Source organism: Bufo bufo, chromosome 1 (assembly GCF_905171765.1).
Source record: "Bufo bufo chromosome 1, aBufBuf1.1, whole genome shotgun sequence".
Lineage (NCBI taxonomy): Eukaryota > Metazoa > Chordata > Amphibia > Anura > Bufonidae > Bufo > Bufo bufo.
Genome location: NC_053389.1, coordinates 414,667,515 through 414,811,693, shown reverse-complemented (window position 1 = coordinate 414,811,693; position 144,179 = coordinate 414,667,515). Strand labels below are relative to the sequence as shown.

At 44.5% G+C, this 144,179-nt stretch overlaps 1 protein-coding gene across 1 annotated transcript; it reads left to right on the top strand.

Moving 5' to 3' along the window:
- Positions 1 to 26,171: 26,171 nt before the first annotated feature.
- On the top strand, positions 26,172 to 85,468 carry CPEB4 (cytoplasmic polyadenylation element binding protein 4). The gene is made up of 9 exons (XM_040406308.1): positions 26,172 to 26,492; positions 26,606 to 28,083; positions 54,258 to 54,339; positions 70,913 to 71,086; positions 78,863 to 78,952; positions 79,636 to 79,754; positions 83,080 to 83,194; positions 83,984 to 84,165; positions 84,918 to 85,468. Exons 2-9 carry the CDS (start codon positions 26,971 to 26,973, stop codon positions 85,143 to 85,145), a joined length of 2,103 nt encoding a protein of 700 aa, XP_040262242.1. The 5' UTR covers positions 26,172 to 26,492; positions 26,606 to 26,970; the 3' UTR covers positions 85,146 to 85,468.
- The last annotated feature ends 58,711 nt before the right edge of the window (positions 85,469 to 144,179 follow it).

The following is a 144,179-nucleotide window of genomic DNA, read 5'->3' as shown; positions in this document are numbered from 1 at the left end:
GTTTCCTGTGCGGTATGTTGCAAAAATCCAAATGGATGATTTTGTCATAGTAGGGACTCCGATTACTCAAATGGCGGTTGCTCAAGAGCATATATGGAGCGCTCCAATTTTAAGTCTATGTAGGTACTTCAGACATGAGGGTCTCCTAAAACCAAACGCGTTTCGGAGCTTTTTGTGCTCCTTCTTCAGTGGTGGATATTCCTCTAATGCCAGTACCCTTAAATAATAATGTTTCCCTCCAAAGTTTTTTCGGGTCGGTCAAAAATATGGATTTTCTCATGCATCGTATCAGGATTTTATGTCCACAACATATGGATATTAAAGAATTAAACTTTCTGCGGTTTGCCTGCGTTATTCATGCGTTTTTTTAATGTGATATTATAATGTTTTCATTCAATTGCCACCATAAAATATTCCCATACTATAACATAGTGCTTATTGTATCTGTCAAATAATTATAATAAAACAAAATCTAATTTTCAAAACAAAACAAAATAAAAAAACGAAAGTACATTTTTATTTTTACCCTTTATCCCGTCCCATACCTTGCATATTGTGTATTACATTTAATAGAATTTTGGGGATTTTTTTTTCAGTCTATATACAATAGGTGCGTATACTTTTTAAATTTTTTTGTAGTATATATTGAGGGTAGCTGCCTCTTTTAGACTAAGCAATGCCCATCTACCTGGGACTTCTGAGCAGAGTACGTATGTAGCTGGTTCCTACACTGCCCTGAATATTGTAGGCTTAGGTAAGTCCAAGAGAGGCGGTATATTAGTGTTAGGTACCCATCTGCGGAAGCCACCTTGACGCCTGGTAGATGGGCCTGACACACGTTTAATCAAAAATGCGCGCAAAGAGCTTCTATTTTTTCATTTATAGTAGGTATAATGCCACTTTCATTTAGAATGACCCCCATTTCTCAGTTCTATTGTTTGTATGTGACATGTTGTGCAGCCATACTTTTATTAGCTTTCTGCATGCTCGCTTGATGGATATGCACCTGCGACCATGAATGTGCTAGTCTAAATTTTCTTGTTGCAACAGGACGCTGGCAGTGCGATTACCAAATCACAACTACCTGCTATGATGCAGGAAACTCAGGCCAGCGTGGAAAAGGCCTGGGGCCTGCATTGCCGATGGGATGAGAGGTGAGTATTTTTATTTATTTTCTATTTTGTCACTACACTTTATAGCTATTTAGGGCAATACATGGGGTATTATGAATACTAGGGGTACTAATAGGGGAATATTATAACTAAAGGTAGATGTTATAACTACTGGGGCACTGCTGGGGGCACATAACTACTGGAGGTGATACAGGGGACATTATAATGCATTACAACTACTTGGAGCACTATAGAGGGCATTATAACTCCTGGAGACACTATAGGGAGGCAATGTATCCACTGTGGGTACTATAGGGGGTATTATAACTGCTGGGGACATTACTATGGGGCCTCATTACTACTAGGGGCACTGTAGGGTGACTAATACTACTGGGTGCACTTCTACTTATGAGGGCACTCTCAGGGAGCATTATCACTATTGGGAGCAATGTAGGAGGGACTATTACTAATGAGAGCACTCTGGGAGAGAATTATTACTGATGGTTGGGTTTTTGGAATGTGTTTTTTTTTTTTATTTGTATGACCCTGTTATTTCTGTAGTATAGTATCTGGGGGAATTACGGAACACAGCGGGCACAGTATTGGGGGTTGCCGCAGGATAACACTGCTGAGGCACTAAGAGAAGGAGGATGATGGTTTTCCATGCAGAAAACTCTGCAGAGACCAGATGTGGCTGAAAGATATCATCATGGCGGTCTGCTCCCAATGGAGAAAATAACGAAAGAGGACATTTACATTAGATGAGACATCACTGCATGTAATAGGTATGTGGTGCTCAATGTTCCTGTATGGTTGGCAGTGATAAATGTAAAGTCCATTTAAAAATGCCTTTAGCACTAGGGCTGGCGGGATGGTATATTGTGCAGTATACTCTTTTTTTTTTACTCATAGGGCCCAAGTTTGAGGTACGGTCCATGGCCTTTGGGCCACTTAATCAGCCCCTGGCCCTAAGCAAAATTCTTTGATAAGCAAATGTCTCCATAGAATGGCTTCCTACAAAGCTGTAACAGAAAATGTAACAGACACACATGAAATCTGACATCTGTCTGCAGTGTGTATAGTACGTAAGCCATCAGGTACAGTACACATGCACTACTCGTCCTTCACTTGATATACTGATCTCTCTGCTGACTTCAAGAGGAGCAAAAATAAGTCCTGAGCAGGTGGCACCGTTTGCCTTGACCAATGAACGGGCAGATCCAGCACAGGTTGTTCTTCTGAATGGTGACTGGGTTCATCAAATATTTACTTTGGTGTCTGTTTATCTACAGTGTGACCAACCTGAGAATGTCAAAGGCAGACTAATATTAACTAGTGATTGGCCAGTCTTGTCCAGCTTGTCATGGCTAATTTTCTTCTTATCTAATTTTTTCAAGGTAAAATAAGCAAATAAAAAGAAATAATAAGATGCACACTTACATTCAATGTGTTACAGAATAGAGACCGTGTAAAGGCTGTGACACCAATGAAGGAACAAGTTTCATTTCAGTGAAACGACTGCAAAGTAAGGCCTTGTTTGTATTTTTAACATTCGTCACAGCCATTTATATTTTAACGGACCATTAATACTGGCCTTCAAAAAAATAGGACATATCCTATTTTGTCCGTTTTCACGGCTCGATGGCTTCCATACAAGATAAGGTGGCTGTTTATTTTTACAAAGGCATCTGTAAAAAAAACGTCCAGAACAAACTGACAGTTTAACAGTTTTTGATGGTCATTTCTCATCATTGTCATGGAACGTCTCCTAAGGGATGTAAGGGAAAGGGCCTGAGGGAATAATGGATAATCACAAGAGTTTATTCAAAATGTTAATGTTAGATTATCTACATAGAAACAAAATCAGCAGTAAAATCGGACCAAACCTGCTCTAAAAGGGAGCAGGAGTGTGACTCCTACGCCGACAACTTCTCCATATAGTAGATGTTATGTACGTTTTTAAGCCATTGTGAAATGGTCAGTGGAAAGACAGCAAATAAAACCGTTTTTGAGTATGGGAGGAAGAAAACTGTTCTCTCTTTAATAAAGAGCAGAATGAGGGTTGTAGTACACCCAACAGTAGCAAACACAGTTCACAGTGCAAATCTTCCCTGATAGCAATGTATGGATATGAGCAAAGATGGGGGTTGTAGTACTCCTTTCCCCTATATCTCCAAAGTCTCTCTTTTTGCAGAATTTAAGGCTGGCAATAAGGTTCTTGCAAACTTGTCTGTAATTCCCAAGCTGAGGGGTACAAAATTACGATGCGGCCTGACAGGACTGTGTCAAAGTGTTCAAGGGAGTATTGGCAATTTCCCTATCAGCCTTAGGCCTCATGCACACGACCGTTTTTTTTTGCAGTCCGCAAAACGGATTTCCGTTGTTCCGTGACCGTTTTTTCTTCCGGGGGTCTTCCTTGATTTTTGGAGGATCCACGGACATGAAAAGTGAAAAAAAAAGTCAAGTTTGCATTGAAAATTATAGGAAAAACGGACACGGATCACATACGCGGATGACTATCTTGTGTGCATCCGTGATTTTTCACGGACCCATTGACTTGAATGGGTCCGTGAACCGTTGTCCGTGAACAAAATAGGACAGGTCCTATTTTTTTCACGGACTGGAAAAACGGATCACGGACGCGGAAGCCAAACGGTGCATTTTCCGATTTTTCCACGGACCCATTGAAAGTCAATGGGTCCGCGAAAAAAAAAACGGAAAACGGAACAACGGCCGCAGATGCACACAACGGTCGTGTGCATGAGGCCTTAAACATATAATATATCACTGACTGACTCCAGTGCTCGGCTATGCAGATTCTGGATCTTCTAGGATCTTTCTTTCTCTCTCTTTCTGGAGTACTTTAAAGTCAAGATGATTTTCTTAATGCAAAGCTCCAAGGAGTGAGCACATGTACTGTAGCTCCCCTCACTTCTTCAGCTAAGGCCTTTCACATGGGCGAGTTTTCCGCGCGGGTGCAATGTGTGAGTTGAACGCATTGCATCCGCACTGAATCCAGACCCATTCATTTCTATGGGGCTGTTCACATGAGCAGTGATTTTCACGCATCACTTGTGCGTTGCGTAAAAATCGCAGCAAGCTCTATTTTGTGCGTTTTTCACGCAGCGCAGGCCCCAAAGAAGTGAATGGGGCTGCGTGAAAATCGCAAGCATCCGCAACCAAGTGCAGATGCGGTGCGATTTTCACAGACAGTTGCTAGGTGACGATCGGGATGGGGACCCGATCTTTATTATTTTCCCTTATAACATGGTTATAAGGGAAAATAATAGCATTCTGAATACAGAATGCATAGTACAATAGCGCTGGAGGGGTTAAAAAAAATAAAAATAAATTAAACTCACCTTAATGCACTTGATCGCGCAGCCCGGCTTCTCTTCTGTCTTCTTCTTTGCTGTGTACAGGAAAAGGACCTGTGGTGACGTCACTCTGGTCATCACATGGTCCATCACATGATCCATCACCATGGTAAAAGATCATATAATGGAAAATAATACAATCTACAGAACACCGATCCCAATCCCGAACTTCTGTGAAGAAGTTTGGGTTTGGGTACTAAACATGCAGATTTTTCTCACATGCGTGCAAAACGCATTACAATGTTTTGCACTCGCGTGAAAAAATTGCGCATGTTCCCACAACGCACCCACACCTTTTCCCGCAACGCCCGTGTGAAAGGGGCCTAAGGGTACTTTCACACTAGCGCTAAAGTTTTCCGGTATTGAGTTCCGTCACAGGGGCTCTATACCGGAAAAAAAACGCTTCATTCCGTTCAGTATGCATCAGGATGTCTTCAGTTCAGTCCCTCTTAAAGGGAACCTGTCACCGGGATTTTGGGTATAGAGCTGAGGACATGGGTTGCTAGATGGCCGCTAGAACATCCGCAATACCCAGTCCCCATAGCTCTGTGTGCTTTTATTGTGTAAAAAAAACTATTTGATACATATGCAAATTAACCTGGGATGAGTCAGAGCTTGAAAATATGACTCTTCTCTGGTCACACAAGTAAGATATGACTCTTTTATGTTAATTAGCATATGTATCAAATCGTTTTTTTTTTACACAATAAAAGCACACAGAGCTATGGGGACTGGATATTGTGGATGTGCTAGTGGCCATCTAGCAACTCATGTCCTCAGCTCTATACACAAAATCCTGGTGATGGGTTCCCTTTAAGGTATTTGGCCGGAGAAAATACCGCAGCATGCAGAACTGTATTAATGCCAGATCTGGTACCAAGTGTTCTGGAAAAATGGATCCGGTTTCCCGGTCTGTGCATGCGCAGACCTTTAAAAATGCAAAAAAAATAAATACCGGATCCGTTTTTTTCCAGATGACACTGGAGAGACGGATCCGGTATTTTAATGCATTTGTCAGACGGATCCGCATCCGGATCCGGAAACAAATGCTATCCGTTTGCAACAGAACTGCCTGCCGGAATCCTCTAATGCAAGTGTGAAAGTACCCTAACACTAATTACATGCGTAGGGGTGGACCTAAGTCTAGCACCTAGCTTCCTACAAGGGTAGAGTCAGCATTGTTAACCCTGATGCATACAGAGCTATACTAGGCTATACAATATATCAAATAACATTAAATAACAATAACATTTTGCCGGTATTCTATACTGGGGTGCTGCAGGAGTAATATTGGCATGGGAGGTTCCCCAAGGAGCATAACTAAACTTTCCACAGGTCAGCAGTTTAGTTTAGTCTATATGCCTAAATTGTCATATTATTAAGAAAATATGTAACTGAATTACCAATGGGGCCTGACAGGTGCTGGATTTTCAAACATGACAGTCACTGAAAAGTGTCTAAAATTATTATTGCGCTGCATGTATTTATTTTCAAATTTGCAATTAGTCTAATTAATTAAAAATGTTTTATCATTTGGCTTCATGGTGATTTCTAGTATGCTTATATTGATGACCTATCCTCTGCCTTTTGAGGAACAGGACTAAGTGTCCCCAAGTGAATCTTTCAGAAGGTGAAGCAAGCTAATGGCCTTCCCTTAGTTAAAGGAGTTCACCAGGATTTGCATACTGATGATCTATCCTGAGAAAGGTCATCAATATATAAACCCCAGAGAACTCCTTTAATATTCCTGTAAACCCCCCAATGGGTCCTTTTACACACGACATGGAATGCTTGTTTCTGATAACCCTTCTTTGTACAGTAATATCCTTGTTTGCGGGCAGCACATCGCCTGTGTAAACAGGGATGTACGGAGATCAAAAAATGAATATGTATGGGGATGAACAGTTGCTATAGCAATCATCCATCGACATACAGAGGGGGATGATGGCTGGTGTTACCGCAGTTCTACTGCAGCCGAACAAGTGAGAAATGATCGGGAGCCAACAGTTTGTTTCCAATCATTGCCCTGTGCATTGGCCCCTGTACACATTACCTGGTACCCTTTCTTATGCCACCTCTTTGTACATGCTGTAATATGCTATGTAAACCTCATTATCAGTGCTTTTAGGTCACCTCTGTCCAGGCTTTTATTGTTCTTATACTTTTGCTTCTACAATCTTGACAATGATCCAATCCTTTCCCGATGCATTGGCCCATGTACATGGGTCCTAAAACTCTAGGTTAATTCCAAATATGACCTGGTATCCTTTCCTTTTCCACCTGAATGCAGCTAATATTACTCTGTAAACATTATTATCAGTGCTTTTATGTCACCTCTGTCCTTTGGCGTTCAGGGTTTTATTGTTCTTATACTTTTTGCTTCTACAATCTGTATTTGGCTAAAGTAAACTATTCGGGCCCTTTAAAGCTCTTTTACATGGGCTAATAATCGGGGCAATTATTGAAAAGGAGTGTTCCTGGGAGCACTCATTCATGATAACTGCCCTGTGTAAAGGCTGTATTACACAGCCCGATTCTGCAAGCTGCCTTCCCGGCAATCACCTCCTCGGTAACGGAGGAGACTGCTGCTATTAAATGCATTGATCTCCTCCTCAGCATGGGGAGGAGCAATCCGAAGTGGGCTTTGGTACTGGCTGGTACCAAGCTACCAAAGCCCACTTGGAGTGCTATTTTAAATAGCTTTTCAATATGCAGATATGACTATAGTAGGAATTCACCAAAGTCTTGCGGGACTTCAGACGAGAAGGACTTTGGCTCCACGGAGCCAATGCATTTTAATGTTGTACAGAAACAGCATTAAAATGTAAGTATTTGACCGAATTAGAGTTGTTGCAATACCAAATTTTTGATTCGGTTTCGATACCATAAAAAAGTATTGCGATACTTGATACAATTCGATACCACGCTTAAAAATAAACTAAAAAAGCCACGTGCATTCCGCATTTTAAAAAATGCCGAATCGCGCAGTTTTTATAATTTTTTCTGTTCCAGCGTTCACCGCATAAATATTTTATATATTTTAATAGTTTGGACTTTTCTGACGTGGCGATATGTGATATGTTTATTTGTTTATACATTTTATATGTGAAATTGGGAAAGGGGGTGATTCATACTTAATATTTTGGTGTTTTTTTTTTTACACTTTTTATTTAATAACTATTTCCCCCCTTAGGGGCTAGAACCTGGGATTTTTTTCATCCATTGTCCTATTCACCCTGCTAGAGCTCTATCAGGGTTAATAGGATCTCACACTGTCCCTACTGCCCTGTGCTCTGTGCACACAGCATCAGGGATGTTACCATGGCAGCCAGGGCGTCAGTAGCATCCTGGCTGCCATGGTAACCGATCGGAGCCCCAGGATTACACTGCTGGGGCTCCGATCAGAAGCTGCCACTGCCACCAATGAGGGGGAGGGGAGAGGACCCTGTGGCCACTGCCACCAATGATTTCAATACTGGGGGGTGGGGGGAGGGGGCACTGTGCCACCAATGATTTTAATGAGGGGGGGGGGCGCACTGCGCCACCAATGATAATTACCCCTTAATACAGGAGGCGGGTACTGGCAGATCAGCGGCAGTTAACCCCCTCAGGTGCCGCACCTGAGGGGTTAACTGCCGCTGATTGCAGCTCCCTGTCAGGGGCAGGGTGTCGGCAATGCGATTCTGCTGCCGGCACCCACCTCCTGTATTATGTGTTAAAGTCTGGACCCATAAAGTAGTCTAAGTATTAGGCGCCCAGCGATGTCCCAGCACTTACTATTATTCCTGGGCACAGAGGGCGAACGGAGTGGCGCCCAGGAATAATAGTAAGTGCTGGGACATCTCTGGGCGCTGCTCTGTGTAGGAAAAGTGCTATCATTGGTGGCGCAGTCCGCCCTCCCCTCTCTCCCCTCCTCCGCCCCTCTGCCCCTCTCTCCTCATTGGTGGCAGCGGCAGCACAGGGGGGAGGGAGAGACTGCTTCCTTCTCCCCTGTGCTGCTGAGGGAACATGACCACGCTAACAGCAGCGCGCTCATGTTCTGTGATACTAGACTGCGCAGAAGCGCAGGCCAGTATAGAAAAAATGGAAATCCCGGTATCGTATCGATACCGGGACAAAAGTATTGATTGGGTATCCAAATTTCGATACCTGCAACAACCCTAGACCGAATCGACTTCGGATCTATGATCTGAAGGTCGATTTTCTCAAGCCTAATTATAAGTGATACAAGTCTATGGCTCATTACCAGCATTTACTGTGAGTTGTAAAATGATGATGATAATGACCACCAAAATAACCTAGTCAAGTACCACCAGCCTAAAAAAAAAAAAATAATCAGACGTATCATTTTTTTTTCATGGACAAAGTAAAAAAAGTCACCTATTTTTACGGACTGTCCAGAAATTTCTAGACGGTTTGCAACCCTGGTGCCATCATATATGTGCACATTATGTGTGCATTCTGAATTAATCCCAGAGACATGAACAAAGGAAATACATCCTGACCACTCACTGTTCCTTGCATGTCTCTGACAGGACAAATATTCTGACGCTGGTGGTATAATATTACCAGCCATCATCCTCCTACATTACTTCCAGTTACCGTATCTGCAGACTGCACCACGTCACAAACACATGGACAGGAACGGAAGTTCGGGGGTGAGGGTGGCGATGGGGCTTGTCTGTGTTACTTATACCGATAATGTAATCAATATTACACGTAATGGAAATATATGATATATACTATCCTTTGCTTTTTATAACCTGAAATGGTTCAATAAGAAGAAAACAAATCCCACTGCAGTGACTCAGCACACAGTCTAGGAGACATTTCCATTCATTATTTAGCACATGGAATACTAGATGAGCCTCTTTAATCAATATTGTAAATTAAAAAAAAATTATTTCTACACTATAAATCAGCAGAAGCATGAACGCAGCAGCTAAGAGTCTGACCAGACTAACACCGCAGTGTCATAACTTATTTTTCTATGTTTTATTATGCATTAGGTCAATATGTGCTGAAATTTGTCATCTGAGTTGCTCCATTTGCTCCTTTCCCCCTATAAATAACAGGGAGAATGTGTATGTTCATGGCTGAAATGACAAAGATGCATCAGGGTAGCTTTAGGCTACGTCTACACGACGCCAATAAGTCGCACGACAGATAGGGCACAGCTACACTGCAACATTTTGTTGCACTAATGTCGAGCGACAATTTTTATAATGGCAGTCTATGGTGTCGCACCGCAACATGCAACATGCTGCGACCCAACAGTCGCAGAAAAATCCATCTCGAATGGATTTTGTGCGACTGTTGCGTCGCAGTATGTTGCAGTGCGACACCATAGACTGCCATTATAAAAATTGTCGCGCGACATTAGTGCAACAAATGTCGTCGTGTAGACGTAGCCTTACTGAGTCAACACATGGCTTAGTGCACGGCAGTGTTATTTAGTGCGGCCACTCCAGCAGTCACGTTTTAGCCCTGTTACTAAGGTCCCTTGCACATGACTGATATTATTATTATTATTATTTATTATTAAAGTGTCATTCATTCCATAGCGCTGTATATATGAAATGGTTTCTGTTTCATTTTCTGATCCCATCCTTATCCGTTTTTTGGCATCCGAGTTGCATCCTAGTGTATTCAGTTTTTCACTGATCCGATAGACTTTAATGGGTGGCTCTGATCAGCAAAAATGGACATGAATAGGACATGTACTAAAAATATCGGAATGGATACACTGATCCATTAAAATAACTGAAGTGTACATTATGCCGCTGAAATGCATAGGCTCTATTGCAATCCAAGCAGCATCAGTTATAAAAATGGATGTCATGTGCAAGGGGCCTAAGGGTATGTTCACATATGCGCTGTCCCTACGTAGGAACCAGAAAATCAAAATCGCCGGATCCAGCATACGCCGGACACCACTGCTGCGCAATAAATCCTATTGGCTGTAATGGGGTCTGTCGGGTTTACGGCATGGATATCAGCATCGTAAGATGGAACAGATATACGGGGAGCACAACGCTCATGTGAACTATTATTTGATGCTAAAAAAAGGAAACAATCTGAGTTAATATAAACAAAAAGGTATGTCTACACGGCACAGTCGTGGGGCGTTTGGGGGGCGCGGCCATGCTTCGATCATGTATGCAGGGATAATTACGACTCGGCTGTATAGCCGGTCTGCACTGTTGATGGTTGCGCAGTACTGAAGGTGTAACATGGTTATTACGAATCTGCAGCATCATACAGTTATCAACTAAGAAGATGAGATTTTCCAAATGTCATGTACATGGTGCGGAAATTGAACAGCGGTGTGGATTTTTCACTTATTTGTGTGGATTTTCAGTGTAGATTTTACCCTTTGCAATGCAAATTGTGAGACCTGGGGTAATTCGGTATCAAAATCAGTAACGCATGCAGATTGGTGCTGACTTTGTGCAAAAAACACATAAAAATCTGCATAGAAAATCCACATAAACTGCACTACTTTGGGCATGTGATCTAAATGGTGTCCAACAATCAGCAGTGGCAGGTTTTGGCTCAATACTAGTTTTTAGGCTAACTCTGGATATAGAACAGTATTTTCATTCACCGACAGCAAACAGAGATCATGAAAAATGGTGAGCACTTAAAAGACATAATAATAATAATAATAATAATAATAATACTATCTTAGAATATCTTAAAACAAAAATCCTCCATAGAAAAACCTAAACATAAATGACATTTTTGAGTCAAGAAATGAAGCACAGACACAGGGTTGCAGTGGAAGAGGTAACATTGGTAAATGATACTGGTTGCGGAGCTTTGCTCACTGGTGCATGAAGCCCTTATACAGTATTAAGCATTATTTTTCAGCACTGTAATTTAATTCCTAGAACCGAAACTACACAGGTTCATGGGAAGGCTGGAGTATACAAATCCTATGAGAGGGTTTCAAAAACAACAGGGTGTTGGTTGTGAGATGATTTGGAGTTAAAACTTCTTGTGTCTTGAATAATGCGGGGTTAACCCTGGTAGATAGGGTAAGCGGGTGCAGTACAGAGGCAAAATACAAGTTCTTAACTCAAAACGTCAGTGTTTATTCACACATGAGGCATTTGAACAAAACAGCATGTAACTTTGCAGTCTTGGTGTTAATTTACACACAATGGAAAGTTCATATAACACAAGTGACCTTGCTGGCAGTTCTGCCTCCAGTAGTACACAGCAGGCTTTAGGGGGCCTGTTTCTACAGTGTGCGGCTCTCAGCCCTCCAGCACGGCACAAAGCCTCAGATCCCAAAAACAGAGACATCTCTGCTGAGCTCAGCTGCCTATTTAAGGACAGTCAGGTGCTGCCAAAACCCGGACCTCATCTGGCTATAAATCAGCCCAGCAGCACATGCTGGGAGGAAAATACCTGTTTTCCTAGACCAAACCTCTCACTGTGTCACAGTATCTATGATCCTGTTAACTGCAGGTCTAATGACCCAAACTAAGTTGAGATTTTCAACATAATGTACTGTAATATGTAATGTTATACTTGTGTGAAACTGGACTTACTGTTAATTTGTACATTACCCCCAAATATACCTTATCTGCGACCTGAAGATACAAATATCTGGGGGCTTGTCCCTTCCTCTGGAGGCTGAACAGAGGGGGTCATGAGCTGAACAGTCACCTGCATACAGAAATATTCACCCTGTAAGATCCTGCAATACATACAGAAGAAAGTATGACGATGGCGGCACCAGCCTATGCAGGCATGTCATGCTAGTAAGGGATCAAGCACAGAAAATTACAAAGAATAAAAATGACAATGTATTAGTCAGTAAGAAGTTAGCGCATCCGACAAAGTTTAGTAATTATATTTTTCCTTCTTGTAAAGATATTGGCATTTTTCTATTCTGTTGTGTCAGACATTTTATCAAAAGAGACACCTGGAAATGCCTTAAAGGGTAACTAACCCTTTAGACAAGCTTGTTTAAAAATGTTCTAAATCCCCTTAAATTAATATTTTAAACATACTTTTTAAATGGTTCTGTTTAGTAAATCAGCAAAATCCATAAATATTAGAAAAATGTAGGGCATTTGGAAAAAAAATACATTTGTCCAAAAACAAACTACTACTGTACTACTCTGTTAGCATGTAGTAAGGAGAGCAAAGTAACATTTTTACCATCTGCTTTTCAGAAGTAAATAAAAACTGACACCCAATATGGCTGCATTTCCTGTGGCCACAACACAAAAAAAGACAATACCCATACAAGTTAATGGGCCCACGCAAAAACGCATTTTCTTATTTTGTGCAAATATATTTGCCCAATGTGAGTATGGCTAGATTCACTGTCATTTTGAGATCCGGTAGGCTGTTCGGGCAGGGAACAGCCTGCCCGATCCCTCTGCATTCCGGCATTGCCAGAAGATACTGCATCTCTGTCCGGCCCCCATTCACTGTAATGGGGACTGGCAGAGATCCGGCCAAAAACTGGCAAATATGCTGAAAATTGTCCGGACGAAAACTGAATGGGTGGGGTCCGGCAGTGCTGGGTCCAAACATCTCCAGCAGCCTGCTCTCTGCCGGAACAGCCTGCCAGAGATGTGTGAAACTAGCCTATCTTTCCACAGGTTCTTTTCTTGTGAGCAAAAATGAATTGCACAGGGAAGATTTTCCATTTTTCAAGTTTCAGATACAACTCAGATATAGCCTTGTGTTTAGGCTTAATTAGGGAATTATAGGAACAGATAGCATCACTGCTCTTGGACCATCCGGTGGTCATGAGGAATTAGTTAGGCCATTCCAATTCATTTCTGTATTTACCCTGCACCTGCCGGACCATCGATGCACGAGAAAGGCAGTGTCCTTACTTTGATCTAGTCTAGAAATTGTAAGTATTTATGATAGTTGATCAGTTCCATCTATTGACTGGTCTTTTGCTGATTTCACATGGCCACCTTTCTTGGACCAACTTCCGGTTCAAGTGACCCAAACTCACTGTGTGATGTATGATGCTGTGAGGTCCAGCTCAACCGTGGCTTTTGTTCCATACTCAAATGATGCTGTGAGTACAGGACATTAGACCCACGGTCAGAAGGATCATAGATCACTGTGAGTCAGTGTTTGGCCCATGAGAGCCACAGGTGGTCTGGAAAATGTGGCTGTCACAAGGACTGCATTTCAAGGATCACGCACAGTCATGTGAAAGCCGCTTTATATGCAAGTCTATTTCATAGGTATTACTAAAGGCTACATTTTAATATTTTCACCCTGTTGTTTTCTGCTCAGACTTGTGAAACGCTAGGGATGGATGTAATTGTGACTCTGGCACAACTATTTTTACTGTTGTCAGTAATACAATGGCCTTTTACAAGCACAATGCAGCTCTGTCAAGTGCACCAGGCCTTTGTGTAAAATTTAGGCACTGAGGTTTTCAAGCTGTGAAAAAATGCAGTAAACTGCTAAGTCTGAATCAAGTCATAAAGGGGTTTCCCGGGCCCAAAATGTATTTTTATGTGCCGAACTTACCACAAAAATTGCAGCCTTGGCTCCCCAAAATATTTTTTCTTTCAATTTTGGCCCATGTTTTCTGCCTCAACACTAATGGCCTGGATGTTTTGAAGCACAATTTTGCGTAGATGCTTCAGGGAAGAGATGCATCCCCAAGGCTTCCTGTCTGCAAAGTATGAGACATCAGTAATTCTGCTTGTACACTGCAGTGGACCGGATGTCAGCGGAGAAGGTTAGGAGTGCCAGATTCTGGACCAAGCTATTCATGTAACTGCAGAGGAAGAAAACGCCAGCGCGTTGGCCAGATAAGTGATTTTGCTTATAGTTTTTAGTAGTGTTTTTCTGCAGTAAAATGCCAGCTCCACACATTGTCTGAAGGTCTACAGGAAATATAAAACATAGGACTAGGGTCACTGTAAAAGCACAGAACTTGTACTTTCTACTTTGAGTGTCCAAATTAAGGTTTTCAAAACGGATACAATGGTGGAATATCCTAACAATATGCCACCAAATGTCAGATAGGTGTGGGTCCAGCACCTACTTTATTTCTAGAACAATGCTCCCAAAGTGAACAAGAGCACACCATGCATGCACGGCCACCCTCCATGCATTTCTATGGGAGTGCCGAAAATAGGCAAGCACTGGCTCAGTTATTTCTGGCAGTTCCATAGAACTGAACGGAGCAGAGGCTGCGCTTGCGCGGTGCTTTCTCCATATATTTCTATGGGAGCTCCTAATTTATGCCAACTACGCCACGTGGCTACTTTTGGCACTACCACAGAAATGAATGGAGGGTGGCTGTGCATGCGCGGTGCGCTCTGTGTTCTAGAGATAGGTGCAGTTCCCAGAGGTGGGACCCATGACTATCTGACATTGTTGGCATATCCTCGCCATATGCTACCAATGTTTGAGGTAAGACAACCCCTTTAAGAACTTCTATATAGGCACTACTGAAAGCATTCTGGCTAGTAATATCACAGTATGGTTTGGCAATGCTACAGTGCAAGATTGTAAAGCACTAGCTAGTGTTATGATCAGCAGAACGTGTCATTTAGCATCCTCTCCCAGCTTTGGTAGACATTTATGAGAACCACATAGGAACTAGGGTAGAAAGGATAATTAAAGACTTTACTTATCCGGGCCACTGTTTGTTCTCAATGATGAGGTCAGGTAAGAGGTATTGTAGCCTTAGAACAAATACTGAAAGGTTCAGTAAGAGTTATGGTCGGTTTACATAGCCCGATAGTTGGCCAGATTATCAGGGATGAATATCCCTGCAAACGCTCATTCCTGACAATCTGCCCGTCATCGGGTGAAACTGTTGTTCAGGCAGGCAAGTAAATTATAGTTTCTGGGCTGCAGATTGTGTGGTCTAAACATCACTCTGCTGCCCAGAAACAATGCGGCTGTATGAGGACGAGCGATCGCAATAGCATATAAATGCAGCGCTTCACCCCCACTGAACGAGCAGCCAGTTGTAGTGAAGGAACGCTTCCTTCTCGATAATCAGCTGCTCCTCACCCAGTGTAAACCACCATTACTTTCCCCAGGCAGTAATTTCCCCACATGGTCTGAATACTTGATAGTGTATAATAAAGGAATGGACTGGTATATATTAAGAACTAAGATATAGGTCTCCTTTAGATTACAGCGTACTATGTGTATATATTTGTATTACTATTATTGCACATGGAGGGGTTGACATGGCAGGAAAACATTTGCTCTTACCATTTTTGTTAATTAGATAGTGTTTTTTACCTTACTAGTTTCTTATGCAGCATGCTGCTGATCTTAGACTCCTTTCACACGGGCGAGAATTCTACGCGGGTGCACCCGCACTGAATCCGGACCTATTCACTCCAATAGGGCTGTGTACATGAGCGATGATTTTCACGCATCACTTGTGCGTTGTGTGAAAATCGCAGCAAGCTCTATATTGTGCATTTTTTCATGCAACGCAGGCCCTGTAGAAGTGAATGAGGTTGCGTGAAAATCGCAAGCAAGTGTGGATGCGGCATGATTTTCACACATTGTTTCTAGGAGATGATCGGGATGGGGACCCGATCTTTATTATTTTCCCTTATAACATGGTTATAAGGGAAAATAATAGCATTCTTAATACAGAATGCTTAGTAAAATGTCCATTGAGGGGTTAAAAATAATTAGATGGACCATGTGATGACCGCAGGGACGTCATCAAAGGTCCTTTAGCTATGTCCTGAAGAAAGTAGAAAGAAGAGGAGATCCGCTACGCCAGGCATGTTCAACCTGCAGCCCTCTATCTGTTGTGAAACTACAACTCCCACAATGCGCTGCTGTAGGCTGATAGCTGAAGGCTGTTCGGGCATGCTGGGAGTTGTAGTTTTGCAACAGCTGGAGGGCCGCAGGTTGAGCATGCCTGCGCTATGCGATCAAGTGGATGGGGTGAGTTAAATTTTGTTTCTTTTTAACCCCTCAATGGACATTTTACTAAGCATTCTGTATTAAGAATGCTATTTTCCTTTATAACTAGAGTTGAGCGAACACCTGGATGTTCGGGTTCGAGAAGTTCGGCCGAACTTCACGGAAATGTTCGGGTTCGGGATCCGAACCCGAACCGAACTTCGTCCCGAACCCCATTGAAGTCAATGGGGACCCGAACTTTTGGGCACTAAAAAGGCTGTAAAACAGCCCAGGAAAGAGCTAGAGGGCTGCAAAAGGTAGCAACATGTAGGTAAATCCCCTGCAAACAAATGTGGATAGGGAAATGAATTAAAATTAAAATTAAAAAAATTAAAATGACCCAATATCAATTGGACAGAGGTCCCATAGCAGAGAATCTGGCTTCACGTCAGCAGAGAATCAGTCTCTTCATGCCATAGCAAAGAATCTGGCTTCATGTCAGCACAGAATCAGTCTCTTCCTGCCATAGCAGAGAATCTGGCTTCATGTCAGCACAGAATCAGTCTTCATGTCATAGCAGAGAATCAGGCATCACGTCACCCACCACTGGAACAGGCCACTGTCACACATTTAGGCCCCGGCACCCAGACAGAGGAGAGCGGTCCTGTAACAGAGAATCTGGCCTTATGTCAGCACAGAATCTGTCTTCATGTCATAGCAGAGAATCAGGCATCACGTCACCCACCATTTGAACAGGCCACTGTCACACATTTAGGCCCAGGCACCCAGGCAGAGGAGAGAGGTCGCGTAACAGAGAATCTGGCTTCATGTCAGCACAGAATAAGTCTTCATGTCATAGCAGAGAATCAGGCATCACGTCACCCACCACTGGAACAGGCCACTGTCACACATTTAGGCCCCGGCACCCAGACAGAGGAGAGGTTCATTCAACTTTGGGTTGCCCCGCAATATAATGGTAAAATGAAATAAAAAATAGTATTGAATGAGGAAGTGCCCTGGAGTAGAATAATATATTGTTAAGGGGAGGTAGTTAATATCTAATCTGCACAAGGGATGGACAGGTCCTGTGGGATCCATGCCTGGTTCATTTTTATGAACGTCAGCTTGTCCACATTGGCTGTAGACAGGCGGCTGCGTTTGTCTGTAATGACGCCCCCTGCCGTGCTGAATACACGTTCAGACAAAACGCTGGCCGCCGGGCAGGCCAGCACCTCCAAGGCATAAAAGGCTAGCTCTGGCCACGTGGACAATTTGGAGACCCAGAAGTTGAATGGGGCCGAACCATCAGTCAGTACGTGGAGGGGTGTGCACAGGTACTGTTCCACCATGTTAGTGAAATGTTGCCTCCTGCTAACACGTTCCGTATCAGGTGGTGGTGCACTTAGCTGTGGCGTGTTGACAAAACTTTTCCACATCTCTGCAATGCTAACTCTGCCCTCAGAGGAGCTGGGCGTGACACAGCTGCGTTGGCGACCTCTTGCTCCTCCTCTGCCTTCGCCTTGGGCTTCCACTGGTTCCCCTGTGACATTTGGGAATGCTCTCAGTAGCGCGTCTACCAACGTGCGCTTGTACTCGCGCATCTTCCTATCACGCTCCAGTGTAGGAAGTAAGGTGGGCACATTGTCTTTGTACCGGGGATCCAGCAGGGTGGCAACCCAGTAGTCCGCACACGTTAAAATGTGGGCAACTCTGCTGTCGTTGCGCAGGCACTGCAGCATGTAGTCACTCATGTGTGCCAGGCTGCCCAGAGGTAAGGACAAGCTGTCCTCTGTGGGAGGCGTATCGTCATCGTCCTGTGTTTCCCCCCAGCCACGCACCAGTGATGGGCCCGAGCTGCTTTGGGTGCCACCCCGCTGTGAACATGCTTCATCCTCATCCTCCTCCACCTCCTCCTCGTCCTCCTCGTCCTCCAGTAGTTGGCCCTGTCTGGCCACATTTGTACCTGGCCTCTGGTGTTGCAAAAAACCTCCCTCTGAGTCACTTCGAAGAGACTGGCCTGAAAGTGCTAAAAATGACCGCTCTTCCTCCTCTTCCTCCTGGGCCACCTCCTCTTCCATCATCGCCCTAAGTGTTTTCTCAAGGAGACATAGAAGTGGTATTGTAACGGCGTCATCGCCACTGGCCATGTTGGTGGAGTACTCAAAACAGCGCAACAGGGCACACAGGTCTCGCATGGAGGCCCAGTCATTGGTGGTGAAGTGTGTCTGATCCACAGTGCGACTGACCCGTGCGTGCTGCAGCTGAAACTCCACTATGGCCTGCTGCTGCTCGCACAGTCTGTCCAGCATATGCAAGGTGGAGTTCCACCTGGTGGGTACGTCGCATATGAGGCGGTGAGCGGGAAGGCCGAAGTTATGCTGTAGCGCAGACAGGCGAGCAGCGGCAGGGTGTGAACGCCGGAAGCGCGAACAGACGGCCCGCACTTTATGCAGCAGCTCTGACATGTCGGGGTAGTTGCGAATGAACTTCTGCACCACCAAATTCAGCACATGCGCCAGGCAAGGGATGTGCGTCAAACTGGCTAGTCCCAGAGCTGCAACGAGATTTCGCCCATTATCGCACACCACCAGGCCGGGCTTGAGGCTCACCGGCAGCAACCACTCGTCGGTCTGTTGTTCTATACCCCGCCACAACTCCTGTGCAGTGTGGGGCCTTTCCCCCAAACATATGAGTTTCAGAATGGCCTGCTGACGTTTACCCTGTGCTGTGCTGAAGTTGGTGGTGAAGGTGTGTGGCTGACTGGATGAGCAGGTGGAAGAAGAGGAGGAGGAAGCTGAGTAGGAGGAGGAAGAGACAGGAGGCAAAGAATATTGCCCTGCAAACCTTGGCGGCGGAAGGACGTGCGCCAAACAGCTCTCCGCCGGGGGCCCAGCCGCCACTACATTTACCCAGTGTGCAGTTAGGGAGATATAGCGTCCCTGGCCGTGCTTACTGGTCCACGTATCTGTGGTTAGGTGGACCTTGCCACAGATGGCGTTGCGCAGTGCACACTTGATTTTATCGGACACTTGTTTGTGCAGGGAAGGCACGGCTCTCTTGGAGAAGTAGTGGCGGCTGGGAACAACATACTGTGGGACAGCAAGTGACATGAGCTGTTTGAAGCTGTGTGTGTCCACCAGCCTAAATGACAGCATTTCATAGGCCAGTAGTTTAGAAATGCTGGCATTCAGGGCCAGGGATCGAGGGTGGCTAGGTGGGAACTTACGCTTTCTCTCAAATGTTTGTGAGATGGAGAGCTGAACGCTGCCGTGTGACATGGTTGAGATGCTTGGTGACGCAGGTGGTGGTGTTGGTGGTACATCCCATGTTTGCTGGGCGGCAGGTGCCAACGTTCCTCCAGAGCCAGAGGAAGAGGCCGAGGCGGCGGCAGCAGCAGCAGAAGAGGCCGAGGCGGCAGCAGCAGAAGAGGCAGCAGGGGGAGCCTGAGTGACTTCCTTGTTTTTAAGGTGTTTACTCCACTGCAGGTTCATGCTTTGCATGCAGGTGCCTGGTCATGCAGGTTGTGCTAAGGTTCAGAACGTTAATGCCTCGCTTCAGGCTCTGATGGCACAGCGTGCAAACCACTCGGGTCTTGTCGTCAGCACATTGTTTGAAGAAGTGCCATGCCAGAGAACTCCTTGAAGCTGCCTTTGGGGTGCTCGGTCCCAGATGGCGGCGGTCAGTAGCAGGCGGAGTCTCTTGGCGGCGGGTGTTCTGATTTTGCCCACTGCTCCCTCTTTTGCTACGCTGTTGGCTCGGTCTCACCACTGCCTCTTCCTCCGAACTGTGAAAGTCAGTGGCACGACCTTCATTCCATGTGGGGTCTAGGACCTCATCGTCCCCTGCATCGTCTTCCACCCAGTCTTGATCCCTGACCTCCTGTTCAGTCTGCACACTGCAGAAAGACGCAGCAGTTGGCACCTGTGTTTCGTCATCATCAGAGACGTGCTGAGGTGGTATTCCCATGTCCTCATCATCAGGAAACATAAGTGGTTGTGCGTTAGTGCATTCTATCTCTTCCACCCCTGGTGAAGAGCTAGGTGGATGCCCTTGGGAAACCCTGGCAGCAGAGTCTTCAAACAGCATAAGAGACTGCTGCATAACTTGAGGCTCAGACAGTTTCCCTGATATGCATGGGGGTGATGTGACAGACTGATGGGCTTGGTTTTCATGCGCCATCTGTGCGCTTTCTGCAGAAGACTGGGTGGGAGATAATGTGAACGTGCTGGATGCACTGTCGGCCACCCAATTGACTAATGCCTGTACCTGCTCAGGCCTTACCATCCTTAGAACGGCATTGGGCCCCACCAAATATCCCTGTAAATTCTGGCGGCTACTGGGACCTGAGGTAGTTGGTACACTAGGACGTGTGGCTGTGGCAGAACGGCCACGTCCTCTCCCAGCACCAGAGGGTCCACTAACACCACCACGACCATGTCCACGTCCGCGTCCCTTATTAGATGTTTTCCTCATTGTTCCCGTTCACCACAATTTTGAGAATGGCAAATTTGGGAATACTTTTTTAACCCAGAAAAAAAAAATGTGCTTTTACGGTCACTACAAATAACTTGACCAGCTAAAACAGTACAGATTTGCTTGAATAGAAATGTGAGACCTGTTTTTTTTTGCACTGTGTGACAGGTTAAGGTTTAATCACAGAATCAGACTTCTATCTGCACGGTAGCGTGTGTCTTAGGTTTTTCTGAATGACACTATCTGTACCTTCAATGTAAGATATCCTTTTTGGGATAGATTTCAAGTAGGCCTCAAATACCAGAAACTAGTTATTTTGAGAATGGCAAATTTGGGAATAGTTTTTCAACCCAGAAAAAAAAAAAGTGCTTTTACCGTCACTACAAATAACTTGACCAGCTAAAACAGTACAGATTTGGTTGAATAGAAAGGTCTATTTTTTAGGCGCTGGGTGACAGGCTCAACTTGCCCCTGATGTAGTATATGGCCAAAAAATAACCACACTGTTGATGGTTAAATGCACTTGGGTGACACAGGCTCAGCCTGCAGCTGATGTAGTATATGGCCAAAAAATAATCAGACTGTTGATGGCTAAATGCACTTCGGTGACACAGGCTCAGCCTGCAGCTGATGTAGTATATGGCCAAAAAATAACCACACTATTGATGGTTAAATACACTTGGTGATAGCTTGTGCTGGCGCACCACAAGTCACAAAATGGCCGCCGATCACCCCAGAAAAAAAGTGATCTAAAAACGCTCTGGGCAGCCTCAAAAAAGTGAGCAAGTCAATATTAGCACTTCAATGATCCACAGCTGCAGATCGATCACAGAATGAAGTCTTTTGGAGGAGTTAATCACTGCCTAATCTCGCCCTAACGTCGCAGCTGCAACCTCTCCCTATGCTACAATCAGCAGAGTGACGTGCAGCGCAACGTGACCCAAGCTTATATAGAGGCTGGGTCACATGCTGCACTGGCCAATCACAGCCATGCCAATAGTAGGCATGGCTGTGATGGCCTCTTGGGGCAAGTAGTATGACGCTTGTTGATTGGCTGCTTTGCAGCCTTTCAAAAAGCGCCAAGAAAGTGCCGAACACCGAACCCGAACTTTTACGAAAATGTTCGGGTCCGTGTCACGGACACCCCAAAATTCGGTACGAACCCGAACTATACAGTTCGGGTTCGCTCATCCCTATTTATAACCATGTTATAAGGGAAAATAATAAAATCTACACAACAACGAACCCAAACCGGGTTCGGGTCTGGGTACCAAACATACCGATTTTTCTCACGCTCGTGCAAAACGCATTAAAATGCTTTGCACTCAAGCGGAAAAATCACAACACACCTGCATCTTGTCGGGGCCCTCACACGCAACGCCCGTGTGAAAGAGGCCTTAGTGTATTTTCAGGTGTTTTAACAACACCTTCTCTATAGGTGAAAAACACCTTTAAGAAAATGCTAGTGGTAAGCTACACTGTGTGTAAAAAGAACACCTGAAAAATAGAAAAAGGCCAAAAAAGAAAAGCTGTAAGGATATGTAAATTTAGCAAGTAGCAGACATTGCTAAGATCTGCAGATGATCTCATTTTCAAGCACCTAGCTCCAATCTGTGGCACGTGGAAGGGGCATAAAGCCTGATTGAAAGCAACGTTTTTTTTTACGTACGTGAAACCTCCGTGCATGTTCTAGTGGTTGGGAGAACAATGATGAACTGGAATGACGGGAAGATGTGCACAGAGGTGAACCTCTGCCTACATGTATAGTCTAATTAGAAGAATGGCTCGTAGTGATCCATTCTGTACTGCAAGTGAAATTGGACGTCAAAACCCAAGCCTAGGGCAGTAAACAATGTCTACACAAACCATCAGAAGGCATTTTCACGACATTGGGCTACGAGCCAGATGTCCAGTTACAAGTGTTCCACTGACCTCATGCCACCTCTAATCAACATGGTGCACAGCTAGACAGCAATGGAGCCTGAAATAGAGGTCTTTCCTCTTCAGCGATGAGCTCTGCTTTTATCTCCCCGCAATGATAGTCAGAGATTGGTCTGGAGACCAAGTGGGCAATGCCATGAAGAGGCCTTTACAAGGACATGTAACAGAATCCTACTCCTGGGTTTATGGTGTTGGGTGGCATAATATACGGTACCCATACCCCTCAAGGTACACTAACAGCTTGGATGGAACCAGTGATATGGCCATTTCCCCAAAGTGTCTCAGGAGACACTTTTCAACAGGACACCAGGCCACATGTTGCTCGAGCTACTGTGAGCAGCCTGCATCGCCTAAACGTGTTACCATGGGATGTAGCATCTCCAGATTTGTCTCCCATTTGGCACATCTGGGACGTCTTTGGTCAGCAATTTCTGTCGGCAGCAGATGTTGATGCTTTGCATGTCCTAGAGCTGTGATGGCTAACCTTCAGCACTCCATCTGTGGTACAACTACAACTCCCAAGATAAACAATTGCTTGGCTGTCCTCAGAACTTCATAGAAATGAATGGAGCATGCTGGGAGTTGTAGTTTCAACACAGCTGGAGTGCCAGAGGTTAGCCATCACTGTCCTAGTGGGTTCAGTGTGGTAGAACATTTCTCAGCCATTACTAACCCCATGGACAGCACGCGAAGGCATGTAAGTGCATGTATTTCTGCGTGTGGCGCTCATACCAAATACTGAATAAATAGAGATGCTTTGAATATTTTGTTTACATTTTTATCATTTGTATATCATTAACATGCCTATCAAGCCTTTGATTTCCAGAATTCCACAACTTTTCCTTCTTGGTGTTGCCATTTCAGTGTTGAGGAGGGTAAAAAATTATGATTGTGCTTATTCTGGGGTTATTTTTTTATTTTAACTATAAAAAAACAAAAACGCCAGAGCCAAATGTATGTGTTTAAGGACCCTAAAGGAGAAAGTAAAAGTGAAAGCTTTATGAATCACTTTATTTGGTGTCCATTCTAAGCTTTGGTTTCAGAAAAACTGCACGAAAAAAGCTGCAAGAAAAAAAAAAAAAAAACAGACACACACTACTTTTTCTTATTCTTTATTTAGAAATATTTTTCAAATAGTAAAGTAAAAAATCAAAATAGCAAAGTAAAAAATGTCAGCATGAGGGCTGTCAATAGCCGACAACTACTTGGGCCCTGTGAGCCTTCTGTTAGAGGCTAACAACAGAGGTATACGGCAGGAAGATTTGCTGACATATGCCACGATATAGGCATATAGGGCCAGATTTATCATTAGCTGAAGTCAAATTTATGGCGTGAAAAAGTAGCAAAATTTTGCGCAATCTGTACAACTGCGCAAAAATTAGCAACTTTTTTTTGCTCTGCGCTATGCTTGCCAGTTTTCTGAAAGTGGACGTGTTTTCTTATGTAAATTAATCTCTAGACAGATTTACTATTGTGACAATTCAAAAAAGTCACAAAAAATTGTGCAATTTCACTCCAGTGAGGACCATGCTTATGTTGGGAACGTTATATATATGTCCTGCACTTATTACATTGGCATCAAACAGAAGACTCTTTTTACCTTTTTTTTTATCTTTTTACCTGGTGAATCTAGATTTTCTAATTCTTCTAAATCGGGTAATGATCTAGAATTGTTTGCAGGTAGATTACTTTGGTTGGAAGATGCTGGTAGTTCTTGAGATGAATCAGTATTTAAATGCCTGCATTGCTGAGGACCATAATTTTGTTGAAGAAATTTGGCAAAAAGATCTGTCATCAAAGATGGGTCCATGTTTGCCATGTTCTCTTAGGTACAACTACTAATGAAGTAAATCTTGCGACTTTTCTGTCAGAAACCTATAAACGTGCGACTTTTTAATAGAACATGCAAATTTTTCGTAAAGCCGCTTACTAAAGGATAAACTAACCGCATTTATCACAGTATTAAAGGACCATTAATAAATCTGACTTTGGACATATGGAAGAGTGGAGTAAGATGGAAGTGTAATGATAAATCTGGCCCATAGTGCTATGCATTGTCCAATGGGCACAATGTTAGAAAATAGTATACAGTGTGGTATACACTTTTTTTTTTTTAAGCATTTATAGCAAAGTGCAGTCTTCTGCAATTTCCTATACAGTTAAGAGGGGTTTCTGGGAGTAGAATATCAATGACCTGTAGGGCATCAATATCTGATCAGTGGGAGTCTCCTACTCCCAGTACCGCCACTCAGTGGTGTACGTAGAGAAGCAAGGGCCTCAAACCAGGCCCCCCACACAGGACAGAAGGGTTCTGCCTAAACCCTTTAATGACCCTTGAGCCATTTTTCCACTGCCTCATTTGCTAAAAGTTGTTCCTTTAGAGGGTAGAGTCCTGACCACTTTTTCACCTCCAGTAGAAGAGGAGATGATCCCAAGACTGGGCCCCCTCTTGCCCTGGGTCACATGTTCTGCCGCTATGGTAGTTACGCCCCTGCCGCCACCGATCAACCATTTGAAGAGGCTGCGGCACTTCAGTGAGCACTGTGGCCTCCTCACAGCATACCAAGAACAGCACAAGATATTGTATAGCGGCTATACTTGGTATTGCAGTGTAGGCCCGTTCCCTGGAATGAAACGAAGTTGCACTTAGGCCACGTGACCGATGAACGTGACATCCCTGGCCCACGGAGTGAGACCCTCACTGATCAGATATTCAGAACCTATCCTGAGGATAGGTCATCATTATTTGAGTCCCTGAAGACCCCTGTATATAAAATAGGTATATCTAGGTGCACCTGACCCACTTGTGACCGCTCTAAGGACACATCAGATGTATACGCTGGGCATTTTCTACAGTCTGGCACAGGGCTTTACATTATGTGTTTGTGTATATATATAACAGCATGGCACCCTACCTTATTCTACAGAAACACTATCCAGTTTTTAACCAGTCTGGGTCTATCTGTGTTTGCACAGTGCAGCAGGCCCACGTATACTTATAATACAGCAAGTGCTGTGTGTACATATCCTGCCTATCACCAGCAGACAACACCCAAACCTCCTCTGGCTGACCTCATTAGACGCACTGTACACATCCCTTCAGCGGCGACCTTACTGGGCGGAGCTATGACGAGTGACCTTCATGGGAGGAGCCAAGCTCCCCCTACTTACCCGGCACCACGTGACCTTTGCGTCACCACACAGTCTTCTTCCTCTTTTGACCTTCTAGGGCGTGGCTTGTGCGGCACTCTCTAGAAGCTGCAGGTCTAAGCATAACTTTTATCCCGCCCACCCGAGTCCGCCTTCGCCTCCCCATTGGCTGACGCTAAGCCGGGGGGTTGCCCTCTGTCTCCAGAGTACGCGAACCGGAAGCGCCTCTTGCTCCAGCTGGTTGTCATTTCTGTGTGTGCTCGGTCCTGACTAGAAGGACGGGGAGGAGCAGCGGAGACGGACAGAGCCTGACGAGAGACGCACATAGAGGGATCATCATCCCCCCTCCCCCGCTCCCCGAGACCGACACAGAGACCCCCTTCTTCTTCTTCCTCCTTTCCCCCGATACACGTCCATCACTCGCTGCCCTTCACCCTCTCCGCTCGTTTTTCTGTCACACCGGGGCGGGGGAGCAGAGGCAACCATATGCTGTAATGTCACAGAGACTGGGAGGCGAGCTCCTGCGCTGTCACTGAAGAGCTGGCTTCATGAGGTAATACTCTGTCGTCTGGGGGTTGTGAGGTGCTGGCCGCGGCTGGGTGACGGTTCCTTATATTGAGAGACGTCATAATACTTTCCTGTGTCTTTTCTCTGGCTGCTGGGCAGGGTGCTGAGAGGAGGAGGACACCACCACCACTACCACCACACGGAGGAGAAGACCACACCGAGGCCTCTTCCAGCCTGCCTTCATACCTATTAGCTGTGCTCTCCATGACAGAAAGCTCCCCATTGATCTCTGGGCTGCACTACATGGATTGAATCTGGGGAGAGGCACAACCCACATTCACTAAACCAAAGAATCACTTGGTAGATTCCAGCCCCGGTTTCCTCTGCCTGACACCAGGCAGTGGTAAATGTCTGACAAGGATCACCATTAGAAGGTGTGGAGATTTCGTATGCACTAAGCACAATTTGGCTTCGAGCAGACAGGAAACCGACGCAAATTTTTGCTCTGAAAAAATTAGTAATAAATGGGGGATTACGGGTTTGGAGTGCTGGTGCAAAATAACACTGGGAATAAATCGGCGTTTCCAGTCAGGTTTCATCAACATTTGCAGCCTACTCACCACCATCAGAATGCCACCCCGAGCCCCGCCGCTTTCATAAATAACACCGCTGCCAATGGCAGTAGTGCCGGCTCAGCATGGCTCTTTCCTGCCACGGCTGCCCATAACATCCAGGATGAGATTCTGGGCTCCGACAAATCCAAATCTCAACAGGAACAGCAAGAGTCCTTAGAAAAACAGCAGCTTTCCCCTAGCCAAAGCCAGGAGGCGGGGATCCTACCTGACCCCGAGAAGGTGAAATCTGAGGAAAATCCAGGAGACAGCTCTTCGGAAAACGGGAAGGAGAAAATAAGAATCGAGTCTCCTGTGTTGACAGGGTTTGATTACCAAGAGGCGTCAGGGCTGGGGTCTTCAAACCAGACCCTGACCTCCTCTGCGTCTCCCCTCACGGGGTTCAGCAATTGGTCAGCTGCTATCGCCCCTTCTTCTAACACTATCATTAATGAGGATGCCAGTTTCTTTCACCAGGGAGGGGTCACTGCCGCTTCGGCAAATAATGGTGCTTTGCTGTTCCAAAATTTTCCTCACCATGTCAGCCCCGGGTTTGGAGGTAGCTTTTCTCCACAGATTGGACCCATGTCTCAACATCACCCCCACCACCCCCATTTTCAGCATCACCATAACCAACATCAACAGCAAAGGAGGTCTCCTGCCAGTCCACACCCACCCCCGTTCCCCCACAGAAATGCTGCTTTTAACCAACTACCCCATTTGGCCAACAATCTCAATAAACCCCCCTCTCCATGGAACAGCTACCAAAGCCCATCACCTACACCATCTTCTTCATGGAGCCCTGGTGGTAGTGGATATGGAGGATGGGGTGGGTCCCAAGGTAGGGATCACCGTAGAGGACTTAATGGAGGAATAACGCCCTTGAATTCCATCTCGCCCTTAAAGAAGAATTTTGGGAATAACCACATCCAGTTGCAGAAGTACGCCAGGCCCAACTCTGCCTTTGCACAAAAGTCTTGGATGGAAGACAGCTTGAACAGAGCCGACAACATATTTCCATTTGCGGTGAGGATGTATATTTGTGTTTTGTATGTCTTTCAGTGGGTCTGGAAATGTTGGGAATCATAAATTGGGCCGAGAAAGGAGATGTGGCATGGGAATTTTATGTGTTTAAGGTTTGGCCATAGTTGTAAATCAGAATGATGGCACAGGCTATGCGCCATCTTTAATGATGCCGCCATTTTGTAGAGCCAACATAAATGATCCCCATTATTTCCAGTAAGTTAGTTGGCTCCTGGAAGTAGGTCTTGCGTGCATCTAAAAATGATGTCCCTGGTACCAACATCTTTGTGGCCCTGAAAAATGCAGCTGATCTTTATTGATAACTCACTGGATCTATGGAGGTTCTACTGCTGGGACTCCCACCAATCCCAAGCACAAGAACCCTGTTACCCCTCAGAGCCCTCTGAAATGGACGAAGGGGCAGGTCGGCCATGCACGCTGCCACTTCATCTCTATGGGAGTACTGGAGACAGTGCTTGACTATTTCCAGAGCTCCCATAGAGTGGCATTGGGCCGCTCCGTTCATTTTCAGGGTGGGGCTCTGACGGTAAGAGGTCCCAGTTCTCATGATCTGTGTGAGTCCCTGCGTTAGGACCCCCCCATTAATCTAATATCCCCTATGCTATTGATAGGGGACACCTTGACAAAACTGGAGTACCTCCTTTAAGGTCTTTTCACGCTGTATCTTGGTGAATACGTTAAACGGACCCCATTATACTCATTTGGAGCGAACCGCATGGAATGACTCGGCAGACTGCGCCATTCTACACAGAGCCATCTAGTAAGAAAACTGGGTGACCGATGGTTCTCTTGGAAACCTTGGGCGCACCCTGCTGCGGCAGAGTGAAAAGACCCTTACAAGGTAGCTGAGCCTTGATGGAGGAGGGTTCTATGCACCACTGTGTACTGTACTGGTCTTTTATTGCTGGTTCTGATCCGTGCAGCCCTCTGCAGCTTCTCACCCTTCCATTTGGGTTGGGTATCTATGTGCCAGCCATCCCTGGCAGTATCCATACTTGCGTCATGGTTGACCTTGAAATCTTGCAGCAGAGCTCCAGTCCTTGTCCATCCCTGGTGCCGTTTGGTGACGGGCTCTGTACATTGCAGATATCACCTCAGCATCTGGCACCGGCCCATAGCCGGAGTTCCTGTAAAAATAGACAAGGGATCCTTTATTGTCTCCAAAACAAAGGTTGCGGCTGCAGATTTTCAGGTCAGCTGATCATGCATCTCCTCAGCGGACCCATCCTGATGGTGGTTATTTTTATCCCCGGTATGCAAGCTCTGCTGCCTGCATTCCTCCAGCCGTCCATGAAGCCCGACTGCTTTGTATTTTCTACACATCGCCAAATGGCTAACCCAGCTGTGCTGCATCCGTATGCAGGCCGTAGCTGGAGTGTTAACTCCTCCACTGCCGGTATCTATCGTCGCATACTGTACAAGCAGGTGTAGTATCGGTCATGACCCCCACTGTGTGTTAGGCACCTCTAATGCCTGCAGTGAATTTTGAGTAGCCCTGGCACTTGAAAGGTTACAGTTGCTGCTCCATTACTGGGATGGTTGTTTTGTAAGTCTGTGAAGAAGATGGCATTCACCCTTCGTCGTATCCATTCAGTATGGATGTGGTAACGGGGACATATATTGGTCGCAGTCTATTTTTCTGCAGCATATGCCGGCTGTGTACGGAAGCTTTTACTGGCTAATGTTTGACTAGTATGGGATTATTTTGCTGTAGGATGGTTTCCACTGCGGTATTGATGGTTGTCCTGTAGACTTAGTAGTCCTCATCCACCGTGCTCCACTGCAGCATCCAGTACTTGGCTCTTGGACAGTGTCCCACCTTCTTGTTCACTTGGCAGGTTTCTGTTAGCTGCTAATGGATCGGAAGAGCATTTGACATGACTATTACATTGCTACAATGGGGTTATGTAAGCCTTCACATCGCAAACTGGTGGGGGGCTCTTCTTGGGCTTCTGTTGCCTTTGCTTTCTGAAAAATAAAGCAACTTTGTAGTAGGTCTTGTTTAACCCTTTGAAGACGGGTGTTTTTTTTTTTTTGTTTTTTTTTTCCCCTATGTTTTTAATTTTTTTTACTCCCAGCCCTCCCAAAGCCATAACTTTTTAACTATTTCATTCCTATAGCTGTATGAGGACTTGTTTTTGCAGGACAAGATGTATTTTCTAATTGCACCATTTACGGTTGATTAGTGTAGTGAGCAATGGGGAAAAAATTCCATATGGGGTGGAATTATAAGAAAAAAAAATATATATATTCCACCACTGTTTTATTTTATTATTTTTTATTTTTTTTACAGTTTCCTAGGCAGTAAAACACCTGTTACAAGGATACCACATACGTATAGTTTTTCTTGCGTTTTAATGTACTGAAACAAAATTCTATTTTATTAAAAAAGAACACATTTTTGTTGCAACATTATGTTTATTTTTATGTGCTTATTTTTTGCAGGACTATCTGTACCTTTCACTAGTACCATTCTGAGTTATGTATTACTTTTTGATCACTTTTTATAAAAAAATTTTTTAAAAAAAAGCAACCAAAAAAAGCAACCAAAAAAAAACAGGGAATCAGACATTTTGACCCTCCCCCCCCCCCCCCCCCCCCCCCCCCCCATATTTCACTGTTTTCCATACTGGATACATTTTAATAGTATGAGCGTTTTTTGCACGTTCCCATGTTAACATTTTAAATTATTTACTGTATGCATTTTTATAAATTTTGGGGATTTAGGGGGGTGATTTTAATAATAATTTTCATTTATTTATTTTTTTTACACTTTTTAATAGTTCCCCTAGGTAGGGAACTATAGCAAGCAACCATTAGATTGCTTTTCTCATAGACCCCAATGCAATAGCATAACACTGTTTTCCTATGGAGCCCTGACACAGACATACTCTCCATAGGAACTGATGTGCGGCAGCCCTGTACCACTAGGACAGGGGTAGGCAACCTCCGGCACTCCAGGTGTTGTAAAACTACAACTCCCAGCATGCATACTTGCTCTGCTCTTCTCAGAACTCTCATAGAAATGAATGGAGCATGCTGGGAATTGTAGTTTCACAACAGCTGGAGTGCCGGAGGTTGCTGATCCCTGCACTAGGAAGTACACAGGCTGCTGCATCCGGCTTCCCCGATCCTTGCCAGGGGGAGCCAGATAATCGCCAGGAGCGTTCACTCTGTCTTTAGCCTCCCAGATGCTGTAGGCGGTTAAATATGTGATCGTCAGTCGCATACGTTAGTTCCGGGTGCCTGCTGCTTACAACTCATGAGCGAAGCAGGTGCCATTTTTAAATACCTGACCACTGTCGGAAATTTACGTGGGGCTGTCGGAAAGGGGACTCCTTAAGGCACTCTTCATAGGAAGTTATTGCATTCCCCAATTCTGATTTTACAAAAGTCTACAGAGCTGGACTTGACTTAGCAATTGCCTTTCTCCAGGAACTTGGATACCCCCAGGACATAGTAAGGTCGTATTGCCTAACAAGTGGACAGTGGCAAACGTGTGCACACTGGCAGGCAGCAGATCTAGAGGGGCGTTTATGAAGATACTTACTCCACAATTCTGGCGTTAAGAAAAAGTTGCAAATGATGCACACAACATTTGTGCCATAATTTGCAACTTTTTTAGCTGCTCGACACCTTTCTGAAGTGGTGAGAAAAGGGGTGGAACTTGGCGGGAGGTGCCAGAATCTACAGCGGCCCACTGATTTTACTATAACTTTACAGAAACTGATGTGTTATAGTTTGAGCTTCTGGTGCATGGAGTGCCAGAGGTGCCCCTAATGTATTAAGAGGTATCTGCCGCTAAATAAATTAGGCACATCTCACTCCAGCGCACAGGGGATCAATAGAGAAGTAAGCTCACCAATAGAAAGAGAATGGCAAACGGATGAAGGAGATGGCAGGCACTGGAACAGATGAAAGCCAATAGATGTCGATGAACGGAAAAAAAATGACTGACAGAAACGGACTATATGTATATACAGATATGAGAACACCATCAATGTCTCTCACCCAATGGGGTCAGGAACACAGCAGGACGTCTCGCTGATAAATCCACATCAGACTTGCCAGAATTCAACAAAATTGTGATGTCAGCATCACCACCAGATGACACTCTATTGGTTTACTCCATAGTACACACAAATATATGTGATGTTTCGGCTATATCCTAGCCTTTTTTAAGCCTTGTAATAATATGTTTAAGGTTGACATATCAAAAAAAGTGGTACATCCATAAGACGTCAATCACAAAAAAATACATAATAATGCTGCAGTTGTGTGCTCACCAATTATTGAGACCAGCCATAACAAACAACTTAAATCACCAATGCTTGCGTATCCCCAGTGAAGAGTCGGGCGATCGGGATACAGGTCAACGCATCCACATGGTCTCAATGTCCATGCACGTACTCAACACCATAGTAACATCACAAACCTCACTGCCTCTGCTTACTCAGTCACGCATGCACCACTTCAGCCTTCGAGCAGCAGCACCATCAAATAACGTAAAATGTAGTTTACCCCCTCTGACACAATTATTCTTGGAAATCATTGACAGCACGGCACGTTACCATGCTTACAATGCCAGCACCACATCATCTCCAGCTGACCGAGACCTGCCTGCAGCGGGGCATTTGTCACCTTGGGGAGCTCAATGTCAAATGAGCTATCACCTCTCATACTCAACCGTGTAGTTAGGCAGTTATATTCTATCTAAGGCTACTTTCACACTCACGTTTGGTGCGGATCCGTCATGGATCTGCACAAACGCATCCGTTCAGATAATACAACCACATGCACCCATTCTAAACGGATCCGTCTTGAACACCATTGGAAGTCAATGGGGGACGGATCCGTTTTCTATTGTGCCAGATTGTATGAAAACGGATCCATCCCCATTGACTTACATTGTGTGTCAGGACGGATCCATTTGGCTCAGTTTCATCAGACAGACACTAAAATGCTGCAAGCAGCATTTTGGTATCCGTCTCCAAAGAGGAATGGAGGCGGAACGGAGTCAAACTGATGCATTCTGAACGGATCCTTATCCATTCGGAATGCATTAAGGGCAAAACTGATAAGTTTTGGACCGTTTGTGAGATCCGTTCAGGGCCCTCACAAACGGAAATCAAACCGCCAGTGTGAAAGTAGCCTTATTCTGTCTGTTACCACGTGCTGACTCCTGGCAGCGGCTTCGTTGAGCGAAGTGCGCATACGCCGGCCTGATGCGCATGCGTACTTTGCTCAACGAAGCCGCTGCCAGGAGTCCGCACGGGCGCATCAGGCTGAGCCTAGTGCGCACGCGCAGGATCTGGCAGAGGGACGGGAGGATTGCGGAGGTGGCGCTGAGGTGAGGGAGGTGGCACTGTAGACACGGAGGGCGGCGCTGGGCACCAGACGGCGATGGGTGCGGCCGGGCACCCTGTCTTAACGGACGTCCCCTTAGGCACCTTAGGTAGGTGATTGACAAGTTATAAAAACCTGTTTTTTGGGCTAATAGAGCCACAAGCAGGTTTAATAAGGCCAGCTTAGGATTCATGTTATTAGCACGGACATGGGCATATGTTTAGGTTATAGGGGTAAAATCTCATGACAGAATCCCTTTAACTTTCTGTGAGTAGTCTATGGCTGGTTCCACACGGGCGTTGCGGGAAAAGGTGCAAAACATTGTAATGCGCGAGTGCAAAACATTGTAATGCGTTTTGCACTCGCGTGAGAAAAATCGTGCATGTTTGGTACCCAAACTTCTTCACAGAAGTTCGGGCTTGGGATCGGTGTTCTGTAGATTGTATTATTTTCCCTTATAACATGGTTATAAGGGAAAATAATAGCATTCTGAATACAGAATGCATAGTACAATAGCGCTGGAGGGGTTAAAAATAATAATAATTAAACTCACATTAATCCACTTGCTCGCGCAGCCCGGCATCTCTTCTGTCTTCATCTGTGCTGTGAGCAATAGGACCTTTGATGACGTCACTACGCTCATCACATGATCCATCACCATGGTGATGGATCATGTGATGAACGCAGTGATGTCATCAAAAGTCCTATTGTTCACAGATGAAGACAGAAGAGATTCCGGCTGCGCGAGCAAGTGGATTAATGTGAGTTTAATTATTATTATTTTTAACCCCTCCAGCGCTATTGTACTAAGCATTCTGTATTCAGAATGCTATTATTTTCCCTTAGGCCTCTTTCACACGGGCGTTGCGGAAAAATGTGCGGGTGCGTTGCGGGAACACCCGCGATTTTTCCGCGCGAGTGCAAAACATTGTAATGCGTTTTGCACTCGCGTGAGAAAAATCGCGCGTGTTTGGTACCCAAACCCGAACTTCTTCACAGAAGTTCGGGCTTGGGATCGGTGTTCTGTAAATAGTATTATTTTCCCTTATAACATGGTTATAAGGGAAAATAATAGCATTCTGAATACAGAATGCTAAGTAAAACAGGGCTGGAGGGGGTTAAAAAAAATAAAAAATCATTTAACTCACCTTAATCCACTTGCTCGCGATGCCGGGCATCTCCGTCTGACTCTTTTACTGTATAGGACCTGTGGAGAGCGTTAACTATAGTTTAAGGACCTGGGATGACGTCACTATGGTCATCACATGGTACGTCACATGATCTATTACCATGGTGAATCACCATGGTAAAAGATCATGTGACGTACCATGTGATGACCAGAGTGACGTCATCCCAGGTCCTTAAACTATAGTTAATGCTCTCCACAGGTCCTATACAGTAAAAGAGTCAGACGGAGATGCCGGCTACGCGAGCAAGTGGATAAAGGTGAGTTAAATGACTTTTTATTTTTTTTTAACCCCTCCAGCCCTGTTTTACTAAGCATTCTGTATTCAGAATGCTATTATTTTCCCTTATAACCATGTTATAAGGGAAAATAATAAGGTTCGGGTCTCCATCCCGATCGTCTCCTAGCAACCGTGCGTGAAAATCGCACCGCATCCGCACTTGCTTGCGGATGCTTGCGATTTTCACGCAACCCCATTCATTTCTATGGGGCCTGCGTTACGTGAAAAACGCACAAAGAGGAGCATGCTGCGATTTTCACGCAACGCAAAAGTGATGCGTGAAAATCACCGCTCGTGTGCACAGCCCCATAGAAATGAATGGGTCAGTATTCAGTGCGGGTGCAATGCGTTCACCTCCCGCATCGCATCCGCGCGGAATACTCGCTCGTGTGAAAGGGGCCTTATAACCATGTTATAAGGGAAAATAATAATGATCGGGTCTCCATCCCAATCGTCACCTAGCAACCGTGCGTAAAAATCGCACCGCATCCGCACTTGCTTGTGGATGCTTGCGATTTTGACGCAGCCCCATTCACTTCTATGGGGCCTGCGTTGCGTGAAAAATGCAGAATATAGAATATGCTGCGATTTTCACGCAACGCACAAGTGATGTGTGAAAATCACCGCTCGTGTGCACAGCCCCATAGAAATGAATGGGTCAGGATTCAGTGCGGGTGCAATGCGTTCAACTCGCGCATCGCATCCACGCGCAATACTCGCCCGTGTGAAAGGGGCCTATGTGTTACATTCTGTATTTATAATAATCAATGGACGATTCACAGATTTTTCAACTTTTACACCCTTGGGAATGCACTATAATCTGCAAGACAATAAGAAGAATCAATGATCCAGAGAAAAATTGAGAACCAAACTTCGCAAACGGGCAACAGGACTAAAAGTAAAAAGCTACACAAGTACAACACAGTCTTGGCTGGATTCTGTATACAAATGCCCAGATCGCACGCCATACCCGGCAACTAAAGAGCAGATACCATGAACATTTAAAGGAAGGCTAACCATTCAAGAACTCCTCCCTTAATTAACAAAGCTGAGCAAGCTGCCTCAGTATTAGGGCTCATGTAGATGTCTGATACCGGCCATGTACATTCCGTATTTTGCAGAACGGAACAGCTGGCCTCTAATAGAACAGTCCTATCCTTGTCTGTAATGCGGACAATAATAGGACATGTTCTATTTTATTGTGGAATGGCCTTGCGGACATATGGAAACGGAATGCTTACAGTCATTTCCATTTTTTGTGGCTCCATTGACCCGAATGGTTCCGCGTACTGGTTGTAAAGCCCTTAGTAAACAGGAGAAGATGAGGCAATAGTGAAATCCCTGCTGCTTGTAACAGTCCTCCTATTTTCTGCTGACATACTACATTTAGTAGGTCAGAAGAGAATAGATGGAAGGGAATATGACCATAGAATCAGACTACAGTAAATTTGCAGTCTGTCTCCATGGAGATGTGTAGGTCTTCATTGGAGCTGTAGAAACAAAATAGTAGGACATGTTTTTCTTTTTAAGACCCATTACAAGGTTGCTTTATTTTCCATGTTCTATTTACTCGGAAATCTTGCACCTCAAGTAGTCAGGACAATTTTTGACATGAATGAAATGGAAAAAAATAAATAAAAAAAATCATACTAATCCCTCAAACCCATATATTTTTCTGAAAGAAGTAACCTACGGTAGTACACTGTCAAATTGCCAATTGCAATGTTGCATCAAAATGTAATTTTTTTAACCCCTTAATGACTGGTGTGTGTGTGTGTATATATATATATATATATATATATATATATATATATATATATATATATATATATTATACCAATTATATTATATATTTTTTTTTCATTTTTGTTTTTTAGGCTACTTTCACTCTCGCGTTTTGGTGCGGATCCGTCATGGATCTACACAGACGGATCCGTTCAGATAATACAACCATCTGCATCCGTTCAGAACAGATCCGTTTGTATTATCTTTAAAGGGGTTTTCTCATCTCAGACAATGGGGGCATATTGTTAGGATATGCCCCCATTGTCTTATAGGTGCGGGTCCCGAAGGAGAGTGCACTGTGCATGCGCAGCCGCCCTCCAATTATTTCTAAGGTGCCGAAAATAGCTGAGCGCTGGCTCAGCTATTGCCGTCTGCCCCATAGAAACGAATGGGAGCATGGGCTGTGCATTTGCGGCACGCTCCCATTCACTTCTATGGGAGAGGCGGAGATTAGCGCTTGGTGGTGGACGGACCCCGGGAAATCTCGGGTCCTCCAGCCACAGCGCTTCCTGCTCCGTTCTAGATATAGGTGCGGGTTCCAGCGATGGGACCTGCACCTATCAGACAATGGGGGCATATCCTAGCGATATGCCCCCATTGTCTAAGATGGGAATACCCCTTTAACATAGCCAAGACATCTTGAACACCATTGAAAGTCAATGGAGGACGGATCCGTTTTTTTCTATTGTGCCAGATTATGTCATAGATTGGCTCAGTTTCATCAGATGGACACCAAAACGCTGCAAGCAAACGGATGCATTCTGAGCGGATCCTATTCCATTTAGATGGCATTAGGGTAAAACTGATCTGTTTTGGACCGCTTGTGAGAGCCCTGAAACGGATCTCACAAACGGAAAGCCAAAACGCCAGTGTGAAAGTAGCCTAACTTTCAGCCTTCCCAATGCCATAACTTTCTCTGTAGGGGTGTTTTGGGAAGTAAAGTGATGAAAATATGTTGAATCGGGCCATTTTTATTAATTTTTTCCCGTTACCATTTACCATATGTGATTACGTATTTTAAATTATCTTTTTTTGATAGTATGGGCAATTTCGATTTTGGGGAAAGCGGGATGAACACACAGAAATTTTCTATAATTTCCTTTTCCTCCTACAGAGCTGTATAAGAACCATTGTTTGCTTTATTTTTTTTGTTTGGGAGGCAAAATGATGAAAAAAGGCTGTGTATGTGTGTGTATATATGTATATGTATATGTGTGTATGTGTATATATATATATATATATATATATATATATATATATATTAGTGAAAAGGTGTGATTTGAATTTTTATTTAAAAAAACAACAACTTGTTTTTCCTTTTTAATAGCCCCCTCCCCCAGGGGGTTTGGACATGGCATCATTAGATTGCTTACACTATAGAATACAACCGTTTACTGTTGAGGTCTATGGGAAAATTGTTGTGTTCAGTTTCAAGGGTTATTCCATTTTTAACGCTCTAGTTAATAGGATGTTGAACAATTTCCAAAGTACATCTATTTAAAATTTTACTTGGAGACCTTTATTATATCCATAAGTGTGTCACTTTAGTTGTGTAAAATGCATCCATAGGAGAGCTGGATAGTACTAAACATGGCGTTTAATCATGTGATCTGGCTTTCAATTAGCTGCCCATTAATCTAACGGGTGAATAGTAGTGTATTGGGGAGCAGAACATTTACAGTATATACAGGATTGCAACCTGCAGCATCTTATCAATGTCTGTAGAAACAGATTTGTGTGTTTTTGTTTACACTAAATTTTATTAACGACATGAAAAAATCACTTAGTCAGGCAGCTATTTTACAATGTCCCCTAGAGACTGGCGACCATTTTACAAATCTCAGACAGGCAGCCATGTTAATAAACAAAGTAATGTAGTTAAAGGGGTTGTCCAACTTTATTTTTTCATGCTTTGTATGTTTCTAACTAACCAAATGTAAGAGATTTTCAATTCACTACTTCTTCTACAGTGGCCCTATTCTCCTAGTTAGCTGAGGGTCACATGACTTGTGATGTCGGCTTCTTCCTCTGCTCTGATGACTTGCACAAGCCTGAGGGAACAGGAGCAGCAGGTCTGCCTCTGTACACAGAACCTAACTGTAAGGGCTGCGCTGGTTGGAGTGACAAGCCACACCCCCTCACTGCCCGATCTGCTGCTGTCTCCCCTCCCACTGGATTCTTCAATAAAGTTTAACCCATTCTACTATCAGCAGCACAGACTCAGGGTTGGCGCCTCTGCCTCAGGTACTGAGCACCTGCATGGAGACAAATGCTTTGCACAGAATCTTCCCTACCTCCTCGCAAACACAGAGCTGATAAAAGACTGGAGGAGCTCCCTCCTCTGTACTCTTCTGCTGGCTGTGAAGAAGTATCTGCAGAGCATTGCATGAGAACAGGTAGGGGGAAGATCCTGTGTGTTTTAGCAATGTTATTGTACTGTGCAGCTTGGGATTTGTAGTCCTACACATACAACATGAGTATCCCAGCAGTCAGACTGCAGACAGGGCTGCACTTTTATTCACTCCCTTTGCAGAGCAGGGGGAGGGGAAAGGTAGTCTTGTCGACACCCACTAATATTTATGAAGAAAACCTCAGAGATTGCTGTTACACGCCCCCACAGCTCTGCAACTGCATGTCAACAAAGGGCCAGAGCTAGGGGAATGAGTTGACCGTATTACATCCCACTTGAATGGGTCCGCAGTCCGGAAGATATGGTGCGGAACAGGGACCTGGACCGGAAGCACTAAAGAGTGCTTCCGTGGGTTTTCTGTCAATACATCTGCACCGCCAAAAAGTAGTTCATGCACTACTTTTTTGCTGTGCAGACCGTCTGATGCGGATCATGGACCGCATTCAAGTGAATGGGTCCGCAGACGGGCGGACACATGGTCTGCACCCATGCATTGTAGTCCGCAGCACTGGCACCACATAGTCGTGTGCATGAGGCTTTAATAGATTTTATTTTTTTGCCTAAAACTTGCTTAGCTTATGTATAAATTGCTGACCCCTAGACTTACAGTGCTTTATTTTTTTTAATTTTTTTTTACATAACTTAGAGAAGCCCTTTAATAATCACAATAAAATGATGATTCCACCACTAGTCCTATTTAGGGCTCTTTCACACTTGCGTTGTTCTTTTCCGGCATAGAGTTCCGTCGTCGGGGCTCTATGCCGGAAGAATCCTGATCAGGATTATCCCCATGCATTCTGAATGGAGAGAAATCCGTTCAGGATGCATCAGGATGTCTTCAGTTCCGGACCGGAACGTTTTTTGGCCGGAGAAAATACCGCAAAATCCTGAAGACTTGCCGCAAGGCCGGATCCGGAATTAATGCCCATTGAAAGGCATTAATCCGGATCCGGCCTTAAGCTAAACGTCGTTTTGGCGCATTACCGGATCTGACGTTTAGCTTTTTCTGAATGGTTACCATGGCTGCCAGGACGCTAAAGTCCTGTTTGCCATGGTAAAGTGTAGTGGGGAGCGGGGGAGCAGTATACTTACCGTCCGTGCGGCTCCCGGGGCGCTTCAGAGTGACGTCAGAACGCCCCACGCGCATGGATCACGTCATCCATGCGCATGGGGCGCTCTGACGTCATTCTGGAGCGCCCCGGGAGCCGCACGGACGGTAAGTATACTGCTCCCCCGCTCCCCACTACTACTATGGCAACCAGGACTTTAATAGCGTCCTGGGTGCCATAGTAACACTGAACGCATTTTGAAGACGGATCTGTCTTCAAATGCTTTCAGTTCACTTGCGGTGTTACGGATCCGGCGGGCACCTCCGGCAAATAGAGTACACGACGGATCCGGACAACGCAAGTGTGAAAGAGGCCTTACTTATCACCTGTGTGTCATGCTTACTGAATGTCGGTGGGGTGTCACATGACTGATGGCATGTTTCACTTAGGCCATGGATACATTGCACACTGATACATCGCTATGCTATTCTACTGCATATAGGGGTCAACTGCCTGATATATGAAAGATATTTATTCAGAATTGTAAATACATGTATATTAGGAAATTGTATGATTTCCTATTATTTAAAGAGATATACAAATAAAAACTGGCGTAGCCCTTTAATAGCAACTTTACACTGGCAGGCCCAGAAGCCTTCACAGGCTCTTGGCTGCCATAGCAACCGAACGGCTCCTGCAGTCTTACAGCAGAGGAGCCTTTGTCTGATGGAGCTTTCTCCTTCCAAATCACTTCTTAAATGCTGTGGTTGCAATTGACGAAGACATCTGAGGGGTTAAACATTCATGATCTGTGTAGTTCCACAGTATATTTAAAATTGGTTGTTTGCATTCAGACTTTTCAAAGTAAAGGCCTCCATACACATTAGTGTATTGTCTGCAGACCCCACTGAGACCAGCAGGATTTGCTCAGTCTAATGTGTGTGTGGGGAGCTTCTGACTCTAAACCGATGATGTCGGGGAGAGAAGGATCGGGCGAAACTAGTATTTTGGCACAATACTTTTGTTCTCCTTGGATGCAGCTAAGGTGGCTGTCCTTTAAGGCCCCTTTCACACGGGCGTTGCGGGAAAATGTGCGGGTGCGTTGTGGGAACACCCGCGATTTTTCCGCGCGAGTGCAAAACATTGTAATGCGTTTTGCACTCGCGTGAGAAAAATCGCGCGTGTTTGGTACCCAAACCCAAACTTCTTCACAGAAGTTCGGGCTTGGGATCGGTGTTCTGTAAATAGTATTATTTTCCCTTATAACATGGTTATAAGGGAAAATAATAGCATTCTGAATACAGAATGCTTAGTAAAACAGGGCTGGAGGGGTTAAAAAAAATAAATAAATCATTTAACTCACCTTAATCCACTTGCTCGCGATGCCGGGCATCTCCGTCTGACTCTTTTACTGTATAGGACCTGTGGAGAGCGTTAACTATAGTTTAAGGACCTGGGATGACGTCACTATGGTCATCACATGGTACGTCACATGATCTTTTACCATGGTGAATCACCATGGTAAAAGATCATGTGACGTACCATGTGATGACCGGAGTGACGTCATCCCAGGTCCTTAAACTATAGTTAATGCTCTCCACAGGTCCTATACAGTAAAAGAGTCAGACGGAGATGCCGGCTACGCGAGCAAGTGGATAAAGGTGAGTTAAATGACTTTTTATTTTTTTTTAACCCCTCCAGCCCTGTTTTACTAAGCATTCTGTATTCAGAATGCTATTATTTTCCCTTTATAACCATGTTATAAGGGAAAATAATAATGATCGGGTCTCCATCCCGATCGTCTCCTAGCAACCGTGCGTGAAAATCGCACCGCATCCGCACTTGCTTGCGGATGCTTGCGATTTTCACGCAACCCCATTCATTTCTATGGGGCCTGCGTTACGTGAAAAACGCACAAAGAGGAGCATGCTGCGATTTTCACGCAACGCAAAAGTGATGCGTGAAAATCACCGCTCGTGTGCACAGCCCCATAGAAATGAATGGGTCAGTATTCAGTGCGGGTGCAATGCGTTCACCTCCCGCATCGCATCCGCGCGGAATACTCGCTCGTGTGAAAGGGGCCAAAGGGTTTCTGTTACCTGAAACAAACTTTTATAATATGCTAATTAGCATCTAGGAGCATGGGGGGGGGGGGGTGTTGCTCCTAGAGGCTCCGTTTGCGTAGGCGTAGTAATGGAAGGACTCTCGGCTGCTGGCTCCCTCACTGTGCCTACGCCAAATACTGAACGTCGCAAGATATTTACATTGACAGGGCCAGGCAGCGCTGCTCTCCTCCCGCCGGCCGTGTCTGCAATCAAGAGAAGGGCGTGAAGAGGTGGGCAAACGGAGCCTCTAGGACAGGGGTGTCAAACTCAAATTCATCGGGGGCCGCATCAGCAGTTTGGTCACCCTCAAAGGGCCGGTTGTATCTGTAGGACTATGTGTCCACTCTTTATTATCATAAATTATTGTCACTGCATTCAATTATTACAGTTTTTTTGTAATAATGTAAGTAATAACTAGCTCTGAAAGCAGAAACATAGTCAGAATAATGGCAAGTAGATATTCAAATGTACAATTATTGTACAATCTATTGAAAAATGATTTTTGGTATCAGACAGTAATTTTTTTTTTTAAACTTACAAATTTTGCCAAACACTGTTTATTACATATATGGCAAACACAAGGCATTAACTTTTTTTTTAACTTTTCTGACTAGATGGCTGACATCGTTTTCCTGAGGTCAGTCCATCGATGTCTGGCGTTAGGTCTTGTGCTGTAGCAATCCGCAAAACAGCATGGAGGTTATCATCAGTGATGCGTGATCTGAGCTTGGTTTTATGGTCCCTATACCACTGTAAAGTGACATGGAAGTGGTCAGTATATCCAAAGTTTACCGCTCCACCTGCCATGGTATGTAACCATTGCAGTGCTGTGAAGGGCAGGTGCAGACCAACGCAGAGCCCACTCACATTTCAGTAGCAGATGATGCAGAAAAGGAGGGTCACACATCGCTGATATTGTCCACAAGACACTTTATTGGAGACTGCTCAGACCAAATACCATGTTCTTCTGTCTGAGCAGTCTCCAATAAAGTTTTCTTGCGGATGATACCAGCAGTGTGCAACCTTCCTACTGGAATTATATTCTCAAATTAATTATAATCAGACTTTTAAGCAGAATAATAAGCAGACCCCCCCCCATGCATCATATGTACTTACAGTACAGGAGAGAAGGGTTCAGGCAGCCGTTGGATCTGTCACATACAGGATGGCATGCGCTCAATAAAAAAACAAGTGGAGGTTTCCTGAATGCATATAAAGTGGAGGTTTCCTGTGTAGAACGGCCGCCGCCGCTACAGGGCAGACGTTCTCTGGCTTGTAGGCTGCTGCGCATGCGCTGAAGAGGCGGCTTTCTTGTGTAAAAAAAAAAAAAAAAAAAAAAAAAAAAAAGCGAGAATAAAAGTTGAAGGCCGGCGGCTGCGCGGGCCACATGATGAGGTCTGGCGGGCCGGATTCGGCCCGCGGGCCTTGTGTTTGACACCCGTGCTCTAGGAGCAGGTGCTCCTAGAGGCTAATTAGCATATTATACAAAGTTTGTTTTTCTCAAAGGCTTCAGGCAGTGAGATGGCGCTAATAATTATGTTCAGCTGACATTAGCACATCGCTAATGCCAGCCAGCTTAATACCCATTTGGAGGCCTATATGGAGACTTATTGGCAATGCTCCATGGGAAAACAGCACAGTTGGTGCTCAGAAGAAGACCATGATCAGTGAGTACAGCCAGTGCTAGCAGTGCTACACTCGGCGCTCCCCGCACCTCCTGCAGCCAGAATTGTCTGCTGCAAAGTTCTAGATGGGTGTTACCAGTTGGGGTGTGTCCCTTCAGTGTGACAATATCCAATCAGTGGTGACAGTGTTTGAGGGACACGCCCAAACTGGTAACACCCAGATGAACCTTTATAGCAGACTGCTGGCAATTCATTCCTAAACCTCCAGGAGAAATGGCACAACAAGGAGTTGTAAGACTTATTACTGAGAATACAAGTAGTTAGGCCTCTTTCCCACAGGCGTGTGCGCCCTGTTGCCGTTTTGCGGATCCGCAATACACGGGTGCCGTTCCGTGGGCATTCTGCATCACAGATTCGGACACATTCACTTCAATGGGTCCGCAAATCCGGAGATGCGGAACGGAAGCACTACGGAGTGCCTCCGTGGGGTTTCGTCCCGTACTTCCGTTCCGCAAAAAGATAGAACATGTCCTAGGCCGGATTGCGGACCTATTCAAGTGAATGGGTCCGCGATCCAATGCGGCTGCCTCACGGACTGTGTTCGTGCATTGCGGGGCCCCATTTTGTGGGCCTCAGCACGACCACTGGCCGCCTATGCCTGAGGGAAAGAAGCCTTACTAAAACAGACATGTCAGGAGAGGTGACAGGTCCTCCTTAAAGGGGTTGTCCGGGTTCAGAGCTGAACCCGGACATGCCCATATTTTCACACAGGCAGCCCCCCTGACAATGCTCCGATGCTCTCCTTTGCCCTGCGCTGAATCGTGCAGGGCAAAGGCATTTTCAGGAGATCCGGTGACATACTGGGCTCACCTTAGGGCTGCCAGGCGGAGGCTTCCGCCCAGCAGTAAGCCCGGTGACATTACCAGCACTGATGGACTAGCTTTAGTGCTGCCCTAGCCTGTAAAACGGCTTTGGCAGCGCTAAAGCCGGCCCATCAGAGCTGGTGACGTCTCTGAATACACCGCTGGGCGGAAGCCTCTGCCGGCAGTGTGTTATCTTAAACAAAAGAGCCCGTGCCCTGCGAGATCCAGCGCAGGGCAAGGGAGAGCATCAGAGCATGACACGCTCCAATGCTAACATCGGGGGCTGCCTGGGGGGGAAAGATGGCTATGTCCAGGTTCAGCTCTGAACCCAGACAACCCCTTTTAATTAGAAAATGTTTGAGCGGATGGGCGCCAGAAGAGGAATGACCTGGGCCCATATATAGCAGCACCACTATTGGTCTTGAGGGATAGAAAGATAAAAGTTGGTTAAGACCCATTGCTGAATGCTTTGATTTCTGGTTATTGTTTTTTATTTTTATTTTGTGAGGGCTGGAGGGGAAAGGGGACTACTTCTCCAACTGCCGTCTTGTATTCAGTGTCCCCTGAGTCATGACTGGACAAGACATGTCACTGTCTTACTGCACCCATTCAATACTGCTTTATTTAGGTGTAGTGTGATACTATTCTCTCATTATCCCGCCCATGATACTCCCTGTTATATCTAATAAAAGTAAGGCATGCTTTTCAGCCCATTACTAATGCATGTAGAGGAACAAGTTAATGCAGTTGTCTATTACCATAGCAAAGCTTGCTCACTTAAAAAAGCCATTAGTCAGCAAGTGCAGTATCTGGGAGGGATTTCCCATTAAGACAAAATGATTGGGATCTCCTGAAGTTTGGATTGAAGTTGACAAATGGCAGACAAACCCAGTGGTAGGAACCTGTGTCCCATTCCTGGATGCATCTGGTCCCCACTGGATCGGAAATGGCTTGGACCCAATCGCTGGCCTCAGGTGCTAGAACAGCCATCCGCATACCCAATAGTGCTGCTGGTCTCAAAAATAGGCAGCTCCCCTTGACGTTACTTGTGTATGGGCACCTCTAGAAGGTACCGTTTGTTAGGAATTTTCTTTTTATCATCTCTGTTGTCCTAGCCATATGAGGTCTTGATTTTTGCAGGACGAGTTGTATTTTTTTTTTTTATGATGTCATTTTGGGGTATATATAATATATTGTATAACTCGCATACGATATGGTGTGAAATACACAGCAATCTCACTATTGTTTTATGAGTTGGTTTGCCATTGACCAAGCGGCATGCCAAATTTATTGAGCGGAACGGTATGATTACCAGTACCAAATTTAGGGTGCTTTCACACACAGATGGTAATTTTCTTCAGTTTTACTGTTGAAATGCCAGCAGCTCTGAATGTTAGCTTGAAGCTCCATGAGAACATTTTAATTTTTAATTTTTTTGCATTTTCTTGGTTGTTTTTCAGACCTTTTCACATAATTTCTACGGTGGCCAGCAGTTGGACCTCCATTGGTCTGATATTGACTAAGGCCTCATAAATGTAGCAAATCCTCCAAAAGTCCATGCTCCAGAATCTCCAGCAGTTTGGTCTGTCTTCATTTGAGCCCAAATGCCACTGCAAATTCAGTTGTGTAAGGGCTCTTTCACACTTGCGTTGTTTTGTTCCGGCATAGAGTTCCGTCGTCGGGGCTCTATGCCGGAAGAATCCTGATCAGTTTTATCCTAATGCATTCTGAATGGAGAGAAATCCGTTCAGGATGCATCAGGATGTCTTCAGTTCCGGACCGGAACGTTTTTTGGCCGGAGAAAATACCACAGCATGCTGCGCTTTTTGCTCCGGCCAAAAATCCTGAACACTTGCCGCAAGGCCGGATCCGGAATTAATGCCCATTGAAAGGCATTAATCCGGATCCGGCCTTAAGCTAAACGTCGTTGATGTGCTGCCCCATAGAAATGAATGGGTCCGCAATTCCGTTCCGCATTTTGCGGACATGTGAATGGACCCGAAGGAGCCGTATATCATTTTTTTTTTTTTTGTTTTGTTTTTTGTACCGGTTTTCTTTATTTATTTGTTTTTGTGTTGCTGCATTCACATTTTTATCTTTCAGTCAACTGATCTGTATGAAGGCTCCTTTTATTTAATAGCTTTTTATAATTTTTTAGGCAGTGGATTGAACGAAGAATAAAAAAAAAAAAAATGTTTGATAACTTGTAAGTTCAGACGCAACATTTTTTTTTTTAGCATTTTAATTACATGAAGGTGTTTGTAGGAAAAAAAATGGCATAAAAAAAAATTCCCAAACCTTTTTTCAACATTTTACTAGGGAACTTGACCACTTGATCCTTTAGTTGCCCATATAATACCCTGCAATACATTGTATCACAGTGTACTATGTCAGTTATAGTAAATCAGGCATCTGTACATGGCAGGCCTGAGGGCCATTGTTAGACCCCTGAAATTTGTGTGGATCTTATGTGCATGCACGTTCACTCGTGTGCAGGTACCCCTAAACATCTGGGATCAGCATTAACCTTGATACCAGCAGTGAAAGTGGGGGTCCTGTGCCCACGCCATCCCAGCATTGTATTATTATGGCGCTCAGTGTTAATGCACTCTTTACAGTGATGTGTCTACAGAATGTGTTTGATCCATGGCTCCAACCGCTGGGATTCCCACCTATCAAGAGAACAGGGGTCCCCTGTATGAATGGTGTGGCGGTCAAACCTACTAAGACTCTTGAGACCGTACTTTGGTATCTGTGTCAGTCCCAGAGACTTTAAACGGAGCAACAATGCCCACTCCAGCAGGAGCCTCTGCTTCTATTCATTGCCAGCAAGATTGTGAAATGCCTTATGGGGGAGATTTATCACAGCTGGTGCAGAGGGAAAGTGGAGCAACCAGTCATGGTCCTGCTCTCTTTTTCTAAAGCGGATCTGAGGAATGAACGCTGGAATCTGATTGGAAAGGAACCGCTCCACTTTTCATTTGCAATATCCTTGATAAATATCCTTAAATTGTAAAGCATATTATAGAATTCTATAAAATACTATCTTATGGAAACTCCTTTACATGGAATCTGTCACCAGCATTACACTGCCATGAGACCCTGATTCTATCCATGTATCGCTTACTAGATGTAGTTTCCATAAAACTGGTACGTGTGCCTGCCGCTGATTGTCTGCCAGTATAGGGATACAGCTGACCATCGGGAGGATTCAGCTCTGGCCTCGGCCGTAGACATCTAGTAAGTTACCCAGCTAGTATTGTAGGTAGATCCTGAAAGTGAGACCAGTGTCTCATTCACAACAGGTTAAAACAGGTCTGGGAGGGGTCCGTGAAATGTTCAGATAAACGGGGGAGGAGCGGAGATTCATTTTTTGCCAACAGGTAGTGAGTGCTCGTTCATGTGATAGCCTGTCAGACGTGTTGGGCAGGAGCTCATATGGCGTCATGTGCAGATTATATCCTCTACAGATGGTGAGTGACAGCTGCATGACTTGTTGGTGTCTCCTGTACTATTTGTATGAAGAGGTCCCATAATAAAATGTTGTCCACATGATGGAAGAATTTCCGCAAAGGACAATGGGCTCAAGGGTCGCCGCGCTCGTGAGAGTCTTTACCTGCATGTCGTCTACTGTGTAATTACAGCTGAATGAGAGAGCAAGACATGGGTGCCCCCACCAATCTGATATTGATGCTCTGTCCTGAGAATAGGCATCAGTAGCTGTAGACCGGACAACCCCTTTAAGGCTAGGTTTACACAAGGCGACCGTTGGTGACAAGAATTTGTGGGCTGCCAAAGGTGAAACACTGCCATTGTGCTTGTTCACATGTTAGTGACTCACAAATGTGTGCTGTCTTCAAGGACATTGTCGTGGATAGCACACTGGCCATCTTATCATGGACATGTAGGTTAGGCCTTAGGGTACCTGCACACGATGCGGATTACGCTTGGTTTTTCTGCGCGGATTCATGTGTGAAAAAAACGCAGTACCAGCAAAATGGATGAGATTATACCAATCTTAAATGCACACTTTGCGTCTTTTCTTCAGAAATCTGCATCATGTCAGATCTGTGGCAAAACCATATCAAATCCGGACCAAAACCCGCAATTATTAATTTCAGTTTTTCTTGCTGTTTTGGTGCAGAAACGCCCAGAAATTCACGTGGATCTTCTGCACGGTCACCCACACTCATGTGGAGGTACCCTTATACTTTTTATCATCTGTATCTGATTTGGACTTTAAAAACTCCATCAAAGCTGGATCAAAACCTGCACTTGTGAATATACCCAACCATCAATTTAATTTTCCAGCTCCACACTCCGATAATTCTATCCAGAGTAACCATTGTATGCAGCACAGACAGCAGCTAGATGGAGTGACTCAGTAAGGTCCTGGTAGGTTGTCCCAGGTGTCTGGAGCCATGCTGACTGCAGAGCATCCCACAGCTACTGGAGGGTCCATAGAGGGAACACAACCATCAAGGTGCTCCCATAGATGCTCAATTTGGTTCAAGTCTGGGGAATTAGGGGGCCGGGGTAGTACTTGGGTGTCTTAATCATGCTCTTCCAACAGATGGCGGACATTTCTAGCCATGTGACATGTTGCTGGAAGATCCCATATGCTCCAGGGAAGACAATCGGCATGTATGGGTATGTGTGGTCTGCAAGGATGGATTCCTATACAAATCGGTTGAGTGCCTTCCACATGGATGAGGGGGCCCAGAGAATGCCATGAAAATTGAAGCCTTTTCTGCTGATGTATCTTCTTTAGCTGAGATGTAGAGACCATCCGTCTGCTTCGGAGCCCCATACACAGTAGGGTTCGCTGAAATGTTTTAGACACATGTCTAGTACTGGTCCACTATAGCATCAGTCTGCCCACACGCACCTTCCTAGCCAACGTTCACCTATCACATCAATGGCAGGTGGTGTGCCACAGTGTCCACGTCACTTATGCACAATGGTAACATTTGTGCATTCACAATTTCACCACAGCAGCACATGAACAGTTCACAAACTGCACAGTGTCAGAAATACTGCCAACCTTGGCCCGAAAGCCAGTAATTATCCCTTCTTGTGACTGATAAATCATTACTTTTACCCATGACGGCAGCAAGGGCTATGTGTACAGACATTCGATCACACACTGTATATACACGCCAAGCCAACTCGCCACATGTGACCTTCATGAGATGGGTATAATAATGTGACTCAGCCCTGGAGTATGCCCAAATCCTATACATACCCACTATATACAATATGTAGCATTTTGCTAAAAGATGCGTACAATTTTATGTAGATATGCAGAGTTCATATGTGCTACTCTTACACTTGTGTCTATAGATTTTCACTTTTTCATTAAAAATAAATAGACCAAAAATCTCCATGTTGTAGCTGCCAGTAAACCTTGGAGTCAGAGATTAGGTGCAGGGGGCTACATGTTTAACTGTTCATCTTCTCACTCAGTTAGTAACCCACCGCCCTCTTCCCAATCTGACAAACCGCATATCCTCCTTGATTGGTAAAGAGGGTGAGAAGATGAAGAAAGTTCCTGTATCCCCCTCCTGGGGTCACTGGAGGTTGTACAGGGAGAGAAGTGACAATTACAGACTCTTATCATCTTGTTTTGGTGTCACTTGTAGCTTCCCCTTCCTGTCCCCCATGACATGGAGGTCATTGGGCTGTTTCAGCTCAGCAGCATTTGAAAAGTGATCATTTGCAATTGCCTGGTTAGTAAATTTAGGCTGCAGTTGGTTGGAATTATTATTATTATTTATTATATATATAAATTTTTTTTATTTTTTTTAAATGCCTCTTCGCCAGTTTTGTTACTGGTGGGATCGTTGATACAGACCATCTCCAAGACCACTGATAAGGCCACATTATGGTCTATGCTTCCTTGATGTTTATTGCCAGCCTTATGCCTCATTCACACATCAGTGACTGTGAGCCAAAGCCAGGATTGGAGCCTCCACAGACATGAGGCCTAAGGGAAAGTTCTGCACCTGTTCTGTGTTTTAGAGCCACACCTGGTTTTGGCTCACAGTCACTGATATGTTGCACGTTCACAAAACCAGGGATTAAAACTTTTCATGCTGTGCCCCACATAATACACCTAGAATATTGAAGCAGATTTACATATATCCTTGGCAGTAAAAGGCTGAAAGGAACATTAAACCTAGAAAGTGTGCATCCCTTCCTTTCCTTTGATCTCATATATTACAATTAATACTGAGAAATAGAGTCCCAGGTGCTCCTCCCCCACCCTTCCGCACAGTCCTGTGTCTGGCTGTAAGACAACTGCCTGGAGCAGCAGCCTCGCCTCTCTGTCCTGTTTGCAGTAGGACGTGAGGATCTCTAAACATCCCAGCCTAAGATGGAAAAGATCAGAGTTTAAATCCATTCTTCTTTGCAGGATTTCTACAAAACATGAAGACTGATCCTGATTTTATCATTCATCTCTAGGTTACAGCTAATATTCCCACAAAGGCAGAAACAAGCTATGGTGCATTTTCCAGAGACCTACAACCTTCCCTTCCCTCAGATATTGTGGTCTGTAGGTCTCTTCTCTCCACTCTTTGCTTCCTGTTCTGCCTTGACCTCAGGAAATAACAGCACCGTTCTATCAGATCTCATCCTAGGTTCCCTAGCACCGCCTGCCGCATAGTCTAGGAGAGGCCTGCAGACATTTCTGAACGGTCTTTGAGAAGCAAGATAGTTGTATGTGTGACAGAACTACCGTACGCTTAGGCCTCACAACCGTGATTTTTGTGGGTCAAATGCAGACCCATTCACTTCAATAGGGAGGTAAAAGATGCGAACAGCACACTGTGTGCTGTCCGCATCTGTATGTCTGTTCCGTGGGCCCGTACAAAAACAAACATGTCCTATTCCTGTCCGTTTTACGAACAAGGATAGGACTGTTCTATTATGGGCCGGAGGTACCTTTCCGCAAGGAAAGCCCTTAGTCACATCTTGCTGAATTTCTCTTTATTCAGTGATCTGTCTAATCCTTTTGGGACATGGATCAAAACCAGGTCTAAAGGAAAAGTGACGCAATAGTCCATGGGACCCAATGAGGTCTCTGCTTTCATTTTCAAATGAAAAATGACAAGTGAAATCTTACTGGTTGCAATGGACAATGCCTCCACTTTCCTTTTGCACCAGTTTTGATAGATCTCCACCTTGGCTATAGCCATAGTGAATGTATGGGCACTCATGGTAATTTGGGTAATATAGTATCCGAGCACAAGTCTGTGCTTTGTATCGGTGAGGATCAGTCTACATTGGTGACATTTTCAAAAATACACTCACCTAAAGAATTATTAGGAACACCATACTAATACGGTGTTGGACCCCCTTTTGCCTTCAGAACTGCCTTAATTCTACGTGGCATTGATTCAACAAGGTGCTGATAGCATTCTTTAGAAATGTTGGCCCATATTGATAGGATAGCATCTTGCAGTTGATGGAGATTTGAGGGATGCACATCCAGGGCACGAAGCTCCCGTTGCACCACATCCCAAAGATGCTCTATTGGGTTGAGATCTGGTGACTGTGGGGGCCATTTTAGTACAGTGAACTCATTGTCATGTTCAAGAAACCAATTTGAAATGATTCGAGCTTTGTGACATTATACATTATCCTGCTGGAAGTAGCCATCAGAGGATGGATACATGTTCTCATTCTGTTTACGCCAAATTCGGACTCTACCATTTGAATGTATCAACAGAAATCGAGACTCATCAGACCAGGCAACATTTTTCCACTCTTCAACAGTCCAATTTTGGTGAGCTTGTGCAAATTGTAGCCTCTTTTTCCTATTTGTAGTGGAGATGAGTGGTACCCGATGGGGTCTTCTGCTGTTGTAGCCCATCCGCCTTAAGGTTGTGCGTGTTGTGGCTTCACAAATGCTTTGCTGCATACCTCGGTTGTAACGAGTGGTTATTTCAGCCAACGTTGCTCTTCTATCAGCTTGAATCAGTCGGCCCATTCTCCTCTGACCTCTAGCATCCACAATGCATTTTCCCCCACAGGACTGCCGCATACTGGATGTTTTTCCCTTTTCACACCATTCTTTGTAAACCCTAGAAATGGTTGTGCGTGAAAATCCCAGTAAATTGAGCAGATTGTGAAATACTCAGACCGGCACGTCTGGCACCAACAACCATGCCACGCTCAAAATTGCTTAACTCACCTTTCTTTCCCATTCTGACATTCAGTTTGGAGTTCAGGAGATTGTCTTGACCAGGATCACACCCCTAAATGCATTGAAGCAACTGCCATGTGATTGGTTGACTAGATAATTGCATTAATGAGAAATAGAACAAGTGTTCCTAATAATTCTTTAGGTGAGTGTATGTCATAAAATGTGATGCGCCAAATGGATATTTAAAGACTTTAATCTATTAGGGTCTGGCACGTGTCTGAAGAGATTTAACTTTCTCACCAGATACAATGTGACAGGACCATGCCACATGTTCTGTGTTCCTGGCGTGCATTCATACACTGTAGTGCAGGTCTCTGATTCTGACCGTACACGTGTACCCCCTAAAGGCTCGTTCACACCGTGGAATTCCGATGTGAACACCACGCTAAAACTGTCGGCTGCGTGGTCCCTGGCTGATGTTTTCTACAGGAGGCAATGCTGCGGTTCCTAGGCTAATGGTTTAAAGCTGCAACTGTACCAACAAGGGACAAGTCCTTTCTTGTTTTGGCTGCCGCTTGGAGTAAAGATGGGTGTCCACTTGTGGTTTAGCTCCATTTAGTAGAGCCTAGCCTGAAGAAGTGCCACCCAGTATTACTGTGACTTTGCCTCAATATATACCCTACATAAAGGGTGGCTGTCTTCTCATTGACCAAGCAGCACTAGTCTCCGCTCAGCATTGTGATTTCCAGGTGTTTTTTCATCTTCTGGTAGTGTACTTTATCCATTTACAGAAAACCGGATCCATAAACAGGACTTGATTGTATTCTGCCTGAGGTGCCTGTAAGGAATGGGAACTTTAGTGCTCGGTGTATCTCCTATAATATAAATGGTGATGGTGCAGCTTCTTAAATAGAAATATTACTAATTGTAGTAGCTTTTAGCAATTTTTTGTGTTGTGTGTGTGTGTGTGTGTGTGTGTGTGTGTGTGTGTGTGTGTGTTTTTTTTCTTTTTTTTCTTTTTGTTTAGCGTGTTTTATTTTTGGCTATGGATACACAGCGGCAACATTGGCAATGTGACATTAAGATTGCAATCTTGTGCTACTAACATCACACCTGATGGCGGAGAACGTCATTGTGCAGAAATCCAGCGGCTTTTGTTACAATACAATGCAACCACGTTCATTACTGTTGTAGTCTTCATGTAGCCCGAGCCTAAGAAAGCTCACTGTTGCATAGTTTGGTTGTTTTCGTCCCGATGTTGGTGATTGTAATCTTTCTTTTTGTGGTCTTGTGTCTATTTCTGGAATTGTCTCCGTTCTCTCTGGTTTCCATCTAAATATTATGTGGCTTTTTTGCAGGATCGCGCCAGAACATTTGACATGCATTCACTGGAAAGCTCCCTGATCGACATCATGAGAGCAGAGAATGATTCACTGAAAGGTAAGTCCTCGTTTCTGTCACCTCTTTCCATGATACATTTTCTTTTTCAGCTTCTGTGTGCGATATGGACAGCTGGGAGATCTGAGGAGACATTGCTGACTCCTCTCGCTTACATTTTACTCCTCTGCACTTTTTCCATAGGAAAGTCTCTGAAATGCCTGGGTGTGTCATGGGACGCCTTTCACTGTTGAGGGGTTCTGCGGAGTGTCCGGACAAGTGTGCACCTGGGCTTACCGTGTTCCCTGATGCTCCTTCTCTCCTCTGGCCTGCTCCACACATTCCACCATTTATTTATTTTTTGCAATCTGCAGTTATGAAGCGTCGCTCGAATATTCTTTCTGATTCACATAAAGATGTGAATTCATGACAGAAGTTATGTGGGTGGAAATTGTTGTGACAGCTAAAAAAAAATATATATTTTTTTTCCAGTTTAGAGATTTCTCATTGTGTATTGTAATCCGTTATCAGGGGTAACAAATGTTACATCTTTACTTTCCCTGTGGCATTACATGGCACCTAATGCATGGTATAATACATGTATCCCAGCAGTCGTCCAGAGAGAGCTGCTCTGCTAAGGCTGGCCATACACTTTGGATAGGTTTTGTACAACTGCTATCATTCCTGGCCATCCTCACAGCCAAGTATATTATCTTTCAATGGAGAGAGAGAGGAGAAAGGCGATGCCAGACACCTGGCTGCGACTTTTCATCCAGAGGGCAAAAGGATATGGCAGCTGAAATGCAGCATGTCCAATCCTTTTCTTCCCTTAGATCTGACAAATTAACTTCAACCAGACATATAATGCAGCTCCCGCCAATCAGCTGATGGAAGGAGCCCAGCACTGGTGAGATCATGCCTGTCAGTCATATGGCCTTAGCATAGTCACTCTACAGTGTACTGCGCTGTGCTTGGTAAAGTATGAAGAGGCTGCAGCGCTTGCATCGGTCACATATTGATGTCATCACACAAGCTGTACTGAACCATAAAAATCTATGGGGCCTTGTGCACCCTTGATGGAGGCATGCAGATTGCTTAATCAGATAGGAAGTTGCTGAGGTATTTTCTGCTCTGTTGTGTGAATGAGGCTTAAGGGTAATTTCACGTTGGGCAGATTTGTTGTAAGCGACTTTCCCATTTCTGCTAGTGGCACTCTCAGAAACCCTTGTACATGCTTCAGAAACAGCCCATTTCAGAAGAATGTAACGGGTCTTCCCTGTTGGTATTTCCTAATAGAGTGGCATCTATTACAGCAGTCTGTATTATGCCAGCTATGCAATTTCCTAATACTTTTAATGGCCTTAGTCATGTACTTGTATTCCTACTCCTGGAAATGTAAGTGATATTATCCCAAGTAATCTGAAATAACAAGTAATATTCTACAATCTGCTGTTGGATTCAGTTTACACATAACATATCTTTATATTCTTGTGCATTAAAAACTGTAAATATTAAGAACTGGTGATATAAAAAAATAAGAAAAATAAACTGTTAGGCTGGGTTCACATATACCTGGCCATCCATTTCAGTTTTCCTCCTGTGGGATCATTTCTGGCATCAGTTTCTCTCTGGCGTTTCTGTACCATGCTGGAGGGAAAATGGTTCCAGATATGATGCCATAGTTCTTTATGGGGTCATTCATGGCATTGGCGCATCAGTTTTGATGCCCGATGACTCTTAGTGCTGAAAAGAAAAACGTAGAGTGTAGCCAGACTATTTCCTGAAATGCACATACACCTGTCAGATGTGTCCAGGTCCTGTTCCATGTGTGCTTGGTCCCATCTTAATATTGCTGAGAAAAATTACGTTTTAATATATGCAAATTAGCCTGTAGGAGCAATGTGGGCGTTGTCATTACACCTAGAGACTCAGATCTCTCTGCAACTGTCACGCCCTCTGCACTATGATTGATAGGACCAGGCAGTGTAAACGTCGTCATGCTTGGCCCTGTCAGAGTGGAGAGGGAGCGGCAGTTGCAGAGAGATCTGAGCCTCTAGGTGTAATAACAACGCCCCCAGTGCTCCTAGAGGCTCATTTGCATATATTAAAACTTCATTTTTCTCCACAATGCGGGCACATATGCACATGGGACCAACACAGATGCCTTCAGCTGCCAAACGCACATGTAACAGGTTAGGCAGTTTCATAGGTACAAATCTGCTGACAGACGCCCTTTAAGGCTAGACGCATCTGATATTTTCTCCTGCAGTTTTTGCTGCAAATCGATGACCGAGCCACAGATTTTCACTTCTTGCAAAGGGTGGAACCTGCTCTAAAAATCGGTAACAGAATTGACGTGCTGCGGATTTGAAAATCTTCAACATTTCTAAATTCGGTGCTTTTTTTTTTTTATTCTACATGTAGATGGAGTTTCAAATTGCACATCCACACACATTGTGCTCTAAATAGTCACAGATTTTCAGTGTAGAATCTGAGACTTGGGAATTCACCCATACTGATTGCTTAGACTGCAAGAACCTCTTCAAGCTTGTGAAGTATACAGAATCCGGGCTCATGCACACGACCATATGCCCTCCGAGACACCGGGCCGCCTGCGGGGCTATTGTCACGCACTCATAATATCATATTGGCTATAAACTATGATGCTGTGTGCACGATGTATGCCGCTCCGGGACATATGGCCCGCTCACGGAGGGCATACGGTCGTATGCATGAGCCCTACAGCTGAGGAAAGAGGGTATGTGCTGGTGGTCTTATCTCTTACCGGTATCAACCTCATTAAACCTGGCATACCGCCTGTAGGGTTAATCCTGATGATTAAAAGGAGCTATTTCTTGCTGCAGTCTACTGAATATATGAAGAGAAATTCTTACTTTAAGTTATATGTAAATCAGGAGCTTGGATGTGCTGGACGTTTTTGTAACGGTCGTCACATGGCCGTTTTTAGAACCAATTATAGCCTATGGGGCTGTTCGCATAGCTGTTTTTTCAGCGGCCATTGATTAATGGCATCAAAAATGGGACATGTCCTGTTTTCGGCTGTTTTCATAGCCAGACGGATCCCATTGAAATCAGGACTGTTTTTAACGTGCACTCGCTTAACGGCCGTTAAAAACGGTACACTGTTTTAAAAAAAAAAAAGGGCTTTTCACCTCAATCACTTGCATGCACCAGAATACTCACTCCTCACTTGCTGCCTGCTGGGAGGAGTGAGTGTTTCAGTGCGTGCAAGTGGATGAAGTGATTATTTATTTTTATCCCCTGAAAGGCCCTTTTTTTTTCACCGAGTAGCCATTTATTAACAGCTGTTATTAGGCTACTTTCACACTAGCGTTTTTCTTTTCCGGCATAGAGTTCTGTCACAGGGGCTCTATACTGGAAAAGAACTGATCAGGCATATCCCCATGCATTCTGAATAGGGAGTAATCCGTTCAGGATGCATCAGGATGTCCTCAGTTCAGTCATTTTGACCGATCAGTCAAAAGAGAAAACCGTAGCATGCTACAGTTTTATCTCCGGCGAAAAAAACTGAAGACTTGCCTGAATTTTTTCCCATAGGAATGTATTAGTGCCGGATCCGGCATTCAAAATACCGGAATGCCGGATCCGTCCTTGCATGCCAAGCGGAGAGACGGATCCGTTCTTGCAATGCATTTGTGAGACGGATCCGCATCCGGATGCGTCTCACAAATGCTTTCAGTCACATCCAGATCGGCGGATCCGGCGGGCAGTTCCGACAACGGAACTGCCCACCGGATCACACTGCCGCAAGTGTGAAAATAGCCTTAGACTGTGCAATTTATACTTCGGGGCCACAAAGGAGACTATAATACCAGGGTCACAAAAGGAGCATTTTATAATAGTAGGAGGGCATTATCTATACTACAGGTCATAAAGGGGACCATCATCTATACTAGGGGTACTGTGTGGACCATTATTTTTACTGAGGGGCACTGCAGGGGTTGGGATAAAAAAAAAATGGATGCACTCACTGATACAAAATGGCCATGAAAAGCTGACCTTGTATCCAATTTTAACTGACAGTATTTTTTATCCACTGTCTTGTGAATGTACCCTTCAAGGGGCTGTTTGCCCCTGGGGCCCCTCGGAACCCCCACTAATGTTCGAGAAAGCACCTGTGTTCCTGTGAGTGCCACAGCTTTCTCTCAGCTCACCAAGCACAGTGCCGTACATTGTATAGCGGTATTGCGTTCAGACCCATTCACTTCTATGCCTGGGCCATGTTACAGGTGACTGTGTCGTCACTGGCCTAGGACAAGCTGAGAGAAGGAGCGCTGGTGCCTTCTCAAAAAGCTGATCGGCAGGGGTCCCGGGTGTTGTACCTCCACCAATCAGGATGGATAATAGGTAATTAGTATAAAATTCTTGGAAAACCCTTTTAATGATCTGACTTTACAGCATCATATATGGCTGTGGGGCATGTGGTCAGATACTGACACTAAAATCCGGACACCTTACAGCCATCTGAATGACCTCACAGTGCCCTAGGCAAGGAAACTGCAGACACCCCTATTTAGTCAGTGTAGTAGTTATGCCTGTTTTCTAACACCGTTGTAAATTCATTTGGGATGGAGGAGCACATTCAAGTTAGAGATCTGATAAGTTTTCTCCTTCACTTTTCATTTTAGAAGAGTGGTGGTGAAAAATGGCAGGCAAGTAATCTAGGCAGCATTGGCAAATACAGTGCTGATAATGCTTCTGTGGTAGATAGAGCCGTAGTAAAATACCACTATACGTGATATAATCGTATTTCTAATATTACTCTTCACTGACCCTGCTGTGCTGCGGCATCACAGGAGGAGGGTCACATCTGTTAGCTAGATATCAGTAACCACCTTCTGTCTGAGAGGCTGTTTTTGGGTCTGGGGGACAGGAAAATGTATCTTGTTACTTAAAATAGTAACCTATCCGTACCCTTTTTGTGGTCCGCAAATCATGGACCCCAGCCATGTGCATGCCACCATTTTCATTTTTTATTTTCAAACTCCTCTAGAAATGTTCTTTCCTCTTCAAAATGGACAAGAGTAGGACATATTCTATCTTTTTTGGGGCACCGCGGAACGGGCATACGGATGCAGACAGCACATGGTGTGTTGACATCATCCTTTGCAGCTGCATTGAAATTAATGGGTCTGCCTCCGATTGCCAAAAACTGTGGATTGGATGCGGACCGAATATGCGGCCTAGTGCATGAGGCCTAAACATCTAACTATAACCCAAAAATCCCTGATAATGTTTAGCCGTGTTCATCATAATATATGTATAAAGGGCTATTTTATTAAAATGCAGAAAACATTTTCTGGCCTGACCAATTTTTCATTTTTGCATTTCAGTTCATTTTCCTTTTCCCATAAAAAGTGCCATAACTTTGTTTTTAAGAGGTGCACACAAGAGCTATGCTAAATTGTGTTCTGCTAATGTCACAGATGAGAGTAGAAGCTCTCTCCTATCATACCAGAACCATACTATAAGGCTACCTGCACATGGTGCAGATTTGTAGTCAGAGAGACTGCATGAAAAACACAATCAAAACTGCACCTAAATTGTTTTTGTGCGGTTTTTATGTGGTTTTTGTCTATTTTCTATGTGGTTTTATGTGGTTTTTGTCTATGGGGAAAAACACTACATATAAACTGCAGAATCGCACGAGCAATTCACATGCTGTGGTTTTAAAACATGTTAAAATCCTCACAGCAGATCAAAAATACACAAATGTACATGATATTGGTCAAATCTCATTCACTTTGTTGGTGCGGTATTAGGGCTCATGCACACAAACTTATTTTTTACCCGTTCCGTTTTTTAAATTTTTTTTGCAACAATTTATTTTATAGGGGCCGCAAAAAAATATATATTACAGAAAAGACTTGTGTGCATTCTGTGTCTGTATGTCCTCATGTCTGTATTGCAAAAAAATAGAACTCGTCCTATTCTTGTCTGTTTTTGTGGACAAGGACAGTCAATGTTACGATGAATCTGCAAAAAAAAATATATGGATGCAACACAGACCTCACAAGAATGTCATCAGTTTTTTATTGCGGATCCGTGTTTTGCGGACCACAAAATACATACGGTTGTGTGCATGAGCCCTTATGCTGTGGTTTTTCCCGCACAAAAATATGGGTGGAAAAAACAAGCGTAATCGGCAACATGTGCAGTTATCCTAATGCTGTAACATCAGTCATTTATGGACGTTTTGAACCCAATTGACCACCAGTGAGTATTAAAGTGAATGTTATACTCACCCAAGAAGCTTGAAAAACATATTAAAGTGGTTTTCTGAGATTCTGATATTGATGATAGGCCAGTATCTGATCAGTGGGGCTCCGACAACCCAAGATCCCCGCAGATCAGCTGTATGAGGAGGCCGCAGTGCCTGTGTTTCGCATTGCAGCTCATCACCATTCACTTGAATGTGACAGATGAACACGACAGGGGTGCTGGGTGTTAGATCCCCACTGATCTGATATTCCTTAGAATAGGGCCTCATGCACACAACCGTGCTGTTTTTTGCGGTCCGCAAAACGCGGGTCCGCAAAAAACGGAACCCGTCCATGTGCCTTCCGCAATTAACGGAACAGGCGGCCCATTGTAGAAATGCCTATTCTTGTCGGCAAAACATGCAAATTTTTTTTTGCAGGGCCACGGAATGGAGCAACGGATGCCGACAGCACACGGAGTGCTTTCCGCATCTTTTGCGGCCCCATTGAAGTGAATGGGTCCGCATCCGAGCCGCAAAAACTGCGGCTCGGATGTGGACCCGAACAACGGTCGCGTGCATGAGGCCTAGGTCATCAATAAGTAGTGTACTGCCACTCATTTTGCAATAATTCCAGAAAATGAATGATTAGCTAAGGTGATTATTATTATGTATAATAGATTTCATTAGAAAACCCGTATAATCTGCATATCCTCTGTATTATCAGACCTCTTGGCGCACATAGCACATTAGTTCCCACCTGGGGAAATTGAGTCAGACTTGGGGCCTCAGTGCTGGCAATCTGATATCCCAAACTGTATGTAATTACGTCAGTCCATATATAATCACCTCAGTTTATATGTAAAATTACATTACATTGAAGATGTATTAGAGGAGCGAATTACAACTCCCAGCATGTCTAGGTTATTATGTGATATCAGCGGACGTTAGAATGAGGAGGCGTAAGGAAAGAACTTTAACTCCCAACATGTCCAGGAAGTTATGTGCTATCAGAGAACATTACAGGAAAGAGGTATTAGAGGAGAGGACTACAACTCCCAGCATGTGCATTCAAGTGCCTAGTTAAAAAATGGCCCTGTACATTATGTTAAGTGTTTCTTACATTTAGCATTTTCTACTCCTATTACATCTCAACACCAAGTCTGTTATTAACCTCCAGGAAGCCCTTTTTACATTTTCTTCTGTTTCAGTTACCTTGGAGCCACTTTCCACATTATCTTTGAAAATACTGCTGTCACACACAGGTTTTTGCTGGCGTTTTTTTGCACCTGTTTTGTTTTTTGTGTGTGCTTTTTGTGCAGTAAAAATGCAAGCTCCAGATGTTTCATATTTCCCATAGACCTTCATTTAACAAGGGGCACACAAGTGTTTTTATTCTACTGCCGTTTTCGTTAAATTGGTGGTGTTTTTTGTCGTCCTGGCTTCTTATGAAAGACTACTTAAAGGGGTTGTTCAGGTTCAGAGCTGAACCCGGACATACCTCCATTTTCACCCAGGCAGCCCCCTGACAGGAGCATTGGAGCAGTTCATGCTCCGATGCTCTCCTTTGCCCTGCTCTAAATCGCACAGGGCAAAGGCATTTTTCGGAGTCCCGGGTGAAGTACCGGGCGCACCGGCACTGATGGGCGGGCTTTAGTGCTGCTCTAGCCAGTAAAACGACTAGGGCAGCGCTAAAGCCCGCCCATCAGTGCTGGTGACGTCACCGAACACACTGCTCTGGGTGGAAGCTTCCGCCTGGCAGTGTGTTATGATAAACTAGAGTCCATGCCCTGCGCGAAATAGCGCAGGGCAAGGGAGCACATCTGAGCATGAGATGCTCCGATGCTAACATCAGGGGGGCTGCCTGGGTGAAAATATGGGTATGTCTGGGTTCAGCTCTGAACCCGGACAACCCCTTTAAGGGAAAAGCGCTATAAGGAAAATGCTGCTGGTAAGATACGCTGGGGGAGATTCATGAAGACTAGCATTTTCTACTCCAGTATTGGTATTTCTTATGCTGCCGGAGGATGCGCCTAATTTATGGCGCTGGCCCTGTCATAAATTAGGTGCATCCTCTGGCAGCATGTGCACCTAAACTGAAATCTACAGCTGTTCCTCAGCCGTAGATTTCTGTCTTCACTTGCACACCGAAAACTGGCATAAATAAAGATAAATGTATTTGACCCTGCCCCCCTTTTTTGGAAAGTGGCCAGTGCGGCATCTAAATGCCACGTGTGCCTATATTATGTCTCAGTTGCATTTTAGAAATTGGAAACCTGGGGTTTGTAACTTTCTTCATCAGAAAACTGGCATAGGGAGAAAATATGTAAGCAAAAGATTCCATAAAAACTGCTGGTGGCCAAATGTTATATATCCAGCCAATACAAAAATATATCTCAGAAATACCAGCTATAATTCCATGAGCGCTGGGTAACATTTGCTATAGCTGGATAGTTTTAGACTAAGGAGGGGAAGTTTGTAATTTTTCTGTTGCTACCTGCAAGGAGAAAATCTGAAAAAAAAAGGAATAATTTGTACTGTGCATCATGACGTGGCGATGGCAGGGGAGACTGACGGCAAAAGGCTATTATAGACTAAAATGAAGTACAGATGAATAACATGATGATTCCTTTATATTTATACTCAAAACAGACCTGGGCCCTGAACAGCCTTAGATAATTGGTGCTCTACCGCTGACATCATGATGATAGGCACTGTCTGGACGAGCGGGCGCACAGGGCCAGATACCAGTGATCCTCTGACTGTAAATGCCTCTTTAATGCCCACAACACAGCACGTAGAATGGGAGTGTGCAGAAACGTTTTGGAATGAGTTCAGGCATTCTACTACATTAAGGACAGGGACGGTGTGACGGTGTACACAGACTTCTGCACCTTTGTCAGCCTGGGCACTGTTGGATTTTTGGGGGATTCTGGGGTCACAGTTGCGGCACATGTACAAGTCGTGCTGCAAACCCATTTATTTCTATGCCAGCAACGCTGCACTGCAAGTGTCGCACGACCAAGAGCGCCGTGTAGCTGAATCCTTACGCTGCACCCATTTCCCACAAATCCAAATGTGTTTAAAAGACTTGTGTGATGAAAAGCATAAATGCAGTTTTATTGGCACAGATTTCCCCAGTTTTTTGTGCATTTTGATGAGTAAAACTCTCCCAATGTTTGAGGCATCCTTTAATGTACATTAGAAATCAAAGAAGACAAAGTCCTACTACACATCATATATAAAATATTCTTTAACGGGTTGTCCTGGCATTTTAGGAAAGGTCGAGAAATGGCATAAAGTAAAATAAAAAACGTACTTCCCTGTAAAATATCCTGGTGTTTCGGGACGGCTGGTCCATCGCTCCCCCAATGGTCATGTCATCATTCATCGGCCTTAGCAGTGCTGCTTGCATGCACAGCATGTGACCGCTGAGGCCATCAGTATTTAACCCTTTTAATGTCAGACCACTATGCAGTTCCAGTTTTGCTTTCTGTTTCTCTGTCTAAAACCGTACTGAAGGCGGACATGTTCTCGTATTTAATAGTTTTAACCAGAGAGCCTCTTTGGCAGCCCCACCTAAACCAGTATAAAGCTTCTGACCTGTATTAAGATCTCAGCCAATTTGCTACCTCACAAGATAAATCAGAAAAACAGCCTAGCTTTCAGTACATGATGAATACTAATTGCCCTAGGACAGAGTACAAAACCGGTTTTCACATGACTGCCAAGAAGAGTAAGCCGAAACTGGAATGCCAATGATATATTGTGTAGTGGGTGCCGGGAATAGGACCTGTGTGGTGGCTCTGGTGCTGCTGGAAACGGACCATGATTTACATTAATTACAGAAAATGCTAAATCTTCATAGAGTAATATCTAAGGAACATTGATGCTACATAGATGTTATAGGGTCAGAGCCATCAGTGAAACTGAGCACATTACACTGAGAGGGTCAGGCCAGGATCACATATCGGATCATCTTTTCCAGCGTGATAAAGAATCCTCAAAAGGGAAGTAGATCGTATAGTTTTCTATAGGATCCTTCATGGCATCCGATTTTGTCCATTTTGACATTGGATGTCTGGTAGTGCCGGACAGATAAATGCCGCATGCAGTGTTTTTCTGTCTGTGCTCTCAGGCTACAGTCACCGACTGGTGCACTAAAGTACACATACTGCATTAAAGGAGACTTTGGGAATATGATAAAGGATACTTGACTGTTCCATCTACCATCTTAGCACGATATTTTAAAGTAAGTCTACTTTCACACTGGCGTTTTGGCTTTCTGTTTGGGAGATCCGTTCAGGGCTCTCACAAGCGGTCCAAAATGGATCAGTTTGCATTCTGAATGGAAAAGGATCCACTCGGAATGCATCAGTTTGGCTTCGTTCCGCCTCCATTCCTGCTTGCAGCGTTTTGGTGTCCGTCTGACGAAACTGAGCCAAACGGATCCGTCCTGGCACACAATGTAAGTCAATGGGGACGCATCAGTTTTCACTGACACAATAGAAAACTGATCCGTCCCCCATTGACTTTCAATGGTGTTCAAGACGGATCCGTCACGGCTATGTTAAAGATAATACAAACGTATTCGTTCTAAACGGATGCAGATGGTTCTATTATCTGAACGGATCTGTCCATGTGTGAAAGTAGCCTCAAGGAGACATACTGTATACATTGTGAAACTGCTACACATGCATGCTCATGGCTGTCCAAGGAACCTTGGTGTATGGATCAGTAATATGGCAGCCCCAATCTATAGGCCCATACTGTACCTCTGAATTTATCCAGACTCCATGAGGAACTGTGCCTGAACCAAAATCTACTGTAGCTCCTGGCTGGTGTAGGTTTCAGTGTTCTTCTACACCAAAAAACTGGTGTAGAAGATGATAAATGTGGCAAGGCCAGTGGAAAAATGGCACTCAAGCAAAAATGTTATGTCAAGTGCTGTCGAAAAAGTGGTAAATCAGCTTTTTCATGCCATACAATGTATGTAAAGAACACTGCTATATTAATCTGTAGGTACTCTTACCTGCATAGGGTGTACTATTATCATTGTGAGGTCACTTGGGGGCTCCAAGGCCTTTGATTGGATACTATGGCCTTCAGGTACAATGGATGCTACATTTTCGTGGAGGGGCACAGTACATAATGGCCTAATTCAGATGGCTCAATGCCTCTATAGTGATCTAGGGGCTTGCAGAAATCCAAGTATTTCCCATGTATGACAGAAATTTCTGCAACAAATCTTCCATGTGTGAATGCCCCTAAAGTATGTTAGATTTTCTTGAAGGTCAGAGGTTAACATGATTTTTTAGCAGGTTGCATGATGAGCGAGTATTTGGGGCGTCTACCTTTTTATTATTGATGATTGGATGACCACAATAATGTCTAGATTTCTAAATCTTGCTAAGCGGTAAATGACGCACTGTACACAGGATGTAATTAGATTTTCTCATCTTGATAACGTTTTCTGAAAGGTTCTTTTCTTTCTCCGACACGCAGCAAGGACATATGGGCGAAGGAGAGGTAATATTTCTGCTCTTCCATTTTCCAGCAATGTGTATAATGTCAGTGATTACTGGCTTGTCATTTTGTGAAATACTACTTACTGGGGAGACGATGGTAATCGTTTGTTTCTCTTCTGCTGACAGGGTTTGTCCTGTTCTAGATGTTATAGAGTAGAAGGAGCTGAGCAGATTGATATAGAGTTTTATGGGAAATGATTTAGTAGAACTTGTCATTTTATTGATCTATATCCCTGCTCGTAGGTGATTCAGGAGTCCAGGGGGTGGTTCTACTCCTTGATTGACAGCTTGAATTAAGTCCGCCCACTGGACTCCTAAGCCCAGAATGTGCAGCGATTTAGATCAATGAACTGCAAGTTATACTTTGTCTCCCTACAAAACGACATATGAATCTGCTCCGCTCCTTCTTCTCTATAACAGGCTGCTGGCACAGTGATCAATATGACAAGCTCCCTCTAAGTAGAGCTTAGCAGCATATAGATAGAAGTGTAAATTCCGATAATGAGGCAGCACTCACCAGCAGTGATTCATAAAATGGTCCTTTTATTGGTCCAGGATGTGAGTAACAAATACCAGCAGAATTAACAGGGGCGGACAGTGAATCTTCCATGCATAGTGGCGACGGCCGTAGTAGTAATACTGGTAGTAATATGATTAGCCACTGGTTAATGTGTACCCCTAGCCAAAAATGTATCAGTGTATGTCTTTCAACTTGTGCTACATTCCTCTGTTTTTGAGCTACAGGATTGTCAGCCTTTTGGTGGCCTTACATATTATATATGAACAGCAGTACCCCTGTGTATGCAGGTGTCCCAACTATCCTCCAACAGCAGATGTTGGGGGGGGGGGCGGGGAAGAATCGAGCATGTCAGCATGTCCAATCCTTTATTATGACAGGACGATAAGCTGCTGCCAGAGGTGTCTGACAGCAGATTGGGATGCTTTTGTGCGTACTGATATTCTGCCCAGTAACGAGTGCCAACTGATGATACAGCAGGGCAGTCAGCACTTTGTAAGTGTCATTTAGACGCAGCAATGTTATGAAAGATCATTAAAGGGAACCTGTCACCGGGATTTTGTGTATAGAGCTGAGGACATGGGCTGCTAGATGGCCGCTAGCACATCCGCAATACCCAGTCCCCATAACTCTGTGTGCTTTTATTGTGTAAAAAAAGGACAGGTTCCCTTTAATATGATCATTCCCGCATATAGTGATCGTGGACTGCACATACAGTTTACACAAGGTGTTGTGCTGCTGACGAATTAGGATTTTTAGTGCCACATAGAAGATGAACTCTTGCTTGTTTGGTGGCATGCTTACATGGGGCAGTACTGACCAGACGTCTGGCTTCCTCCCCTGCTTAGGTGTTCTGTGGCTCCATGTTCAGACAACAGCATTACACTGTCTAAGCGTGCACTGCAGCCACAGACTTAATGAGGCTGGCCCTCGGCCCCAGTCGATCACTGGAGCTGGCCGCCATCTTACTTTGTGACTGGTCTGATGAAAGCCATTCGCTGTCAGTGAGCCCATCGCTTGCGTTACCATTCACGAAGAGCGGGATGTCGCTCTAGGGTCTGACTGAAGATCAGCGATGTGCTGCCAGCAAATAAGGATTTTATGTGCCGCATGAAAGATGCATTCATCCAGCGTTTGCGCATTCATCAGCTGATCAGTGGCACCTTTACAGGGGACAGCTTTTGTACCCAATAACTGACTCGATCCTCGGCCCATGTGAGGTGCCTTCACATGAGGCACATATTTCTACAACTGAAAATCGGTTCCATTCACCCGAGTGGGGCTCGCAGAAATCCTTGTGCCTCCCACCAAAACAACCCCTTTCAGATGAATAGAACGGATCTGCCGTGTTAAGGCTCCCTAAACAGGCATGCTTGTGTGCAAGCCTTATTTTCTGCAAAAAACATTTTGTGCTTTTCTGAGAAAAATGGAGCTGCATCTCGTGTCTTAGTCCAGCACTACCACTTAAGACTGGAGTATGAAACACTGACGTTAAGAAATCTTTCACAAAGTTTTAATTGATAGATTAATAGGATCTATAGTGGAGAACCTGCAGCCAAACTTTTTGGACTGTGCGGTTTTTACATTCAATACAGCGGTTTTACCTGCAAAAATTGTTAATTTATGAAAATTATGAGGAAAATAGTAGTAGTAAATCTATCCCCTGTTTTCTTACACACTATGGAAGCCCTGTATTTTCAGAGAAAAACGAGGCCAAATGCATGTAGGTTGGGATAGGAACTGAACAAATCGCTATTAAAGGGGTTGTGCAGTGGTATGATATTGAAGTCAAGCATTCCCCGCCTGCACCTTGATTGACGTTACCTATCACAGAGAAGGTGACCCCCTTTCCTCCGGAGGTCTCACACAAGTGCTGTTGTGTTGATCTTCTTCCGTCACATTTGGTGGACAGTGCCTGGTGTGCACCGCGCAGCAGGAGAGCTCAATGTCTTCTCCAGCAATGTGCCATTTTAAATCTACCTGTGTTCACTGGAATCATGGAGGCTCACCGAACAATCAGTCTCACCAGCTATCTTCCCTCTCCTGGGTGAAGGGGCTGTCCTATTTCAGAAAAGATGTGTTTAGTGATGAGTTTCGGAAGCTTTCCGGTTCCGTGACGTGTCTAGTGTGTTGCAGTCCTGAGGCCGGTCGTACAGATGATTTCATTACAACTGTAACTGTAGTAGTCAATAGCAGCTGAAAGGTCCCCCTCGAATGTAAGTAATTGTATGCATCACCCTTCTAGTAGCTTGCGCTTGTGAAAGAGCCCCCCTGCATCTGATAGCATAGCCATTTGCTGGATCGGTAGCTGCACTGATAAGTAAAGGCAGCAGTGTTCAGCCCAGTCTCCAGGGCTGCACTTACAATTACTGCTCCCCTCTGATTTTCTGCACATAGCAACTCCATGGCTGCTTTTCATATCTTCACTATTTTTAGCTTTTTTATTTTATATAAAATACTTTTCCATTCACAGTATAAGAATTAAAACCTGTTTACTCAATTCTTGGATTCCTATACATCAAACATGATTGAATACAGGGTCGTAGCTATAGTGGGAGCAGGGGATGGGGCTGCTACAGGGCCCAGACTCCGAAGGGACCCGCCCAGGAAGAGGACTAAAATATTTTGTCAGGAACCCCCTCAACAGTATTATCCAGTTATTTTATATACAGTATACATGTGTAGGAAGCGAGAGGGGCGGCTGCTGGGCCCAGCCTCAGAGAGCTATTTTGACTAGCAACAGGAGTGGGGGTTGCTGGAGGAAGGAGGCCCCATTCAAAAATTTGCTGTAGGGGCCAGTCATTTCCAGATATGTCACTAATTGAATAGGACTATGCTAATATCACTGTGAGTTATCCTAGAGCTCACACATACTGTGCAGATATAACAAGTAATGAGACGTTTCTCCTTAGAATGGAGGGCTGAGCTTTGGAAAGTCAGTGTAACTCGCTCACTAGCACAGAACTGTACTTTGTACTGTAGTGTTAGGGTTTATACGTGCATTCATTTCAGCATTGCAGTAACCAGCTCCGTCACTGGAGCTACTGCAGAACAGCTGATCAGCGGGGGTTTGGGTGTCCTGATAATAGGTCATCGCTTGTAAATAATTGAACCACCCCTTTAAATTAGACTGTGTATAACCGAGAATAGAAACTAGTCCTCTAAATGCTTATTCCCAGTAGGCTAGGAACAGATGGTTATATGCAATCACTATGAGGTGGTAAGGCTATGTAATATGGGTCATTTCAAAAACACCTACATTTTAATGCCCCTAATGCAATGTTCTCCTGCTTAAAGGGGTTGTCTGGGTTCAGAGCTGAACCCGGACATACCCCCATTTTCACCTAGGCAGCCCCCCTGTCTTGAGCATCGGAGATGCTTCGATGCTAACATCGGGGGCTGCCTGGGTGAAAATGGGGGGTATGTCCGGGTTCAGCTCTGAACTCAGACAACCCCTTTAAGCTACACTTTTTCCATTGCTCCTCCTCACTTGCACCCACTCTTTTACCCTTCTCTTATGTAGCACTCTCTCCACTGCCAACTTTTGAAGCACATTTTACAGGAAACTGTCACCTCATTTTTCTCTGAGCCATACGTGACGGTAGTCGTATTGGAGGGGATTCTTCAAGACTGTTTCTATCTAGTTCTGAGTGAGATGCACCTAATTTATGCTACGATATTATCTAATTTCTGCTATGATTAGAACAATAATTGTGTAAATTTCTCTGGCTGTGGAGGCCTCACCTCCGCAAGATAAGCCTGTTTCACTTTTTGGAAAAGTGTCGAGCATGGCGTAAAAGTGTGAAAAGAAAACCTGATGTAGCACCTTTTGATAAATTCTGCATATTGTGATTGGTCCAATTTGCCTCCAACAACTAATTATGCAATTTTTTGATATACCAACTGGTTGGTTGGCATAGTGAACTGCTCCACTTCAGTGCTGTACGAAAGTAACAGAGCAATACAATTTATGGGTTGATTTCTATGGCCGTTTTTTTCTGCCTGTGTAATGGGTATACACGTTTTTATAAATGGATGAATTTAGAAAATCTTCCTTGTACCAGTCATATTCGTCATATTATAGTCTGATGACTTGTATTGGTCAATATTGGTTGGATTGGCTTGTATTACTGTAGTAATGTGGCTCCTGGGCTTTAAGAGTTAAATTCCTCAATATGGAGGGATGATATATTTAAGGACATAACATGGAAAAGACTGGAAATCAGTACGTTCTGCACTTTACTCTGGTTGTTTTGGGGTTTCCCTTTGTTTCATTTACACCCATTTCTCACCCATAAGGTTGAATGCAAGTAAAGTGCTCTTATTTAATATACTGTATTGTTTCGTCAGGCCAGTCCTCTCTTTTTCCAATGGAAGACGGCTTCTTGGATGATGGTCGAAGTGATCAAACTCTCCACAGTGGCTTGGGGTCTCCTCACTGTTTTCCACATCAGAATGGTGAAAGAGTGGAGCGCTATTCCCGTAAAGTGTTTGTGGGTGGTTTGCCTCCTGATATCGATGAAGGTGAGTAAAGTCAATAGAACAGGGGTCAGCAACCTTCAGCACTCCAGCTGCTCCATTAATTTCTATGTGTGCATGCTGGGAGTTGTAGTTTCACAAAAGGCTGCTGATCCCTGCAATACAACCTACTAAATAGAGAACAGTATCTGCTGTGTCTTATTCTGAAAAAAAAAAAGCCTTAAAAGGTAGGATCTGCATACTTACTAAATTTTTATGAGAAGAAATTGCACATTCAGATGTGGCAGAGCGGAGTTTAATTTAAAGGGAACCTGTCGCCATGAAAATGCAGGCAGCATGTTATAGAGCAGGAGGAGCAGATTATTATATAGTCTTATGAGAAGAAGTTCAGTGTAACTTGTACATTTTTTATATACCTGCTCATTCTGGGCTTATCAGTGACAGCTATCTGTATATACACAGTCATAAAGGGAAATCTGACAATGACTGGTAGGATGTCCTCCTGGACTGGCTAGGGGATAACTTAATGTAACCGGAATACCCCTTTAATGCAGCAAGGTTTAACTTGTTATGAATACAACTTATTGTGATATTAATGGTTTCTCAATAGACTGAAGGTGATGTAAATGAGGCTACATTCACACGAAAAACAGCTGTGTGACTGACTTTCTAAGGACAATAGTAGTCTATGGCAGTGGTCCCCAACCTTTTTTGCACCAAGGACCAGTTTCATGCTAGATAATTTTCCCAGGGACCGGAGAGGGGGGGGGGGGGGGGGGGGGCTTAGGGGGTGCTAGTCGGCGCTGACTGATTCATGCGCATAACAAAACACAAGGTGCATATTAAAGGGTTTCTGCCACCAGAAATACTGTTATGTAGCTGACTGATATTAGCGATGCGCTAATGTCAGCAGTACATAACAGTATGTTTTCTACATTTCTCCCTGCAGCCGTTCTGATAAAATAAGCACTTTTATAATATGCTAATGAGCCTCTAGGTTCTATGTGGGCGTAAAATCAGCACCTAGAGGCTCAGTCTACTCACGCTTTATCCCGCACAGGTCCCCTTTTCTGCCCGCCCCGCTCTTCTTGATTGATGTCACGGTTTGCAAAATCTTATTCGGCGCAGTGAGTGCATGATGCTCTCTTGGTGCCGGATTCCTGCCTGCATCGGAGAAATGTAAAAAACATACTGTTATGTAGTGCTGACATTAGCGTATCGCTAATGTCAGTCAGCTACATAACGGTATTTCTGGTGGTAGAAACCCTTTAAAATATATAACACTATATAAACTGACTAGGGTCTCTGCTGCACCCACCTGGTCTCTGCTGCACTCTACCGTATTTTTCGCCCTGTAAGACGCACCTCTGTTTTAGAGTAGAACAATATGACAAAATATTTTTTATTACACCTTAGGTCAGACCAGCAATCAGACCCCCAATGTTAATCAGACCTCAGATCAGACCCCCAATGCCTCAGATGAACCCCCCCCCCCCCCCCAACCTTTAGCCATTTATCAGCCCCATATGTCAGCCACCAGCCCCTTATGTCAGCCATCACCGATCACCGTCCTATTCCGGGTTATCGGGTCACCAGAGACCCGAATAACCCGGAAACTCCCTGTGTCCTTAAGAGGTTAAAGGGAGTCTGTCACCAGATTTTGACCTAATAGACCGCTTACATAGCGCTCTAGCATAGCAGTCTATGATTCTAATGGTACCTTTGATGTTTGCTTGTGAAGTTCCCCCAAGGCAGAAACGTGCTTTTATTCATATGTAAATTAGGGCTCGCAAGTGCCCAGGGCGGCGTTCACCTCGTTGGAGCCCAGGCTGTTCTGCCTCTTTTCGTCATATCCCCGCCCCAGCCTCTTCCTCTGCCCGCCCCGCTCTTCCTTTGCGTCCTCCTTCTCTGCAGCGAGATCCCGCGCCTGCGCTATCCATTGCTTGGCCGGGGCATGAGCACTGCGATGCCCATTGTGGGTGTCTCTGGTCCGCCTCCTCGCCGCTGTTTCTCGCCGTTGGCCGGCGCATGCGTAGTAGCTACTGCGATGCCGTGCCCACAATGGGCATCGCAGTGCGCATGCCCGGCCAAGCAATGGATAGTGCAGGCGCGGGATCTCGCTGCAGAGAAGGAGGACGCAAAGGAAGAGCGGGGCGGGCAGAGGAAGAGGCTGGGGCGGGGATATGACGAAAAGAGGCAGAACAGCCTGGGCTCCAACGAGGTGAACGCCGCCCTGGGCACTTGCGAGCCCTAATTTACATATGCACAAGTCTGTTTTTGCCTTGAGGGAACTTCACAAGCAAACATCAAAGGTACCATTAGAATCATAGACTGCTATGCTAGAGCGCTATGTAAGCGGTCTATAAGGTCACAATCTGGTGACAGACTCCCTTTAAGGACCATCGTGTGAATGTAGCCTTATAGCAAAAATAATATAGATAAAATTCTTACATATGCCCTTATATTCACCATCACAGCACAATCACTAGATGACATGACAGGTGTGTGTGTGTGTGTGTGTGTGGATATATACACTGCTCAAAAAAATAAAAGGAACACAAAAATAACACATCCTAGATCTGAGTTAATTAAATATTCTTCTGAAATACTTTGTTCTTTACATAGTTGAATGTGCTGACAACAAAATCACACAAAAATTAAAAAATGGAAATCTAATTTTTCAACCCATGGAGGTCTGGATTTGGAGTCACACTCAAAATGAAAGTGGAAAAACACACTACAGGCTGATCCAACTTTGATGTAATGTCCTAAAACAAGTCAAAATGAGGCTCAGTAGTGTGTGTGGCCTCCACGTGCCTGTATGACCTCCCTACAACGCCTGTGCATGCTCCTGATGAGGTGGCGGACGGTCTCCTGAGGGATCTCCTCCCAGACCTGGACTAAAGCATCTGCCAACTCCTGGACAGTCTGTGGTGCAACGTGACGTTGGTGGATAGAGCGAGACATGATGTCCCAGATGTGCTCAATTGGATTCAGGTCTGGGGAACGGGCGGGCCAGTCCATAGCATCAATGCCTTCGTCTTGCAGGAACTGCTGACACACTCCAGCCACATGAGGTCTAGCATTGTCTTGCATTAGGAGGAACACAGGGCCAACCGCACCAGCATATGGTCTCACAAGGGGTCTGAGGATCTCATCTCTGTACCTAATGGCAGTCAGGCTACCTCTGGCGAGCACATGGAGGGCTGTGCGGCCCTCCAAAGAAATGCCACCCCACACCATTACTGACCCAATGCCAAACCGGTCATGCTGGAGGATGTTGCAGGCAGCAGAACGTTCTCCACGGCGTCTCCAGACTCTGTCACGTCTGTCACATGTGCTCAGTGTGAACCTGCTTTCATCTGTGAAGAGCACAGGGCGCCAGTGGCGAATTTGCCAATCTTGGTGTTCTCTGGCAAATTCCAAACGTCCTGCACGGTGTTGGGCTGTAAGCACAACCCTCACCTGTGGACGTTGGGCCCTCATATCACCCTCATGGAGTCTGTTTCTGACCGTTTGAGCAGACACATGCACATTTGTGGCCTGCTGGAGGTCATTTTGCAGGGCTCTGGCAGTGCTCCTCCTGTTCCTCCTTGCACAAAGGCGGAGATAGCGGTCCAGCTGCTGGGTTGTTGGCCTCCTCCACGTCTCCTGATGTACTGGCCTGTCTCCTGGTAGCGCCTCCATGCTCTGGACACTACGCTGACAGACACAGCAAACCTTCTTGCCACAGCTCGCATTGATGTGCCTTCCTGGATAAGCTGCACTACCTGAGCCACTTGTGTGGGTTGTATACTCTGTCTCATGCTACCACTAGAGTGAAAGCACCGCCAGCATTCAAAAGTGACCAAAACATCAGCCAGGAAGCATAGGAACTGAGAAGTGGTCTGTGGTCACCACCTGCAGAACCACTTCTTTATTGGGGGTGTCTTGCTAATTACCTATAATTTCCACCTGTTGTCTATCCCATTTGCACAACAGCATGTGAAATTGATTGTCACTCAGTGTTGCTTCCTAAGTGGACAGTTTGATTTCACAGAAGTGTGATTGACTTGGAGTTACATTGTGTTGTTTAAGTGTTCCCTTTATTTTTTTGAGCAGTGTGTGTGTGTGTGTGTGTGTGTGTGTGTGTGTGTGTGTGTATATATATATATATAATTAGTATATACACACAGTGGATATAAAAAGTCTACACACCCCTGTTAAAATGTCAGGTTTCTGTGATGTTGTTGAGACAAAGATAAATCATTTCAGAACTTTTTCCACCTTTAATGTGACCTATAAACTGTACCACTCAATTGAAAAACAAACTGAAATCTTTTAGGTAGAGGGACGAAAAAATATAAAAATAAAATCATATGGTTGCATAAGTGTGCTCATCCTTAAACTAATACTTTTTTTGAAGCACCTTTTGATTTTATTACAGCACTCTTTGTAAAAACACTTCAGATCACGCCACAGATTTTCAATCGGATTCAGGTCTGGTCTCTGGCTGCGCCATTCCAAAACTTTAATTTTCTTCTGGTGAAGCCATTCCTTTGTTGATTTGGATGTATGCTTTGGGTCGTTGTCATGCTGAAAGATGAAGTTCCTCTTTATGTTCAGCTTTCTAGCAGAAGCCTGAAGGTTTTGTGCCAATAATGACTGGTATTTGGAACTGTTCATAATTCCCTCTAGCTTAAAGGGGTTATCCCATCTTAGACAATGGGGGCATATCGCTAGGATATGCCCCCATTGTCTGATAGGTGCGGGTCCCACCTCTGGGACCCGCACTTACAACGAGAACGGAGGCGGGGAGAGTTGTGGCTGGAGGACCCTGGGTTTCCTCTCCCCACCTCTCCCATTAAAGTGAATGGGAGCGCACCGCGCATGCGCGGCCAACGCTCCCATTCATTTCTATGGGGCCGACGGAAATAGCCGAGCGCTCGGCTATTTTCTGCGGCTCCATAGAAATGAACGGAGGGCGGCTGGGACCCGCACCTATCAGACAATGGGGGCATATCCTAGTGATATGCACCCATTGTCTAAGATGGGATAACCCCTTTAACTAAGGGCCCAGTTCCAGCTGAAGAAAAACAGCCCCTTGGCATGATGCTACCACCACCATGCTTCCCTGTGGGTATGGTGTTCTTTTGGTGACGTGCAGTGTTGTTTTTGCACCAAACATATCTTTTGGAATTATGGCCAAAAAGTTCAACCTTGGTTTCATCAGACCATAACACCTTTTCCCACATGATTTTGGGAGACTTCAGATGTGTTTTTGCAAAATGTAGCCTGGCTTTGATGTTTTTCTTCATAAAAAAAGGCTTTCGTCTTGCCACTCTACCCCATAGCCCAGACATATGAAGAATACAGGAGATTGTCACATGTACCACACAGCCAGTACTTGCCAGATATTCCTGCAGCTCCTTTAATGTTGCTGTAGGCCTCTTGGTAGCCTCCCAGACCAGTTTTCTTCTCGTCGTTTCATCAATTTTGGAGGGACGTCCAGGTCTTGATAATGTCATTGTTGTGCCATATTTTCTCCACTTGATGATGACTTCACTGTGTTCCATGCTATATCTAATGCCTTGGAAATTCTTTTGCACCCTTCTCCTGACTGATACCTTTTAACAATGAGATCCCTCTGATGCTTTGAATGCTCTCTGTGGACCATGGATTTTGCTGTCGGATGCGACTAAGAAAATTTCAGGAAAGGCCAACTAGAGCAGCTGAACTTTATTTGGGATTAATCAGAGGAACTTTAAATCAGTGCTCGACAAATCACAGGCTCCAGGTTGCCATGGCGACCAGGAATTTGGTCCTGGCGCTTGGGTATTTGTCAGCCCGTTTTCAAAGATGCGCTCTCGGCGCGCACCATGGTTTCCTGAGCCGGCACAGTGGAGAAGGAGAGGAGTCTCTCCCTCCCCACTGTGCACGGCTGCCGCTGACCACCAATGAGAACAGAGTAGGAGGAGGAGGGGAGGGACTGTGGCCACTGCGCCACCAATGAATGCCTGAATACCAATGTGCTGGCCATATCCCGGCCCCTATGACTGCACGCAGTGATCCGCGCGATTAACCCCTCAGTTGAGGGGTTAATCGCGCGGATCACAGCGTCCTGTCAGAGGTCGGGTGCCGGGAATGTTTGTCTGCATTGGTGGCAGTGGGCAATTCCGATTGGAGTCCCAGCACTGTAATGCTGGGGCTTCGATCGGTTACCATGGCAGCCAGGAGTCACGCTACTGAAGTCCTGGCTGTGATGGTATGTTAGTGAGCAGCATTATACTCACGTGCGCCGCGGCCGCCGGGCGCTCCTTCTTCTGTCTGTGCGGCTCATTGCTAATGCTTATAGCATTAGCAATGCGCCGCACAGACCTATGAGAAGAAGGAGATCACGGCGCACGTGAGTATAATGCTGCTCACTAACATACCATCGCAGCCAGGACTTCAGTAGCGTCCTTGCTGCCATGGTAACCGATCGGAGCCCCAGCATTACACTGCTGGGACTCCGATCGGAACTACCCACTGCCACCAATGATGGGGGGGGGGGGGGGGGGGGAGGAGGAGGGGGACCCTGTGGCCACTGCCACCAATGATTAATACTGGGGAGGTGGGTTTGTTACCGGGGGGGGGCTGATCAGAGCCTGGGGGGGGGGGGCTGATCAGAGGCTGGGGGGGGGGGGCTGATCAGAGGCTGGGGGGGGGGGGGGGCTGATCAGAGGCTGGGGGGGGGGCTGATCAGAGGCTGGGGGGGGGGGCTGATCAGAGGTTGGGGGGGGCTGATCAGAGGCTGGGGGGGGGGCTGATCAGAGGCTGGGGGGCACGATAGGCTGGCTGCCATGGTCAGCTCCCTGCTGTTGTGTGCACAAAGCACAGGGCAGCAGGAAGAGTGTAAAGTCCTATTCACCCTAATAGAGCTCTATTAGGGTGAATATGACAAGGGTTCTAGCCCTTAAGGAGACTAATAGTTATTAAATAAAAAGTAAAAAAAAAAAAAGTTTAAACACCCCCCCCCCCCCAAATATAGAAAACAATATATTGCGATATATATCGCATATCGCACATGCTTAAAATTATATCGCAATATAGATTTTATGACGCGGCTCCGCCTGGCTCCTAACTTTTTAAGCTGGCTCCTAGATTCCAAGGAAATTTGTCAAGCCCTGCTTTAAATGATGGCAGGTGTATGCTGACTCCTATTAAACATGATTTTGAATGTGATTGATTAATTCTGAACACAGCTACATCCCCAGTTATAAGAGGGTGTGCACACTAATGCAACCACATTATTTTAGTTTTTTTGTTTTCTTCCCTCCACCTAAAAGATTTCAGATTGTTTTTCAATTGAGTGGTACAGTTTATAGGTCACATTAAAGGTGGAAAAAGTTCTGAAATGATTTATCTTTGTCTCATTTTTTTACAGCACAGAAACCTGACATTTTAACAGGGGTGTGTAGACTTTTTATATCCACTGTATATCGTTTCTCTGAGCTTAGGCTGATAACTATAAATATACTATAAAGAGTATTTGACATTGCAGCTCAGCCCTATTCACTTGAGTCTGATAGTATAGGTACTAGTGTGAGTTTAGGTATTCCTAAGGGTTTATGCACACTGCCTTTTAATGGATGTGCATGAACTGTATATTTCTGACCTACATGGAGCCATAATATGGCCACATGCAATACTAATATAATTGTCTGGTTATCCCTGTATTTTCCTAATTAATGTGCATGTATAGCAGAGCAGAGTTTGACATTTACCTGCAGTCTTATGGAGAAGCAATGTTGAACAGCACTATTGTTATTGAACTAACATACCAATTTATGCTTCTTTCAGACGAAATAACTGCTAGTTTTCGTCGGTTTGGTCCTCTGATTGTAGACTGGCCACATAAGGCGGAGAGTAAATCTTATTTCCCACCAAAAGGTATTTCAGTTGGCATAAAAAAGTGTACATTTTATGAATTTGTCTTTGTGCCAAACAGAAAATAGCACATTGGTTGCAGTATAACATATTGTACTCCATATTGTTCAGGATGTGGATACACACCATTGTGATAATGGGGTATGGAACGTAAAAGGAATAATGAAGGATACATTACATGTGCTCTAATAATGCTAACCTGCACTATCCCTGGTTGTGTATTTCTGTGGATCTATGCACACTAAGGCTACGTTCACACGAATGTATTCTGCCCGCAAACGATGGGTCCACAGTAATGGGCAGCGGCTATGTGAATTCTGTATCACGGATGTGGACCCATTGACTTGAATGGGTCTTTAATCCACAAGTTGTGGAGCAGAGGCATAGATCGGAATCCCACGGCTTTTGGATCTGTGCCTCTGCACCGCATTTGCCGTATATTGCGGACCCATTCAATGGGTCCGCACAGCAATACGGGATTTACACAACCGCAGTTTGTGGTCCGCAGAACAAGCACGGACTACTTCTGTTCGTGTGAATGTTGCCCTATTCTGGAACCTCTAGTACTTTGTCAGGCCTTCTACCGGGCCCTAATATAAAGGAAACATGGCCTGGTATCACTTTCCATTTAATATTCCATTATATTATGGTTCATGTACTTAATTGCCTTTTGTTTTATAACCTAGGCTATGCATTCTTGCTGTTTCAAGATGAAAGTTCTGTGCAAGCTCTGATTGATGCTTGCATTGAAGAGGATAGTAAGCTCTACCTGTGTGTGTCAAGCCCTACCATTAAAGATAAGCCTGTGAGTATTCATTATCGAAAATGTCATTTTTCTCTTTGTAGTTATTCATGCAAGGTAAGTACAAGTATCGCCTAATGTTGGAGCTTGCCAAAAAAAAGTCCCTCCAGTGTTCCCATACAGACTTGAAAGCATTAACAGGGTGGGACACTTGACAACTTCAAGTGTGCCTTCTAAGGTCGTCTTCTTCATTTTCAGAACGAGGCAAGCCATCAAAGTGCTGCCGATACTCTCCTTTTCTGAATAGCCCATTAGTAGTAAAAACCTGCTGTGCCACAGGTATATATAAAAAGCACAAGATGCTTTTGCCTGCTAGTGGGGAGGATGATTGGATCTTCTGTCTTTAGATCTGTAATTACTGAATTAGTTGTGTTACAAGCGTTGTATGAAATTAAATGGAGCAACTTTTCATGAAATAAGTCCTATTATGGCACACACGATAGTTGCGCCATGGTTTGCAACTTTTCTCACCATATAAAAGTGTCAAGGAAAAGGGGATAGTGCTTAGTGGGCATGGGTGGTCCTACAGAGGCCCGATAGCTGGTGTAGATTTGAATTTCTGACTTGAGTATGGACTGCCAGAAAATGTGCCAAATTTATTAGGGGGGCCTATGTCTCAAATTTCACGCGATTTACTTTAACAGGCTTAGTCTAATACTGGCATGTGAAACTGCGGTTTTGGTATATCTACCCCAATAAAACCAGAAGTCAATTAAATTGTGCAAATGACATCAGATTTCAATAGCCTGGTGACCATTGGACAATAAATGCACAATTCATAAATTGGGTAAAGGGGGACCAGCAGGCAGGTCCTTTAGACATCAGATTGTTGTTAGATCTTATTGCATCCTCCAAGACTCTTCTGAGCTAATAAAAGCAGCAATGTAATATCACCTGCCCTGGACGATGCTTAGCATTACTTGATAGCATAATGCTCAAAGAAGACCTCCAGGTTCCTTCTCAGGCTCATTTGGTCCAATGTGGGTAGCTTATTCTTAAAGGGAACCTGTCATCAACTTTATGCTGACCTCACTGAGGGGAGCATAAATTAGTGACAGAAATGCTGATTTTAGCGATGTGTCGCTCATGAGCTAAAAGTACTGTATGTGGTTGCTGAGAACCAGCATCATAATCATTGCAGCCCAGGCCTTGAAAAGAGTCACGGCTACCTGAGAAGAGTCCTGGTTATTCCTAATCTCCTGCTCTCCCCCCCCCATCTGCTGATGATTGGCAGTTGTCTCCTAGACAGAAAGGGAGAAAACTAGGTAGAAGACTGTCAGTCATCAGCAGGTGGGCAGGAGAGCAGGACTTCATGAATACCCAGGACTCTTCTCAGGTGGCCGGGACTCTTTTTCCAGGCCCAGTCTGCAAAGATTGTGATGTTGGTTCTCGGCAACCACTTACTTTTAACTTATAAATGACAGACCGCTGAAATAAACTCACCTTTCTCTACTTTACTCTGCCGTTAGTATGGGCAGCATAAAGGTGATGAAAGGTTCCCTTTTAATGATTGATTGCTTGCTTACTTGTAGTTTATAATCATTTTAACCTTGCTGTAAGGGAGATCATCCCAGCATTCATTGTGACTTTTTGGCGGGCTTGTGCATATACTCGGCATGCAGTCAGATCATAGAGAATAGCCGATAGAAGAACAGACTAGCAGTGTGCCTCAGAACTTCTTTTAGTGATTGCTAGCTAGGTCCCAGTGGAATAGAGGAAATGGCAGTCATAACGAGGGATGAGCAAACTTGTGTTTTCAAGGAATTTTTAGATAACCCGAACCTTGTACGCCGAATTTGAAACCACAAGTTCGCTTATCCCTAGTCATAATTGAAGAATGTAAATATCCTGGATGCTTCATGCATTAGTAACATTTTATAGACTTCAAATACAATTCCGATTTGGCCTCCAAAACAATATTTAAAAGTTTTGTGATGGCATATAAAATCTACAGTCACCAGCTATCCAGACTACGGTATGTCCCACTTTGAACCATATCTGTGTTCTCAGGATGCAGATACAGTTGAATACAATGGTGAAGCAGGGAGCCATCACCATTCCCCTCCTGCCCTTAGTTAAACTCAAGCAGGTGCGACGTCATCACACCTGCTGCACTGAGCCACAGACAGCACAGTGCAGAGAAGACATGCTTTTCTCTGTTCGTTGGTGAATGTTGGGTAGTTAAGTATTCAGACTAGAGGTACAAGTCTGTGAGGGTAGCCATCTAGGGGGCATAACTGTGTGGGGGACGCATAATTCTGAGGTAAGCCACTAAAGGGGATACAACTATAAGGGGGCATCATTGTATGTCGGTGACCTCCTCAAGGGGCATCACTATATGTGGGGGGGCCACTTAAGGGAGCATCACACTGTGTTGGGGGGCACTTGAGGGGGCAGCACTGTGTGGGGTCATTTAATGGGGCATCATACTGTGTGAGGAGGCACTTAGAGGACCCCACTTTGTTCTGGGGGCATTTAAGGGAAGCCTCAAGAAGGGGATCATCCTACTTTAAAGGGGCACTTAGGGTCATCATACTGTGTGGGGAGAAGCTAAGAAAGCATCACACTGTTTCAGGGGCACTAAAGGAGCATTTTGCTGTGTGGGGCACCAAGGGATCATCCTGCTGGAAGGAGGCACTTAGGGGACATCCTACTATGTAGGGTCACTTTGGGGACATAGTACTGTGAGTGGGGGCACTAAGGGGCATTATTATTGATAGGTGGCACCAAGAGGACATTCTTATTGTTTGGAGACGCGCTATTACTGTGTGGTCATCAGAAAGGGGATTAGGTGGGCTTAGAAGCGTGGTTTTATTGTAAAAAATAAATAAAAAAAAATGCAGAGCTGCACGCCGTTTGGTTTTTGTATCTCGCATTTTTTTTTTGCGACTTGGACCTTCATCCTACAGCAGGCCCAGCTATGTGGACCTTTACCAAAAGTACTTGAGTGCCCCTACTCTGTGGTGTGAGGTCACTCTACCCAATTGCAGGGCCCTGTCAGGAGGAAATTGAATTTTACATGCAGTCAGCGATCTTCTTTTTCAGTGTTTGTGGCCCTGTGGAGTGCCTTCCCGTTAATAAATGTGAATTAGTAAAATGTTAATTACCTTATTTGATATTTATTTATGCAAAATAATTCCAAAGCCAACCTAAAACTAAGGATTCTAGCCAGAGATATTGCAGCAACTTTCTTCTATGAAAATTAATACAATGTGATTCTGTTTAACCTTCTCTTCCAAGGAGCAAATTCTGCATGAATGTAAATGCGTTATTCATGTTTCCACAACTGCAGCTTGTTTCTTATAGAGGTTACTTTATTGCTTTACAGGTTCAGATCCGGCCCTGGAATCTTAGTGACAGTGACTTTGTGATGGATGGCTCCCAGCCTCTCGATCCACGGAAAACTATTTTTGTTGGAGGTGTCCCACGACCTCTGCGAGCTGGTATGTTTCTTTATGTATGTGTGTCTTTAGTATGTACAGATCTTTTGACACATACTTAAAGGGAAAACGACTGTCTTAATAAAATAAGCGCATTGCACAAGGTTCTGTGTGGATGTAATCAGCAGCTCTGAAACAGATTGGGTGCCCCATGTTAAACACTTTGTTAAAGGGGTATTCCAATTTAAAGCTTGTTTGTTTATTTTATTCTATAAGTTTCAATGTTGATTGAAAATCTGCTCTGGTCATGTGACAATCACACGGATTCCCGACCGCAAACTGTGGAGATTTCCATTCACCGACCACAAACAAAATTGAAAAAGTAGATTCGAAGGGTTGCCATTATCGGAACCTAAGGCTAAATGCATACGATCAGGATTGCGTGCGGAAAATCAGCACCGTAGGTCATGTACATTGTATTCTATATGAATTTGAAATTCTCAATGCACACGATGCAGATTTTTTCCGCGCGGATTTTAAAATCTGCAGCATGTCAATTTATTTTATTTTCCCTGACAGGATTTTCTTCATTCACTTAGTAAAATCCGCATGCGGAAAATCCGCACCGATTGATGCGGATTGACCGCACAGATTTGCCTGCGAACACCTGCTGATTTCAGTGCGGATTCTCCGTACATGAACCCTGAACGTCTGCATGTACCCTAATAGTTTCTAAGCTACAGAGCATTTTTCATCTTCTATTTGGATGTCATTTATACTAGATGTACAGTTCATGATTAATATGATTTCTATACATCTAATCTTTTTCCTTTTCTTTTCTTTTTTTTATAGTGGAGCTAGCGATGATTATGGACCGCCTGTATGGAGGTGTATGCTATGCTGGCATAGACACAGATCCTGAGCTAAAATACCCTAAGGGAGCTGGGAGAGTTGCCTTTTCCAATCAACAGAGTTATATAGCTGCTATCAGCGCCCGCTTTGTTCAGCTACAGCATGGAGAAATTGATAAGCGGGTATGTAGATTTCAGGTTCTGCATATTCATAAACTATAATAATAAGCCTACAGAAGTAGTTTGCAGGGGAAGGCAGCAGCATCCTGAACACACAGATCCAGCATGTATTACTGTGAGGGACACATGCCCACATGTGAAAAGTCTGCAACTAGGAGCAGGATGCAGAAGGGTTGGAGACTGCAGACTGAAACATAGTGCAGCTTTTTTTTTTTTTTGGTTAAAGGGATGGTCTCACTTCATTTATCGTGTAGAAAAAGTGAATACAAGGCACTAACTAATGTGATTGTGCATATTGCTTCCTTTGCTGGCTTCATTCAATTTTTTTCATTGCATTATACACTGCTCGTATTCAGCGGTTATGGTCAAATGTAGTGCAGATATGAGGTGGCCGGACAGGAGCTGCTGCGTTTGCGTGCCTGTGTGCACCAGAGAAGCTGACGGCTGGAAACGAACAGTGTAAAATGCGATTTTAAAAATAAATCAAGGCGGCAATAAAGATAATAACAATACAATAGTAAGTGCCTTGTATTAACTTTGTCTATGTGATAAATGCCATTTTCTGAAGTGACGCAACCCCTTGAAGGTCACCACTATCATATGTTATAATCATTTCTTTTAGATGTCTAAGGTGTTGATAGCTTTTATGGCCCAGAAGTTAATACAAGAAGGGGTCTCCGTATAGTACATGTAGGATGCACATTATTTAAGTGTTGCATCTCCTCTGATTGTGCCTCTGCTTGTCTTGTGTTCAGGTGGAGGTGAAGCCATATGTCTTGGATGACCAGCTGTGTGACGAGTGTCAAGGAGCGCGCTGCAGTGGCAAATTTGCTCCGTTCTTCTGTGCTAATGTTACCTGTCTGCAGTATTACTGTGAATATTGCTGGGCTGCTATCCACTCACGTGCTGGCCGGGAGTTCCACAAGCCGCTGGTAAAGGAGGGAGGAGATCGCCCAAGGCATATTTCATTCCGTTGGAATTGAACCACCTGTTGCTTAACTTCCTTCCAAGGATCCAAATAAGTGCACTCTTCTGTTCTCTTAACCCTCCTACCATCCTTAGGAAAGCATGTCCTCTTGTTGTAGTCTGTATTTTAACAATAGTATAACGAAAGAATGACCTACACCATAGGTATTTGTAAAGTCTTGTGTCATTGAGAACTGTATTGGAAAGCCTTTTTGTTCATAACAATATCACTCTGATGCATGCATGTTTCATGCTGTCCTCATCGAAAACCAAGGGAGCAGGGAGACTGCAACTAATATTATTATAATTCTTTTTTTATTTTTCAAAGAGAAGCGTTTGAGAGCTTGCAACTAGATAATTATTAAGAAAACCAGAGTATTTTTTTTAATTAAATTATTGTTAAATAAAAAATTAACAGAAGATTACTGTTAATGTAACCATGCATCCACAGTAACACTATGGGTCTGTTTGACACAGCTTATTTTTTACTAGGGGGGATTTTTTATTTCCTATTTATTGGGGATTTTATTTTTAGTTTGCTTTTTACCTTTTAGTGGAAGTTAGTAATTGCCTATTGTGAAAATAAATAACCCACACACACAAAAAGCAAGAGAAAAGTGAAAGCAGCATTGTTTGTGGACAGTTTTGGTAAGGGGTAAAACAAAAGGCAGATGCCTCCAATATTTATCTTTTCTATTAAGCCACTGTCACTTTCTTTCTGTTCTGGCATCCACATAACTGGCGGAATCTCCTTTGAAGTATTTTACACGTGGGCTATTTAAGAATGTAAATGTTGAGTGAAGTTACTACTGAGGGGAGTGCACTTATTTATTTATTTTTTCAGTGAAAAAAAAATAATTAAAAGATTTTTTTAAAAACCAACACGGTATCAGTTATGACCCATATTTCCCCAGAAAAATTCCTACCAAAGCTGAGAGAAGTGGAATTACAGAAGGCAGGTTTTTTTTCTGCGCAGAAAGAACAAATGTATAGATTTTTTATTTTTGATGCTTAATATATATCTATAGTCCTAACTCGACTCTTAACCTATATCAGGTGCCAGCTTCTGTTCTCCATTTTGACACCGAACACTTGAAAGATACCTCAAGGATGGAATTGGATGTTTGTAATGCCTCCAGTTAGAATTCCGGCCATTAACAGAGGAGCCCATTGTTGCTGTAGTAACCCCTTTGCTGCCTGAGAGTATAGTGGTGGCACACATCAGTTTCCCATGAGTCATACAGATGTATTATTACCCTTTGGACATCAAAGGACCAATGAAGGGCTTCCCTCAGCATAATGTCACTTTATACACCTGCTTCTTCTGCTTGGCTATGGGTAGTGCAGTGACGTTGCATTGTACTGTATGGCTGCCTATCCGTATTTGCTTTGCCGTATCTCATTGGAGTAGTTGTCACTTTTGCTTGAAGCTTTCCCTCCCTTCTTGCTGTAGTTCGTAGAATGCAAAAGATATAAATAATTCTAAATCAAACTCTTTCCATTCGGAGATAGCTTGTGTGTTTGGCTAAGGAACTTTCATTACCCAGTTTTAATGCCTTTTGGCACTGTAGACTTTAAGCTGCTTATACCACTGAATAATCTTGATGCCTTAACTCTTTACAGGCCAAGTAACTTAGCCAGCACTCATCTTTTCCAGCCACTGAGGCAGCTTGAAGCTTCATATAGATTATCGCAGTACAGATGTGAGGTTGGATATTTTGGTTTTTTTAGTCCGTATAAAGCACTGCCCTGTATATTCAAGCAGATGTATCCATTATATCCAATGTGCAATATTGTTATGCTTGGAAATTTTGCTGCTACCCATCACACAAATGTTCTACTGAGTGACCTCAACACCCTTCAAGACATCTTGAGAAAGTTATGTCTGTTTGGAACTGCACAATTCCCGTTCATACTGAATGTGTTGTCGCTTTTGCGGATAAAAAGTCGAAGCCGTGATTTTGTAGGCTGAACTGGTATGTATCCGAGTGTAGTCTGTTGAGGCACTAGGTGCTTGAAACATAGAGCTTTCTGATAAATGGTTCACCTTGAAATATGCCTGTCTCTATTGTGTGTGTGTTTGCCAGGTTCACTTTAAAGAGGACCTGCCACCACAAAATGCTGTGCAGTCTGCAGGTAGCAGGTTATAGAGCAGGAGGAGCTGAACAGATTGATATATAGTGGGAAAATATTCAGTAAAACTTGTAATTTATGCATTTATCTCTGCTTTTTCTGAATTTAGTACCATCACCTATCTATCAATGACTGACAGCTATCTATATATTCACACTTACACAGAGAATTCTATCCGTCACTAATACCACCTCTCCTGTGTACAGCTATCAGTGACTGACAGCTATCTATGTATACACACTTACACAGAGAATGCTATCAATCATTGATAACACTACCCTGTGTACAAATGAAGTCAGAAATACAGAGATATAACTGTATACAGGTTTTACCGAATCTTTTTCCACAACACTACATGACAATCTGCTCAGCTCCTTCTGCTCTATAATATGGTGCCTGTAGACTGCACTGCATTTTGTGGTGACAGGTTCCCTTTAAATGACATTTGTCACTACCATAGATTGCCTTTACATTAGGTCATCCGTGTTCGTTTGTATCCATTATATGGCTTCCTGAACTGCTGATTAGTTTGAAGCACATGATATAAACAGAACCTCCTTGCCTTGTCCTAATCAGCAAATGCTTAAGAAATTTTGAGAGTAGCTGCAAGGGATCACACTCTTAGCTTACAGTGGCTTACTTAGGGCTGTATTAGACCTGCAGAGGGTTGGCAAGATCATTGCTAACAAGCATTCATTATCGATGAGCTGCCTGTGTAAAAGTGCCGTCGATTACCCATTCATGGGGCAATTGCATTTTTTATGCAGGTTAAAAAACCATTTGCCGGTGGCAGATCATGATGTCTAATCACACTCTGCTGCCGGCTAAATAATGATTCTGTATAGGGACGAGCAATGGCGTATTGTTGAGGAGATCGTTGCATGCAATAGAGGCGCTCTCCTTCACAGACAAGCAGGCGATTGCCAGGAAGGAAAGCTTCCTTCCCGATAATCGGTATGCTCATCTGTAGGTGTAATACAGCCCCTATTTCGGTCCATCATCTTAAGCAGTTCAGAAATCCAAGTAGTGGATACAAAGTCAAACCACTCGCTTATCATCCTAGTGACAGATGCCCCTTTAAAGTGAGTATTCCGTTCATACTAGCATGACGGGATTGAGAGTTGATTCATACATCAGTGTGGCAATGGTTGCACGGAACATTGTTTAACAGAGGTTCCTTGGGATTTTTACTTTTGTATTGCTGCTGTGAAGGGCAAGATTTGCAGAGGCATATTCAATGAGCTTTTATGGCAGTTCATAACCTGGTGCTGTCTGGCTGCAAAAGGGTTACAATGACTTCTTGCTGTAAGCTTATAGAGGCAAGTACTCGCTCTGAAAACTGACCGTTTTTTTTCTGAACACTGCAGATGTAACTTTGTTTAAAAGAGCATTGCTTCCAAACAGTGCTATCACAGGTTGTGGAAACCAAAGACTTGCTTCAGTGCTGCTGCTTATCTCTCGAGGAGCCCCTCTGTTACTACCAAATTTTGACTTCCAGAATGAGATCTGGTTTAAAATAGAATATTGAGGTATTTGACGTTCCCCTCAGCATTAACGTTACTAAACAATGAACCTGCCTTTTTTTTTTTCTTTTTTTTTTTCTTTTTTATTCTTCTCTCTATTCCTTTGTATCTGTTTCAATACGCATCACTACCATCAGAGGGGTATGGTAAAAATGTTATGAAATGGAGACACTTGCTGAAGGTTATAGAGAACTTGTTAGAGGAGCTGCTTACAAAGCCAATGACGAGCGTCATTTCTATAGGTGGGTGCTCTCGTATACATCTAGTCAACGGATTGACAGACTGTTTGTTTTAGTCCTTTCATCTGCTGAAAAGTGAGTGTAGGTGGCTTGGGGTGTGCTAGAGTGCCATTCCTACCAGTAAACAGTGGCGATAACCTAACCTTTTCATTGCTAAATGTTTGCAAAACAAAGTCAAGCAGTCCCTTGTGCATCCAAGGTGCTATAGTCTGGATGGCTTTGTTTAGATTCCACCACGGCATGGAAAAGGTTAACTCCCGAAATAAACCACTGTTTGGAAGCTAGCTTTGAAGAATATTTTCTCTTTATTTTCCTTTGTACATGACCTGCTGACTTTCGGTACAGTGTTTTTGTAGCTAACTTATTTTTGTCATGCACATATTGTACACTTGTTATGCACTAATTTTATATATCTTATGTTTCCAGCAGTGAGCATTTAGGCCCACTTTTCACTGGCGGGATATCTCTTTATGCAATACCTCAATTTTTCATATTGCAAAGAGTAGCTTTTTGTACTTTTATTACGGAGAGATCTTCATATAACTTCATTTTTTAAGATAAATAATTTTAATAAATTTTTATTTTCTTATTCTGCTTTTTATACATTTCAGTGCTCTGCATACATTGCGAATGATGGATGTTGCGCACTGGTAATGCTAACTTCAGAACCTGCAGAGATACAAAAGCATGTGGCATCAAATATGCTAGCCCGCACCAAGCATTTGGTGGATGTTTCATTCAGTTCTAGATCTAATATTGAGGAGATGAAAAAATAAAAATAGATATCGCATGGACAGGACAATTCAATCTGCTCTTTTTAGTCCCTTGGAAAAATGCAAAAAAAAAAAATTGTAGCATAGAAATTTAAAAGTAACAACTGAAAATGTATTCTGCTTCTTCATATTTCTCATTTTTTAAAGAAGTGAAAAAAATATATAAATTGCAAATTTTTTTGGTGAATGTTTAGCCATTTTACATATTAACGAAATTAATGTTAGGTGTTTTATATTGCAGACAAGACTGCAGTTTGGAAAAAAAAAGCTAAAAAAAAAAAGTTTTAAGTGGAAAAAAAATTAAAGAAATTAAACCATACCTTCGGGTTCCAGATGTGTAATGTTAGTATGCATGACTAATATAAGGAAAAAAAAATCTAGTTATTCTACTAATATTCACTTGTTGTTATTGTGTGAAAAGCGTGTTTACAGACTTGGTAACACTTTAATTTACAGAGCATAAAGCCCCATGATCTTACGCCATTGTATGGACTCATGGCTTTAGTATAACGTATGCTAGTAGATAATCGACCTCTTCGGCCAATAGTCGCCACCTCAGTTTGTTAGCTGGGGCGAAGCATGTGATATATAGCTTAAGTCCTCGTCTTCTCACATGCCAGAAGTTTTTGGTTTTCTGTAACCTGCTTTCTTCTGAATAAGCCTTTCTAGCAGTGAGTGCAGTGCTTGTACCAGTAAAGCAGCCCAAGCATCCCATGCCAGGTTGTGAACATGACTCTCTTCTGCACTGTAAAAGAGAGCCGCATTATTTTTTGTTTCCTCGTGACGGAAACCCTCACTGCCCAATGCTTTGGCCTAGTATATACTTCTCCATACACAGACCTCTGCATAATGCAAGTTAATATGTTTGCAGTGAATGACCAGCATTTTCTTCAAAATGCTGTTGGAAAGACTTGATAATCCCACCTTTTTTTTTCTTTTTTTTTTTTTCCTTTTAAGTTTGTTTTTTATGTTTTTATTGCTTTTGAAGAGTTTAAGCCTTCAGTTAAAAGGTGATTTAAAACTTGAATATGATAATATATTGTGGCGAGTTGAACTTCAAGTTGTTATGTGCAATACTTATTTCTGACTTTTGAGAGATCTTTGCAGTGTAATTCTTCATTGTTTTTAATTGCAGGCATTTAAAGATGTCGTTTTCTACTGTTCTAGTAATCCTCTTTATTGCTGGTGTTTCTAAAGAAAAGAATCAGAAATCAATCTTTCTACTAATATAAAACTGAGATTATTTTTTAAAAAAATGGAATAAAAGAGGTTTTGGTCATTGGCGTTATTTTGTTACCTTCTTTTAACCTCTGGCATGCAGGAGGAGCGTGAGCCTTTTCTAGACTTGTGCCTCTTCAGACAGTCAGGGTTTAAAGCTACTGTGATTGATAACATTGTAAGAATTGGGACAATATTGTATTCAACTGTTTTATTTTTTATATTTTTAAATTTTAAAGCATAATTAGTTTTTATAATTTTCATCAGATTCCTTTGTTATATTTTTTTGAAAGTGAAATTATTATTATTATTATTATTAACAAGTGGGTGTCTAGTTTTTACTAATCCCTAATGTTATCTTCTTTTCCATTGTATTGCTCATTTACCAGAAGGAAAAAAAGTTATTTAAGTATGTCAGTTAATTGTACCACTTGGCTGAATTTACACATAGTTTTTACTGTGTATGGGGAGGTTGTAGTATTTATTATAGCATTTTAAATAAAGATAATTCATTTTTTTATTAAAGTCATTTTCACTTTTAAGTTCATATTTTTGTATGTTTTACTCTAATTAAGTTATATAACACAAGTTCTTTTTTAAAGAGTTCATTTGTTGAAGTGCTAGTGAAAAATTAATGTTATTAAATAGTTTGCAAATGACTATTTATACCAGTATGCATATAATTTTTAAATATTTGTAATGTGAGATGTTGAATGAATAAACTTTTAACGCTAAATTCTTGCTTTGTTTTTTATGTACATTTTTATTTCAACTTTTCTATTTCTCAAACTGTACACCTATTTTCAGTGCATACAAGCAATGCATACAAGTTCATAGTGCATATTTATGAAGTGTCAATACATTAACATAATTGATAATTACTAAGTGGTAATAGACAACATTCTCATAATTTACATTAAAATACTGGCAAAAATTCATGATACATGATATACATAATAAAGTGCTCTGTGCTTTCGTGCCGATGTGGTGTTATAAAAATTCATATATACAAAACGTACATTCTCTAGGATTGATAATTAGTGCATATATTCATCAGGTGTATGGGTTAATAGCCCGTGGGGAACATCGACCGCTCACTTAAAAAAAACACAATCAGCCGGCATAATTTCATAGCGTCCTGAAAATCCCAGTGCGCATGTACGCGCGTCATCGCCATGTGATACATCACATGATCGGACACTGCATGACAAGTAATGTGGTTCCTCTGCGCGTCACTAACACGTGATGTCTCGCGTAACCCCCACAGGTATAGCAACGTATCATAGCAACAAAGTAGTGTATAGAATCGCAAGATGTCACATAGGGGAAAAAATGGGGGGTGCTGCAATTAAGCGCGCCTAACCCAAACCTTTTTTAGGTGAGCGGTCGATGTTCCACATGGGTTATTACCCTATACACCTTATGAATATATGCACTAATTATCAATCATGGAGAATGTAGGTTTTGTATATATGAATTTTTATAATAACACATCGGCACGAAAGCACAGAGCACTTTATTATGTATATCCTGTATTATGAATTTTTGCCGGTATTTTAATGTAAATTATGAGAATGTTGTGTATTACCACTTAGTAATTATCAATTATGTTAATGTATTGACACTTCATAAATATGCACTATGAACTTTGTATGCATTGCTTGAGAACGGTCCCAGAAAGCGGACTGAAACGTCGCATGGTAAAGGACCTCACATTTTTTCACCGATTGGAAGTGCTGCAGTCTTTCCTTCATTGTGTGTGTGTGTATGTATGTATGTGTGTGTGTGTGTGTGTGTGTGTATATATATATATATATATATATATATATTACATATATATCGTGGCCGTGAATATTTATATATTTTTTTTATTTACTCATATCGCACTGACATTCCACAGTGCTTTACAGACAGTGAGGGAGATTTATCAAAAGTGGTGTAAAGGAAAACTGATTTAGTTGCCCATAGCTACCAATCAGATTCCACCTTTCATTTTACAAATTTAATTTTACAAAGTTTTCCTTTTAACCACTTTTTGGATAAATCTAACCAATTATTATCATGGTTTTTTCTTGCTTTTGTTTCAGTGGGGATGTAATTGTTTGCACACATGACCACTGCAAATAATTACCGGTATATAATACGAGACTGCAGAGGCCACTGGTTGCAGAAGTCATCCGTGCATGTCACAGCTGCAGCCATGTAAACAAAGAGGCATAGAAACAATGTTGTTTTTTTAGATTATCGTACAGTAGTCCCTGCCTTTGGCCACATTGTTGTATGTCTTGGACAACACAGTACTTTATTTATTTTTTCTTAAACCATAAAAGGTGAATACTTTTGCAAAAGTCTCAACAACAGAATCTGTTATAGATTTGAATATGCAGACAGTTTATGAAAAGATAATTGATGGGTAACAAAGCAGAATTTTTTTATTTATTTTTTGTAGTTCCAGCTCACCCACCCCTATGGAGTCCCCATGCGTAATCCAAAGGTAGAATGTAAGTCCAGCACCAGGTCCGGAGATAAGTCGATCCTTTATTAAAACATGATAAAATCATCTGTAATTTTCAAAGTGCATAAGCCTATGCGTTTCTGACGCATACAGTGTCCTTAATGGCATAAAGGTAAAACAATCCTACATCCAAAAGATGTAGATGGATGTAGGATTGTTTTACCTTTATGCCATGAAATGCATTGGCTTATGCACTTTGAGGAGTACAGTTTATTTTATCATATTTCAATAAATGACCGACTCGAGGCGAACTGGCGATAGACCCCACAGGGCTACCCGAGCCTTCCTCACAGCTGCCAGCTGATGCTGACTGGCCATAGACCCTAAAGGGCTGCTCGAGCCTTGCTCACAGCTGCCGGCTGATGCTCACTGGCCATACTCCCCTACAGGGCTACACAAACCTTCCTCACAGCTGCCGGCTGATGCTCTCAGCATTTATTCATGTAGGAGAATCAGGTACTTATGTACCCAACCAGTGGTCGCAGGTGTCCTCCTGAATTCAACTATATCGCCAACCTCAGAACGGTGATACAATAGTATACTGTGGCAAGGTCGGCAGTATTTTGTGCTCTAGATTAGCGAGATTTAACATATTTCAGTTCTCCCAATCACAGGTATAACCACTCCCACTGCAGCAAAGAGAAGTCAGGTCCCACAGACGTCCTCTACTTTAGAACATCCTGTGGAGCATCAAAATGCGCCAATAGTGAAGCACAGCTATATAGATCTCAATTAAAACTGCGCTGATATACGCAGGTAACAGGCACATCAAGTGAATTCAAGTTCCTTTTCTCTTCAATAATCATTTCCTATGGTATTATGGTCCTAGGAATAAAGTTCCTTCCATAGTGAAGTACCATCAATAACCGTATACAAAAGGGTTTATTGTAATCGCAAGCGTCTTTAAAATCAAGCGTATAAAACACAAATCCCACGTCCTCATACAGCCCAACCCGGGTTTCGCTCCATTCGCTTCGTCAAGGGCGTACCTCCTGATGAAGCTAATGGAGCGAAACCCGGGTCGCAGGGCTGCCATCAGAAATTTTGGGGCCCCTAACACAGCTCAAGTCCTGGGCCCCCCCACCCCGGCCCTAGGCGAAAGCTAATTTTGACTCCGCCCATTGACCACACCCTTTAACACGCCCCTTTTTGTCAGCCACCTATTTAATGATTTTCTTGCAACATTTTACTTGACCAGCTAATTTTAGATATTCTAGATATTCTTGGTGGTCATCTGTGCCATTTTGGACTCAAAATATTACATGGCCTCCTACACTACATTACATTATTGACAACTGTAAGTTTTTACCTTGACTGGTGGTGGCCTAGGTGTGTTTATCAGCAGGTCTGCTCCAGTCACTGTTATGGGGGGGGGGGGGGATCTATGGATGACATACTGTTATGGTGGATCTGTGGATGACACACTGTTATGGGGGATCTGTGGATGACACATACCGTATATACCATCTTATGCTATATGTGTCATCCACAGATCCACCCCATAACAGTGTCATCCACAGATCCCCCTCCATAACAGTGTTCTGTGGATGACACTATTATGGGGATCTGTGGATGGCACTGTTATGGAGGGGAATCTGTGGATGACACATACCGTATATAGCATCTTATGCTATGTGTCATCCACAGATCCCCCTCCATAACAGTGTCATCCACCGATTCCCCCCCCATTAGTGTCATCCACAGACCCCCCCCCCCATAACAGTGCCATCCACAGTCTAGATCCCCATAACAGTGTCATTCACGGATCCCCCTCCCTATAACAGTGCCGCCGCCATCCATAGATCCCCCTCCCGCCGCTCACAGTAGTATACATTTATAAACTGTAATCTGTATCCTGCAGACAGTAACTTTAAATCAGCGCTCATCTCTTTACTACCTTACATTCAGCTCCCTCCAGTAACAGGCAGTGTGGGCGGCAACGCTCACTCACTGACGTCACGTGCCTGCGCCGCCTAGTGGGAGGAGCAGGCACGTGATGTCAGTGAGTGAGCACTGCCTGTTACCGGAGCTGAGTCAGTGTAAGATAGTAAAGATATGAGCGCTGATTTAAAGTTAACACACGGACACAAAAAAAAAAAAAGGCTCGGGACCGGCCGGGTCCCCCTGGGTCCGGGCCCCTTACTGGGGTATCAGCTTTACCCCCCTGATGGCGGCCCTGCCGGGTCGGGCTGTATGAGGACGCGGGATTTGTGTCTTATACGCTATTTTATAGTATTGTACTTTCTAGTATAGTATTATAGAACTGTTTTATAGTATTTTGTGCTGCACTGTGGTATTTTTTGTTCTGCTGGGGTGGTATTTTGTGCTGCACTGCAGTATTGCTAGCCCTATTTACTTGTGTTGCCCCACCTTCTGTCAATGTGCACCCACCTACAACATGGGGCCACTTTTAGTTTTTTTATCTTTGGATCTGGTGCTGGACTTAACTTCTAACTATGACCAGTAACAACCAACCAACATGGCTAAATTTCTTGTTACTTTTTAAAAATAGGCACTTCACACAAAACAGATACAATGCCAACTATTAAATACCAAGCTGCAGATTTAGGCTACATGCACACGACCATATGGCATCCGTCTTTTTTGCGGATCCATTGTAATAATGCCTTTCCTTGTCTGCAAACTAGAAATAAAATAGGACATGCACTATTTTTTTTGGCGGGGCAACGGTGTGCTGAAATGAATGGGTCCACATCCTATCCGCAAAAAAACACGGAACAGACAAGGAAGCAAACAACGTTCGTGTGCATGTAGCCTTACTAAAATGATGCATAAGTACTATATATGTTTTGTAGCGAACATGATTATTTACTGAGCTCCACTGACTAGGCAACAGTTTCCTCGTTAGTGTTTTATATACACTGCTCAAAAAAATAAAGGGAACACAAAAATAACACATCCTAGATCTGAATTAATTAAATATTCTTCTGAAATACTTTGTTCTTTACATAGTTGAATGTGCTGACAACAAAATCACACAAAAAAAAAAAATGGAAATCAAATTTTTTAACCCATGGAGGTCTGGATTTGGAGTCACCCTCAAAATTAAAGTGGAAAAACACACTACAGGCTGATCCAACTTTGATGTAATGTCCTTAAAACAAGTCAAAATGAGGCTCAGTAGTGTGTGTGGCCTCCACGTGCCTGTATGACCTCCCTACAACGCCTGTGCATGCTCCTGATGAGGTGGCAGACGGTCTCCGGAGGGATCTCCTCCCAGACCTGGACTAAAGCATCTGCCAACTCCTGGACAGTCTGTGGTGGAACGTGACGTTGGTGGATAGAGCGAGACGTGATGTCCCAGATGTGCTCAATTGGATTCAGTTCTGGGGAACGGGCGGGCCAGTCCGTAGCATCAATGCCTTCGTCTTGCAGGAACTGCTGACACACTCCAGCCACATGAGGTCTAGCATTGTCTTGCATTAGGAGGAACCCAGGGCCAACTGCACCAGCATATGGTCTCACAAGGGGTCTGAGGATCTCATCTCGGTACCTAATGGCAGTCAGGCTACCTCTGGCGAGCACATGGAGGGCTGTGCGGCCCTCCAAAGAAATGCCACCCCACACCATTACTGACCCAATGCCAAACCGGTCATGCTGGAGGATGTTGCAGGCAGCAGAACGTTCTCCACGGCGTCTCCAGACTCTGTCACGTCTGTCACATGTGCTCAGTGTGAACCTGCTTTCATCTGTGAAGAGCACAGGGCGCCAGTGGCGAATTTGCCAATCTTGGTGTTTTCTGGCAAATACCAAACGTCCTGCACGGTGTTGGGCTGTAAACACAACCCCCACCTGTGGACGTCGGACCCTCATATCACCCTCATGGAGTCTGTTTCTGACCATTTGAGCAGACACATGCACATTTGTGGCCTGCTGGAGGTCATTTTGCAGGGCTCTGAGCCACTTGTGTGGGTTGTAGACTCCGTCTCATGCTACCACTAGAGTGAAAGTCCGGCAGCATTCAAAAGTGACCAAAACATCAGCCAGGAAGCATAGGAACTGAGAAGTGGTCAGAACCACTCCTTTATTGGGGGTGTCTTGCTAATTGCCTAGCAGTGTATTTAGTTTTAGATTTTGGGTGGATGGCTTCATTGATGTTTTTCATTCTTTGTATTAATAAATACATAAACTTAGCTCACATTGCAAAATATGTATAAGACTCTGTTCACATCTGTGTTTCAGATATTGGCACATTTGAAAGGAAAATAGCCCTGCATGCCTCATTTAAATCTATAGGGTGCATTGGTCAGTGTTTGTCATGTAATGGATCTAGTAATGCATTGTTGATACAGATGTCTATAGAGAATTACTCACTCTACAATTCATCAATTTATTATGTTGGTCCACATTTAGATATTTTTTTATTTATTATTTAGATTTATTATTAAAATGTATCTAAACTTTCGGATACACTTTATTAAAGTGCTTCATCAGCAGATTTGTACCTATGAAACTGGCTGACCTGGTACATGTGCACTTGGCAGGTGAAGGCATCTGTTTTCACTTCCTGGCCCTGTCAATAAGTGTGCAGAGGGTGTGAGATCTGAGTCTCTAGGTGTAATGGCAATGCCCCTGTTTCTCCTAAAGGCTCCATTGCATATATTAAAAGCAATGGGAGCACATATGTACATGGGACCAACACAGATGCCTTCAGCTGCCAAACGCACATGTAACATGTCAGCCAGTCTTATAGCTACAAATCTGCTGAGAGGCCATTTTAAACCTATTCTAAATGTGATTAAAATAATTTTAGCAATACAGGTATAGTTTAATTTTTTTATTTTTGTTTTTGTTTTCCTTTTGAAATGTGTACCTGAACTTCAGTGCTTATAGCGCTTTGCAATCAGTACATACTGGTGTACAGAATTTACTGGGGCTGCACCTACCTGGAACATGGGTGGGGAACCTTTTTGCTGCTGAGGGCCATTTGGATATTTGTAACATCTCAGCTTAAAAAGTGACTTGGGGGTAAGTTACAGAAATTGTGCTTCAATTAAAAAAAATCTAGAGCGCTGTATTTTTGCAGCACAAGATGGCGCCTTCACTATAAATTTCATATAGTACAGGCGCCATTTTGACCCACATAGCAGTCTAATTTTTAAGTTGAGAATGTTATATATTTAGTTCTTTATTTGGCATTAATGGCAGTCAAGCTAAACCCAGAGAGGGGTTCACAGAGCCTTCACTCTACCTGCCACTGTCCCTGTCTTTGTCCCTTTCTCAGCCTCAGATCTGCCCCCCACCTCCATCAGCCTCCTATCAGACCCCCCGGACTACATCAGCTTCAGATCAGACTCCAGCCTCAGAACAGACCCCCCAGCCTCCGATAAGACCCTCATCAGACCCCCTCAGATCAGACCCTTAATAGGCCCCTCAGCCTCATTTCAAACCCCTCAGCCTCCATCAGACCCCCCCAGCCTTAGATAAGACCCTCCCCACCCCCCATTAGCCTCAGATCAGCCCCAATCATATCAGACATTTAAAATAAAAAATACTTACCTCTCCAGCTCCTGACGTTCCTGCCACTCAGCAGATTCACTTACCCTCCCTGGTTTTCTACCTGCCGTGCTGTACTGTGACTGACAGCGCACAGTATCAGGTCATAGTGCGCAGATCACACATACCCATACCTACTGATTGACTTCCCTGGGGCGGATGGGATCACATGGATAGAAATGTCTGACATCTGTTGGAAGACCATGATTAAGACACCCAAGTACTACCTCGGCCCCCTAATTCCCCAGACTTGAACCCAATTGAGCATCTGTGGAACCACTCCAATCATCATGTTCCCGCTATGGATCCTCTCCCATGCACCCTCCAGTAGCTGTGGGGTGCACTGCAGTCAGCATGGCTCCAGACACCTGGGACAACCTACCATGGCCTTATTGAGTCACTCCCAGGTTAACCCCTTTTTACAATCTACCTTCACCTTCCAATTCAACTTATTAACATTCACTGCCAAATACAGTCAGGTCCATAAATATTGGGACAACAACACAATTCTAACATTTTTGGCTCTATACACCACCACAATGGATTTGAAATGAAACTAACAAGATGTGCTTTAACTGCAGACTGTCAGCTTTAATTTGAGGGTATTTACATCCAAATCAGGTGAACGGTGTAGGAATTACAACATTTTGCATATGTGCCTCCCACTTGTTAAGGGACCGAAAGTAATGGGACAGAATAATAATCAAAAATCAAACTTTCACTTTTTAATACTTTGTTGCAAATCCTTTGCAGTCAATTACAGCCTCAAGTCTGGAACGCATAGACATCACCAGACGCTGGGTTTCATCCCTGGTGATGCTCTGCCAGGCCTCTACTGCAACTGTCTTCAGTTCCTGCTTGTTCTTGGGGCATTTTCCCTTCAGTTTTGTCTTCAGCAAGTGAAATGCATACTCAATCGGATTCAGGTCAGGTGATTGACTTGGCCATTGCATAACATTCCACTTCTTTCCCTTAAAAAACTCTTTGGTTGCTTTTGCAGTACGCTTTGGGTCATTGTCCATCTGCACTGTGAAGCGCCGTCCAATGAGTTCTGAAGCATTCGGCTGAATATGAGCAGATAATATTGCCCGAAACACTTCAGAATTCATCCTGCTGCTTTTGTCAGCAGTCACATCATCAATAAATACAAGATAACCAGTTCCATTGGCAGCCATACATGCCCACGCTATGACACTACCACCACCATGCTTCACGGATGAGGTGGTATGCTTAGGATCATGAGCAGTTTCTTTCCTTCTCCACACTCTTCTCTTCCCATTACTCTGGTACAAGTTGATCTTGGTCTCATCTGTCCATAGGATGTTGTTCCAGAACTGTGAAGGCTTTTTTAGATGTCGTTGGGCAAACTCTAATCTGGCCTTCCTGTTTTTGAGGCTCACCAATGGTTTACATCTTGTGGTGAACCCTCTGTATTCACTCTGGTGAAGTCTTCTCTTGATTGTTGACTTTGACACACATACACCTACCTCCTGGAGAGTGTTCTTGATCTGGCCAACTGTTGTGAAGGGTGTTTTCTTCACCAGGGAAAGAATTCTTCAGTCATCCACCACAGTTGTTTTCCGTGGTCTTCTGGGTTTTTTGGTGTTGCTGAGCTCACCGGTGCGTTCCTTCTTTCTAAGAATGTTCCAAACAGTTGTTTTGGCCACGCCTAATGTTTTTGCTATCTCTCTGATGGGTTTGTTTTGTTTTTTTCAGCCTAATGATAGCTTGCTTTACTGATAGTGACAGCTCTTTGGATCTCATCTTGAGAGTTGACAGCAACAGATTCCAAATGCAAATAGCACACTTGAAATTAACTCTGGACCTTTTATCTGCTCATTGCAACATAGAGCCTCGTCTCATGTGTATGGGGATTGCTATACGCTGTATACTCCCCTGGCTATAACTCCTAGCTCTTGTAAGAGCTGTTCCTGCTCTCTGGATTTAGGAGAGTTTCACCCACTGGAGCCTTGTCGTAGGTCCAGGGTGGGTAGGAGACGGTGAGACCTCAACCAAGCTTCAGCAGTTCGTGGGGTCTGCAGCGCTTACAGTGTCAAGTGGAGTGCTTGGAGTCCTCGGGAAGCACTAGGAGCATCCATCGACGGAGGTACCCGGTCGGGGTGCCAGGAGATCCGTTACATGCCCCTTCACTGTAATAATGCCCACTCTGTGCCCCATAACAGTAATGCCCTCTGTGCCCCCTTCACAGTAGTAATGCCCATTGTGCCCCTTCATAGTATAGTGCCCATTGTGCCTCCTTCATAGTAGTAATGCCCTCTGTGCCCCCTTCATAGTAATAATGCTCATTGTGCCCCCTTCATAGTAGTAATGCCCATTGTGCCACCTTCATAGTAGTAATGCCCTGCGTCCCCTTAATAGTAATAATGCCCTCTGTGCCCCTTTGTAGTAGTAATGCCTTCTGTGCCCCCTCCAAAGTTGTTATGCCCATTGTGCCCCCTTCATAGTAGTAATGCCTATTGTGCCCCTCCACAGTAGTAATGTCCATTGTGTCTCCTTTATAGTAGTAATGCCCTCTGTGCCCCTTCACAGTAATAATGCCCTCTGTGCCTCCTTAATACTAATAATGACCTTTGTGCCCCTTTGTAGAAGTAATGCCCATTGTGCCCCCTTTATAGTAGTAATGCCCTCTGTGACCCCTTTACAGTACTAATGCCCATTGTGCCCCCTTAATAATAATAATGCCTTCTGTGCCCACTTTGTAGTAGTAATGCCCTCTGTGCCCCCTTTGTAGTAATAATGCCCATTGGGCCCCCTTCACAGTAGTAAAGCTCTCTGTTAAAAAAAAAAACTAGTATCTTCTTACCTTGTCCCATTCCTCAGATCCAGCTCTCCCCTGCATACACAGATCGCTCTGCAACACTGTATGGGAGGAGCTTAGGCAGATTCCCGAGCTGCAGGCCCTTCCCACACAGGCCAGCAACACGATCTGTGTCTGCAGGCTGAATGGTGGAGCAGGGACCAGAAGGAGAAGTCTTCCTGCTTCACCATTCAGTGCGGGAGAGACAGAATGCGGGGAGCTGAGTGACAGGACCGCAGCTCCCAGCACTCCAGCAATGAGCGCTTCCATCTTTATTGATGGAAGTGCTCCATGCTTCTGGGCTCTGGCACCCCCCTGAGAGCAGGCACCCACCCTACCCTTAGCACGCCACTGTGGCAACTACACTTTGAACGGAGCTGTTTTTCCTGCTCAATTCAAAGTGCTAGTTTCATTAACAGCGGCTGCAGGGATCAGCTCATTGGTGGTGGACCCTCACTGATCAGATATATTTTTTTTTTTTTCGTTTACGTTCTGTTTTTTGCTTTCTGTATGAGGTCTATATACGGAACCATTCATTTAAATGGATCCGCAAAAAAAAACGGAAGGTACTCCGTATGCCTTCCGTTTCCGTATTTACGTTTTTTCCGTTCCGTTCAAAGATAGAACATGTTCTATTATTGTCCACACAACGGACAAGGATAGTACTGTTCTATCAGGGGCCAGCTGTTCCGTTCCCCAAAAAACGGAATGCACATGGACGTCATCCGTATTTTTTGCGGACCGCAAAATACTGAAAAAGCCATACGGTCGTGTGCATGAGGCCTAAGAGAGAATGTCTGAAAAGTAATTGTGCTACAATTTTTGATATTGAGGATAGGTGATCAATATCAGAAAAGGGGGGGCATAGGAAGTGGAGTAACATCTCAAGGCAAAAGTGTTGAGCACCAAAATGTATCAAATATTGTGCAGCATTTGATAAATTTGATCCTAATTACATCAGTGCCATCCAATTGTACATCATCCATTTGTAGTAGTCTGCTGGTTGGATGCTACAGCTGTCACTCAGAGCACAGTCGAGGGCCTGTGAACTTCACAATGAAGTGCCGCCCTAGGCACTTGAGAAAGCGAATTTGGCAAATAAAACATGATATTCTCACTACTCCTGATGACAAAAGCTCCACAAAGCCATGTTTGTACTGTTATTCCCAGCCCCTACCCAGTGCTGTCAACAGTTCAGCTATGTCAGAAGTGCTGACAGAAAGCACAAAGACTTTGGTCCCTACATTTTCATTCTGAATTAATAGTGCAATGACAGTACATACGGTATAGAGTTTCATAGAAAGGGGTTCAGATGCTACACTAACATTTGCCTATATCTTTATTGGAGCTTCCAGGGAATGTGCCCACTGAATTCAAAGCTCAGTCAGACCACTGTCCAACAGGCTTTTTCCTGGCCACAGGAAATTAAAGAGGAATGAAAGCCCTTGATGGCCCAGATGAAAGAACTGCATGACATCATGTCTTCCATTGTATATAACAGACACAGCTGAGCTCACTCATTTGTATGGTATAAAACAGCATTTAACTCCTTTGTAGCAGTTTGTTGCTCTGTTAAGCTAGTCTATGAGGAAGCAAGTGAACGGATATGAATTCCTTCAAGGGTTGTTTTCTAGTTATGTTTCACTTTTAATTCATGCATACAACACACACAAATGTGTCCATTGCACAGCAGGTGGCTGATATTGCATACTGAAAAAGAGGACAACAGATTGCTACACATCTAATGCACATTACTATAACATGCCTCATGGTATTTCAGGCGATCTTTAAAAAACAGGAATAGTAATATAACAATTTTGTGCTTTTCATGTAATTTAATAGAAATTTATGCAATTCCCTTTTATTCTTCTATTACCCAAACGGGCAAAATTCCTGCAGAAAACCAAATTCTTGTAGCTGCTCTCCGGCACAATAAAAACTCTGTTCTCCCTGACTGGATCATCACCAGATTGTTGGTCATGAGCTGATCCATTCTATTCAGAATATTCAGGAACCATGTACAGCAGCTGATAAGCAAAGTGTGGATTGGCTCACCTAGTCTTCCTTACTTGCACATTGGTGCAGGCTGTCTGCTAGAAATTCTGCACACATTTCTGTAAGTTTCTGCACCAAATCCACACCAAAAAACAAACGTGTTAGTTGCAGTTTTCTGCAGATCTCACCCTTCAATTGAAAAGAGTGAAATCCAATTAGGCAAAATAATTGTCTAATCTCATACACTTTGCTGGTACTTAGGGCTGTAACGAGTACTCGATTAAATCGAGTAATTCGACACAAATAAATCCTCGATGCAAATTTTATCAGTTTTTTATTGTGTCATAGAAAACTGATCCATCCCCATTGACTTAGGGTCCATTCACACGTCCGCAAAATGGGTGCAGACCCATTCATTTTCAATGGGGCCGGAATGTGCTATTCGCATTTGCGGATCTGCACTCCCGCATCCGTGCTTCCGTTTCCGCAAAAAAAATAGAACATGTCCTATTCTTGTCCGCAATTGCGGACAGGAGTAGGCATTTTCTATTATAGTGCCGGCGTTGTGCGGTCCGCAAATTGCGGAATGCACATTGCCAGTGTCCATGTTTTGCGGATCCGCAGAACACTTACGGACTTGTGAATGGACGCTTATACTGTGTTTCAGAACAGATCTGTTTGGCTCAGTTTAGTCTGCAAGCAGCGTTTCGGTGTCTGCCTCCAAAGCGGAATGGAGATGGAACGGAGGCAAACTGATGCATTCTGAGCGGATCCTTTTCCATTCAGAATGCATTAGGGTAAAACTGATCTGTTTTGGACCGCTTGTGAGAGCCCTGAACGGATTTCACAAATGGAAAGCCAAAACGTGAGTGTGAAAGTAGCTTTATTTGGAAGACAGGAATGGTTTATGCTGTATGTCAGACTGCACACTGTAAAATCAAAAATAGGGGGCGTTCCCTTGTGAAATACCTTAGGGTTCCCAGATAAGGACTCAAGTTGAGAATACCTTGCCAAATAATGTTGTTCAAATCCAGGCACAACACTAAGAAATGGCGTGGTCTCTCCTGTAGCGAGTATAGGTCAGGCTGCTGCACTTGTTCGCCGGGATCATCCAAATGGAGTCCGGAATACACATAGGAACATGTTCGCTCAACAAGGAGTAGTAAAAGAAAAACCAAAGTGCGGTGCTCTGCTATCTATAAAAGTTATTTATTAAAAACATACATAAAACACTATAAATTAAAGGCTAGCTATGCGTTAAAGTGGCGGGCCGCCACTTTCATCAGGGTGTAAGGTGAGAAGAAAATGCATACATTTAAATAGGGCTAACCACAGCAGACGGCAATCAGGCCAATCAAAATGTTGTGAGAAAGACTTGATGAGTGTTATAGGTCAATAGAAAATGCTTTTATATAAGATAATTGACAATTTTCCCAGAATAGTGAGTAGGGGTTACCAAAAGCTCAAGGAACTCAGCGACTTGTTCATAGAGGTACAGGTTGCTCGGGCAGAAGGAGTTCTGCCAGGGCTAGCATTCCTGGACACTGCCAGAGGTGTCAATCCGATTATCTAAAAACTCCCTTATAACCTACAGGAGAAGTGTACCATGCATGGTTCTCGCTATAAACAGGTTCATAATGTACCATTCCACCCCCCCCCCCACCCCCCTTGTGGTGTTTGTAGACTTTGTAACTCAACAGGTAAGGATCAGAAATTATCCCAGTTACCAGTCAACCCTCAAAAAACACCAGTTTCAGTCCACAAAACTAATGTTTCCTCCGCAGGTTCTCCTTACAGGCCATGTAAGTCTTCTCAAGAAGAGAACAAACCCAAAGATCTTCCCTACTAAATGCAGAGCCTTCAGAGAGAAGCCTTTAGAGGACCGCAAAGATTTCCTGAAAGAAGACAACATCTGCTTCAGGTGCTGCACTACAACATCACACTTTGCCAGGAACTGTAAGGTTAGTTTGACATGCACAGAATGCGGTAGCACAGAACACAACACGGCTTTACACCCTGTACCACCTCTCAGGTATCATCCCAAGCAGAGGAGCATGATGAAAAGCAGGTAGGCACTGACATAGACACCCCAGTAGTCACTTCTCATTGTACAGAGATCTGTAAAGGACTCGTAGGAGGGAAGTCCTGCTCAAAAATCTGCCTTGTCAGAGTTTATCCGGTAGGTCACCGAGATAAGGCAATCAAGGTATATGCAATCTTAGATGATCAAAGCAACAGGTCTTTAGTTAAATCCACCTTCTTCGACACCTTCAACATCGTAGGACCGGGTTCTCCCTACTCCTTAAGGACATGTGCTGGTACAGATGAGACAGCGTTGAGGAAAGCAACTGGGTACTAGGTGCAATCACATTCCTGACAACCGGTCTGAGATACCTACACCAGAGGTAGCAGCATACCACCCCCACCTGAGGCATATATCTCACCTGATACCGGAACTGGAGCCAGAAGCCCCAATAGTCTTGCTCCTTGGAAGAGACATACTATGAGTTCGTAAGGCTAGAGGACAGATTAAGGACAGATTAACAGTCCCCAAAACGCTCCATATGCCCAGAGACTTGACCTAGGATGGGTCATCATAGCAGACGTCTGTCTAGGAGGAGCACACAAGCTGACCTCAGTCAACAGTATGCTCACCAACACACTTGAATGGACGTCCTTCCCTATTCCAGCCATGACAGAGCAGTTTCCTGATAAAAAAAAATTGCCACTCCCGTGTCTTGTCCTTTCGCAGATCCCTCCTGTGAAGACCATGCCTGCGATGGTGAGCAAGATCTCTTAGGGTGCACAGTCTTCCACAGAACAAGAGAAGACAACAGGGTTGCAATGTCCATAGAAGACAGGCTGTTCTTGGATATCATGGATCAAGGAATAGTAAAAGATAAGTCAAAAAGCTGGGTCACACCTTTACCGTTTAAACCCCGGAGATGACGCTTACCTAACAACAAAGAACTTGTCTACAGTCGGTTTATCTCCCTCAAACACAAACTTCAGAGGACACCACAGGCGAAAGAACATTTCTTTACCTTCATTAGTGATGGCCAGTTCGTAGTGTTCGCCGACGAACACATGCAATCTGCCATCTTTATTCCCAAGCCCGGCGATGCAGAGGTAAGTCCTTACCTGTGCCTGCGCCGCGAGCCGCTCTGAAACACATGCGGTCACCGGGAGCAGGCAGTTCTGAGAACACTGCGAACTGGCCATCACTAACCTTCATGGAAAGAATATTCCAGAACAGCCATGAAAAATGGCACCCGCGCTCCAAGACTCCGATGAGTGTTGGTACTTACCCATGTTCGGTGTGTATAATCCTAAAAAAACAGGGCAGATAAGAGTAGTCTCTTCAATAAAAATAAAAATAAATTCAAACGAATAAATAAAAATAAAAAGTTCACCACTGTGTTTTTCTTCTTTTTTTTGGCGTCGCAGACCACCGTGTGAAGCGGGCTTTTTCACATTCAACAGGTCAGTTCAAAGAAGGAGTCGCGCTGCCTCACTTGGCTATATTTCATAAGTCCTGATCAGGATAGGATACAGCAGGTGATGCCAAACAACGAGGTTCCACAGGAGGATAATCTCGGTCACAAAACCACCCCTCTGTAGATATAAAGGTTAAGGCACATAGTGAAGGTCCACCAATGTTTCCGATGATAATAGATTGTATTATACTCACAAAGGTATAAAATCAGTAGGCATAAATCAGAATATAATCTCCGTTGTGATAACACCGCCCGACCCAGGGTTCACCACACCTGCTTCTTCAGCCGCTCTTGATGAAGCTGGTGTGGCGAAACCTGGGTCGGGCGGTGTTATAACAACGGAGATTTTATTCTGTGGGCAGTGTTTTAACAACAGAGATTTTATTCTGTTTTATGCCTACTGATTTTATACCTTTGTGCGTATAATAAAATCTATTATCATCAGAAACATTGGTGGACCTTCACTATGTGCTTTAACCTTTATATCTACAGAGGGGTGGTTTTGTGACTGAGATTATCCTCCTGTGGAACCTCGTTGTTTGGCATCACCAAAAAGCTGTTGTATCCTATCCTGATCAGGACTCATGAAATATAGCCAAGTGAGGCAGCGCGACTCCTTCTTTGAACAGATAAGAGTAGTGTTCGACTCGAGTGCCAGGTGTGAAGGCGTCTCGCTAAACAATGTCTTACTGTCTTGTCCAGACCTCAACAACAGACTTCTAGAGGTCCTTCTCCGCTTCCGCAGAGATTCTGTAGCATTTATTTACAACAGATGTTCCACTGCTTCCTCGTCAAGGAAGAACACAGAAACTACTTGAGGTTCTTCTGGTACCACAACAACGACCCCAATGAAGACATTGTAGAGTACCGAATGAAAGTGCATATCTTCGGAAACAGCCCTTCCCCTGCAGTCACTATCTATGTGTCACACCGTTGACAGGTTTTAGAAGGTCTGAAAGATTATCTGAACATTAGTGATCTGACAGCCTCTTTTGGTTTTGGTTTCACTTTGTCTGTGTGTTGCTTGTATGTCCACACCTCCTGTTCAGGTGTGGATCATGTGACCTTTACCTCCCCCTATTTAGTCTGACTTTACCCATCACTCCTTGCTCTGGATAGCTTCATTTGGTTTTTAGAGGAGCTGGAGTGTGGTTGAAGTCCTGTTCATCCATCATCCTCAGAAGTTAAGTGTTCCGCTTGTTGTATTTTGTATTTCCCCCCCCACCTTTGTTGTTTGCTAGGCCTCAGCGAGATGCTGGTTCCTTCACCAGGGAAGTAGCGGGTTGTCTCTGCCCTGTCATTACCTTTCACGGCGGATAGGATATAAGATACACAGATAACTAAACAAACAATATATCTAGGCGAAAAGTGGGGGGATAAGGTCACCTCCTAGCAAATCCCTAACAGCTCTCACTATTCTGCTTTGCCCACATTCAGACCCTGAAGGTGGGAATAATGTGTCCACATGCCTGGGCTGGGAATACCCTAGAATCCCTGAGATGGTGAAAGGGGAAAAAGGGGCAGCCTGCTCCCTCAGAACCAGGAGGGGACAGACGACACTCAAACAGCCTAGACAGCAAACCAAAGAAATCAGAAACCAACTTATCTTATCTGAGCAGGAAAAGCCAATCCTTCACTCCTTGCTTCCACAGCCTGACAGAAGCTATAACCCGCACGGAACACTGGGAGGGGAATAATTTAAACCAACGACCCCACCCAGTGCACCTGAAGGAAGGCGGATCTAGCACGACTCCAAAACAAAACAAATGACTAGACACGTGCTGCTAATCTGGCAGACCTCCGTACATATTGGATAAATATAATTTATTCTCCCAAAGGATCGTCAAAACCTGTCTCACATGATCCTGATGGGTCTTCAGATCAGGAGAATAAATTAAAATGTCATCCAAGTAAACTACCATGAACCTCCCCACCAAATGATGGAAAATGTCATTGACGAATCGCTGAAATACCACTGGCGCGTTCGTCAACCCAAAAGGCATAACCAGATTCTCTAAATGACCCTCGTGCGTATTGAAGGCCGTTTTCCACTCATCCCCTTCCTTGATTCTGATCAGATTGTAGGCCCCTCTCAAATCCAACTTGGAGAACACCTTGGCACCAACAATCTGATCAAAAAGGTCTGAGATCAAAGGAAGGGGATACGGATCCCGGACCGTAATACGGTTCAATTCCCGGAAATCCAAACAAGGTCTCAGCGATCCATCCTTTTTCTTTACAAAGAATAAGCCTACTGCCACCGGAGACTTAGATGGCCTAATATGACCTTTTGCCAAACTCTCGGCGATATACTTCCGCATGACCTCTCTTTCGGGTTGAGAAAGATTGTAAAGCCGAGACTTTGGCAACTTAGCCCCTGGGATGAGATTAACTGGACAATCATAGTCATGATGAGGGGGCAATTCCTGAGCCCCACCCTCCGAAAAGACATCCGCAAAATCTGAGAGATACTGAGGTAGAGCCGTAGTGGACACACCAGAGATAGATGTGCCAAGACAATTATATGAACAAATTTCACTCCAACCAATGATTTGTCTTGCTTGCCAATCTATAATTGGGTTATGTTTTGTCAACCACAGTAACCCTAAGACTATAGGAGCGGGCAAGTCCTTCATGACAAAACAAGACATAATCTCAACATGTGAATCACCAACCCTTAACTGAATACCATGAGCAATATGAGTGAGACTCCTTTGAGAAAGAGGGGAAGAATCAATTGCAAAAACCGGAATCTCTCTTTCTAAAGTGCAAGTACTTAGACCCAGATTTTGAAGAAAAAGAAAGTCAATAAGGTTTACCCCAGCACCACAGTCAATGAATACTTCAACCAAAAAATTTCTTGAGTCTAGGGCCACCATAGCTGGAAGGAGAAAATGAGTATTACAGGACATTTTTTTTTTCTCTTTCTTATCATCATGTGGTTTAACAAAAGGACAAGCAAAAACAAAATGACCACTTTTCCCACAGTAGTAACATAGTGTATGCACTTTCCTAAAGGCTCTACTACCAGAACGGAAAGATACCTGACCCAGCTGCATGGGTTCCTCCCCTACCCCAGAGTTACCTGTAACATCACCCTGGGAAGCAGTAGAGACGAAACCACTCACAAAAGGGATCCCTTGCGCGGAGGGAGCCTTACACCTCTCTCTAATATGTCTATCTAACCGTACTGCCAAAGACATAGCATTCTCCAAAGAATCTGGGTACTCATGAAAAGCAAGGTTGATTGCTCGATGATCACGCTTCAGAAGCTTTGCAATTTTAAGAGTGCTGCATCCCTCTGCAAGATATCTCACTATTTTTGACTTTTCTGAGCCTGTCAAGTCCTTCTTTTGACCCATTTTGCCAAAGGAAAGGAAGTTGCCTAATAATTATGCACACCTAATATAGGGTGTTGATGTCATTAGACCACACCCCTTCTCATTACAGAGATGCACATCACCTAATATGCTTAATTGGTAGTAGGCTTTCGAGCCTATACAGCTTGGAGTAAGACAACATGCATAAAGAGGATGATGTGGTCAAAATACTAATTTGCCTAATAATTCTGCACTCCCTGTACTGCTGTCAAATTCAGTTGTTAAACAAACACTCGTTTGGGCACAAAAAATTTAGTTGGCAGCCTTTGATGCAGATGTCATTGTGAGATACACCCTTAATACATTTGGGTTAGATTCAGAGATTTTAAATTCCGCCATTTGGTGCACCAATATTGAATTCAGGTCTACACTGGTTCAGGCCGTGTGAGATACACCCTCTATATACAGGGGTTTGATTCAGGCATTTGAAATACAGCCATTTGAAATACAGCCATTTTGTGCAAAGAAATCTTTAATTTAGGCCTACACTGGTTCAGGCCGTGTGAGATACACCCTCTACATACAGGGGTTTGATTCAGGCATTTGAAATACAGCCATTTGAAATATAGCCATTTTGTGCAAAGAAATATTTAATTCAGGCCTACACTGGTTCAGGCCGTGTGAGATACACCCTCTATATACAGGGGTTTGATTCAGGCATTTGAAATACAGCCATTTGAAATACAGCCATTTTGTGCAAAGAAATATTTAATTTAGGCCTACACTGGTTCAGGCCCTGTGAGATACACCCTCTACATACAGGGGTTTGATTCAGGCATTTGAAATACAGCCATTTGAAATATAGCCATTTTGTGCAAAGAAATATTTAATTCATGCCTACACTGGTTCAGGCAGTGTGAGATACACCCTCTACATACAGGGCTTTGATTCAGGCATTTGAAATACAGCCATTTGAAATACAGCCATTTTGTGCAAAGAAATATTTAATTTAGGCCTACACTGGTTCAGGCCCTGTGAGATGCACCCTATGATTCAGGCATTTGAAATACAGCCATTTGAAGTAAAGCCATTTTGTGCAGAGAAATATTTAATTCAGGCCTACACTGGTTCAGGCTGTGTGAGATACATCCTCTATATACAGGGGTTTGATTCAGGCATTTGAAATACAGCCATTTGAAATACAGCCATTTTGTGCAAAGAAATCTTTAATTCATGCCTACACTGGTTCAGGCCGTGTGAGATACACCCTCTATATACAGGGGTTTGATTCAGGCATTTGAAATACAGCCATTTGAAATACAGCCATTTTGTGCAAAGAAATATTAAATTTAGGCCTACACTAGTTCAGGCCCTGTGAGATGCACCCTATACATACAGGGGATTGATTCAGGCATTTGAAATACAGCCATTTGAAATACAGCCATTTTGTCCAAAGAAATCTTTAATTAAGGCCTACACTGGTTCAGGCCGTGTGAGATACATCCTCTATATACAGGGGTTTGATTTAGGCATTTGAAATACAGCCATTTTGTGCAAAGAAATATTTAATTTAGGCCTACACTGGTTCAGGCCGTGTGAGATACACCCTCAACATACAGGGGTTTGATTCAGGCATTTCAATACAGCCATTTGAAATACAGCCATTTTGGGCAAAGAAATATTTAATTTAGGCCTACACTGGTTCAGGCACTGTCAGATACACCCTTTACATACTGTCGTTCTATTCTACTATTAATTAAACACCCATTTAGGGCAAGATCCTAAATTCGAAAAATATGAGGAGAGCGTCAAATAAGGGACGTGCCCCAGGTCGTGGTGCTGCTGGTGGAGCTCTTGTTGCAGGGAGAGGATGTGGTCGATCTGTTCCAGCTACACGCACAAGTGAAAGCCCTTTCTCAGGTGCGAGTAGGCGACAAAACCTGCAGCGGTATTTGGTCGGGCCTAATGCTGCTCTACGAATGGTAAGGCCTGAACAAGTACAGGCGATAGTAGATTGGGTTGCTCACAGTGGATCCAGTTCCTTCACATTGTCTCCCACCCAGTCTCCTGCTGAAAGACCACAGTTGGCACCTGCAGCCGATGTCCATCAGTCTTTCACCTCACCCCCTTGCAAATCAGCCAAGCAGTCTGAGCCCCAAGTCATGCAGCAGTCTCTTCTGCTTTTTGATGACTCTGTTAGCAGGGTTTCCCAGGGCCATCCACCTAGCCCTGCCCCAGAACTGGAAGAGATTGAGTGCACCGATGCCCAACCACTTATCTTTCAAGATGAGTACATGGGAGGACCATCGCAGCACGTCTCGGATGATAACAAAACACAGGTACCAACTGCAGGGGCTTTCAAAAGTGTGCAGACCGACAAGGAAGGCAGGGGTGAAGACTGGGTGGAAGATGATATGGAGGACGATGAGGTCCTCGACCCCACATGGAATCAAGGTCATGCGAGTGACCTATGTAGTTCGGAGGAAGAGGCGATGGTCGCACAGAGCCACCAGCACAGCAGAAGAGGGAGCAGGGTGCAAAAGCGGAGCGGCCGTCCTCTAGACAGTACGCCTGCTACTGCCCAACGCAGCAAGGGACTGAGCACAACAAAGCCAGCTCCAAGGAGTTCCCTGGCATGGCAGTTCTTCAGACAATGTGCTGACGACAAGACACGAGTGGTTTGCACGCTGTGCAATCAGAGCCTGAAGCGAGGCATAAATGTTCTCAACCTGAGCACAACCTGCATGACCGGCGTATTGTCGAGTCGCTTACCTCTTAAACTCCACTCCCCCTCCTAATAATGACAGACTCAGCAAGTGGATTATATGGCCACAGCAGCCTTTTATTAATAACATAAATACAAATAAATATCATAAATACATAACTTAACCCTTGGCCTTCGCACCTGAAGGCCCTGCCCTAAAACCTTACCAAGAACCCACGAATGCCAACACGGGGAGGGTCCTTGGAGCCCCATAAATGACGGATAACTGGCCTCGCCCTCAGTTAAATTACCTCTAGCCGATAAACGCCAGCTCAGAGGCAGGAACCGGTAACCAAGGGCAACCAACTTGGGCCGCTACCCGCCATATCACACCTTAAACCAGTACCTGGGGAGTCCAGTCCCTCCTCACCACGCCAGAGCCACCATAACCACCAACTCCAAGGACCCCCCACCGCCCCAGGCCGCTATGACAAAGCTTACCCTCCAATCACTGCCGGACCATCCGTAATCCACTCGCAACCCCCCGGGCCTAACCCCAACACTAGGCAACACCCGTGGACCCCAACCTATCCAGGCAAACATCAGCCAAAATAACAACAAAAAAAGGGTGGGTGGGTGGGCGGGGGCTGCTGCCACACTGCTGTCCTCACAAAATGGCCCCTTTTCCCGCCCCTGTTAACCCTTTTATGCCCTTAGCCACACCTCCATCCCTTCCGTCACTATCCTTCCTCCTTAACCCTTTGTAACCCCGAATCCTCTCCCTCCAAGCCCCAGTCATGCCAGGCCTCCATCCAGCCTTGCAGCCCTGATTCCGGCCTGCACTTGACCAGGCATTTAAGTGCAAAGCACGAGCTGCAGTGGAGTAGACACCTCAAAAACCAAGAAAGGTCTCTGGCTCCTCCTGCTTCCTCTTCTGCTGCAGTCTCGGCCTCTTCATCCACCTCTGGAGTGACAGTGCCACCTGCCACCCCGCAAACAGAGGATCTACCAGCAACACCAACACCTGGGTCACCAAGCATATCCACAATGTCCCATGGAAGCGTTCAGCTCTCCATCTCCCAAACGCTGGAGAGGAAGAGGAAGTACCCCCCTACCCACCCGCGATCCCTAGCCCTGAATGCCAGCATTTCTAAATTACTGGCCTTTGAAATGCTGTCATTCCGTCTGGTGGAGACGGATAGTTTTAAAGGCCATATGGCGGTGGCTGTCCCACAGTACGTCGTGCCCAGCTGCCACTACTTTGCAAGGCGAGCCATCCCTTTCCTGCACAACCAAATAGGGACAAAATCAGGTGTGCACTGCGCAACGCCATCTGTGGCAAGGTGCACCTGACTACGGATACGTGGACCAGTAAGCACGGTCAGGGCCGTTATATCTCCATAACAGCACACTGGGTAAATGCAGTGGCGGCTGGGCCTGAGGCGGATAGCAGTTTGGCGCATGTCCTTCCACCACCAAGGATTGCAGGGCGCTTCAGTTTGCCTCCTGTTGCTTCCTCCTCCTACTCAGCTTCCTCATCCTCTACCAGCTCCTCATCCGGTCAGCGTAACACCTTCACCACCAACTTTAGCACAGCCAGGGGTAAACGACAGCAGGCAGTTTTAAAACTTATCTGTTTGGGGGACAAACCCCACACCGCGGAGGAGCTGTGGACGGGCCTTAAAAAACAGACCGATGAGTGGTTTGTGCCAGTCAGCCTCAAGCCCGGCCTGGTGGTGTGCGATAATGGGCGAAATCTCGTAGCAGCTCTGGGACTAGCCGGTTTGACGCACATCCCTTGCCTGGCACATGTGCTGAATTTGGTGGTGCAGAAATTCCTTAAAACTTACCCCGATAATTCTGAGCTGCTGCATAAAGTGCAGGCTGTCTGTGCGCGCTTTCGGCGTTCTGACCCTGCTGCTGCTCGCCTGTCAGCGCTGCAGCGTAACTTCGGCCTTCCCGCTCACCGCCTCATATGCGACGTGCCCACAAGGTGGAACTCCACCTTGCACATGCTGGCCAGACTGTGCGAGCAGCAGCAGGCGATAGTGGAGTTTCAGCTGCAGCACGCACGGGTGAGTCGCTCGGCGGAACAGCACCACTTCCCCACTAATGACTGGGCCTCCATGCGAGACCTGTGTTCCTTGTTGCGCTGTTTCGAGTACTCCACCAACATGGCCAGTGCCAATAACGCCGTTCTCAGCATTACTATCCCACTTCTATGCCTCCTTGAAAAAACGCTCCTGGCGATGATGGAAGAGGATGTGGCACAGGAGGAGGAGGAGGAAGAGGGATCATTTCGTAGGGTTTCCGGCCAGTCATTCCCAAGTGGCTCTGAGGGTGGGTTCCTGCACCCACAAACCCAAGGTACACAATTGTACAGCCAGGGCACAGTTCTGGAGGATGACGAAGTGGAGGATGAGGAGATGGAGGAGGAGGAACCATGTTCACAGCAGGGTGGTACCCAGACCAGTTCATGGCCATCACTGGTGCGTGGATGGGGGGATACAGAGGACATAGACGATACACCTCCCACAGAGGACAGCTTTTCGTTGCCTATGGGCAGCCTGGCACACATGAGCGATTACATGCTGCAGTGTCTCCGCAACGACCGGCGAGTTGCCCACATTCTAACTGTGCTGATTACTGGGTGGCCACGCTGCTGGATCCCCGTTACAAGGACAACGTACCTGTCACGGCCTTTGGTTTGCGCTGTGACACTGTTGCCACACTTGCGGTTGCCCGTGGCAACGTGTTGCTGTGAGAGCATGCGGTGGCAGTGTCTTGGCCTTCTGGGTGATTGCCGTGACATGGTTGCCACGCATGCTGTTGCCGGTGGTAACATGTGGTTTAGTATGCTTGTGTGTGCACTTCCCCTTTAAGTTGTAGCCTTCCCTTGTCTGGTGTTGGAAGGGTTAACTCCCTTCCTAGTGTTTTGTGAATACTGGGTTTATGTGTGTGTGGGTGTGGCTGCTTGGGCTATTTAGTCTCTGCTGGATGCTTGAAGCCCAGTGTTCCTCCAGCCTTGGTGTATGCTGGTGGTTCTCTGTTCCATCTGTCCAGTGAGGGCCACCCTTGTGGTCATCAATGTTATCACGGTGTCTCCTTCCCTTCCTGTCCCTTTGTGTATGGAGTGGGTTTTGATCAGGGTGTTGGTATGTCTATTTTTGGTGTTACATGTCTGTAGTGTTTGGTGTCCAGCATGTTGTTTAGACTTTCCCCTGTTTCACATTTATTGCAGCTATGAGTGTCCTGGGTCCCTGTGTGGTTCTTGGTGTGTGCTGTGTCCTTTGATGTTGGTGTGGACACTAGCACTTGTGCACGGGTTCCAGTCAGTGTGTCTGTGGCAGGTAAGTGTGTTGCTGGTTTCACTTACCTGCCATCTCCATAGATGTATGTGTTCCCCTCTCCTTGCAGCCTGGCCTCAGATAGAGACTCCTGTTCCTCCATTACTGGGGTGAACAGGTCGTCTCTTCCCTGCTCCTTGGTGAGGGATTACCAGGGCGACTTAGGGTCTTTAGGTATCCTGAGTATGAGTCGTCCTACCATCGGGGTCCGCTCATACGGTGAGGAGTCAGGGAGAGGATTAGGGATGTGGTAGGAGGTGACCTGCTCCCTTATCACTCCTTTTGGCCAGGCTGATCCCCTTTACCCTCTGACACCGCACAGGCTGATCCCCCCCTCCCTGTCGTGACAGTACCGTCCTTAATTCCGTCACTGGAGCGTGATCGTAAGATGCGCAAGTACAAGCGCACGCTGGTAGACGCGCTGCTGGTGGCATTCCCACCTGACAGCGGGGGCACAGTGGAAGCACAAGGCGAAGGCAGAGGACGAGGAAGAGGTCGCCAATGCATCTGGGGCACCGCCAGCACCTCAGAAGGCAGGGTTAGCATGGCCAAAATGTGGAAAAGCTTTGTCAGTACGCCACAACAACCAGCACCACCAGCTGATATGGAACGTCTTAGCAGGAGGCAGCATTTCACCAACATGGTGGAGCAGTATGTGTGCACACGCCTACACGTACTGAATGACGGGTCTGCCCCCTTCAACTTCTGGGTCTCCAAATTGGGGACATGGCCTGAGCTTGCCCTTTACGCCTTGGAGGTGCTGGCCTGCTCTGCAGCCAGTGTATTATATGAACGTGTGTTTAGCACGGCAGGGGGCGTCATCACAGACAAGCGCAGCTGCCTGTCCACAGCCAATGTGGACAAGCTCACGTTCATTAAAATGAACCAGGCATGGATCCCTCAGGACTTGTCCGTACCTTGTGCAGAATAGACATGTATACCGGCACTAACAGCCATTGTTATACTGCAGCGCAATTGCTCATTCTTGTATTTTGGATATTTCACACTCTTTTAGAGTGTACCCTAATTTAAAAAAATAAAATAAAAACCAAAAACCTGTGTTGGCTACCTCGTCCTCCTCCACCGCCGCTTCCACCTACACTGCTACGTCCACCGCCTCCTCAAACTCCTACTCCATATGGAACCACACCTCATAAATCAATTTTTTATTTTTATTTGTACGTATTTTATATCAGTAACTTTGTCAGTTACATTTTCGGGTGAAATTCACCAATTTTTGGGTGTATAGTACCACTGCTATACCTAGTAGGCCGTTTAAAAAAATATATATAATTGCCATTAACATTTTCAGGTGAAATTCACCAATTTTTGGGTGTATAGTACCACTGCTATACCTAGTAGACAGGTTAAAAAAATAAAAAAAATAGTCAGTTACATTTTTGGGTGAAATTCACCAATTTTTTGGGTGTAATATACCCCTCCTCTACCTAGTTGACAGCTTAATAAATTTCAATAATTTTTCTGTTACATTCTTGGGTTGACATTATACAATTTTAGACGTGAATAAACACCAGCTATCCATAGGTGACAGGGAATCAAATTTTATATTTTATTCAGTAATTAATGCGCGTCACATCCTTTCATTCAATGCTTAAACTTTGAAAAGTTTTCACACTTTTACGCTTTAATAATTTCTCCCATATTTCAACTCTATAATTTTAAATTTGAAATAATGAATCCTCCCTTGGATGTGGTCTCTCTTTTTCACGCTCCCTCTCTGGCCTCGAACCCTGATTCCCCGCCTCCCGTGATCACCATGGTAGGCGCATAAAAGAACACCGAAAGTTGATAGAGCAGATATCAAATTGGATCGTGAACATCACGGGGACGTGCGACATGGTGGGGCAGTAAGTGTACACACGCCTACACGAACTGACTGACAGGGGTCAGCCCCTGCAACTTCTGGGTCTCCAAATTAGGCACATGGCCTGAGCTTGCCCTTTACCCCTTGGAGGTGCTGGCCTGCCCTGCAGCCAGTGTATTGTCTGAACGTGTGTTTAGCATGACTGGAGGGGGTTATCACAGGTTATATTTCCCAATGTTTTGGAGTGTACCCTAATTAAAAAAAATACAAATACATTTAAAACCAAAAAGAAGTGTAGGCTACCTCCTCCTCCTCCACTGCCACTTCCACCTACACCGCCACATCCACCGCCTCCTCAACCTCCTACTCCATATGGACCTGGTCCTCCTAGAGCAAGATTATTATTTTCTATTTTTACGTATTTTATGTTATTTGAAGTCATTTCCCTATCCACATTTGTTTGCAGAGCACTTGCCATGCTCTTAACCACATTTTGACGACATTTGCAGCCCCCTAGCCCTTTCCATGACATTTTTACAGCCATTTTAGTGCTCAAAAGTTCGGGTCCCCATTGACTTCAATGGGGTTCGGGGTCAAGTTCGGGTCCCGAACTCTAACTTTTTTCTGAATTTCGTCCGAACCCGTCGAACCCGAACATCCAGGTGTCCGCTCAACTCTACATATGAGCCACTCTCGATGGTAGGGGGGCTCATACTCTCGAACCTGGGCCCTTACTATCCCTGATGAACCCCGGTAGGAAGATCCGGGCAAGGAGACGACCGGTTCATCGACGACACGGATGAACCAGAGTCTCACACAGGCCTAGCAACTAAGAATGGCAGACAGCTCCTGGATCGGCAGGTAAGAGCCAAGAAACAAAAAACACTTATTTGCCTCTACAACAATGACGGCTGGACTCCATGAAACAGTACTGGAACCTGAACACCTAACAGGACACAGCACTAACAACTAATACAGGAATCCAGCACACCAGTACCTGCCTGGACCTCCATGTGGACAGGATGCATGGTGGGCCTCGACAGAGCTGCGCACAGACATTTGGTTCCCCCTCCGGGGAACCCCAGGGACCCCATTCCGGAGGTACAGACAAAAAGGGGAACATCTAGCATCCATGCCGGACAGAATACACTAAACACTGACCAGAGACGGAACAACAACTAGATGTACAACAACCCCAGAACATATACCCACACTAAACTTAACAACAGGTAAGGTAGGGAAAATAGAGGAGACATAAGGAAGACATCGCTGGAGACATCGATGTCTCATAAGGTGGCCCTCAAGGACTGGACAGATGGAATAGCACCAGCTTCTCAAGACACTGAAGACAAACTGAACACAGGCTCACAGCTCAGAACATAAGAGCCAAGAGGCCACACCCAGCTCCACCTTAACCCCATACACACCAGAATGGGAAGGGAAACAGCCTTAATGGGGAAATGCACACGCAAGCTATTCAAACACCACGTTGCCACAGGCAACCAGCATGCACGGCGAAAGTGTCACTGCAAACTACCACCAAGCCGTGGCAGATATGGGGATCTGGAGGTCTAATGGGGGTCATATATGGGGGTCTGGAGGTCTAGTGGGAGTCTGGAGGTCTAATGGGGTCTGGAGGTCTGATATGGGGGTCTGAAGGTCTGATATGGGGGTCTGGAGGTCTAATGGGGGTCTTGAGGTCTAATGGTGGTCTGATATGGGGTCTGGAGGTCTAATGGGGGTATTATATGGGGGTCTGGAGGTCTAATGTGGGTCTGATCTGAGGTCTAAAACTGGGGTCTTATATGGGGTCTGACATAGAGGTCGAAAGGGGGTTAGGTCTGAGATGGGGGGATCTCATTTAGGGTTTTAAATGGGGGTCTGATCTAAAAGGAAGGGAATATTTTTTTGCGCTAGCGCACAATATAAAGGGTTGTTTTTGTACTGACGCACTATCTGTGTGGTACCAGTATTTTCAGGGGGACTGTTTCTGCAGGAAAGTATTGGGGAGCACAGTGGACACAGTATTGGGGGTGGCAGGATGGGGTTTTGAGAAGGCGAGGAGGACGATGGAAAAGTTGGAAAGTAAGATGTCTGTTTGTTAAACTCTGCAGAGACGAGGCACGGCTGAAAGAAGTCACCATGGTGGTCTGGTCTGACAGGAGAAGAAGAGGAAAGAGAATATCTACATCAGAGAAGACAAGTCACTGGATGTAAGAGGTACATATGTGGTGCTGTATTACCCTGTATGTTCTGTAGCGCTGTATGTAATGTTTTCCAACTATGTCTTTAACCCCTTAGGCCCCTTTCACACGAGCGTGGCAGATTGGGGCCGGATGCGTTCAGGGTGCGTTCAGTGAAACTCGCACCACTTTGCAAGTAAGTTCAGTCAGTGAACTTAGCAACCATCAGTGAAAAACGCATCGCACCCGCACTTGCTTGCGGATGCAATGCGTTTTTCACTGAGGCCCCATTCACTTCTATGGGGCCAGAGCTGCGTGAAAAACGCAGAATATAGAACATGCTGCGTTTTTCACGCAACGCAAAACTGATGCGTGAAAAAAAACGCTCATGTACACAGACTCATTGAAATTAATAGGTCAGGATTCAGTGCGGGTGCTATTCGTTCACGTCACGCATTGCACCCGCGTGGAAATCTCGCCCGTGTGAAAGGGGCCTTAGGGACCGGGCTCATTTTCACCTTAAGGAACAGGCCATTTTTTGTAAATCTGACCACTGTCACTTTGTGGTGATAACTTTAAAACGCTTTGACTTATCCAGGCCATTCTGAGATAGTTTTTTCGGCACATATTGTACTTCATGACACTGGTAAAATGAAGTAAAAAAATTAATTTTTATTTATAAAAAAATACCAAATTTACCAGAATTTTGGAAAAAATTTCAAATTTCCAAGTTTCAATTTCTCTACTTCTGTAATACATAGTAATACCTACAAAAATTGTTATTACTTTACATTCCCCATATGTCTACTTCATAAATGGATCATTTTGGAAATGACATTTTAGTTTTTGGGGACATTATAAGGCTTAGAAGTTTAGAAGCAAATCTTTAAATTTTTCTGAAATTTTCAAAAACCCAATTTTTAGGGACCAGTTCAGGTCTGAAGTCACTTTGTGAGGCTTACATAATAGAAACCACCCAAAAATGACCCCATTCTAGAAACTACACCCCTCAAGGTATTCAAAACTGATTTTACAAATGTTGTTAACCCTTTAGGTGTTCCACAAGAGTTATTTTGGCAAATTTTCCATTTTAATCAATTTTTTCCAGTAACAAAGCAAGGGTTAACAGCCAAACAAAATGCTATATTTATTGCCTCGATTCTGTAGTTTGCAGAAACACCCCATATGTAGCCGTAAACTGCTGTACGGGCACACAGTAGGGAGTAGAGGGAAAGGTGCGCCGTGTGGTTTTTGGAAGGCAGATTTTGCTGGACTGGTTTATTTACACCATGTCCCATTTGAAGCCCCCTTGATGCACCCCTAGAGTAGAAACTCCATAAAAGTGACCCCATTTTGGAAACTACGGGATAAGGTGGCAGTTTTGTTGGGACGATTTTTAGGGTACATATGATTTTTGCTTTATCTATTATATATTTTTGTGAGGCAAGGTTACCAAAAATAGAAATTCAGAAATTTCATCTCCATTTTCCATAAACTGTTGAGGAACACCTAAAGGGTTAATAAAGTTTATAAAATCAGCTTTGAATACCTTGAGGGGTGTAGTTTCTTAGATGGGGTCGCTTTTATGGAGTTTCTACTCTAGGGGTGCATCAGGGGGGCTTCAAATGGGACATGTGCCCAAAAAAAAGGCCATCAAAATCTGCCTTTCAGAAACCATACGGCGTTCCTTTCCTTCTGCGCCCTGCCGTTTGGTCATACAGCAGTTTATGACCACATATGGGGTGTTTCTGTAAACTGCAGAATCATCAGGGTAATAAATATTAAGTTTTGTTTGGCTGTTAACCCTTGCTTTGTTACTGGAAAAAAACTGATAAAAATGGAAAATTTGCCCAAAAATTGCTGTTTTGGCACCGTTTTTATTTAACTTTTTTGACCGTGTTCATCTGAGGGGTTAGGTCATGGGGTATTTTTATAAAGCAGATTCTTACGGACGCAGCGATACCTAATATGTCTACTTTTTATTTATTTATTTATGTTTTACACTATATTATCTTTTTATAAACCAAAAAAGCAAAACATTTTAGTATCTCCATAGTCTAAGAGTCCGTTTATTTTTTGTTTTTAGCCGATTATCTTATCAATTTTTGCGGGATGAGAGGACGGTTTTATTGGCACTTTTTTGGGGGGCATATGACTTTTTGATCGTTTACTATTAGACTTTTTGTGATGTAAAGTGACAAAAAAAAAACATTTTTTGCACCGTTTTAATTTTATTTTTTTGACCGTGTTCATCTGAAGGGTTAGCTCATGGGGTATTTTCATAGAGCAGATTCTTATGAACGCAGCGATACCTAATATGTCTACTTTTTAAAATTTATTAAGGCTTTAAACTATATTATCCTTTTATAAACAAAAAAAATAAACATTTTAGTATCTCCATAGTCTAAGAGTTAATTTTTTTTTAGTTTTTAGCCGATTATCTTTTTTGCGGGATGAGAGGACGGTTTTATTGCCACTATTTTGGGGGGCATATGACTTTTTGATCGCTTGCTATTACACTTTTTGTGGTATAAGGTGACAAAAAAATACCTTTTTTTGCACCGTTTTTATTTTATTTTATGTTCATCTGAGGGGTTAAGTCATGGGGTATTTTTATAGAGGAGATTCTTACGGACGCGGAGATACCTAATATCTCTACTTTTAAATTTATTTTAGTTTTACAAAATAATATTTTTGAAAAAAAAAATGTTTTTGTTTTAGTGTCTCAAGTCTGAGAACCATAGTTTTTTTTTCGATTGTCAGTGGCTAAATGGAATTAAAATTGGGAAAGGGGATTATAAATTTAGTACTCCATGGAAGTGTGGTACTCACTGAAGCAACCGTCAATGCAGAGGCCCGGATGATCGGGGCACGTGTCACACTGAGTGGTGGTGTCCTTCCATATCCCCCTCCTGTTACACACTCTGCACTTTTTTTGGGACCGTCCCTTCTTTCCAGTATGGGGGACAACACCTGCAAAGTGTTGGCCAGGGACGATCCGGGCGCCTCCAGTTCACAAGGTACTCTGGCCTGCTCTTTCCTGGTCAGAAAAGATCAGGGCCTTAAGGACTGCCTCATAGAACTGAAGGAATTTCCCTGTGTTGCCAGTGCTCTGGGACAGCACAAAAGAGTTGTACAAGGCAACCTGTACCAAGTAGACTGCAACTTTTTTGTACCATGCCGGTTTTGCGCATGGCATTATATGGCTTGAGGACTTGATCAGAGAGATCAACTCCTCCCATATACTGATTGTAGTCGACAATAAAATCGGGCCTGAGGACCGTTGCCGCGGTACCTCGCACAGGGACAGGGGTGATGCCGTTACCGTGAATTGTGGACAGTACAAGGACATCCCTCTTGTCCCTATATCTGACCAGAAACAGGTTTCCACTGGTAAGGGCACGGGTCTCACCCCTGGGGATAGGTACCTGGAGGCAGTGGGTAGGGAGGGCGCGTTGATTTTTCCGCACGGTCCCACAAGCGGACGTGGATCTGGCGGCGAGGGACTGGAACAAGGGGATACTAGTATAAAAGTTATCCACGTACAGGTGGTAACCTTTATCTAGCAGTGGGTGCATAAGGTCCCACACAAGTTTCCCGCTAACACCCAGAGTGGGGGGACATTCTGGGGGTTGAATACAGGAATCTCGCCCCTCGTACACACGAAACTTGTAAGTGTACCCTGAGGTACTCTCACAAAGTTTGTACAGCTTCATGCCATACCTTGCCCGCTTAGACGGAAAATACTGGTGGTAAATGAGTCTCCCCTTAAAAGCAATGAGAGACTCATCAACCGCGACCTCCCTTCCAGGTACATAGGCCTCAAAAAATTTGGCCCTGAAGTGATCGATGACCGGCCTGATTTTGTACAGACGGTCATAGGCAGGATCACCTTGGGGGGACATGCTGCATTATCTGCATAATGTAGGCATTTCCGGATGGCCTCAAACCGGGTACGTGTCATGGCCATACTGGTCTGGTAGAGGACGTCCCCACTCCAGTAATGCCTGACACTGGGTTTTTTGACTAGGCCCATGTGCAGCACGAGGACCCAAAATGTCCTCATCTCAGCTGCACTGACCGGAGTCCAGCCACCGGCCCTAGCCAAAAAGGAGCCCGGGTGTTGAGCAATGAACTGTTGGGCGAACACGTTCGTTTGCTCCACCATCAGATTCACAAAGTGGTCACTGAAAAAAAGACTGAAATAGTCATATTCAGTGAAGCCCTGTGTGGGAATCTGGATTCCTGTTTGGCCAACAAAATCAGGAATCGCAGGCTCAAAATGCTCTGGGGTACACCATGCAAGTTCAACGGCAGGGGGCTCCAGTGGACTTAACTGGTGGGGCGGAAAACTAGTACAAGCCCCAGAGCTTCTCGTACTAGTGTGGCCAACGGGGTCCCTAGCATGGCGGTCCTTTTGCTCCATCTGGCTGCGTCTCCGCCGCCTTGGGGGCTCATCATCATCCCGAGGAGGACGCGGATGACAACAGGAAACTGGGGTCATCCTCGTCCTCACTGGCGCTCTCGGAGGCAAGCTGGGCGTATGCCTCCTCGGCCGAGAACATCCGGCTGGCCATAGGGGAGTGTGTGTGTGTGTGCGTGTGTGGAAATCTTTATTTACTGTGCGTGTGTGTGGGGGCACGGCTGTTCATGTACTTATCCCTAAAACTAACAGAAAAAAATATATAAAAAAGGCCAAAAAATGTGAAAAAAATAAATAAAATTCAAACTCGCTGATCAGCCGCCCGAAGCTGATCAGTGGTGGGGTGTGCGATGCGCTAACAGTGGCCGGACGCTTAGAGTGCCGGCAACAGTCAGCGTACGTAGAAAAAAAACTAAAAAAACTGCTTGCGTTCCCAAAAATGTGTGTGTGGGGCGGGGCAGGGGAGCAGATGAGCAACCTGGGGGGTCTAGGGTCCCACAGCTGTGCTGTGGACCCCAGACACCCGGTTAGGGTGATGCAACAGTTGAAACCTTTTTTTTTCCCCACTAAACTTTCCCTAAATTTCCCTGCCTAACCTAACCTGTCCCTAACCTTTCCCTAAATACCTTTTAGTGCCAGATGGCACTGTGGAGGGTCAGAAGGGGAGTACTGGGCACAGATGGGGGTGCTGGTTCAGGAGATCCGATCGCAGGCTCCTCTCTCCTCGCTCCTGGACACAGAAAGGAGGAGGAGAGGAGAGCTGCAATAACGTGAACCTCCAGCCCGCCCTGCAGCCAATCAGAAGCGATCCAGGACACCCCTGGGCAGTGTACCAAGGTGCCTGCTCAATGATTTGAGCAGGCACATTGTTCCGATCACTGCCCACCGCGCGGTGGTGATCGTAAATACACAGGCCTGTGTCCTTAACCGCTTGCCGCTAAGCTAACGCCGAAAGGCGTCATCTCTGCGGCTCCCCCAGGAGGCTACGCTAACGCCGGTTGGCGTCATCTCGCGATGGCCGAGATTTCCTGTGAACGCCCGCACACAGGCGCGCGCGCTCACAGGAACGGAAGGTAAGAGAGTAGATCTCCAGCCTGCCAGCGGCGATCGTTCGCTGGCAGGCTGGAGATGTGATTTTTTTTTAACCCCTAACAGGTATATTAGACGCAGTTTTGATAACAGCGTCTAATATACCTGCTACCTAGTCCTCTGGTGGTCCCCTTTGTTTGGATCGACCACCAGAGGACACAGGTAGCTCAGTAATATGTTGCACCAAGCACCACTACACTACACCCCCCCCTGTCACTTATTAACCCCTTATTCACCCTTGATCACCCCTGATCACCCCATATAGACTCCCTGATCACCCCCCTGTCATTGATCACCCCCCTGTAAAGCTCCATTCAGATGTCCGCATGATTTTTACGGATCCACTGATAGATGGATCGGATCCGCAAAACGCATACGGACGTCTGAATGGAGCCTTACAGGGGCGTGATCAATGACTGTGGTGATCACCCCATATAGACTCCCTGATCACCCCCCTGTCATTAATTACCCCCCTGTCATTGATCACCCCCCTGTAAAGCTCCATTCAGATGTCTGCATGATTTTTACGGATCCACTGATAGATGGATCGGATCCGCAAAACGCATACGGACGTCTGAATGGAGCCTTACAGGGGCGTGATCAATGACTGTGGTGATCACCCCATATAGACTCCCTGATCACCCCCCTGTCATTGATTACCCCCCTGTCATTGATTACCCCCCTGTAAAGCTCCATTCAGATGTCCGCATGATTTTTACGGATCCACTGATAGATGGATCGGATCCGCAAAACGCATACGGACGTCTGAATAGAGCCTTACAGGGGCGTGATCAATGACTGTGGTGATCACCCCATATAGACTCCCTGATCACCCCCCCTGTCATTGATCACCCCCCCTGTCATTGATCACCCCCCCTGTCAGGCTGCATTCAGATGTCCGTATGATTTTTACGGATCCACGGATACATGGATCGGATCCGCAAAACACATACGGACATCTGAATAGAGCCTTATAGGGGGGTGATCAATGACAGGGGGGTGATCACCCCATATAGACTCCCTGATCACCCCCCTGTCATTGATCACCCCCCTGTCATTGATCACCCCTCTGTAAGGCTCCATTCAGACATTTTTTTGGCCCAAGTTAGCGGAAATTATTATTTTTTCTTACAAAGTCTCATATTCCACTAACTTGTGTCAAAAAATAAAATCTCACATGAACTCACCATACCCCTCACGGAATCCAAATGCGTAAAAAATTTTTAGACATTTATATTCCAGACTTCTTCTCACGCTTTAGGGCCCCTAGAATGCCAGGGCAGTATAAATACCCCACATGTGACCCCATTTCGGAAAGAAGACACCCCCAGGTATTCCGTGAGGGGCATATTGAGTCCATGAAAGATTGAAATTTTTGTCCCAAGTTAGCGGAAAGGGAGACTTTGTGAGAAAAAAATAAATAAAATCAATTTCCGCTAACTTGTGCCAAAAAAAAAAAAATTCTATGAACTCGCCATGCCCCTCATTGAATATCTTGGGGTGTCTTCTTTCCAAAATGGGGTCACATGTGGGGTATTTATACTGCCCTGGCATTCTAGGGGCCCTAAAGCGTGAGAAGAAGTCTGGGATCCAAATGTCTAAAAATGCCCTCATAAAAGGAATGTGGGGCCCTTTGCGCATCTAGGCTGCAAAAAAGTGTCACACATCTGGTATCGCCGTACTCAGGAGAAGTTGGGCAATGTGTTTTGGGGTGTCATTTTACATATACCCATGCTGGCTGAGATAAATATCTTGGTCAAATGCCAACTTTGTATAAAAAAATGGGAAAAGTTGTCTTTTGCCGAGATATTTCTCTCACCCAGCATGAGTATATGTAAAAAGACACCCCAAAACACATTGCCCAACTTCTCCTGAATACGGCGATACCACATGTGTGACACTTTTTTGCAGCCTAGGTGGGCAAAGGGGCCCACATTCCAAAGAGCACCTTTAGGATTTCACAGGTCATTTACCTACTTACCACACATTAGGGCCCCTGGAAAATGCCAGGGCAGTATAACTACCCCACAAGTGACCCCATTTTGGAAAGAAGACACCCCAAGGTATTCAATGAGGGGCATGGCGAGTTCCTAGAATTTTATATTTTTTGTCACAAGTTAGCGGAAAATGATGATTTATTTTTTATTTATTTTTTTCCTTACAAAGTCTCATATTCCACTAACTTGTGACAAAAAATAAAAACTTCCATGAACTCACTATGCCCATCACGAAATACCTTGGGGTGTCTTCTTTCCAAAATGGGGTCACTTGGGGGGTAGTTATACTGCCCTGGCATTTTAGGGGCCGAATGCGTGAGAAGTGGTTTGAAATCAAAATCTGTAAAAAAATGGCCGGTGAAATCCGAAAGGTGCTCTTTGGAATGTGGGCCCCTTTGCGCACCTAGGCTGCAAAAAAGTGTCACACATGTGGTATCTCCGTACTCAGGAGCAGTTGGGGAATGTGTTTTGGGGTGTCATTTTACATATACCCATGCTGGGTGAGAGAAATATCTTGGCAAAAGACAACTTTTCCCATTTTTTTATACAAAGTTGGCATTTGACCAAGATATTTATCTCACCCAGCATGGGTATATGTAAAATGACACCCCAAAACACATTCCTCAACTTCTCCTGAGTACGGCGATACCACATGTGTGGCACTTTTTTGCAGCCTAGGTGGGCAAAGGGGCCCACATTCCAAAGAGCACCTTTCGGATTTCACAGGTCATTTACCTACTTACCACACATTAGGGCCCCTGGAAAATGCCAGGGCAGTATAACTACCCCACAAGTGACCCCATTTTGGAAAGAAGACACCCCAAGGTATTCAATGAGGGGCATGGCGAGTTCCTAGAATTTTATATTTTTTGTCACAAGTTAGCGGAAAATGATGATTTATTTTTTATTTATTTTTTTCCTTACAAAGTCTCATATTCCACTAACTTGTGACAAAAAATAAAAACTTCCATGAACTCACTATGCCCATCACGAAATACCTTGGGGTGTCTTCTTTCCAAAATGGGGTCACTTGGGGGGTAGTTATACTGCCCTGGCATTTTAGGGGCCGAATGCGTGAGAAGTGGTTTGAAATCAAAATCTGTAAAAAAATGGCCGGTGAAATCCGAAAGGTGCTCTTTGGAATGTGGGCCCCTTTGCCCACCTAGGCTGCAAAAAAGTGTCACACATGTGGTATCTCCGTACTCAGGAGAAGTTGGGGAATGTGTTTTGGGGTGTCATTTTACATATACCCATGCTGGGTGAGAGAAATATCTTGGCAAAAGACAACTTTTCCCATTTTTTTATACAAAGTTGGCATTTGACCAAGATATTTATCTCACCCAGCATGGGTATATGTAAAATGACACCCCCAAACACATTCCCCAACTTCTTCTGAGTACAGTGATACCACATGTGTGGCACTTTTTTGCAGCCTAGGTGGGCAAAGGGGGCCACATTCCAAAGAGCACCTTTCGGATTTCACCGGTCATTTTTTACACATTTTGATTTCAAACTACTTACCACACATTTGGGCCCCTAGAATGCCAGGGCAGTATAACTACCTCACAAGTGACCCCATTTTGGAAAGAAGACACCCCAAGGTATTCGCTGATGGGCATAGTGAGTTCATAGAAGTTTTTATTTTTTGTCACAAGTTAGTGGAATATGAGACTTTGTAAGAAAAAAAAATAAAAAATAAAAATCATCATTTTCCACTAACTTGTGACAAAAAATAAAAAGTTCTATGAACTCACTATGCCCATCAGCGAATACCTTAGGGTGTCTACTTTCCGAAATGGGGTCATTTGTGGGGTGTTTGTACTGTCTGGCCATTGTAGAACCTCAGGAAACATGACAGGTGCTCAGAAAGTCAGAGCTGCTTCAAAAAGCGGAAATTCACATTTTTGTACCATAGTTTGTAAACGCTATAACTTTTACCCAAACATTTTTTTTTTATCAAAGACATGTAGAACAATAAATTTAGAGCAAAATTTATATATGGATGTCGTTTTTTTTGCAAAATTTTACAACTGAAAGTGAAAAATGTCATTTTTTTGCAAAAAAATCGTTAAATTTCGATTAATAACAAAAAAAGTTAAAATGTCAGCAGCAATGAAATACCACCAAATGAAAGCTCTATTAGTGAGAAGAAAAGGAGGTACAATTCATTTGGGTGGTAAGTTGCATGACCGAGCAATAAACCGCTAAAGTTGTGGAGTGCCGATTTGTAAAAAAGGGCCTGGTCTTTAGGGGGGTATAAACCTGTGGTCCTTAAGTGGTTAAGTACCAGAACATCAGGGCGTACCTGTACACCCTGTGTCCTTAAGAGGTTAAAGGAAAATTGAGATGACATTTCTAAATTTGTTGTTTTGGCACAGTTTTTATTTATTTATACAGCGTTCACCTGAGGCGTTAGTTATACAGCTTCAAGGGTGGTCACAGCACTAGACAGGAATCTGGCAGTTATGGGTGCTCGTCTGGAGACATTCCTTACTCCACCTCAGCAACAACACTTTGAGACTTAGTATAATCAGACAGCACTCCAAATGATATGATGAAATAATTTGTGAATTTTATTCAGCCAGACATGATACACAACTAATTATGGCAACGATGGCAACGTTTCGGGCAAAACATCAGACCTAGTTATGCCCACATGGGAGGAATGCTGGTGCCGCGTTAAAACGCTTTAAAACGCTTTTCACTCGCGCAAAAAAAATTAGCATTTTCCTGCAACGCACCCGCATCTTGTCCAGCCCTCACACGCGACTCCAGTGTGAAAGAGGCCTTAGTGTAGGCATTGTGCAGCCTCTGCAAGGCATCGGGCTGCCTTCTCAACCATCGGGTCCCCGTCACCGCGGAGCAGGATCCCTTACTGACCGCAAGCCACTTCTATGCCGCAGTGTAAAGTAGAACTGGCTTAGTTGCCTAGAACATCCAGATTCCACCTTTCATTTTCCAAGGAGCTGTCAAAAATGAATCTGATTGGTTGCTAGGAGCAACTAAGCCAGTTCTACTTTACACCAGTTTGATAAATTACCCATATGTTTTACTCTGAAGAGGCACAGGGAGAAATGTCCACTGGGTGGCTTCAATACATTTTTCTCCCTCTGTCATACCATTCTGTTAGTCTAATCTTACTGCATGTTATTTTGTAGAGTTATGTAGTGCACCCTTTTTTTCCCCATATCCTATCTGAGTCAAAAAAGTAGTAGCAGTTCTTTGTGTTGTGTCAGTGTAGCCCTCTTGCCTTTCACTGCTTCTAGCATTAAAGATTGTTGTTAGTTGTTTCCCTGTGGATTCCATTTTTTGTCTGTTTCCTTACTTTCTGTTCACTGTCTCTCATCTTCTCTCAACCTGCATACCATCACCATCTCCTAGCTGCTTCACTGCTGGACTGCCATCTCCTTCATACAGTTGAGTTGAAAATAATAGCAGTCAGACATCACTTACCTGATCAATCACTGTTTTTGGTAGAAATTATATTTTTACATGTAAAAAAATTTACTAGCAAGTGTAGTAGAGTAATAGAAATCCAACAGACCCAACAGTCATGACATGCATGCTGCTGATTCTGTGTAATTGAATCACTAATTGAAAGGGCATGTTCAAAATAACAGCAGTGTGGAGTTCAATTAGTGAGGTCATTCATTCTTTGAAAAACAGGTGGCAATTATTGCCCTTATTTAAGGAAGGAAGGCAGCATTTCTCTCAAATTCTGAGGAAAATGGGTCATTCCAGATATTGTTCAGAAGAACAGCGTACCTTGATTAAAAAGTTGATTGGAGAGGGGGAAACATATAAAGAAGTGCAGAAAATGATAGGCTGCTCAGCTAAAATGATCGCAAATGCTTTAAAATGGCAACCAAATCCTGAAAAGACGTGGAAGAAAGCTAAAATCTACCATTCGAATGGATAGAAGAATAGCCAAAATGGCAAGGACTCCAGGAAGATCAAAGAAGGTCTAAAGTTACCTGTGAGTACTGTTACAATTAGAAGACGCCTATGTGAAGCCAAGCTATCTGCAAGAAGCCCCCGCAAAGTCCCAGGGTTGAAAAAAAGACATGTGCTGAAGAGGTTACAATTTGCCAAAGAGCACATTGACTGGCCTAAAGAGACATTTTGTGGACTGATGAAAGTAAGATTGTTCTTTTTGGGTCTAGTGGTTGTTGGGCCTATTTATCGCATACCAGGGATCATGGATCAGTTTGAATACATCAGAATACTTGAAGAGGTCATGCTGCCTTATGCTGTAGAGGAAATGCTCTTGAAATGAGTGTTCCAACAAGAAAACGACCCCAAACACAACAGTAAACGTGCAATATCTGGTTCCAGACCAACAAGATTGATGTTATGGAGTGGTCAGCCCAATCCCCGGATCTTAATCCAATAGAAAACTTGTGGGGTGACATCAAAAATGCAGTTTATCAGGCAAAACCAAGAAATAGAGAAGAACTGTGGAATGTAGTCCAATCATCCTGGCCTAGAATACCTGTCCACCACGAGTCCACCACCTCAATGTCCGTTCCCTGTATGTTCACCGGAACCAAAGCAGAGGGCCTGTGTCTGCGGAAATCTACCACTAGCTCCTTGGTATTGCCCACATTGATCTGGAGCTTGTTCCGCTGACACCAGTCCACAAAATCCTGTGTCCCCTGAGTCGTCCTCACCTGAGATAAGGCCGACTATGGCAGAGTCATCAGAGAACTTCTGTAGGTGGCAGCCTGGGGAGTTGATGGAGAAGTTTGCAGTGTAGAGGGTGAGGAGGAACGAGGCCAGCACAGTTCCCTATGGTGCCCCCATACTGCAGATGAGTTTGTCAGAGACACAACCCTGAGATTTAACAAACTGTGGGCGTTCTGTGAGATAGTCAAGTATCCAATGTGACATGTGGTGGTCCACTCCTGCCATCTCCAGCTTCTCCCTCAGAATTCCGGGTTGGATGGTGTTAAAAGCACTGAAGAAATCTAAAAACATGATCCTCACAGTGCTTTCAGGCCTCTCCAGGTAAGATAGAGCTTGGTGACTGTAGGAGATAGATGATGGCATCATCCACCCCGATGCCAGGCTAGTAGGCAAACTGCAGTGGATCCAATGAAGACCTCACCAGGGGGCAAAGATGGTTGAGAACCAGCCTCTTGAGGGTCTTCATAAAGTGTGAGGTCAGTGCTACCGGTCTGTAGATGCTGAGGTCTTTCGGGTGTGAGGTCTTTGGCACTGGTACCACAGTACTCGGTCTCCCATCAGCCGCAGACCTGCTGCTTAGCTTCGGGAGTGAGGATCTGTGTTTGGCCTCGTTCCCAGGGCGGCTTTGCTTGCTGGGAGGCTCCCTGCTCCTAGGTCTGCCTTGAGCACCGAGCTGATCACTTGGTGCTCGACTTGTCTGTCTGTCGGTCATGTGACGCTGGCCACGTCACATGACCATCAGACCCCACTATAAATACAGGCAGCCTGCTGGCCACAGGTTGCCTGTTAATTCTAGGTTCCTGGCTATTTGTTGGACTACTGAATACTCACCTGATCCTGTTCCCTGACGATCCTTTGCCTGCTCCTCCTGTACTGTGCATCCCTCCTGGTATTGTGACCTCGGCTCCCACCTGACTACTCTTTGCGGACTCCTCTGGTACTTCTCTACTCTCCTGGTATTTGACCCGGTTTCTCCTGACCATTCTTTGCTTTACCCTTTGTACTGCGTAGCTCTCTTGGTTCTGACCCGGTCCGTTCACGATCCGTATTTTGTCTTGTCTGTCTTCCCTGCACATATCCTAAGTAAGGGACTGTCGTCCAGTTGTCCCCTGTCATCAGGACTCGTGAGGCAAGTAGGCAGGGCCAGGGGTGAGGGTGGAGCGCAGTGGTCACTATCCTCCCCCCTGTGTGTGTGTGGACGTGACCGTTACAGATTAACAGGCCCAATAACCACTGTATCATGAATCCTCTTGTGACCCTGACTATTCTGACACAGATGGTGCAGGAGATAGGAGAGAAACTCCGTTCTTTTCAGTTAGGGCAAGGTTCTTCCACTCCTCAGCCCTCCAGTCCAAATTTTGAGCCCCAGATCAAGCTCCCAGAACCCTTTTCTGGAGACCGGAAGAGGTTTCTCTCCTTTAACCACCCCAGGACCGCCGTACGCAGGATTGCGTCTTTGCGAGACGCGAGATTTCCTGTGAACGCGCGCACACAGGCGCGCGCGCTCACAGGAACGGAAGGTAAGAAAGTGGATCTCCAGCCTGCCAGCGGCGATCGTTCGCCGACAGGCTGTAGATGCGATTTTTTTAACCCCTATAAGGTATATTAGACGCTGTTTTGATAACAGCGTCTAATATATCTGCTACCTGGTCCTCTGGTGGTCCCTTTTGCTTGGATCGACCACCAGAGGACACAGGCAGCTCTGTAATAAGCAGCACCAAACACCACTACACTACACCCCCCCCTGTCACTTATTAACCCCTTATTAACCCCTGATCACCCCATATTAGACTCCCTGATCACCCCCCTGTCATTGATCACCCCCCTGTCATTGATCACCCCCCTGTAAGGCTCCATTCAGACGTCCGTATGTGTTTTGCGGATCCGATCCATGGATCCGCGGATCCACAAAACACATACGGACGACTGAATGGAGCCTTACAGGGGGGTGATCAATGACATATAGCCCATATAGACTCCCTGATCACCCCCCTGTCATTGATCACCCCCTTTTAAGGCTCCATTCAGACGTCCGTATGTGTTTTGCGGATCCGCGGATCCACGGATCCGCGGATCCGCAAAACACATACCGACATCTGAATGGAGCCTTACAGGGGGGTGATCAATGAAAGGGGGGTGATCAATGACAGGGTGGTGATCACCCCCCTGTCATTGATCACCCCCCTGTAAGGCTCCATTCAGACATTTTTTTGGCACAAGTTAGCGGAAATAGATTTTTTTTTATTTTAATTTTTTTTCTTACAAAGTCTCATATTTCACTAACTTGTGACAAAAAATTTAATCTCACATGAACTCACCATACCCCTCACGGAATCCAAATGCATAAAAATTTTTTGACATTTATATTCCAGACTTCTTCTCACGCTTCCCATTTTTTTATACAAAGTTGACAATATAGAGAGATATTTCTCTCACCCAGCATGGGTATATGTAAAAAGACACCCCAAAACACATTGCCCAACTTCTCCTGAGTGCAGCGATACCACATGTGTGACACTTTTTTGCAGCCTAGGTGCGCAAAGGGGCCCAAATTCCAATGAGTATCTTTTAGGAGGGCATTTGGATTACAGACTTCTTCTCACGCTTTAGGGCTCCTAAAATGCCAGGGCAGTATAAATACCCCACATGTGACCCCATTTTGGAAAGAAGACACCTCAAGGTATTTTGTGAGGGGCATGGCGAGTTCATGTAAAATTTTATTTTTTGTCACAAGTTAGTGGAAAGGGAGACTTTGTGAGAAAAAAAAATAAAAAATAAATTTCCGCTAACTTGTGCCAAAAAAAAAAAACTTCTATGAACTCTCCATGCCCCTCATGGAATACCTTGGGGTGTCTTCTTTCCAAAATGGGGTCACATGTGGGGTATTTATACTGCCCTGGCATTTTAGGGGCCTTAAAGCGTGAGAAGAAGTCTGGAATCCAAATGCCCTCGTAAAAGATACTCATTGGAATTTGGGCCCCTTTGCGCACCTAGGCTGCAAAAAAGTGTCACACATGTGGTATCGCTGTACTCAGGAGAAGTTGGGAAATGTGTTTTGGGGTGTCTTTTTACATATACCAATGCTGGGTGAGAGAAATATCTCTCTATAATGTCAACTTTGTATAAAAAAATTGGAAAAGTTGACTTTTAGAGAGATATTTCTCTCACCCAGCATGGGTATATGGAAAAATTCACCCACCAACAAAATTGCCCTACTTCTCCTGAGTACGGCAATACCACATGTGTGACACTTTTTTGCAGCCTAGGTGGGCAAAGGGGCCCAAATTGCAATGAGTACTTTTAGGATTTTACAGGGCATTTTTTACACATTTGGATTCCAGACTTCTTCTCACGCATTAGGGCCCCTAAAATGCCAGGGCAGTATAAATACCCCACAAGTGACCCCATTTTGGAAAGAAGACACCCCAAGGTATTTCGTGATGGGCATAGTGAGTTCATGGAAGTTTTTATTTTTTGTCACAAGTTAGTGGAATATGAGACTTTGTATGGGAAAAAAAAAATCATAATTTTCCGCTAACTTGTGACAAAAAATAAAAAGTTCTATAAACTCACTATGCCCATCAGTGAATACCTTAGGGTGTCTACTTTCTGAAATGGGGTCATTTGTGGGGTGTTTGTACTGTCTGGCCATTGTAGAACCTCAGGAAACATGACAGGTGCTCAGAAAGTCAGAGTTGCTTCAAAATGCGGAAATTCACATTTTTGTACCATAGTTTGTAAACGCTATAACTTTTACCCAAACCATTTTTTTTTTTTACCCAAACATTTTTTTTTTTTATCAAAGACATGTAGAACAATAAATTTAGAGAAAAATTTATATAGAAATGTATTTTTTTAAAAAAAAAATTACAACTGAAAGTGAAAAATTTCATTTTTTTGCAAAAATTTCGGTAAATTTCGATTAATAACAAAAAAAGTAAAAATGTCAGCAGCAATGAAATACCACCAAATGAAATCTCTATTAGTGAGAAGAAAAGGAGGTAAAATTCATTTGGGTGGTAAGTTGTATGACCGAGCAATAAACCGTGAAAGTAGTGTAGTGCAGAATTGTAAAAAGTGGTCTGGTCAATAAGGGTGTTTAAGCTAGGGGGGCTGAGGTGGCTTAAGGAGAGTTGCAAACTCTACTTCCGTTTGCGCCCCGTGTCCTCCGGTCCCAAGAGCCAATGCCTGGGTATTATCATTTCTCTACTACAGGGTGATCCCCAGGACTAGGCATTCTCGTTACCTCCTGGGGCTAGTTGTCTAACTTCTGTGAAGGTTTTTTTTCAGGCCCTGGGTACCCTCTATGACGAACCAGACAGAGCCCTGGTAGCCGAGACGGCTCTTAGGGCACTGGTTCAGGGCCATCTCCCTGCGGAGGAGTATTGCACCCAATTCAGACGGTGGTGTGTCCCCTCAGGATGGAATGAACCAGCCGTGAAGAGTCAGTTTAGGTCTGGTCAGTCTGATATTTTAAAAGATCTATTAGTCAGTTATCAAATTCCAGAGACCTTAGAGGAGATGATGACCCTAGTTGTCCGACTTGACCGACGAGTTAGAGAGAGACGACAAGAACGACAGTTCTGTTCTCAGATGGTGGTCCAGCCAGAGGCCTTTTCCAGGGACAACACTGAGGTCTCCACCAAGGAACCCATGCAGGTTGGCATGACCCGGGGTAATCTTCGTTGCAGACGCGGAGAGTGCTTCTACTGTGGAGATCCTGGCCATTGGATCAACAAGTGTCCTAAGAGGGTCCTCTCTGACAAGTCTCCTAAGGCAAGACAACCTAAAGACCAGGTACACCCTGATTTTTCTAAATGTAAGCTTTTGGTACCCATAACAATTTATCTGGGGGTTAATAAGTGGCCGGGTAAGGCCTTTATTGATTCCGGTTCAGCGGCCAGCTTTATTGACTTTGAATATGCTAGTAAATTGGGTATTCCAATGTTTGCTTTACCTACACCTATCCATGTCATGGCTATTGATGTTACTTCCCTGATTGGTGGTACGGTGAGGTCATGTACCTCTGAAATTTCTCTAACCGTGGGTGTGTGCCACTCTGAGAGATGTTCTCTTTTAGTCCTGGGGAACCTACCGGTTGAAGTGGTACTAGCGTTGCCTTGGCTCCGTTTACATAACCCCACAATAGATTGGTCCAAAGGAGAGTTGGTGAAATGGGGACCTAAGTGTGACTCATGCTTGTCCGTGGTCCAGGCTTGGGTTTCAGTAAGGTCTAATACATTACCCTCAGTTATTAAGGAATATTCTGATGTATTCTCATCCCCTACTCCAGAGGTTCTACCCCCCCATAGACCTTATGATTGCGCCATAGAGCTAATAGAGGGTGCCAAATTTCCTAAAGGGCGAATTTATAATCTTTCTAAGCCCGAAAGCAAGGCTATGGAAGATTATATTAAGGAGAGCCTTGCTAAAGGGCATATTAGACCTTCAGTCTCTCCTATGGGAGCAGGGTTTTTCTTTGTTAAGAATAAGAATGGTGGTCTTAGGCCTTGTATTGATTACCGGAGATTAAATAAAATCACTGTCCAAAATAGATACTCTCTCCCATTGATTCCAGATTTATTTAACCAGGTTCTGAGGGCAACCTGGTTTTCCAAGATTGACCTGAAAGGGGCATACAATCTAATCCGAATCAAGGAGGGAGACAAATGGAAGACAGCGTTCAATACTCCAATAGGACACTTCGAATATTAGGTGATGCCTTTTGGACTCAGCAATGCCCCAGCTGTGTTCCAAAACTTAATGAACGATATTCTTAGGGAGTTCTTAGGTAAATTTTTGGTTTTCGCTAATTACTATCGTAAATTTATCACAAGTTTTTCTGTAATTGCTAAACCATTGACCGACCTTACTAAGAAAGGGGCGGATTTGGAGAATTGGTCTACTGAGGCCATTTCATCATTTGAAACATTAAAAAAGGCATTTAGTAGCGCTCCCATAGAGAGACCCTTTATTGTGGAGGTGGATGCGTCCGAGGACGGCGCTGGAGCAGTCCTTTTTTACAAGGTCCTGCTAGCCTCACTAACCTGAGACCGTGTGCCTTCTTCTCCAGGAAATTCTCTCCCACAGAGAGAAACTACGACATAGGGAATAGGAAGCTGCTGGCTATTAAATGGGCATTTGAGGAGTGGAGGCATTTTTTGGAGGGGGCAAGGCATCGGGTAACTGTTGTCACTGACCATAAAAACCTAATGTTTCTCGAGCCTGCTAAGAGGTTGAATCCCCGGCAAGCCCGATGGGCTCTGTTTTTTACCCGTTTTGATTTCTCCATTACGTTCAGGCCGGGAAGTAAAAATGTGAAGGCAGACGCATTATCTCGGAGCTTCTATGCTTTTCAACCCAATAAGGCACCGCCTGAATCCATCCTACCAGCAAACATCTTCTTAGCGGCTCTAACCCAGGATATCTCGGCTCGCATTAAGGCTGAACATCATCTGGCACCGGCATCCACCCCAACAGATAAGTTGTTTGTTCCCGTACAATTTCGTCTCCAGCTGTTGGGGGAGTGTCACGATTCTGCCTTTTGTGGACATCTGGGTTTTGAGGGCACTAAGGATCTGGTTTCTAGATCTTATTGGTGGCCCACTCTGACCAGGGATGTCAAGTCCTACGTGTCAGCCTGTGAGGTTTGTGCCAGGTCTAAGACCCCTAGGACTCGCCCTGCTGGTAACCTACAACCCCTACCCATTCCCAGTAGACCCTGGTCCCATATCTCGATGGACTTTATAACTGACCTACCGCTGGCGGAGGGTAAGACTGTGGTTTGGGTAGTGGTCGATAGGTTTAGCAAGATGGTTCATTTCATTCCCCCGTCTAAACTTCCGAATGCAAAAACCCTGGCGTCTATTTTTGTAGGAGAGATTGTTCGTTTACATGGCATCACGGAAAATATTGTTTCTGACAGGGGTGTGCAGTTTGTGTCCAAATTCTGGAGGGCCTTCTGTCAAAGATTCCGCCTACCATCCTGAGAGTAATGGGCAGACTGAACGCCTTAAACAGTCTGTGGAACAATTCTTGAGGTTGTATGTTGCTGATGACCAGCAATTATGGGTCAAATTCCTTCCGTTGGCTGAATTTGCTTTAAATAACCATGTCAATTCTTCTGCTGGGGTCTCCCCTTTCTTTTGTAACCATGGTTTTCATCCCCGTTTTCATTCAGGGTCGTCAGTCTCTTCGTCTTACCCTGAAGCGGATAAACTCTCCTCCGAACTGTGCACAGTTTGGGCCCGGGTTCAATCGAACCTAGAAAAGGCTCAAAGTTCTCAAAAACTCAAGGCCAATAGGAGACGTTCAAGGGGGGTGAACTTTCAGGTTGGGGATAAAGTATGGTTGTCCTCCAAGAATCTATCTCTCAAGGTAGTTTCTAGAAAATTTGCTCCTCGTTTTATTGGACCGTATAAGATCACGGAGGTGATTAATCCAGTATTGTTTAAGTTGGAGCTGCCCGAGTCGTTCCACATTTATAATGTATTTCATAAATCACTACTTAAAAAGTATTTTGAACCTGTTGTACCGTTGAAAGCCTTGCCTCCGCCGGTTCTTGTTAGTGATGCTGTCGAGTATGTAGTGTCTAAGATAGTGGATGTCAGGAGAGTGCGTAATTCCTTACAGTACCTGATTCACTGGAAGGGGTATGGACCCGAAGAGAGATCTTGGGTACCCGCCAGGAAGGTGTCATGGATGGTGCTGCAGAAATCTGGAACTTATAAATAAACATTCGACTGGCTTGATCCCAAACTAAGGAGCATATGGGTGAGCCCTATAAAACCCCTAGAGCTGTCCCTGACTGCTAAGCCCATGCAAAGATCTTTATGGTAGAGGATTGCATGTCCACGTACCTTATACTATCTGACACCTGAAAACCCTATAATAGGGAGGGGACACGACCACCGGCTCCCTGCACTTAATACGGACGGAGTCAGGGTCACCTACAATCAAGCCAGCAAGTAAACACAAATAAAGGAAACAGACTCAGGAGAAGGAGCATCCAGCAGTGAACAACTCATCCAGGAAGAAGTATAAACCGCAAAGTGAGGCAGTATGGGAGGGAATATAAAGGGAGGCAATCAGTGTAAATAGATGACAGCTGGGAGAAGGAAAAGAGATGAGAAAGTGAAACCAAAACAAAGAACATCATGCAAGAGGTATAGAAGAACGTCTGTCAGACCTTCTCAGAGAGCTGGCGGTGACAGTACCCCTCCCTCTACGAGTGGACTCCGGACACTCAGAGCCCACCTTCTCAGGATGGGACCTATGGAAAGCCCTGATGAGACGAGTGGCCTTAATGTCCACCACTGGGACCCACATCCTCTCCTCAGGACCATAACCTTCCCAATGAACGAGGTACTGGAGAGAACCACGGATAATGCGCGAATCCACAATCCTAGAGACCTGAAATTCAAGATTACCATCAACAACAATCGGAGGAGGAGGCAAAGAGGAGGGTACAGTGGGTTGGACATACGGTTTTAATAGGGACCTGTGAAAAACATTATGGATCTTCCAAGTCTGAGGAAGATCAAGACGGAAGGCAACGGGATTGATGACGGACAAGATCTTGTAAGGCCCAATAAACTTAGGACCCAACTTCCAGGAGGGAACCTTCAGTTTGATATTCTTTGTAGACAACCACACCAGATCACCCACATTCAGGTCCGGACCAGGCACACGTCTCTTATCCGCCACACGCTTATATCTCTCACTCATCCTCTTCAGATTACCCTGAATCTTTTGCCAAATAAATGACAAAGACGAGGAAAATCTCTCCTCATCAGGTAAACCAGAAGACCCCTCTCCAGAGAATGTCCCAAACTGCGGATGAAACCCATATGCACCAAAAAATGGTGACTTATCAGAGGACTCCTGGCGACGGATATTTAAAGCAAACTCAGCAAGGGACAAAAAAGAACACCAATCCTCCTGATTCTCTGCCACAAAACAGCGCAGATATGTCTCCAGATTCTGATTGACGCGTACGGTCTGGCCATTCGACTGCGGGTGAAAAGCAGAAGAGAACGACAACCGAACCCCCAAGCGAGAATAGAAGGCCTTCCAGAATCTGGAAACAAATTGCGTGCCCCTATCAGAAACGATGTCTGAAGGAATGCCATGCAATTTGACAATGTGATCAACAAATGCTTGCGCCAGCGTCTTAGCATTGGGTAACCCAGGAAAGGGAATGAAATGCGTCATTTTGCTAAAACGGTCCACTACTACCAGAATCACAGTCTTCTTCGAGGAACGAGACAGGTCCGTAATGAAGTCCATGGACAGATGCGTCCAAGGACGGGAAGGAATGGGTAACGGGAGGAGAGAACCTGATGGCCGTGAATGAGGGACCTTGGCACGAGCGCAGGTCTCGCAGGCTGCCACAAAACCCTCAACCGTCTTACGAAGAGCCGGCCACCAGAATCTCCGAGCAATGAGATCCACTGTGGCTCTACTCTCCGGGTGCCAAGCAAGGACAGTATCGTGGTGCTCTTTAAAAACCTTGTGTCGTAAAGCGAGAGGCACAAACAACCTCCCAGGAGGACAAAGATCAGGAGCCTCTGCCTGGTCTGCCTGAACCTCTGCCTCCAAATCAGGATAAAGAGCAGAGACGACCACCCCTTCAGCCAAAATGGGACCCGGGTCTTCAAAGTTCCCCCCTCCCGGAAAACAACGTGACAGGGCATCAGCCTTCACATTTTTAACCCCAGGGCGGAACGTGACAACAAAATTAAACCTAGAAAAGAATAAAGACCATCTGGCCTGTCTCAGGTTCAGACGCTTGGCTGATTCCAAGTAGGCCAGATTCTTATGGTCGGTAAACACGGTAATAGGGTGTCTGGCTCCCTCTAGCCAATGGCGCCATTCCTCAAAAGCTAATTTGATGGCCAACAACTCCCTATCTCCCACATCGTAATTTCTCTCAGCGGAGGAGAGTTTCCTTGAGAAAAAGGCACACGGTCGCCATTTGGCAGGAGAGGGACCCTGAGACAAGACCACACCCACACCCACCTCAGAAGCGTCCACCTCAACAATGAAAGGTAGAGAGACATCAGGTTGTACCAAGATGGGAGCGGAAGCAAAACTCTCTTTGATACTAGAAAAAGCCTTAAGCGCATCTACCGACCAGGAGGAAAAATCTACCCCCTTTTTAGTCATATCAGTGAGTGGCTTAACAACAGAGGAATAATTCAAAATGAACTTTCTGTAATAATTGGCAAAAGCCAAAAACTGCATCAGCGCCTTCTGATTCTCAGGAAGCTCCCAATCAAGCACAGCGCGGACCTTCTCAGGGTCCATGAGAAGACCAGAAGCAGAGAGAAGAAAACCTAGAAATTGAATCTCTGGAACCGCAAACACACATTTTTCCAGTTTAGCGTACAATTTATTCTCCCGCAGAATGAGCAAGACCTGACGTAGGTGGTCCCTATAAGTTTTAAAATCAGGAGAGAAATCAAAATGTCATCTAGATACACCAGTACAAATTTCCCCATTAAATGATAAAAAATGCTGTTCACAAAATGTTGGAAGACGGCTGCAGCATTCATCAAACCAAAGGGCCTAACCAAATTCTCGAAATGGCCCTCAGGGGTATTGAAGGCCGTCTTCCATTCGTCCCCTTCCCTGACCCTGACTAGGTTGTATGCCCCTCTTAAATCCAACTTAGAAAAAACTTTAGCCCCAACAATCTGGTTAAACAGGTCCGGAATCAGAGGAAGCGGATAAGGGTCACGAATTGTGATACAGTTCAGCTCCCTGAAATCCAGACATGGTCTTAAAGAACCATCTTTTTTCTTAACAAAAAAAAAAACAGCGGCAACAGGGGACTTCGAGGGTCGGATGTGTCCCTTTCTCAGGCTCTCAGAGATATAAGTACGCATAGCGACTCTTTCAGGTTGGGAGAGATTGTATAAACGTGATTTTGGCAGCTTGGCGCCTGGGATGAGATTAATAGGGCAATCATACTCCCGGTGAGGGGGCAGCTCCTGGACACCACTCTCTGAAAACACATCCGAAAATTCTGAGAGAAAAGATGGTACAGTCTTGGTAGAAACCTCTGAAAGAGACGCTGTGAGGCAATTCTCTCTGCAAAAGTCACTCCAACCATTTATTTGCCTTGCTTGCCAATCAATGGTGGGGTTATGTTTAGTGAGCCAGGGTAGCCCCAACACTAGAGGAGTAGGTAATCCGCTTAGGACGAAACATGACATATCCTCAACATGAGCATCACCCACAGTCAA

What these genes read in the sequence shown, in the direction of transcription:
- CPEB4 (XM_040406308.1), top strand. Translation starts at nt 26,971, where the DNA reads ATGGGGGATTACGGGTTTGGAGTGCTGGTGCAAAATAACACTGGGAAT. An exon ending in ACAACATATTTCCATTTGCG is followed by an intron (nt 28,084 to 54,257) that starts GTGAGGATGTAT and finishes GCTTTTTTGCAG; the next exon opens with GATCGCGCCAGAACATTTGA. An exon ending in ATCTTATTTCCCACCAAAAG is followed by an intron (nt 78,953 to 79,635) that starts GTATTTCAGTTG and finishes TTTATAACCTAG; the next exon opens with GCTATGCATTCTTGCTGTTT.